Genomic DNA, 144,179 nt, shown 5'->3' on the forward strand with positions numbered 1-144,179 from the left:
AATTCTTCAGTTAAAATGTGATGTACCCTTTCAGATGACATCTGACAAGCGTGAGCAATTTCACGCACTTTCGATCAGGGATTATCCATGACCATTTTGCTCACTTTTGCAGTAATTTCCGGAGTAGTGGCACATCTTGGCCGACCACTGCGCGGATCATCATCTAAGCTCTCACGACCAAATTTAAATTCATTCGTCCACTTGGCAACAGTTGAATATGAAGGAGCAGAGTTCCCCAGTGTATTCTGGAAATCGGCATGAATGTCCTTTGCTTTCATACCTTTCTTTACTTTGTACTTCATCACTGCTCGAATCTCGATTTTTTCCATCTTCGCAAATTACTGAGCGGGAACAACAACAGACTCGTCTCCGCTGCAGCTGTCTTCCAAGAGTATTGACGTGGCACGTGTTTACAGGCGACAGTCCAATTAATATCAACGTGAACAACTCGTTGCGCTAGTGCTGACCTCTCGTGGTGATTCCGAGAACATTTCAAACCACCCTCGCACAAAAGGCCAATAAATAAATGAAAAAAGACCTGTGCTGTTCTTTTTCAAAATGATGCACTGGAAAATAAGAAACAAATATAAGAATAACAGACATGAAATTAAAAACCATTAAAATTGATAATACAGGTAACGAAAGTTCAGAACTGAAATTTACAAGATAGAGAACACTTATGACAAATAAGTGTTCACTAACGAGTTGCGACATAGTCATATTAAAAATCCACAGTGATCTAGAAAGACATTTACATATTTTTACTCCAGTTACAGATAGCAAAATTTTGTGATCCATAACTGAAATAAATATATGTGTATGTTTACTAAGTCTTCGTTAATTCACTCGAATGTAATTAATTAAATTCATAAACATAATGTATAAGATGTTTATGAACTGCTATAACACAACTGAAAAGAGTAGGTAATAGTTCTTTACGTTAATGACCAAACTGTCTAGGTGGTGTAGGCAGAATCTCTATCAATGCGCAACACTCACAGTGAAAGAAAGAAGAGTAAAATAGCTCCCGAGGTGTGAGGTAAAAAGAATTCAAACATTTTCCAGTGTTTTTTGTGGAAAAACATATCCAAACATTCCAAAGTAATTGATCTGTGATAATGGTAATGAATTTAGCGGCAGCGAGGGAAATTTTAATCAAAATTTTCAAGAATTTAAGGGAGGAGATATTAATGTCCGAGTGCTCTAAAGAATAGTTCAATAATGGATGACATAAAGTGGTATAAAATATTAAACCGCATGAAGTGACGCATTGAGTTTATCGGAACATCTGTAATATCTGTGAAGTGTTGCCTTTGATCTGTTGCGTCTCTGACGACGTGTGATGTCAAACGAGAGGTGTGGGAAAGTGATTGGATTGAAATGTGAGCGCCGAAAGCTTGCGTTCGGTTGCAGATTTTGTTGACAGTGACTTGGTTATAGGGGAGCCTTGTGCTGATGAAAATATGAGTTACACCAGTGATTTTTCTCAGTCACAGGAATATCTGAGCTTCAGGAGCAGTATACCATTGCGTAAAATTGTCGTTGACACGGACGCGTCTAAGGCAAGCACGCGAGTGAAATTGTGTGCTGGCTATAAAGACAGCAAAGTATGGAGAAATTTAAATACTCTATTTTTACAGGGCTGGAAAGTGTATGATTCTGGGCCGAAAGATGTAAAAACGCCATTAGTTTGCTTGCCACCTGTCAGTGGGACAGCTGATGTTTTCTTCAAACAAATACTTGCCTTAAATGCCAAGGGGTATAGGGTAATATCGGTGAGTCTTTTCATAATCTTGTTTTAATAAAATACGAACCATATCATTCTATTCATTTTTTTTTGCGTGTACTGCGCAGGTGAACAGTAAGGGCCTACCAGGCTGCTGCTCGTATTATTACCTAAGAAACTGTGTTCAGTGTCGCCATGGTGTGCCATTATACGTTAGTTCCCAGTGTATCGAAATATTGTGGTATATGCGTAATATTGAATAAAATGCACTGGTTTGTTTCCAACTTCTGTAAATGTAGCCATTAATACTGTCGACTTATTTAAATTTCAGCGTTGTAAAACATCAGTACCACTGTGTACTGTTTTTATGACATAGCCTGAGTATACAGTTAAACGTTACTTTTCCCACCGTCTGATTGTACAGACATATTTTGGTTTAATTCTGATGCTTTGACTCTTACATATAGTCCAGATATGACAGTCGTAATTCTAGTTACTTGTGTATTTATTGTATAATAATTTTGCAGTACACATTATCTGATAACTCTGCACCAAAATTACAAAAACTTTCGTAGTACAAAACTGTCATGACACTGCCCAAGAGCAGTTTTAAAATGATGAATGATCTGTTGGCTAAATGCAAAGAATACATAAGTGATACAGGCATATGAATACACACGTCTGAAGAGGATAGGACAATATAGGACAGTTGTGGCCTGAGTAAAGGAAGCATCGTTCCTAAAACCTAACTCGGGGTGACCAGATGCAGCTGAAGCCCCCCACCTTTTGAATCTGAGGCCAGCATTTACCAAATGCACCAACTCAGTCTATTATACCTAACTCTGTTATCTTATATTTGTTACACTTAACTTAATAACAATAATTAGTCTTGTAAAATGCTCCCATATTAAACTTTTAGTCTGTGGAAGTTTGTGCTAATAATTTAATATTCTTTAGAGGGCACAATTTTCAAAAGTAGTGCTTGGATCTTCGAAATTTGTGTTATTGGATTACACTGAACCTTGTGTTCTTCAGTACTTTGAACAGTACTTTGAATCATATTGTCTAACCTTGCAGCTACACTCCCAGTTGTGAATAAAAGTTTGAACTTGCACCTTATATGAATGTAATACAGAGAATGTTTGGTACACAGTTGCCACAGCATAATACTCCATGAGTATCATAAGGGCCACCCAATCTCAAACCAAACCTCTTCCCTATCCAACATGAAGAGAAAGCTTAGAAAATAACTGAATCTAATTGAAATCTGTTAAGGCACAGTCTGTTGTCTCAAAAGTAACTCTGTACTTAAATGTGATTTCTTTGAACATGCTTCCAGGCAATTTAATACCTCCCTCCCAGATCTCAACTGGATAAAGGAATCAACATAATTGATCAAGCTCTTGGCACACGGTTTCTGTAAATATCCTCTTGCAATGCTTGAGGTTCTCTTGTTGGCACTCTTGTCCATTAAGTTTGTCTACACTGAAACGATGGTGGTGGTGGAAATGAAGGTGGTAACAATGCTTGTGCTTCTGATAAATATCTACTCTCACTGTAATATTTGACCTATAAACCTTTGAATTAATAGTCGATACTCAGAGGAATGAATACCAGTGGTCTAATAGATTGCGATAAAATTTAGCGTTCTGAAATAGTTAATTCTGTTTGTTAGAATCACCCACTCACAGTGTACAGTGATCTCGCCTTCACCTTAGTCAGGCACTGAATTTTTGTTGTCGTGCATCTGTATTATGTCTTGTAGCGGATCAATGTATAGGGCACAGAAATGCATAATAGCAATCACACTAGCTTTTGAACACCAGCACTTCTTCCGGCAAAACACACACACACACACACACACACACACACACACACACCACACACACACACACACACACAGTTCAGGGAACCGCTTTCATTAACTATCAATAGTTAGTCTTGCCAAGGCCACAGGAGTGTGTGTGTGTGTGTGTGTGTGTGTGTGTGTGTGTGTGTGTGTGTGTGTGTGTGCGTGTGTGCGTGTGTGTGTGCGCGCTTTGTGCTGTGCTGTGCGCTGTGCTGTTGCTAGAAAAAGAGCTAGAACTCGAAAGCTGGTGTGAATGCTGTTTTCTTTTACGTGTTTCTGTGCTTTACACATTGATGTACTATAGATGAGTGGTTGCCATTCCCTTATTTTGTCTAGCTCCCTCGAGAAATTTCCAGTATTGAAAATGATTTCAACTTACTGTAGTTAACAGCTGGCAAAATATTGGTAAGTAGTTTATCATCTGAGGGATATAAATACTTAAAGTATATTCCCCTAGTACTGTAGTGAAATGATAGCTGAAGTGGTTTTAGTTGTGAGAGTGTGTTAATTAAATCCTGGTGAGGAAAAGACAAGATTTCAACCGACCTAACACAAGGAGTAGTAATTACAATGTTTAGTTCTTACATAATCAACAGAGTTCTAATGAGTGTTTTGAAACAGATTGGGACTAGTGTAGCAGGGGATACAACCCGTCGGCTTTGGACAATGACGCCTATCGAGAAGCGATTCTTCTTAGTGTTGTAGCTCCCTTCAGTGGCTGATAAGTGTTTTTTGGCTTTTTAAAAAAAATCTCACGAGATAGAATAAACAGATCCACTTTATTAAGCAATCAGTAAAAAAACGAAACTGAAACATAACAGCAAAAGCGAAAATGGTAAACTGCTCTCTGGCGACTTGTGACGTCATTGTCCAAAGCCGACGGGTTGTATCCCCTGCTACACTAGACCCAACAGATTTTATACATCATTCTCACATTGAATTGAGATACCAGATTTTTTCCTGGCGTATACAATTTTCAAACAACTTATGGGGATTCAGCCAGGTAATATTTACAGCAACCGCCAATATTTCTGTACCGAAATATCAGCGGTCACTGTAAATATTACCTGGCTGAATTCCCGTAAGTTGTTTGAAAACCTTGAAGTGAGTCTGTAATACCTCCAGATGTAGAGGAGTGTTAGATATGAGTGTAGACTTTGGCCAGTGACATAGGAAACATACGGCAAATGACGTAAACAGTGTGCAACTATAACTATATGTTGACAATGTTTCCAAATGAGCTAAGCTACAGATCGGTCTGTTACAACCATGTTTCTTTTATGTCACATTTGTTGGCTTCGCCAACCACATTCCAAAATAACAAGTTTTTTGTGGTTTCATATTCGTTGGCCTCACCAGCTAACAACAAAACTGTGAGTATATGCAGCAAAAGGTGATGTGACAGCAGCCATTAAGTCACTAGCCAAAGCCAACGACTTGTATAAAACATTCCTCCTGATGCATACTTTTTTTGGTAATGCATCTATTGGGAGGGGAATATTGAGGTCAGAAGATATTTGATGGTCTCTGAGAGATGGGAGCTGAGTTCTAGGATTATTTCATGTATATAATTCATAATTAGTGGTTTTCATTTAACCAAATCTCTCCATATTTGAAAAAGTGCTGTAATTAATAGAAGTTAGTTATTAATGAGGAGACTTCTATGGCTGAAGGCTTACTACTATTTCTCTGAACTGTGATGTGCCTGCCTGTGATGTTTCTGTAACTAATGCACTGTTTTTTATCTTCAGAATATGGGCTTAAATAAGAACTTAGTTTTGTGATAAAATTCTGTGTCGGGGTCCAGATCCTAAAATGTTCAGCATCTGTATCTTGTACAGAAGGTAGCCCATAAGGCCCAGCATTGTAAGAGGGGAGTTTAACTCTAAATACATGAAGAAGCATGCTCTGTCTATAAAAGTGAAATCTTGTAATGGTTGAATTCAGCGTTAGTAGTGTGTTGCTTGAGACAGTGAGAGTGGTTAAATATCTTGGCGTAAAATTGTGAAGTGATGTGGATGGGAATGAGCACATCAGGTTGTTAGTAGGAATGGTTTATTGGGAGAATTAGGAGAAAGTGTTTCTCATAGATAAGAGTGTGCTGAAAAGTAATGTGTCCGAATTGATGTGAAACCTTTTAAAGCATTATTAACATTCTGCGTCTTTATTCTTCATATCTACATACTTACTTTTCAACGTAGTCACTCTGGCGACAAGCATGTATCTCCTAACAAGAGACTAGTTTGTTACCACGGCTGTAGAATATTTGACTTCATTGCCGGCTGTCCTGTCACATCCCCTGGCCCAGACTGTATCCATTCCCAAATGATTAAGTATCTGTTAGATTACCAGCGCCACATCCATTCAGTCTTCAATCGCACCTAAAGTGACGACAAGTTCCTGTCGCAATGGTGGATCATTCCAGTGCTAAAGCCTGGTAAGAATCCACTAGATTTATATAGCTATCGTCCTGTCAGCCACACCAACGTTTTGTGCAAGCTGCCGAAACGTATGGTGAGCCGGCGTTTGTGTTGGCTTCTTGAGTCTCGGGGGCCTTCTGGCTCCGTCCTGGGATGGTGTACACCAAGGGCTCTCCACCCCACTGACAACTTGGTCCACCTGGAGTCTGCCATTTGATTGGCCTTTTCCTGGCAACATCTCCTTACACCTAATTGTTGTCCTTTTTGACCTGACAAAGGCCTACGATACAACTTAGCAACACCACATCTATGCTAATCTTCATGAGTGGGGTCTCCGGGACCCACTCCTGCTTTTTATACAGAACTTCTTGTCACCCCACACTTTCCAAGTTCACATCAGTGCTTCCCACAATTTACCCCGTATCCAAGAGAATGGGACCCTGCAGGGCTCTGAGTGTCACTCTCTTTTAATTGCTGTTAATGGTTTCGCACTAGCAGTAGGGTCCACAGTCACTCCCCTCCTATATGCTGACAATTTTTGTATTTCCATGTGCTCTTCTTCTATTGGTGTGGCTGAATGCTGGTTGCAGGGAGCCATACAAAATGTGCAGTTGTGGGCCCTCATCCATGACTTTTTTTTCAGCTGCCGGGACTTGGGTCATGCACTTCTGTCATCCTTGTACTGTCCACCCCCATCCAGAGCTTTACCTCACTGACCTTCTTGATATAGTAGAGACTTAGTGCTTTTTGAACTGGTCTTCGATGCCCACTCAACTTGGCTTCTCCATCTTTGTCAGCTTAAGGAAAAGTGCTGGTGGTATCTTAATTTCAATCTATGCCTGAGTCGCACCAAATGGGTTGCTGATCCCCTATGCTGCCGCAGCTGTACAAAGCCCTCATGCAGTCCTGTATTGACTATGGGAGCATGGTGTATGGTTCAGCATTACTGTCTGCATTGCAGCAGCTAGACCCTATTCACCACTGAGGAGTTCAGCTTGCAACGGGAGCTTTCCAGATGAGCCCAGTGAACAGCCGCCTCGTGGAATCTGACATCCGTCCATTGTGGCTTAGGCAGAAACTACTACTTGCACATTATACCACCCACATTCATAGTTTACCTCTCCATCTCAATTACCATTTCGTTTTTCCTAACACAGCAATCCATCTCCTGCAACATGGCCGAGAACAGGGCATTCCAGTCCATATCTGTTCACTTCTTACTGAACTTGACACATTCTCTCTACCAGTTTTTCTGTGGGTCCACTTGCATGCACCTTCAAGGTCCATGCCTCGTCCACAGCTTCGTGTGGACCTATCGCAAGACCCAAAAGCTCAGTTCCACCCGAGGTCCTCCGCTGTCAGTTTTTGTCTATTCTCATTATGTTTCAGGGCTCAGAAATAGTCTACACTGATGGATCAATGGTTGACGATCTTGTTGCTTTTGCTTATGCTCATGTTGGACATACGGAACAGCCCTCCTTGCTGGTTGGCTGCAATGTTTTCAATGCAGAGTTGGCCGCAATCCATCACACTTGTGAGCCTATCCTCACCTGCACTTGGGAGTCCTTTGTCATCTTTAGTGACTCCTTAAGAAGCCTACACGCTCTTGACCAGCACTTCCCTCACCATCCTTTGGTACTGACTATCCAGGAGTCTCTTTACGCCTTCGGCTACACTGGACATTCAGTGACCTTCATTTGGAGCCCAGGATGTGTCAGTATCCCAGGCAACGAACTCGCTGACCGCCTGGCCAAACAGGCTACTAGTAAACCAACTCTGGAGATTGGCCTGCTGGAGACTGGTTTTTGATCGGCCTTCCATCACAAAGTTTTCACAGTCTGGGATACTGAATGGCACACCATCAGTACACCAAATAAATACGTTTTACCAAGGAAACAATGAATGTATGGTGGTCATCCATGCGAGCCACTTGCAAGGGCTCCATTGTCCTTTACCAGCTCCACATCGGCGATACATGGCTAACACTATATAGGCCTGTATCGTTGACATCAATCTATTGCAGAATTATGGAACATATTTTATGCTCATTTGTTAGTATGTTTTTGGAGAAGGAAAGTCTCGTCTATGAAAATCATTGTGGATGAGCTTTCTTGCCTATGAACTTCAACATCCCACACTTCATGAAACAAAATTGACAGATGTTAAGGTAATGCCAGGATATCCCAAGCATGTGGGATAGGACTGTTATTTACAGTGTACACAAATCATCCAGCAGATAATGTTGGAAGCTGTGTAACACTGTTTACAGGTGCTACAGTTTTCTTTGAGAAGTTTGTAATGCTAGAAAGCTATAGTAGAAAGCAGAAAGACCTGCAGAGGATTGATAATTAGTGCATGGACTAGATATTGACTCTGAACGTAAACATGTGTAACAAATTGCAAATAAATAGCTGGAGAGACCCACCATAACAAGGTTACACTGTTGATAACAAATCGCTGGAAAATTTAACTACCATAAAATGCCGAAAAGTAATCGTATGGAGTGATCTAAAGTGGAATGACCACATAAAACAAATAATAGGAAAAGCAGATGCCAGGCTCAGGTTCTTTCAGAGAATCTTAAGGGAATTAATTCATCGAGGAAGAATTGGCTTAGGAAACACTTGTTTGACTGATTCTTGGGTATTTTGAAAGAAATAATCTGCACTGACTGCAGAATACTTTTATTAAAAAAAATCACAATCTGTTTCACGCCACTAGAAGACGCATCCTCAGGTGATTAAGACTCCTTTCAACTCGTTATCACCGAAGGGTAACTACCATAGAACCACTTGCCATAATTCACATCATATTGAAAACAATGCACTAAAAGTGGTAGTCCATTTTTAAAAGAAGGGGGCAGCAGATCTGCGCCATAAGCAAGAAGCACTACTGCCTTGCCTGCTGCCGCTCAAACACCTTCCTGCATATGGCACGGTTCTGCTATCTCTTTCATTTTAAATATTGACTAAGGCTTTTAGCATACTATTTGTTTACAACTTGATGAGAATTAGGGTGAGTTACTCTACGGTAGTTACCTTTCAGCAGTGACTAGTTAAAAAGAATCTTTATCACGCGAGTATGCGTGTTCTGGTGGCACTATAACAGTCGTGAGTTTTATTAAAAGTCTTCTACAGTCAGTGCAGATTATTTCTTTCAAAACATGGAAATTTGACTGTGGTTGCCAAAAATTTAAAGTAACTTTATCTTGAATATTGCTCATAATTGTAGTCAAATATCAAATAGTCATCAAGGAATGGCACCTTTCATCACTGGATCATTTAGTTGGCATGACAGCATTACAGAATGCCCAACAGATTCCAGTGCAGTCATTATAAGAGAGGCAATGTGCATCACACAGGGGTTTACTATTAAAATTCCAACAGATTATGTTCTGGTAAGAGTTGGGCAAAAATTACTTTCTCCCATCTTGCAAAGTGATGATGACAAGAAAATCCAAGAAATTAGAGCCAAAAAATAGATTTACAATCAATCATTCTTCCCATGCACCATTCGTGAATGGAACAAGGGAGAATTGATCGTGGTTCACATCATAAGGTGGATTTCAAAGTACACATGTGGAAATGAATATGATTATTATTGATTCTGTATTCTGAAAATTAGAAAGGTGGAATGGAACATGGGAGGAAAAAAGTAGTCAGGTTCTGAATCACATTTGGCATGAAGGGCTTTCAGCATACTTGTAAAGTTGTGCCATATTTTAACAGAATGTTTTATTTTTTAATGAGATACCAGCATTTGAATTATGTAATTATTCAGTTAAACATTGTTTGGTGGTCCTTGAATCAAATTGTTGAGTTAGCATGAATTTTTCATAGCCTATCAAGAATGCCATGGTGTGACCATTGCCGATAACACAGGAAGGATAGTCAGCCATCGTGTGACACATGTTGTTGTTGTTATTGTGGTCTTCAGTCCTGAAACTGGTTTGATGCAGCTCTCCATGCTACTCTATCCTGTGCAAGCCTCCCAGTACCTACTGCAATCTACATCCTTCTGAATCTGCTTAGTGTATTCATCTCTCGGTCTCCCTCTACGATTTTTACCCTCAACGCTGCCCTCCAATACTAAATTGGTTATCCCTTGATGCCTCAGAACATGTCCTACCAACCGATCCTGTCTTCTGGTCAAGTTGTGCCACAAACTTCTCTTCTCCCCAATCCTGTTCAGTACTTCCTCATTAGTTATGTGATCTACCCATCTAATCTTCAGCATTCTTCTGTAGCACCACATTTCAAAAGCTTCTATTCTCTTCTTGTCCAAACTATTTATTGTTCATGTTTCACTTCCATACATGGCTACACTCCATACAAATACTTTCAGAAATGACTTCCTGACACTTAAATCTATACTCGATGTTAACAAATTTCTCTTCTTCAGAAACACTTTCCTTGCCATTGCCAGTCTACATTTTATATCCTCTCTACTTCGACCATCATCAGTTATTTTGCTCCTCAAATAGCAAAACTCCTTTACTACTTTAAGTGTCTCATTTCCTAATCTAATTCCCTCAGCATCACCCAACTTAATTAGACTACATTCCATTATCCTCGTTTTGCTTTAGTTGATGTTCATCTTATATCCTCCTTTCAAGACACTGTCCATTCCATTCAACTGCTCTTCCAAGTCCTTTGCTGTCTCTGACAGAATTACAATGTCACCGGCGAACCTCAAAGTTTTTATTTCTTCTCCATGGATTTTAATACCTACTCCGAATTTTTCTTTCGTTTCCTTTACTGCTTGCTCAATATACAGATTGAACAACATCGGGGAGAGGCTACAGCCCTGTCTTACTCCCTTCCCAACCACTGCTTCCCTTTCATGTCCCTCGACTCTTACAACTGCCATCTGGTTTCTGTACAAATTGTAAATAGCCTTTCGCTCCCTGCCACCTGCAGAATTTGAAAGAGAGTATTCCAGTCAACATTGTCAAAAGCTTTCTCTAAGTCTACAAATGCTAGAAACGTAGGTTTGCCTTTCCTTAATCTTTCTTCTAAGATAAGTCGTAAGGTCAGTATTGCCTCACGTGTTCCAGTGTTTCTACGGAATCCAAACTGATCTTCCCCGAGGTTGGCTTCTACTCGTTTTTCCATTCGTCTGTAAAGAATTCGTGTTAGTATTTTGCAGCTGTGACTTATTAAACTGATAGTTCGGTAATTTTCACATCTGTCAACACCTGCTTTCTTTGGGATTGGAATTATTATATTCTTCTTGAAGTCTGAGGGTATTTCGCCTGTTTCATACATCTTGCTCACCAGATGGTAGAGTTTTGTCAGGACTGGCTCTCCCAAGGCTGTCAATAGTTCCAATGGAATGTTGTCTACTCCCGGGGCCTTGTTTCGACTCAGGTCTTTCAGTGCTCTGTGAAACTCTTCACGCAGTATCGTATCTCCCATTTCATCTTCATCTACATCCTCTTCTATTTCCATAATATTGTCCTCACGTACGTCACCCTTGTGTAGACCCTCTATATACTCCTTCCACCTTTCTGCTTTCCCTTCTTTGCTTAGAACTGGGTTTCCATCTGAGCTCTTGATATTCATACAAGTGGTTCTCTTATCTCCAAAGGTCTCTTTAATTTTCCTGTAGGCAGTATCTATCTTACCCCTAGTGAGATAAGCCTCTAAATCCTTACATTTGTCCTCTAGCCATGCCTGCTTAGCCATTTTGTACTTCCTGTTGATCTCATTTTTGAGACGTTTGTATTCCTTTTTGCCTACTTCATTTACTGCATTTTTATATTTTCTTCTTTCATCAATTAAATTCAATATTTCTTCTGTTACCCAAGGATTTCTACTAGCCCTTACTTTTTACCTACTTGATCCTCTGCTGCCTTCAGTACTTCATCTCTCAAAGCTACCCATTCTTCTTCTACTGTATTTCTTTCTCCCATTCCTGTCAATTGTTCCCTTATGCTCTCCCTGAAACTCTGTACAACCTCTGGTTTAGTCAGTTTATCCAGGTCCCATCTCCTTAAATTCCCACCTTTTTGCAGTTTCTTCAGCTTCAATCTGCAGTTCATAACCAATAGGTTGTGGTCAGAATCCACATCTGCCCCTGGAAATGTCTTACAGTTTAAAACCTGGTTCCTAAAGCTCTGTCTTACCATTATATAATCTATCTGATACCTTTTAGTATCTCCAGGGTTCTTCCATGTATACAACCTTCTTTCATGATTCTTAAACCAAGTGTTAGCTATGATTATGTTGTACCCTGTGCGAAATTCTACCAGGCAGCTTCCTCTTTCATTTTTTAGCCCCAATCCATATTCACCGACTGTTTCCTTCTCTCCCTTTTCCTACACTCGAATTCCAGTCACCCATGACTATTAAATTTTCGTCTCCCTTCACTTTCTGAATAATTTCTGTTATTTCTTTTGTGATGCATAATGTTTGATATAATGCAGTAATCATCAATATAGTGCATTCTTTAGGAAGTATTTTGTTGAGAGGGAATTATTTTGTAAATCATTCAGTGTGGCATTTGATAACGTTGGCATTGTGAATTAGACTTTTCTGTAGAATTGGCCCCAGACAAAAAAAGAGATTACAATAATTTTTGCTTTGGCTCTGATTCTTTTTTCAGGCAGAGAATCCTGTTTATTGGTCTGTTAAAGAATGGTGTGAAGGTTTCAGAAGATTGTTGGATTATCTGTGCATCAATAAGGTGCATTTATTTGGTGCATCACTAGGTAAGCTCTTTTGCCACTTCCATTATTGTCAAGTTCTCCAACACCTTCTCCATTTCTGAAACTCGTGTAGCAGTGTGTGTGTGTGTGTGTGTGTGTGTGTGTGTGTGTGTGTGTGTGTGTGTGTGTGAGAGTGTGAGAGTGTGTGAGTGTGTGAGTGTGTGAGAGACCGAAGGTAGAAATGTTGCCATACATATTACAAGACAGTGAAATTTCTTATAAATAATCACAGCAGTCAAGTATGATGCAAGATGTATTCTTAAGACAGTGGAGGTGTTCAAATGAACGTAGAGCAAAAGCTAACAATCAGTTTCTAGAAATGAGAATTAGGTGAGAACAACATGAGTGCCTTTAACAAATTCTTCCAGAAGAAAAAACAAACTGAAAAATAGACTTGCAAAATTGAAATGGAACTAAAAATGATGTACACTATATGATCCTGTGTATGGCAAAACGAATGTGCATTTTACTGCTTTTGGGATACAGGCAATTTAATGTTTCATAGAGCTGTAAATTTGCCTGAGCGGTTTTAAGAAAACTTTTTGTTCAGATTTATTGGCACTACACTTCAAAATGTTACGTTATGAGACTTACAGTTGTAACTCCATCTTTTCTGGCAGGGAAAGGGAGGAGAGCAGTGGTTGTATTGCACGTTTGTTGTTCTGGCATTAGGAAGGCAGACTAGGTTTTCACGTACATACAGCAAGTAAATTACGTATATTGAATCTAGTTCCAATTTTATTGCTTCAATATACCTTTCACAGAGTAAAGAATGAAGAGATACTACTGATAGAAGTCTCCTGCATATAACCCTTTTAATCTACATCAGAGTCTTCTTCAGTGTCTAGTTCAGACAGTGCCTCATGGGCAGTTACATCAGTCAACATATTTTGATAATGGTCTTTGGATTCCCCGTGTAATCATCTGTTCCTCACATAGTGTGTGCATGTCCTTTCTTCTGTAGCAATTGGAAGGTTTTTTTTCATGTATGCCATGGAATACACACATACGAAAAATTTCGCTCTTTTTTTTTTTTTTTTTTTTTCAACGCTGATACATCAGAATCACCATAAAATTATGAAAAACTGAAAGATGTTAAATTATTTCTAAAATTTTGAAATTTTAGATCTGTTGGTCACTTGTCAAGTTCCGAAAATACTGTCACAGTATGGTGTGGATGATGAAAGGATGAAGATCCCTTGTGCAACTTTTGGAGTGCCCGGTGGTGCATAACTGCTTTTGATCCCTGTTTGAGAAGGAATACAGTCGATTACCATGTAATCTACTTCAAGAATGCATGGTCAATAGATTACAAGTTGGGATAAATGTTACGCAGGACAGTGCGCATAGAAAGAAATGTAGGTGTCTGGTGACATTCGCATCCATCTGGCACCATTCTCACTGTATGATGTCTAGCATTTCATCCTATTTTATGATCTGCCTCATTCTTCAACTAACATGTATCTTCTACAATTCCCAGATTTTGTGTGCTCAAATTATACGCTGCCAGTTTTTCCCAGGTGGAATCATTAGCTGCAGGATTCTTACAGCGTGTTGAACACAGCTTTTAGATAGAAATTTACATCCAGAGCACCGAAACATTGTATATAGCATTTCTGTCTTCATTGTACTTCTTTTGATCCAGATTTATTCTCCATATAAATATTTTCCTCACTCATCTTGCTTCAACTTTTCGTACTGTCAGCTACTTACGTTGGCAACATTTACAACACTGAGCTTTCTTTGGTCTAAATTAAGTAATTGTGGAATATTTGCATGTATTTTGGAAGACATTAGTTTGCAGTTGTCCTTGCATTTGGCTTTATAGTCACTGTAAATTACTGTAAAATTTGGTTTTGAATCCAGAAACATTGTTGATGACTTTTGTCAGTATTAGAATAATCTGATGGAAGGATAACTCAAAATGTGCTGGCTTATGCAATCGTCGTCACTTGTGACAATGTGGTCAGTGTCCATTAAGCTTCAACTGCTGAACAGTATTATCACAGTATTAGTAAGGACTCTTCTCATCATAGCTACTATCAAATTTAAGGTAGATGAGAGAAAATCGCAGCAATCAGAACGAAGAGGAATAAAAATGAAATACCTCAACTATTTTGCATATTCCTTGTTGTTCAACCTTCAGTCCCTTTTACATATGTTTTGGTGATGAACTGACGTTGTTGGACTGAACTTCTTGCCTTTTTATATTCTGGTTTGGTGGTGCGCACCAGCTAAAATAAAATAATGATGCTATCTGTACTCTGAGATGAAAAAGGTAGCAAGAGTCACCCTGGTCACACTGTACATAGGATCCAGTTCTTTCAGCCTCCTGTTGTTCCCTAAAATATTTTGGCAGTTTATTTTCACCTTGTATGCTCAGTTTCATAACAACTGTAAAACAGAAAATGTTTACGATTTTATAATAAAAATCGTATTGATGCAACTTAGGCGAGTTCAGAAAGGTCGTTACTTTTTCTTCTAATACATTTTTATGTGGGTTTCTTTCGTATTGATTGAAAGTATCTGTAGTACTGATTTTACCACAAGCATTAACACTCATCAGTGCTGGTTGGCTCAGTATGTCTTGCAGGCCAAACTTTGTCACATGGATCCATAAGTTCTGGGACAAAGTGAGATGCTTTGATTGGTACACTCCAAAGAACAAACAATTTCTTATTTAAAACTGAGAACCAAAGACATGGTCATATTTCTGATGGCTGAATAATGAAATTGGTGTACTCTGTAACTAATGAAGCTCTCTTTTTATACAGGTCTATAATAAACTCGGTGCATAAATGATCAGCTGAAGTGTTTTCAGTCACACTGTTACATGTGCAATGATGTAAATAGTAATGAAACACATAACTGTCATAGCATATAAGATAATTTGTTGTATGTATGTATGTAGAACGTCCATATTTGCACAATGAACTGCAGGCATTCAGTAGTGTGCCAAAAGCACCAAAACATTCACAGTTCTGCCATTAAACAGTAAGTCATAAAAGTTCCAACAGTGGACCCGCATTTGGTTTGGGAGGGCGACAGTTCAAACCTGCGATGTTTCCTTTAAAAGGGCACAGCATACTTCTTCCCCAATCCTTCCCTAATCCAATGAGACTGATAACCTCACTGTTTGGGGGACCAAATTAACCAACCAACCGCAAAAGTTCCAAAATTATGAATGGTCCACATTCTTTGTGGCATTAGAAAGTGCACTTCTTCTTCTAATCTTTCATGAAGGTGGACCTTTCCTGCCCTGTCACAAAAACACATTTGAGGTTTTGCTATAACAAAGAACACAAATGCTGAAACTCTCAACGCACATCAGTCATAATTGCCATTTTTGCACATTTGTGGTTTTTGCATTAGAGGGATGGTATTGTGTCAAACATTAAAGAAATTGTGCAGGATTTGATAATTCTCAGTCACGAATTTCAAATGATCACCGACTGAAAAGGTGAGAGCAAAACTGATAAAAAGCTAGAAAGAAACTCATTTTATTTACTTATTGTTATCATTCAAATTTTAGTAGTAAGGTGAGTTAGCAGTGTGCATGTTGTCTACAGGTGCAGGATGACTTGGCCATAGTTGTTTGAACAGCTGAAGGTGGTGTTGGCTGTGGACACCCAGATGTAGGCTGCAGTCTCGGGGTTTAGCAGTGGCAAATAAATTGGCATTTCACGTGAGGATACAGCAGGTGTCGCTTGTTTCCCCCACAGTCTCTGCTGTTGAGGTACCTGACAGCGTGCCTGACATGGGGGCACCCACACTCGCCGCAGTGGGGTGCCTGGTTGTAAAGTGTTTGAATCCTTCATGGTAGTCTGTCAATGTGGGGACTAGCATTTTGATCTCCCCCACTGACACTGTGGCTGGACAAGTGGCTGCTCTTCAGCAGGGTCTGAGGAAGGAGTTTAGTAGACATTGAGAGCTTTGGTTTTAGGTGTGTTATGGAGCCTCTTGTTTGGACAAGAAGAGAATAGAACCTTTTGAAATGTGGTGCTACAGAAGAATGCTGAAGATTAGATGGGTAGATCACATAACTAATGAGGAAGTATTGAATAGGATTGGGTAGAAGAGAAGTTTGTGGCACAACTTGATTAGAAGAAGGGATCAGTTGGTAGGGCATGTTCTGAGGCATCAAGGGATCACCAGTTTAGTATTGGAAGGCAGTGTGGAGGGTATAAATCGTAGAGGGAGACCAAGAGATGAATACACTAAGCAGATTCAGAAGGATGTAGGCTGCAGTAAGTACTGTGAGATGAAGAAGCTTGCACAGGATATAGTAGCATGGAGAGCTGCATCAAACTAGTCTCAGGACTGAAGACAACGACGACAACAACAACAACAACAACAACAACAACAACATGGAGCCTCTTAGGGAAAGTGTCCAAGGTTGAAAAGAAGTCAATATAACTAAAGTTTTGGGGCATGTGTGCACCAGTGACCCCTGTCACTTGGATCCTGAGGCCATCCTCAGTTTGTATGGGTAACTGTTGGAAGTGGTAGTGACTGTGGTCCTCACTCATGGGGTGTAAGCAGAGGTTAACAATTTACGGTATCATACTTACAGACTTGATTCAACTGAGGTCTTTTAGTTTTAAGTGGAGTGTCTCAACCAAAGACTCTGTCAGTTCTTTGACAGTTTTTGGTATGGAATTTTGGACTTCCTGTACATAGTGGAGAATTCTAAGAATCACACGGATAGGTGAGAGGAAGCAGCTACATGGTTAGCAGAGTGCTTATGGAGTATACATAGATGTTTTTTAGGCTAAGTGATAGTGTGAGGTCCTCTGAACACCTGCTGGTCAATACACTTCAAATGACAAATTTTTAACAGTGAATTGCAAATTCATACATAACAAAGTTACTGACTTTACTATCCCCATCCTGCAGGAAAGGTATTGCACTTAAAGTATACTCTGAACCAACTACTGGATGAAGTAGGAAGCTCTGAAATATTTAACAAAGTGTGGAACCTATGTCAGAAAGATAGGTTAGGTGCCATAGGGATTTGGGGGGGGGGGGGGGGGTTCATTGTAGTCAACAAAAATATTGTCTGTAGAGGTGAAGTTTTAATTGGACTGGAATTTATTTGGATGTGAATAACTGGCCTTTGTGAACCCAAGTTAATCATTGTATATTTTTACTGGCTAATGGATTCAACCATAAAAGTTGTAGAATCATTCAAAGAAAGTCTGTGCTCATTTGTGCGGAAATGGCCCAATCATGCAATATTAGTTGGAGGCAACTTTAAACTACAAAGTATAGACCGGGGCATCAATGAACTCATTGCAGGTGAAATGGACAGTCAGTCTTGTGAATTAATTCTGATCACATTTTTGAAAAACTGTCTTGAGCAGCTAGTTTGACAACCCACACACTATGAAAATATTTTAGACCTTTTAGCTACAAACAGGTCTGATGTTATCAACTGTGTCGGACAGACAGGATTAGTGATCATGTCATAGTGATGGTGACTATAATGTTAATAAACTCATCAAAAAGGCTAGTAATTCTTATTCTGGAAAGAGCAGATAAACAGTTGCTAGCCCCTTACTTAGACAATAAATGGACACCATTTCATTTTGATGTGTTGGACATAGCGGAATTGAGACATTTAAACTGGTTTTAAATACACTCTACAGAAGTATGTAACGAGTGAGTGGATTAAGTGTGGAAAAGACCCACTGTGGTTTAAAAACAAAATTTGGAAAATGCGGAAGATGCAGAAATCAAAGCAGTTTCAGTTTACAAAAGAACATGGAAATGTTGAGAGGCGGAAGCCAGTAGACATTTGTGTGTCTTTGTAAAGATTGATGTGTGACGGGTCATACCTTAGCAAAAGATTTTTCCCAGAACCCAAGAAAATTCTGGTGTTGCAAAAATAACTAAGTGAGTCAAAGTCTTCTGTCCAGTCACTCATCGATCTGGTGGGGCACTAGAGGCTGTCAAAAGGGAAAGCCGAAGTTTCAGTGTTTGCATTTAAGAAATCATTCACACAGGTGGGTTGTACAGACATATCCTCATTTGAATGCCATTCAGTCTCCCCTGTGGAGGACATTGATATTGGCATTAAGAAGCTACTGAAAGAGTTAATAATAAATCTCTAGGACTGGAAGGAATTTTGGTGTTACAGAGAGTATTCTACAGCACTGGCTCCTAACATTGCTTGTATTTATTGTGAACCACTCACCAAGTGTTAAGTCCCAAGCAACTAAAACAAAGCACAGGCAATGCCTGTATATAAGAGGGATAAAAGAATGGACCTACAAAATTAACATTGATTTGCTGTAGAATTTGTGACCATATTCTAAGTCTGAATATAATAAATTTCCTTGAGACAGAATCCACATATCAGGATGGGTTTTTGAATATCACTCAAGTGAAACTCGACTTGCCCTTTCCGTGCACAGTCATCTGTGATTGATTGCTGATGATGCTGTAGTGTATGGAAAAGTGTCATTTTGTGACTGTAGGAAGATGCAAGATGAATTGCCCAAATATCTAGTGATGAATGACAACTTGCTCTAAAACTAGAAAAAAATAAGTTGATGTGGATGAGTAGGACAAATAATTCTCCAATGTTCAATTAGAATATTAATGGTGTGCTGCTTGATACAGCCACATCAGTTAAATATCCAGGCATAAAGCTGAAAAGCAGTTAAAAATGGAACAAACAGTTTATATTGGTAGCAGGGAAAGCAAATGGTCAAATTTAGTTTGTCTGGAGAGTTCTAGGAAAGTGTAATTCATTTGTAAAGAAGATTGAATGCAGAACACTAGAGCAGCCCATTTTTGAGTACTACTCATTTTCTTGGGAGATCCCCGTGAGGTTCGACTAAAGGAAGACAATTAAGAGGCATGCTTCTAGACTTGTTAATCAAGATTTGATTTACATGCAAGTATTGCGGAGTTGCTTCATGAACTCAAATGAAATGCTGTTGACAAAATTTAGAGCGCCAGCATTTTTGGGTGACTGCAAAATGATTCTACTGACATCAATGTACATTTTGTATATGGACTACAAAGACATGAAAGAGAAGTTAGAGCTGAATGTGTGTAGACAGTGGATTTTTCCTTGCTCCATTTATGTGTGGAACAGGAAAGAAAATTACTAACAGTGGTACAATTTATGCTCTGCCACACACTGCATGGTGGCTTGCGAAATATGTATGTTGATGTAGATGTAAAAGTTAGAAAGTATCAGAATTTATTGAAGAATAAAGAAGTATACCATATTAATTTACCTAACTCGTGCACTGTCTGAAAAAATGAAGGTTACACAGACATAACATCTTCACAAGTATCACACACTGAACTGCTCTTAGCGCTTTGCTTCAGTAATAGAATTGAAGACATAAAATATGGTAATTATTGCACTGTATAATTCCCCAGTAGGATGTGTTGTAAACCTGTTCATCCCTTTAATGAGATTACAAATTCAAGTTAGTAGAAATAATTGAGAAGTCATTGCATATGTGATTAATTAAATAGTGAATTAACCATAAATAGTAGTTATGAAGGGCACTGATTCCCAGCTTTTGTTTGTTGCACAGACTAACATTCCCAAGGGTAGCAGAAAGACTGTCTTCTTTAAATAGATTTGCGTCTCATCATAAAATGTTTTATCTGACCAGTAGGATTAATCTAGGATCAAAGTATCCTGTGTCAGGAGGACAAGGCTGTATTTAGTGCAGAGGACTAGATCTAATCATCACGGAAATATGCACTACAAGCAGTTCTGCAAAAATTCATTATGTCATCAATAAAGCAAAAACTGTGCAGAAACAAATATAGAACTCAAAGGACAGAAGCAGAGGCAACTTGAAGCATTATTAGGCATGTAATGAATAAATGCAACAATGAAATTTAATTCAACTCTTTGAAAACAATGTGCAAGACAGAGGATGATAAATTCAAATCTTTGGCCACGATTACAATGGATTATTCTTCATGGTACAGAAAAAAGTCCCCTTAAAGTTACTGAGGCAAGCTTTGTATGCTCTACCAGCACACACCAGTTTCCCCAAATCAACAATTAGAGATGAAATAATTATTAGGCCACTGAAAAGTAGTTACCTGTGGTATCATTTCAGAGAAATTGTTGCAATCTTGTACTTAATAGTGTTCACCTTGAGGTACCTTTGCAATCAGTTAGTGAAAGTGACCTCTAATTATAGACCCATTTCCCTCCTCCCTCAGAAGGTAGCTTATAACATAAAACTCAACCACCTTTCTGAGAGGGTCCTTTTAACAATAACTCAGTTTTCTATCCTATTCAGTGTAGGTAGAAAGTAGTTAATGATCAGTCACGCAGGCCATGGCACAGAGACTGGTGGAACGAACAGGTGGTTCCTGTGGTCAGTGACAGAGTTCGAGCTAGCCAGAATAAAAGTTCATAGTGTAAAGAAAGTCGTTGTAAGCATACACAGGGCCCAGGGTGCAATCTGAATTGGAAACTACAAACCCAGGCAAGATCAGTCACTCTATCAGTTGTGTGTATGGAAGGCTTTAGAGAACAGTGAGAACTGTCAGAAAAGTGTGGGGGCCACCATATTTATAGACACTGTCGCATAACTGGAGGCGTTCATGTCACATGCTTGCAAGCAGCAGCGCACTCTGCAGGAGCAAGCTGTGACTGATATGAAGCCAGAACACCTTTGACCTATTTTCCATATCAGTACTTGGATTCAGTGAGAATCCAAGTCAATTTTGGACACTTAATTCCCATCTGCATTTAACCAGCAAGTGGGACCAGAAGTGCCCCAGCTTGTGACTACTGTGTTCAGGGAAAGGGGGGGGGGGGAGGCGTGGGAGATGCTTAAATCACCACCGAAGCTCATTTGCTATTTCCTCATCACGATTGGACGGGTCAGATGTCTGCCCTGTTGGTGACCTTGCCAGCCGATCAATAGTTTCTGGGGTGCCACTGCATCCTGCCTGCTGACAAGTTGGTGCAAGCCGTGGTTTAGATGGGGAGAACAGTTTGGCCTCCATGGCTACCTCAGCCCGAGAATGCTCAACCTCTGCCGATTGCTCGGTGTGGGAGGGGGGAGGGTTGGTGTTGGTGTTAGGCAGAAGTGGCGTAGGTAGAGAGAGTGGTTCCATCTCCATCAGTTCCCATTGCTGGTCATTACTGACTCCTTGTTGGCACATAAAACTAGGGCAGAGATTGTAGCAGGGGCAGGTTTGTCCTGGGCATGGTTGCAAGAGGTGCCCATTCGGCTGCTGGCGGGTAGAGGGTGCTATGTCTCATTGAGTCCAGAGCTGATTGCGGTGCGTAATTATGTGCTCCTGGCAGGCTACAACCTCAAACATCTGTTGCTCCCTATTGTTAAACCTAGAGTTTTGGCCAAAAGTGTAAGCCAATACATGGGAGTTCATGCAGTAATAAGGCTGTGTGCATGGATGTTTGATCCACTGAGTTGGGTGTGCATTTGTGCTTGTGTAAAATTTCAGCTGGATTACACCCAATTTTGGGGATGGACTGGTAAGTCGCAAGATATCTGGTGAGAGCTTTTCTAGAGTTGGCTCTAGTCACTATGTCAAATCTGTGTTTTGAAGGTCCTCACCATTTGCTTGGCTTCCGAATTGGATGGAAAGGGACAGTGATCAGGTGTTAAATAGCATAGCATTTTCAAAAATTCTGAAATGAAGATTACTTGAATTGAGGGCCGGTGTTGGAAACCAGGGTGGAAAATGCCCCCTCTACTTGAAGTACAATGGATAGAGTACATGTGGTAGCTGCTGTAGTGGTGGTAGCTGTCTGTGCCACATACGGGACGTTGGAGGTCCTCAACAACAGCTAGCAACCACATTGTTCCCCAGAATGGTCTCTCGAAATCAGTGTGTATGATTTGCTGGGGGGAGGTGGTGGAGGGAGGTTGTGGCACATCCAAGAGTTGAAATGCTGCACCAGTCTTGCTGTTCAAATTTCCACTTTTCAGACTATAATTGGGAATTTTTAAAGGGTATGTCACTGATTAGTGTCTAAGTTGAATCACAGAGCTTTTTACCTGTTAACCATTTCATCTGCACTACACAGTAAACAGGAAATGCATTCACATTTGAGTGCTGCATGGTGGGCTGATAATGGATTTCGTAGTTACAGTTACTAAGGAACAACACCCATGGTTGCAGTCATATGAAACTTATCATTAGTCATAGAGAGATACCTGAAACTTCTTGACACTGTATATGATAGCGAATATCTCTTTCTCTGTAATTTTGCTATGCCATAGGTAACATTTTAAGATTGAAATTCAGTGAGCTGAGCTGTCCTGTTCCGTTCTGTGGTGTGGCTGTGGGACAGAATTGTACCTATGCCACAATCTGACGCATTGGTGGCAAGCATTGCAAAATGTTTGCCTGGATTGGAAATTGCTAAACAAGATGCCAAGTTGTAAGAACACTTTCTGGCACACCCTTGACTGCACAAAAGTAACTCCTATCCTAAGTGTATAGGAATTTTGAGCCTCTTTGGGAACGAATTTTGCATAATTATTAACTTTTCCAAGGAACAACTGTAGTTCTTTCAGGTTCTTAGGGCTTGGTGTTTATTGATTGTGTCCACTTGATCCCATCTTTACTTAATGTGTTCTATGTACTTTAGATTTGGCTCAAAGAACTACATGTGTTGAGCAGACAATGCCCTGCTTGAAGCCGCTCAAACATCAGCTGTAGATTTTGAAGGCACTGCATGAAATGTAAACATTGCCACATTTACTTAACTTCCAGGGTGCAGTTGCTATAAAGTGGCAGGCATACATCAGTTATTCTGAAATCAGTTAGTCATTCAATAAAATTGGTGCCTTTGATTCTTTATCTCTGCCTTTTCTTGTGTGCAGACTGTGTAACAAAAAACTACACACATTTGATTTAAATTATGAAATATATTCCTGAATGAAATAGGTACACTGTGTGCCTTATAGAAACTGGGACAAGAATGACGTAAAGTGGTTTCTGCTTATGTAAGATTTCAGTAATCACATTCATAATTTAATAATGTTACAAAAATTTTTTTTATAAAAATACAGAAAAAAATTTATGAATTTATACATGTTGTGCGTGCTGAAAATTGTTGAAGGAGATAAACAGTATCTAGTTGGTTATCATCTTCATTATGCAAAGAAACACACAAAATTACAAAAGTTAGAACCTCTCGCAGTGCATTTTAGATTACTACACAAATTACTATGAAATTACAGGGAACTGAAGGTTACTAACATGTATTCGATAGTGACTTATGAAATGCTATTTATAGAACCAATAACTTTTCTCTGCAGATTAACGATGCGTAAATACTGAGTTACTTATGTATGGATAGTGACAAAATGTTTTCCAGTCAGAGAAATTCATTAATGTATAAATCAATTTGCAATTACATAAATATCAATTAACGGGAGTATTAACATTAATGCTGAAACAAATGCATAGGCAAATAAATGTGGAAGTCGTGTACTCTGAATAAATTCAGTATGCAATATAGGTACCATAAACTTCTGTTGACCTAAAATGATCATGATATTGATAGATTAAGAATGTGTGGTCAGATGTTGCCATATTACATAGTGTTATTTTGGATGAGTTGCTCCAGTTATCTCTGAAATATTGTGGGAGTCCTTTTGACCCCAAATAGCGACAGCTTGTAGTGATACTAACCTAATGGTGGAAGCCGACCTCAGGGAAGATGAATTTGGATTCCGGAGAAATATAAGAACCCAGGAGACAATACTGACCCTATGACTTCTCTTAGAAGAGATGTTAAGGAAAGGCAAACTTATGTTTAGAGGTAGACTTAGAGAAAGGTTTTGAAAGTGTTGCTTGGAATACTCTTTGAAATTCTGAAGGTAGCAAGGGTAAAATACAGGGAGTGAAAGACTATTTACACTTGTTCATAAACAAGATGGTAGTTTTGGATCTAGGGGGATGAAAGGAAAGCAGTGGTTGAGAAGGGAGTGAGACAGAGTTGTAGCCTGTTAATGATGTTATTCAGCATGTACATTGAGCAAGTGGTAAAGCAAACCAAATAAAAATTTTGAGTAGGAATTAAAGTCCTGGTCAAGAAATAAAAAATTTGAGGTTTGTTGATGACGTAATTCTGTCAGAGATGGCAGATGGCTTGGAATGAGCAGGTGAATGGAATGTAAAGTGTCTTGAAAGGAGGCTATAGAACATCAAGAAAAGTAAAACAAGGATAATGGAATGTAGTCGAATTAAATCGGGTGTTGCTGAGGTAATTACATTCTGAAATGTGACACTAAAAATTGTATGTGAGGTTTCCTATTTGGACTGATGGGCAAAATTGAGAAGGTATAATATGTAGACTGTCAATGGCAAGAAAAGTGTTACTGGAAAAGAGAAATTTAGTGTTGAATATAGATTTAAGTGCTAGGAAGTCTTTTCCGATGGTATTTGGTTGGAGTATAGCTATGTATGGAAGTGAAACATAGACAAGAAGAGAATAGAGGCTTTTGAAATGTGGATGGGTAGAACACACATGTAATAAGGAGGCACTGAATAGAATTCAGGAGACAAGAAATTTGTGGCACAACATGACTAAAGGAAGGGATTGGTTGATAGGACACATTCTGAGACACATCAAGGGATGATGAATTTAATATTGGAGGAAAATGTTTACGTAGAGGTGAAGAGACTAGCACAGGATAGAGTATTGCAGAAAGTGGCATCAAACCAGTCTTTGGACTGAAGACTGTGACGACAGCATCTGTCTTTCAGAGAAAATGCACCTGCCTCCCTCACCTCCCCCCACCTCCCACCAGTTTTACCAACAATTCTTCTGGCCTAGTAATGGGCTACAGATCTACTTTAGCCTTGGCATTGATGTTAAACTTAAAATCACTACAAATTCTAAGTGATCCATTTCACTTGTAAACTACTACCAGGAGTGTTGCACTCTCTTTAGACCAAACTGTGGATATTACTTCCATACTTCACAAGTTTCACTTGGACTTCATCATGAAGGATGAAAGGCGCTGGATGTGCGCTCTACAAAAACTCTCACAAAACTTAAACATTGCTGATTACTTTAAGGATACATGGGATTGTTGCATAACCTGTTGTTGGTTATATTATATGTATTGCACATGTAACATATCAAATTCTCTGAATGGAATTGCTGTCAAACCTAGAATCACTTGTCCTGAATTTGAAAACTAAAAAGTGCAAAAGTATCTGAGCGAAATATTTTAGTTGCTGCCGAAGAGTTTAATACCAGCGGGTTAGTTGCTGAGCTACATTTTTGTAATTAGCTTGGACTATAATCTGATCCCACAGTAGTTTCAAACCATTCTGTGCTGAGGGTACCACAGCTGTGGAGAGCCAATGTGTTATGTTTCCACATAAATTGGAGACAGTTACACCTGTATCCAACTGGAATTTTACCATGTCTCTATTAATTTCTAGCTGCACACAATCTTGCTTGCACTGGCAAGACAGCATGTAGCACACTAGCGCCTTTTGTTATCACTTGCTGATCGAGGCATACATGTGCAAGATGATCCAGTTAGTGGCATGTGAAACAAGTGACATCTTCAATAAAGCAGTTAAGCTGTTGATGATGCCTTGGCCTGCAGTTTGGATTTGATTGCACTAACTTTTCTGGGACTCTGACAACAACATGGAAGAAACTTTTGTTTGTGCTCCATTCACCTTAGGACATTCCAGTGGTGAACAGAGTGCTTCTGTTTGGGGTGTCTAACAGTGATGAGGATGCTGGACCTCTAACTGCTTGTACTGTTATAACTACTGAGTCCCACTTCGCCGGATGTTAGAGTACTCGATAAACTGGGTGACAACTGGTTGTCATCAGTTCTTACATCTACATCTATGTCTATATTCAGCAAACCACCATGAAGTGTGTGACAGGTGGTATCTCCCATTTTATCAGTTATTACGGTTTCTTCTCATTCCATTCACATATGTAGTGTGGGAAGAATGTTTGTTTGAATGCCTCTGTGTGTGCTGTAATTATTCTAATCTTATCCTCATGATCCCTATGTGAGTGATATGTAGGGGGTTGCTGTGTATTCCTAGTCACTATTTAAAGCCATGTCTTGAAACATTGTTAGTTGAATTTCAAGGGTAGTTAGTCTATCTTCAAGAGTCTGCCAGTTTGTTCTCTGATGGATAAAATCAACCTGTGACCATTCTTGCTGTCCTTCTCTGTATACATTCAGTAATAGCCCTTTCTGGCTTGGGTCCCACACACTTAAGCTATATTCTAGAACTGGTCACACCAGTGATTTGTAAGCAGTCTCCTTTGTAAATTGATTGCAATTCCCCAGTACTCTAACAATCCACCACTTGCTTTACCCATGACTGAGCATATGTAGGCATTCCATTTCATATCCCTACAGTGCATTACACCCAGGTAATTGGAGGAGCTGGGTGATTCAAAGAGTGATTCATTGAAATTATAGTCATAGGACACAATGTTTTCTTGATTTTTTTTTAAGTGCACGATTTTACATTTCTGAACATTTAAAGTAAGTTACCAATCTTTTCACCACTTTGAAATGGTATCAAGATCTGACTGAATATTTGTGCATCTTCTTTCAGATAGTACTTCATTACAGATAACTGCATCACCTGCAAAAAGTCTGAGGTTGTTATTAATATTGCCGCAAGCTCATTAATATACAACATGAACAGCAAGGGTCCCAGCACACTTCCCTGAGGCACATTTGAAGTTACTTCTACATCTGATGGTGACTCTCCATCTAAGATAACATGCTGTGTCCTCCCCGCCAAAAAGTCCTCATTCCATTTATGAATTTCACTTGATAACCCATATAATCATACTTCTGGCAATAGGTGTAAGTGTGGTACTGAGTCAAAGCTTTTCAGAAATCAGGAAATACAATTTCAGTAATAAACACCTCTGTGATGCACAACGCCTCTCTTGTAATGTTTGCCACTGGAGTTTGTTGAGCATCTCTGTAATGCTCCCACACTGACTATATTATATGTTGATAATACACGCTGCTGTTTGTCAGATCTTCTCTCTTTCTTACATCAGTAATCCGTGGTAAGGATCCCAGAGTGATGAACAGTATTTCAGAATCGGTCAGACAAGTACCTTGTAAGCCACTGTCTTCGTGTATGAGTTAAACTTCATTAAGATTCTTCCTATGAATCTGTGTGGAATCTTCTGCTTTTCCTACTATTTGTTTTATGTGGTCATTCCACTTGTCACTCTGGATTATTACTTGTAGGTATTTTACAATTCACTGTTTCCAGCAATTTGTCTTCAGTAGTGTAGCTGTACAGTAGTGTGTTTCTTTTTATATACATGCATAATGTTACATTTATTTACACTCGGTGTCAATTGCCAGAACCTGCATCGTTCATCAATCGTCTGTAGGTCATTCTGCAAATCAGTACTCTCTTCTGGCATCAGTAGTTTCTTATAGACAGTCGCATCAGTGAACAGTCTTAAAGAGCTTCCCATGATTTTTACTAAATCATTTATATACTTTGTGATCAGTAATGATTGCATCATACTTCCTTGGCAAACTTTGGAAATTACCTTTACAGCTGTTCATTTTGTTCTGTTAAGAGCAAGGTGTTTCATTTTGTTCTGTTAAGAGCAAGGTGTTGAACAGCATCTTCTAGGAAGGCTTGAATACAGTCACAAATCTGGTCGGATACTTGGTAAGCCTGTAATTTTTTCATCAAACGGCCGTATGGGGCAGTGTCAAATGTCTTCCTGAAGTCATGGAACACATTTTCAACCTGAGCACCATTGTGTACAGTGCTGTGGATCTCATGGAGGAATAGGTTGAGCTGAGTTTTTCAGGATCTCTGTTTGCAGAATCCATGCTGATTTTTATAGATTAGATTTTCATTCTCCAAAAAGTCATAATTATTGAACATAAAATATGTTCCACAATTCTACAAGAGAATGGCATCAGTCATACATGCATACAATTGTATCTGCCTGTCCTATGTCCCTTTTCGAAATGGGAATGACCTGTGCTTTTTTTCCAGTTGCTAAGTACCTTTCATTGCTCCAACAATCTACAATAAACTGCTCTTAGAAAGGGAGCAAGTTCATTTGCATAAGGTGTGTGTAACCTTACAGGTATCTCATCTGGTCCTGCTGCCTTTCCATAGCAGAGCAGATGTAATTGCTTGTCTGTTCCCCAATCAGTTAGCTCAGTATCTGCCATTTCGACATTCATACGATAATTGAAAGGGGGGACTGTGTTAAGATACTTTATCGCAGTGAAAATATTTTGAAAGACTGAATTCAGAAATTCGGCCTTCTTTCTGTTACCTTCAATTTCATTGCCAGAAAGGTCCCTATGTGAATGAATAGAAGACTTCAGACCACTTAGGCCAATATTGTACAAAGATCTTTAAGATGATGCTAGAAAGTGGTATTACATTGTCATCATATTTTTCGTCAAATTTCAAGATGACGGACAACAGCTTGTTATTATGTGCTCCAGTTGCTAATACCACAATTGCATAGTGAGTGTATTTGGAAGAAAAGTGGTGGAAAAGTACCCAGACACCTGGCTGAAAATGACTTAAAGTTCGTGTCACACTCCATCTGTAATATTGGAGTTCAATATGGTGTTGGCCCATTCTTAGCCTTGATGACAGCTTCCACTCTCGCAGACATATGTTCAGTCAGGTGCTAGCCAGTTTCTTGGGGAATGGCAGCCCATTCTTCACAGAGTGCTGCACTGAGGAGACGTATCGATGTCGTTTGGTGAGACGTGGCACAAAGTCGGTGTCCCAAAACATCCCAAAGGTGTATTATAGGATTCAGGTCAGGGCTGTGTGCAGGCCAGTCCATTAAAGGTATGTTATTGTCGTGAAATCACTCCGCCACAGGCTGGGCATTATGAACAGGTGCTCGATCGTGTTGAAAGATGCAGTCGCCATCCCCAAATTGCTCTTCAGCAGTGGGAAGCAAGAAGGTGCTTAAAACATTCAATATAGGCCTGTGCTGTGATAGTACCACACAAAACAACAAGGGGGTGCAAGCCCCCTCCATGAAAAACACGACCACACCATAACACCACTGCCTCCAAATTTTACTGTTGGCACCACACATGCTGGCAGATAATGTTCACGTGACATTCACCATACCCACACCTTGCCAACAGATTGCCACATTGTGTACTGTGATTCATCACCCCACACAATGTTTTTCCGCTGCTCAGTCATGCAGTATTTATGCCCCTTATACCAAGTGAGGCATCGTTTAGCTTTTACTGGTGTGATGTCTGGCTTATGAGCAGCCGCTCGACCATGAAAACCAAGTTTTCTCACCTCTCGCCTAACTGTCATAGTAGTTGCAGTGGATCCTGATGCAGTTCGGAATTCCTGTGTGATGTTCTGGATAGATGTCTGCCTATTAGCCCTTTTCAATTGTCGTCGGGCTCTGTCACTCAACAGACAAGGTCGGCTTGTACACTTTTTTGCTGTAAATGTCCTTTAACATTTCCACCTCACTATCACATTGGAAACAGTGGACCTAGGGATGTTTAGAAGTGTGGAAATCTTGCATACAGACTTACGAAACGAGTGACCCTCACTCACCTGACCACATTCGAAGTCCGTGAGTTCCACAGAGCACCCCATTCTGCTGTCTCACGATGTCTAATGACTACTGACATTGCGGATATGGAATACCTGGAAGTAGGTGGCAGTACAATGCACCTAATGTAAAAAGCATATGTTTTTGGGGGTGTCCAGATACTTTTGATCTCATAGTGTACTTGGATGAAGCCATGGGTGTTATGTCAAGATAATATCTGTTAAGAGAGCTGCAACTCCTAATACATAAATTACTTACAAATGGATGAGTGTATTTCAGTACTTGCTCAGTAAAGTGACTTCTCATATTACAAAAAAGAATACTCTCTTGAGAAATTGTGTTTGTGTAGAAGGCAGATAAACTGTGACACTGTGATTTCTTGATACAGGAGAGAGCTACTCTAGTTTACAGCACAGCACTCAAATATCACATTGTATATTAACCAAAATAATTCCTGAAACATGTTAAGTTATTTATAAAGCACTAAAGGGGGTATGTGAAGGTAAATAAATGTTTAGTACACTATACAGGCAATAAGCACTATTTTTATTTTTGAATAATTTAATTAATGGGATTAGTATTCCAACAACTACAAAATTAAAGTAAAAAACAGATGAAACACTTTTTAACTTGTGTCATCCAGAGTTCAAAAACAGACAAAGTAGATTGGAAAGCTAAGAAAGAGTTTTTATTTTATTGTGACCACATCCTCTCTTCTGGCTTGCTGAAACACTGCCTGGATGTTTCCAGATGTAGAGGTGGATGGCTGTAGCTGTGATTGTGGACATGAAGTTGCCTACAGCATATTCCACCTGCCCATCAACGTACAATTAATAGCATGCACTTTACCCTTGCTCACCCCCTCCCTAGTCGAAGCAGATTAATCACAAAAAAGTTGAAGGAACACAACTCAGAAGGCATGTTTACACACACACTACAGAGGTGTCAAATAGATGTAGTGATCCCAGCACTCCAAGTGGTTACATTTCACATTGCAGTGAACAGAAGATGAATGACTGTTGTGATCAAATCTGTGGCGAGGCCCTAGATTTGATTACATTTATTTGACAACAGGCGAGATTTGATACAGTTCCCTATTACACCATCAAATTTCTTTGATATAAATATTTGAATATCAACTTTGACAAAGAAATACGATAGTGTAATACTGGCCTTACTGGTTCTGCATAAGACAAAAACCTCTTAGGGTTTTTCTCATATTGGTTGACAAATATTTTATTTAACCATGGTGTTGTTGATAGTTCTAATTGCTTTCTTTTGTTCCCTTTCACGTCTGATTAGATTTGAATTATTCATCCAGGGATCATCTCATGCTAGCACAGGATTTGCCATAATATAGTGAACATAAATAGCTGAAAATACACATAGACGTAGAAAATATAAGTGTGTTTTATGACAATAAGACAGGAAAGAGCCATATCCTTGCTGAAGGAACAGTCCTGGAATTTACCTGAAATGATTGAGACCCCTAAATCAGGATGGCCAAACAGAAAAAACTCCATCCTCCCAATTAAGAAGTCAGTGCCTGAACTACTACACTGTTTGTATGATGTTGTATGATGATCTTTTATTTGCACATAAATTCCTGTATTTATTGCATTGCCAGTAGGATGTTGAATACCTCTCAACAACAAAACATAACTCAAAAATGGCCATACTACTGAGTAAAGTGAAAATTGTGGTTTGGTTGATACACATAGTCAGCATTAGCATTTTGTCTATCTGGCTGTTGTACAAAGCAAAACAGGCTTTGCAGGTTGCATGCTCATACTTCTTTTTCACATTATTTCACCCTCATGGTATGTCTTTTACAGAAATTTATTAATCACAAAGTGAATAACTTGCAGTATTTATTTACAAATGTATAAGCTGTTGCTTTTGTTTTTGAATGGATTCTGGTGTGATTTTCTTCCTTTGCTTTATTTAGCAACAAGCATGGTGTAGAGGCCTTCTAAATGTAAGACTTTTCTTGTAGTATTCGTTTTCACTTATATTCAATTGTTCTTAATTTCTGTTTTCTCTCTCCCCCCTTCCTTTTCATCCTTAAGAGCAGATATTAATATATCACCATTAAAAACACTTTTTTCCTTGCAAATTCACCATGTTGGCATTTGACATGTTGTTCTCACTTTTCCATTCAATAATGTTTCCATAATTCTGTGTGTTTGTTCTTACATTCTTCGTTGTGATTGGCATGATCCCATATGTTGATGTATTCTCTTTGAAAAGGCTTACACTGTAAGGCAAGACTGACAAGTTAATGACTTTCATTTTAAAAAATGTAATTGATTTATTCATTTGCAGGTGGATTTCTTGCCCAGAAATTTGCAGAATTCACAGTGCAGTGCCCACGTGTTGCTTCTCTCATACTTTGCAACACATTTACAGATACATCAGTCTTTAGCTATAGTGATTCTGCAACAATGTAAGTTAACAAATGGGTATTGCTGATTTATCTGTATTTTAAAGAAAGCTGTACAAGAGCTAAATAATATTGTGCAATATTTAGGCATAACATTGCTTTAGATATTTGAGAGTATATGTTGTTCAAAATTGTCAGGCATCTTGAGGAGGAGTAGGGGGGGGGGGGGGGGTGATTTAGGGGAGTGGTTGCAATTTACACTCTGATCCAATGCTTTACAGTTACAAATACTATTGTGGAAATAGAGACTTACTTTTCATTATTTAAAGGGACAATAAAGAGCCCTGATTTTTATTTTGTGGAAAATCTCTTTGATCAACCTGATTTGGGTATAACACTTCAGTAAAGTTGTAAGTTTTGGAAGGTATATAATAGTAAAAATTTATTGCAGTCATGTATGTAGTTTTTAATGTCTGACTGGACTGCACATCAATTTTCATCAAAATTATAACCACATGTTCCTTTTTCAAATCAAATTCTTATTTGCTTTTCCAGTTTCTGGATGCTTCCTTCTCTTGTACTTAAGAAAATGGTGATGGGCAACTTTTCAACAAATAAAGTGGATTCCAGAATAGCTGACGCTATAGATTTCATGGTGGAAAGAGTAAGTATAGTTCCATCCATCAATCTATCTCAAAGTATTACAGTGGTAAGATTTTTGTATACTTGTTCATACTCTAAAAGTTGGTATGAAACATTTGTGTGATTCGTGGCAATGAATGTTTGATATAGATATCTATAGAGCTATGAACATGAATGAAATTTCCACTGTGCAGCGGAGTGTGCGCTGATATGAAACTTCCTGGCAGATTAAAACTGTGTGCCAGACCGAGACTCACTCGGGACCTTTACCTTTCGCGGGCAAGTGCTCTACCAACTGAGCTACCCAAGCACGACTCACACCCCGTCCTCACAGCTTTAATTCCGCCAGTACCTCATCTCCTACCTTCCAAACTTCGCAGAAGCTCTCCTGCATATCTTGTATCATTCTGGAAACATCCCCTAGGCCGTGACTAAGCCATGTCTCCACAATATCCTTTCTTCCAGGAGTGCTAGTTCTGCTAGATATGCAGGAGAGCTTCTGCGAAGTTTGGAAGGTAGGAGACGAGGTACTGGTGGAATTAAAGCTGTGAGGACGGGGTGTGAATCGTGCTTGGGTAGCTCAGTTGGTAGAGCACTTGCCCGCAAAAGGCAAAGTCCCGAGTTTGAGTCTTGGTCCAGCACACAGTTTTAATCTGCCAGGAAGTTTCAGCTGTGAACATGTTTAAATAGCTCTTGAGATTTCTATTACTTCTTACAAATAAAAATATCACTAATTGAATGGACACCAGTAAACAATTCATAGAATTAGTGATAAACTTAAAAGCACTTATAAGATGCTCAGTAATGTCAAATTAATAGATGTCAGCTCACTTGATAGAACATGTTTCACCAGGCATGGACTTTACATGGATTGTAAAGGAATGTGCATGGTAGGAAAGTTAAGTGAAGCAATTTGAAGTCAGTCCCAAAAGATAGATAGAGAACTGGAGTGATACAGATCATATGTAAAACCCACTACTGAATCAACAGCGGCAGTCACTTCAACATACTGTGCCAGCTGTGTACCGGCCGAAACTGCAGATACAGCTACATCCGCAGCCAAGAGGGAGGATAATCCTGCCACTTCTTCATCTACCCGAAGCAGTGAAGATTTTTTTATAGACTATTATGCCTCAGCCTGTGCCACCAAAATTGGAAATACAGAAAAATTCTTAACCTGTCCTTGCTGGCAGTAGAATACTAATTACACATCTAAATGTGCAGTCCATCAGGAACAAAATACGTGAAATAGATGTTGTTGTTGTTGTTGTTGTTGTTGTGGTCTTCAGTCCTCAGACTGGTTTGATGCAGCTCTCCGTGCTACTTTATCCTGTGCAAGCTTCTTCATCTCCCAGTACCTACTGCAATCTACATCCTTCTGAATCTGTTTAGTGTATTCATCTCTTGGTCTCCCTCTACGATTTTTACCCTCCACGCTGCCCTCCAATAGTAAATTGGTGATCCTTTGATGCCTCAGAATATGTCCTACCAACCGATCCCTTCTTCTAGTCAAGTTGTGCCACAAACTTCTCTTCTCCCCAATCCTATTCAATACCTCCTCATTAATTATGTGATCTACCCATCTAATCTTCAGCATTCTTCTGTAGCACCACATTTCGAAAGCTTCTATTCTCTTCTTGTCTAAACTATTTATCGTCCATGTTTCACTTCCATACATGGCTACACTCCATACAAATACTTTCAGAAACGACTTCCAGACACTTAAATCTATACTGGATGTTAACAAATTTCTCTTCTTCAGAAACGCTTTTCTTGCCATTGCCAGTCTACATTTTATATCCTCTCTACTTCAGACCATCATCAGTTATTTTGCTCCCCAAATAGCAAAACTCCTTTACTACATCAAGTGTCTCATTTCCTAATCTAATTCCCTCAGCATCACCCAACTTAATTTGACTGCATTCCATTATCCTCGTTTTGCTTTTGTTGATGTTCATCTTATACCCTCCTTTCAGGACACTGTCCATTCCGTTCAACTGCTCTTCCAAGTCTTTTGCTGTCTCTGACAGAATTACAATGTCATCGGCGAACCTCAAAGTTATTATTTCTTCTCCATGGATTTTAATACCTGGCTACAACCCTGTCTCACTCCCTTCCCAACCGCTGCTTCCCTTTCATGCCCCTTGACTCTTATAACTGCCATCTGGTTTCTGTACAAATTGTAAATAGCCTTTCACTCCCTGTATTTTACCCCTGCCCCCTTTAGAATTTGACAGAGTATTCCAGTCAACATTGTCAAAAGCTTTCTCTAAGTCTACAAATGCTAGAAATGTAGGTTTGCCTTTCCTTAATCTATTTTCTAAGATAATTCGTAGGGTCAGTATTGCCTCGTGTGTTCCAATATTTCTACGGAATCCGAACTGGTGTTCCCCGAGGTCAGCTTCTACCAGTTTTTCCATTCGTCTGTAAAGAATTTGCGTTAGTATTTTGCAGCCGTGTCTTATTAAACTGATAGTTCAGTAATTTTCGCATCTGTCAACACCTGCTTTCTTTGGGATTGGAATTATTATATTCTTCTTGAAGTCTGAGGGTATTTCGCCTGTCTCATACATCTTGCTCACCAGATGGTAGAGTTTTGTCAGGACTGGCTCTCCCAAGGCCGTCAGTAGTTCTAATGGAATGTTGTCTACTCCCAGGGCCTTGTTTCGACTCAGGTCTTTCAGTGCTCTGTGAAACTCTTCACGCAGTATCGTGTCTCCCATTTAATCTTCATCTACATCCTCTTCCATTTCCATAATATTGTCCACAAGTACATCGCCCTTGTATAGACCCTCTATATACTGCTTCCACCTTTCTGCTTTCCCTTCTTTGCTTAGAACGGGGTTTCCATCTGAGCTCTTGATATTCATACAAGTGGTTCTCTTTTCTCCAAAGGTCTCTTTAATTTTCCTGTAGGCAGTGTCTATCTTACCCCTAGTGAGATAAGCCTGAAATAGATGTATTTTCTAAACTCAAAACCATGCCATGTTTTTTTGTGTCAATGAATGCTGGCTCACACCTGCTGAGACTGCCCTATATATCCCAGAAGGATTTCAATTAGCAATTTCATACTGTAGGAGCAAAAGTGGAGATGGAGTAGCAGCTATTTCTTGTAAACAAAAGCTGTAACACTGAATATGTAAAACAAAAAGTTGGTAAGTTTTGCAAGGAACAAATTTCTGACATTGTTGCAGTGCTATTCCCTAAACCAACATTTGTACATTCTCTGTTTAATGCCCCCGCCGCTGATGTTAATCAGTTCATATGTCAAACGGATACTAAATAAGTACTTGCTGGCAAAATAAAGGCACCACAAGATAACATACATTGGTGATATTAATACATTGGAACCAAATGGGTCGGCAATCCAGTTTATACCCATATCCTAAGTAAAATTTGCTACAATTTACAATTTTTTAATAAATTTACTAATCCACATACTTATACTTCTTTAGGCAGTATACCAGCTTAACCTTCCATCCTTCTTCTTTATGGATAGTACACATTTTGCACAAATAAATTATACAGGGATTTGTAGATATTACTCTAAAGATATGATTTTTCATTATTTTTATTTTTCGCCAAAGTGGACTAAATTTTCATAAGTCGTTCAGAATGGTAGGCAATTGATTTAAAATCACTTGTCAGCAGGAAATACTAAATGCTTCATTTATAGGTAAAGTGTTTCATTGTGAAATTCTTTTTCTCATTTTTACAAACTTCACTCAGGTATTAAATCTTTAAAACACTTGGGAACACAGAGCCCTGTGTCACGTGTCCTACAGTAGTATCTGGTCTCTTTCCTCAATACCTTTCCTGCAGCTTTCCCTTGTTCCCAAGACACCTTGCATCTTCTAGCTGGGTTTGTTTTCTTTTCTGTTGGTTGCAATTTCTCTGGAAAATGACATGCTGTGAGTCTGTCTGCACTTGCAACTCCAGGTACTGAATGTGTATCTTTATTTTGTTCCACTCCTCCCTTTTGAACTAACTGCTTTGCTAATTTACACATAAAATCTGCTGATGCACGCTTTTTTGACATTTCAATATTGTGAATAAAGTTGGCTTTCACAAATGCCCTCATAAAATGTGGAAGAAAATGTTTTTCCACCATTTTACAATCTTTTGCTGGAAGGAATGGTAACTCATCAGTTGGTCTCCTCAGTCAACACCTGTTTTTGACAAGCTGTAGACAAGTACAATTTTGGCTCTACTACCTGAACTTATAAACTCCCGGATTTAACACTGACACACGAAGCAGTCATCTTATGCTGTGTTCACAACTTGTGTACATCATGTCTGTGTTTTCATTTCAAGCGGAAAAGGTGTTCTTTGTGATAAAATGTCATTTCTCCTTTCTTTAGTTTTTGTTTTATTAGGTCTCTAGGCAAACCTATCCTGTTCATTGCAGTTCAAATTCCCAATGTATTTCTTTCCCAGGACTTGTATAAAATCTGTCCATGTATACCACATGTCGTTTTCCTAAGTAAGGGGAACATAGTCTCAGCAGCAGGGATTTGACAGAAATGTCAACATTTCGTTTTCCTCCAGTATAAGCATCAGCATTGCACATGTAACTTGTTTGAGCATCAACAGTTTTATCCCATATGTCTCTGGTTTGTCTTTCATGTAGACATGGAATCCAGTTCTTCCTCAAAAAGGACATATTGCTTCATCCACAGTCAGATTTTGTGATGGATAAATGACTTTTCAGCATCTTTCTGTGAAAAAGTCCCAAACAGGTCTTACTTTACGCAGAGGGTCACGACCTGGTTCTTGTTGCGATATCTATAGCACATTACTGTTCACATGCAGCATCCCTCCCCCTCCCCTCCCCCCAACCCTTCCCCCCTGTCTCGCTGGTGCGCACCACCAAGCGTTTTTCAGCGTTGGATTCCACAGAGTGACCGCACAAGCAAGCTGATGCTTCTTTGGACCCCATGGAGCAGGATCCTCCTGCTCTTGGGCCCTGTAGTAGCGACTCTACGCCGGCTGTCACTTGGCAGCCACACATCTCCATTTCTTCTTCGTCATGACTGTCCTCCAATGGAACTTTCACTGCTTTCGGTCCCACAAAGAGGATTTATGGCTTCTTTTAGCATTGCAGCATTCCCTTGTAATCCACCTTCAGGAAATGAATTTGTGTCCTCATGACCAATTTGAGCTTTCACATTCCTTACTGATTTGTTCTGACCTCCGTCCTGAGGTCAGCATTCTGTCTCATGGGGGCATCATGCTGCTCATATGGATGACCTTCATAGTCAACCATTCTCCCTGACTACCTGTCTTCAAGCTGTTGCAGTTCGCCTTTTCCTTCCCCGCCTGACTTTCTCCCTCTGTACCATTTATGTACCTCTGTCCTTCGATGTCACCAGGGGAGACTTCCTTCAGCTTATTGGGCAGCTACCTCCTCCGTTTTTGCTACTTGGCGACTTTAATGCCCATCATCCCCTTCAGGGTTCTCCCAGGCCCTCTTGGCTAACCTTCTTAGCCAACTTAACCTCTTCTGCCTTAACACTGTAGCACCCACTTTCCTTTCCGACTCCTTGCACACCTATTCCCATTTGGACCGCCCCTTTTGCAATGCCCAGCTTGCCCAATCGTCTTTAGTGGTCCATTCTTTCTGACACCTACTCGAGTGACTATTCCCCATGTGCTCTCCTTTTCCTGACTCCTACCCCATCTGCATGCACACCCAAATGACAGCTTACTAAGGCTGACTGGCAGCTTTGCTCCTGTCTGGCAACCTTCGAAGAACAAGGCTTTATAATTTTTGCTCATTCGTCGCACTGTTCAGTGCAAAAGTTCCACCTACTTCAGTATGTCGTCAGTTCATATTCCCTTTCTCTGCAAATGTATGTACTATTAGTACGTCGAAAAAGCAGCATTGATAAATTGACACCTATACTTAAGTTGCAAAGTTCGCGTAACTCTAGTTGCCAACTAACCTGTAAATATCTTACAATAATTTTCAGGCGGAAGGTGGTTGCTTCATTCCTTTAGCAAAATGTCAAAATTCTAATACAAACCTTTTTATTTCCTTTAGCTCAAATGGAAAAAAAAAATCTGCCATCAAGCCTGCATGTAATTAACTAATGAAACTACTGCTCTCAGTTCACAGTTCATGCAATCCAGATCACACGTAAAGCTGCCAGAATTTTACCCAAGTCAGTCCCAGAATGATTACACGATCTTACAGTCAAAGTTCCGCTACTAATAGTGAGTTTCACATTCGGTCCTTTTCAGTGAATTTCTTTAACAAAATCTGTTTGCCAAATATTCCCTATATGAAAACAGAACATGCCATGCGGAATTTACACACAGACCGAAAGTTCACACATGGTTATCTTTCCAACAAAACAATTCCAAAATTTCCCACTTTCACCAAACTGTTCGTAAATGCAACTGATTTCGTGGCAACACAATCTAGACACGAGAAACTAATTACGTCTTCATTTTACACATAATGAAGACTGAAACGTTCAACATGACCTGCACGTCCAATAGCTGACTAGCGACTCCGCCACTGCCGTTCCTTCCCGGGCCTGTAACTACTTGCAATGCGCGGGAAATGCTTAACTCTGACTGGTTGTTCAAAATGACCAGCCAGTCAAAACAGTCCTTAGAGTTCTTTTTTGTGCTAAAACTATCTTACACCAATCAACATTCACAAATGCATTTATGTCATTTCAATATACAAATATTAATATAATGTTTAACAAAACCAAACAAATAGAAAAGTGATCTTGAAATAACTTTAGAAAACTATTCTGGCTGCCTTCTTACAAAATCAAGTACTCTTGGACATACGTCATCAGCAATTTGGGTAAAACAACTTTCCCACCACACACGTACACACTCTCTCACTCTCATTCATTTCACAACAACAACAAAACAAATAGTTATTAATGTGTTCTTGAATTTTTCTGTTACAAAAATGAAAAGTAGTTAAAGTTTTTAAATGTGAAAATCCTGATTAAATGGTGCTGTCCATTGAGAGTCCTGAAAATGTTTTCTAATGATAACAAAAGATAAACTATTATATATCCTAACTGGATTTAATCTTATAAGTGTCGGTATTTGATTTTTTAAGTAAATTTCTCTAACTTCGAAAGTATGCCAGCTAGAAAGCTGAGATTGTGTAAAAATCTTCTTTTTAATAACAAAGAGCAGTATTTTGACTTATAACTAAATTAAATAATATTTAATACAGTTTATTTAGATTCTTAGGGGCTTGAATATTCTGTCACTTGAATATTCTGTCACTTGAATTGACACAGGTACCTCTTCCCACAGCTTGGGTAGTGACAGGTGCGAATGAGTCATACTAAGATACGAGCAGCTGTTTCTACCACCAACAGCTCCAAAGCTAAGTCATAGTGCAATAAATGCTATTGCATATTGACTCGCGACCTTACAGTGGTGTTCTGCAGTTCCCCATCTCGTTACTTTGTCCACCCATGTCATGAATGGTTTTCTGCAGAAAATCCAGACTGTGGCCGTGTTTCTCGATTTGGAGAAGGCCTACGACACCTGCTGGAGAACTGGTACCCTCTTTACTCTTTACACGTGGGGCTTCCTTGGGTGCTTGCCCTGTTTCCTTCAGGCATTTTCACAAGACCGAGTTTTCAGGGTGCATGTGGGTTCTGCCTTGTCAGACACCTTTATCCGGGAAAACTGGGTGCTTCATGGTTCCATCCTGAGCATCGTCGTCTTTGCTATTGCCATTAATCCTACAATGGCCTGTTTCCCGCCAGGCATCTCCAGCTCTCTTTGTGTATATGATTTTGCCATCTATTGCAGTTCTCCACAGACCTGTCTCACTGAGCGGCATCTTCAGAGCTGTCTTGATCATCTTTACTCCTGGAATATTGACAATGGCTTTCGCTTTTCCCCCGACAAAACCATCTGTATGAATTTCTGGCGGCGCAAATGTTTTTTCCCACAATCTCTGCAAATTGAGCCTGTTGCCCTTCTGGTCATTGAAACTACAAAATTTCTGGGGCTCATGCTCAATAGGAAACTCTCTTGGTCCTCCCATGCCTCTTATGTGGCAGCCTGCTGTACGCAGTCCCTCAATCTCCTATGTGTCCTCAATGGTACTTCCTGGGGTGCTGAATGAACCAGTCTCCTGTTTGTACTAGTCCTTTGTCCGTTTGAAACTAGACTATGGGTGCTTTCTTTATGTGTCTGCACGTCCATCCCTCTTACGCTGTCTTAACACTATCCACCATCATGGCATCCGTTTGGGCACGGGCGCCTTTTACACCAGCCCGGTTAAGAGTCTGTATGTTGAAGCTGCTGAACTACCACTGCCCTACCATCGTAACTTTCTCCTCAGCAGGTATGCGTGCCGTTTGTCTGCCATGCGTGGCCACTCCTCCTATGCCTCCTCCTTTGATGATTCCTTTGACCATCAGTATGGGGCCCCTCCCTCTTCTCTGTTATCTCCTGGACTCGGCTTTCGCCACTTTCTCTGGCAGCTTAACTTCACACTATGTGCAGTTTACCCAGTGGGTGTGACCCCTTCACCACCTTGGCATTGTGAAGCGGCCAATGTTAACCTTGGACTTCATTCTCTTCCTAAGGACACTACTCCAGCCTCAGTCTATCTCCTCCAGTTTCACAGTCTACATATGGAACTTCGAAAGAGTACCTTTTTCTACACTGTTGGCTCTCGAACTGACCATGGAGTCGGGTGTGCCTTCGTCATTGGCACACGTGTCTTTCGATATCGGCTTCCGGCACACTCTTCAGTATTTACAGCCGAGCTCTTCACTTTGTATCAGGCCACAGAGTACATCCGGCAACACAGCCTTTCCACTTGTGTTCTCTGCTCACTCACTCAGAGCTCTCCAAAGTCTATGTGCACTGTACACTGCTCAGCCCTTAGTGCAGCGGATTCAGGAAAACTGTCACTTGCTCATTCTTCGTGGAGCCAATGTCATGTTGCTGTGGGTCCCTGGTCATGTGGGTCTGCCAGGAAATGAGGCTGCTGACGCAGCTGCCAAGACTGCAGTCCTTGTACCTCAGCCCACAAGTACCTATATTCCATCCAACGATCTCTGCGTTGCCGTCTGTTGGGCAGAGATTATTTTAACTCAGTTGCGTACTGGGCACTGCCTTTTTAGCCATTGTCATTTGCTAAGTGGCGCTAACGCATCATTTTGTCCACATTGCACCTAAATTTTAACTGTCCGCCACTTCCTCTGGAATTCTCTCTCTCTCTCTCTCTCTCTCTCTCTCTCTCTCTCTCTCTCTCTCTCTCTCTCTCTCTCTCTCTCTCTTTTAACAATTTACCTTCCAGCTTGGGTTTGCCATCTGATATATAAGCCATATTAGCGAATGACACATGGGCTGTCAACCGTGTTTTACTTTTTATCCATCGAAGCCATATGGTGAAGGCCATCTAATTTTTGGTTTTGGACCTCCATTTCTGTTTTTTTAGCCCTTTTTCCACACACGTGTTTTTATCTGTCTCCTATTCTGTCCGTTGGGACTGATGTATAGTAGTTTAGCTCCTTTCTGTGGTAGTGTTCTATAGTTTCAACTTGGGTGCATATGACCCCAGTTGTTTTTTGAGGCCTAAAGCAAAACAAAACAAACATTCAGCATCCTGAATTTGGCAAAAAAAGTCTTGTAACATAAGCTGAGAAGCAAATGGTGAAGCAAACACAGGGTCTTCAGACCAATAATCCCGAATATTAGCTTTCTTTACAACACACATTTGCAGAAAGATTGCAAAAAATTGATACACTTCATGCAAACTCACTGCCCTCCATTTCTTCCATGAAGATTTTGGTTTGATTCTGTTCTGACAGCAATGTCCAGAAATAGTATCAGTAGCATGTATAATTGTCTCTGACATTACTTTTAGAAACATGCTGTGATCAAAAAATAGCAACAAGCAGTCTAGTTCTTTTGATAACGTATTGACAGGAACCTGAACTCCATTCATTCAAACAGAGGTAATTCAGGGAGTGCATCAAAACAATACTATTCATTGTGAAGGGTAGGCTGTTGAGCTGAATGACAAACCTGACTAATAAAAACTTGTGCATTAGCTTCTTCATAATCACTACCATATTTTCTATCAGCAGCACAGGTTTTGCTCTCCAGCTCACGTGAGTCATTGTCATCTTCTGAAAAATCGCCGATGTCGTCTGAAAGTTTGTCAAGTTCTGAGCCATAGTTAGAGTTCTTCAGTCTCTAAGTTTGACAAGCAATGTCTGTTTAGCCATATTCACTGTTCCTATGTTTTTACACAAGGGAAGGATGTACACAAATAGCACAACACGGCAGCCGACATAAAACAAAACAGCCCTCAACAATATTTGAAGTGCACACGCAATTCATGTAACACTGGTACCATTCACGAGAGACTGGCACACTAGCCATCAACAATGCACTTACGATAAGCCAAACAATTAGTCTCACCACTTACAAATGCAAGATATTCATCTTTGCTTAGAACTGGTTTTCCATCTGAGCACTTGATCCTCACACAAGTGTTTCTCTTTTCTCCAAATTTAATTGGGAAAATTAGTTTTGTTGGTGGAAGGCGTCATAAAACATCCTGTGAAACTTTAGGAAATACCTTCAGGCCTCAAGAAGAATATAATAATTCAAGTCCAAATGAAAGCAGGTATTGGCAGGTGTTGAAATTAGTGAACTATCAGTTTAGTAAGTCATGGTTGCAAAATAGTAACACAAATTCTTTACAAACTAATGGAAAAACTAGTAGAAGCCAACCTCGAGGAACATCAGTTTTGATTCCCTAGAAATGTTGGAACATGTGAGGCAATACTGACCCTACAACTTACCTTAGAAGATATGTTAAGGAAAGGCAAACCTACATTTCTAGCATTTCTAGACTCAAAAAAAAGAAGCTGTGACAATGTTGACAGGAATACTCTTTCAAATTCTGAAGGTGGCAGGTACAAAATACAGGGAGCAAAAGGCTATTTACGATTTGTACAGAAACCAGATGGCAATTACGAGAGTCGAGGGGGCACAAAAGGGAAACAGTGATTGAGAAGGGAGTGACACAGGGCTGTAGCCTATTCCCAATTTTATTCAATTTGTATTTAGAGCAAACAGTAGAGGAAATGAAAGAAAAATTTGGAGTAAGAATTAAAATCCACGGTGAAGAAATAAAAACTTTGAGGTTTGCCAACGACATTGTAATTCTCTGAGACATTAAAGGACCTGGAAGAGCAGCTGAACAGAATGAACAGTGTCTTGAAAGGAGGATATAAGATGAACATCAACTAAAGCAAAACGAGGATAATGGAATGTGGTCAAATTAAATCAGTTGATGCTGAGTAATTAGATTAGGAAATGAGACACTTAAAGTAGTAAAGGAGTTTTGCTATTTGGGGAGCAAAATAACTGATGATGGTCAAAGTAGAGAGGATATAAAATGTAGACTGGCACTGTGCAAGGAAAGCGTTTCTGAAGAAGATAGATTTGTTAACTTTGAGTATATATTTAAGTGTCAGTCTTTTCTGAAAGCATTTGTATGTAGTGTAGTCATATATGGTAGTGAAACATGGAGGTTAAACAGTCTAGACAAGAAGAGAATAGAAGCTTTCAGAATGTGGTGCTACAGAAGAATGCTGACGTTTAGATGGGTAGATAATGTAACTAATGAGGAGGTACTGAATAGAATTGGGGAGAAGAGAAATTTGTGGCACAACTTGACTAGAAAAAGGGATCGGTTGATAAGACATGTTTTGAGGCATCAAAGGATCACCAATTTAGTATCAGAGAGCAGCGTGGAGGGTAAAACTCGTAGAGGGAGACAGAGATGAATACACCAAACAGATTCAGAAGGATGTAGCTTACAGTAATTATTCAGTGATGAAGAGGCTTGCACAGGATAGAGTAGCATGGAGAGCTGCATCAAACCAGTCTCTGGAATGAAGACGACGACGACAACGAAAACAACATCCTTAACATACTAACAAGCTTAGTTCAAGACTATTTCCCACAAATAAACAAAAAAGTGAAAATAAAAGGTGCACCAAACAAAAGCAGAATTACTGGTTCACACCTGAATTGCATAACCTGAGGAACACTGTTGTTGCCCCATATAAAATGATTAAAACTGGTGACCTAGAACTGAAGCTAAGACACACAAAAGTTGGGAAGGAGTACAGGACTAAGTTACATAGAGCAAACCAGCGAGGCAATGATGCTTTCATTAAAAATTCCAGCAACAAATTCAAAACTGCATGGAAGGTAATAAATACAATAACAAGAGAACATAAAAACAGACAAACTCCAAAATGGTCAGAAATATTAAACGATTATAAACACCAGGTGTGAAGCTCCAACTATCTCCACAATGACAGATGCATCTTGTGGAAGTACTTTCCACAACATATCTGACTTAAATAGCCAGTTCTTCATCTTGGGAAACAAGTGGAAGTCGCTTGATGCAAGACTGGGGCTGTAGGGTGGATGAGGGGAAAATTTCCCATTTGAATGAATTAAGGAGTTCTTTAGTGCGGTTTGCTCTATGAGGTCGGGCATTGTCATGCAAAAAGAAAATTTTGGACATCAGCTTTCCTCGGTGTTTGTTTTAAACTGTTGTTCTAAGGCTGTGCAAAGTTTGACAGTACTGGGCAGAATTCATGGTTGCTCCACATTCGAGAAATCAATAAGAAACACACCTTGCCTATCCCAAAACACTGTGCCAACAACTTCCTTGCTGACAAGGTTTGCAAACAATTTTTTTTTTTTTTTTTTTTTTTTTTTTTTTTTTTTTTTTTTTTTTTTTTTTTTGGGGGGGGGGGGGAATTTGTTTGCCCCCCCCCAATCCATGAACTGTAATTTTCTCTCTAAATTGACGTGTTTAACCAAAGTCTTGTCACAGATTACAGTTCGATTCAGTAATGAATCACCATGTTTGTGATAGGCCTCCAGAAATGTCAACATTGCCCCCATTCGCTGTTCTTTATGGTGCTTTGTGAGCATTTTTGGCACCCACTGTGCACAAAATTTGGTGGTAGCCTAGCTTTTGAGTGATAGTTTCAAACAACAAAGTCCGTGAAGCTTGTGGGAAAAAAAAGTGAAAGCTCGGTTATTGTGAAGCGACGATTTTCACGAATCATTTCATCAACTTAGCGACAAGATTCTGTCACAGTGCTCAGGCGTCCACTCTTCTCTTCATCACAAATGTTAGTTCAGCCATTTTTAAACTGAATGTACCATTTATGAATGGAACATTCACTCATTACGTTATTTCCATACACTTTGCACAGTTCACGATAAACGTCTATTGGTTTCAGGTTTTTTGCCAACAAAAACTGTATCACAGACCGCACCTCACAACTGGCAGGATTTTCGATTGCAGCATACATTTCAAATTCGAATATTGAAAACACCAAACGTGCAGAGACGTTCCCGCTGTCACGGATGGATGACGACTGAGCTGCCGAGCTCGCACATACCAAAATAAACACTGTCAGTGCACACCAAGCAATGTCAGATGGAAACGTTCCCTACTTTCTAAATAGCCGTCGTAGCTCAAAAAGTGAAGGTCTCTGTGACAACTCAAATACCATTCTGGAACAAATAATTCACATTATTGATGGCCTTCTTATCTTACTGATCAATAATAAGTTTAAGACAGGAAGAGCTCGTGAGGTTCTGAAGGCTATTATTGTTAACCCAATTCATAAGAAAGGGGATAAAAACAGACCAGAAAGTTACTGTCCAGTATCCTGCATATCTATAATACCCAAGGTAATAGAATATTGTATTAAATTAAAACTTTTTAGCTATATTGAAGATCACAGTCTGATTTCCTCTTCACTCAAACAATGGAAAATCTGGGATGGAATGTAACAGTATTGTGAAAAGGGTAGTTGCTACTCATCATACAGCGGAGGTGCTTAGAAAACCTCTCACACATGACTGCACTCTCGGGCACCACACTCTCTGGCAGTTGAAGCCAGACTGCGAGAAGCGGTGAATGGCGGGAGAGGCAGCCTGGTGGTCAGAGTAGGGAGGAAACTGGGCTAGAGAGGGGGAGGGATAACGGGGTAGGGGTAGGGGTAGGGGACAGATACTGCTGCTTGGGGGAGAGTACGGGGACAAGATGGAGAGAGGATAGGGCAGCTAGGTACAGTTGGGAGGCTAGACAGAAGGTGGGTGGGAGGAGTGGCAGCGGAAAAGGAGAGAAGTGAAGAGACTGAGGAAGCATTGGTGGAATGGAGGACTGTGTAGTAAGAGGCGACTGAAAGGAGTCTCACACATTTCGGCCTTTGTGATGGTCTCATGTCAGGTTTGACATCAATCTTTCTAAATTTTCCCGATGAGTGAGCCAATTGGGGAAGGGCACCTTACATGGTGCATCATGTCCATTGTGCATCGAGATCTTTAGCCCACTTTTTTGTCATCACATTGCAGTCCTGTTATTTCTCCATCTCCTGGGCAAGGACACCTTCCGGAGTGTGTTTTCCACCATGCAATATGCAGTGCCACTTTGTGCTGACGATGGCCATGGACTTCTTAGCACCTCATATCCTGCACAGTAGCCAGTCCGTTGTGGTGGGGCCGCCATATACCCTGTCAGTTGTAGCCCCCTGACAACACAGGGATCACTCCGCTGATGCTTGCACCGTTAACTCCTGACGTATGCCATCGAATAGATGCCCATCTCCCTGGGGCATCGGGACTACCAGCAATGACCATCCTGCCAAGTGGCCCTTGCTGAGGCTGGGTGGCACCCGTGGGGACGGCCCCTGGTGACAGTGGGCGGCATCAGGGCGGATGACATGCCATGAAGCGTAGTACACCATCTCTTGCTGGTGGTCTGCCACCAGCAGTTTCTCAGCGGGCAAAGTCTAACTTCAGCGCTAAGAAATATGACCTAAACTCATTACCCTCCATGGCCACACCATGGTAGCAACACCAGGCTAAGAATGGCAGTGAAGTTTATTTGCCCCAGTACCTCGTATGTACGAGAGTTGATGGGGAATCTTTCATGTCCGTGAAGCCTCAATTTTTTGTGGAGCATTTGGAGGACAAGTTTGTGGAGGTGGAGGGCTTGTCCAAAGTGTGCTCTGTGTCAATTCTGATAAAAAACATCCTCCGCTCAGTCACGGGCATTACTCACTTGTGACAAGTTGGGGGATGTTCCTGTTACTATCACACCGCATAAGAGCTAAAATATTGTCCAGGGTATTATATTCCTCAGCGACCTTCTTTCGCAGTCTGACGACGAGCTGCATGCCAATTTAGAGGGGGCAAGGTGTTCATTTCATCTGGCGTGTCCATCGGGGTCCGAGGGATAATCAGGTTGCAACCAGTGCCTTCATCTTGGCCTTCGGGGATGACACCTTACCCAAGAAGGTCAAGGTGATGGTCTACCGCTGCGACATCAAGCCATATATCCCTCCCCTGATGCGGTGCTTTAAGTGCTGGAAGTTTGGCCATATGTCTTCCTGCTGTACTTCCAACGTCATATGTAGAGACTGTGGACGTCCATCACATCCCAATGTGCCATGTACCCCGCCTCCCATTTGTGTCAGCTGTGGAGAGCATAATTCACCGAGCTTTCCAGACTACAGTATTTTACAGAAATAAAGATTTGAGGAAAGACTGGAGATCGTGGTGGATTTCTGGCACCCACACCACTGCTACCTACAAGCTCTGCGTCTGTGGATGAAGTGGAGATTCAGACGTCCGCTAAGGACCTAGATCTCGCCAGACCCTCAGACACAATGAATATAGAATGCTCAGGCAAAAAGTCGGTGGCAGCAGGTGACCCTGAGGTGTAACCTGCCTCCTTGCTTGCTTCATGCCTTCCCAGCCTCACGATAATGTCATCCTCCAGTGGAATTGCTGTGGTTTTTTTTTCCATCACCTGGCTGAAGTACGGCAACTCAAGCTTTACACCTGCTTTCTGCATTGCCCTCCAGGAAACTTGGTTCCCAGCAATGCAGACCCCTGCCCTCCACGGCTATAAGGGATACTACAGGAACCGTAGCGACTATAATCGAGTGTCAGGTGGAGTTTGTGTTTATGTCCTAAACTCAGTCTGCAGTGAACCTGAAGCTGTGGCTGTCAGAATAGGGACGACGCAGGAAAAACTGTCTGCAATGTATTTCTTCCTCCAGATGCTGCAGTATCCCTGAATGTATTAACGGTACTGATTGATCAACTCCCTAAACCTTTCCCACTTTTGGAAGATTTTAATGCCCATAAACCCTTGTGGGGTGGCAACGTGCTTACTGGCCAAGGCAGAGATGCCGAAAATTTACTATCACAACTCGACCTCTGCCTCTTAAATACTGGGGCCATCACACATTTCAGTGAGGCTCATGGTTGTTACTCGTCCATTGATTTATCAATTTGCAGCCCAGGACTTCTCCTATCTATCCACTGGAGAGCACATGACTACCTATGTGGTAGCGACTACTTCCCCATCTTCCTGTCACTGCCCTGGTGTCAGGCCCAAGGACACCTGCCCAGATGGGCTTTAAACAAGTCGGACTGGGAAACTTTCACCTCTGCTTTCACTGTTGAATCTCCCCCACACGGTAACATCAATGTGATGGTTGAGCAGGTGACTACAACAATTGTTTCTGTGGCAGAAAATACAATACCTCACTCTTTAGGGCGTCCCCAGCGAAAAGCAGTCCCTTGGTGGTCGTCAAGTCGCTGAAGCAATTAAGGAGCATCGGCGAGCTCTACATCGGCATAAATGGCACCCTTCCCTGGAGCACCTCATAGCCTTTAAACGGCTCCATGCCCGTGTTCACCAACTTACCAAATGACGGAAGCAGGAGTATTTGGTAAGATATCTCAACCATTGGGTGCCATATATCCCTGGTGTTAACATAAATGGCGATGCAAATGCAATTGTTGAGCACTTTGCTGAGCACCATGCTCGAGCCTCTGCGTCAGAGAAATACCCCCTGCCTTTCGCACTCCCAAACGGCGGCTGGAAGGGGAAGTCCTCTCGTTCACTACAGGCCACAGTGAATCCTATAACACCCCATTTACAGAGTGGGAGCTCCTTGATGCCCTTGCACATTGCCCTGACACAGCTCTTTGGCCAGATCGGATCCAGATGATTAAACATCTCTCATCTGACTACAAGCAACACCACCTTATCATCTTCAACTGGATCTGGTGTGATGGCATCTTTCCATCGAAGTGGCGGGAGAGCACCATCATTCCAGTGCTAAAACCCGGTAAAAACCTGCTTGATGTGGAAAGCTGTTGGCCCATCAGCCTCACCAACATTCTTTGTAAGCTGCTGGAATGTATGGTGTGTCGGCAGTTGGGTTGGGTCCTGGAGTCACGTGTCCTACTGGCTCCATGTCAGGGCAGCATCCGCGAGGATTGCTCTACCACTGATAATCTTGTGTCCCTCGAGTCTGCCATCTGAACAGCCTTTGCCAGACACCAACACCTGGTTGCCGTCTTTTGATTTACAAAAAGTGTATGACATGACCTGGCGACATCATATCCTTGCCACATTATACGAGTGGGGTCTCAGAGGCCCGCTCCTGATTTTTATCCAAAATTTCATGTCTCTTTGCACTATCCATGTCCAAGTTGGTGTCTCCCATAGTCCCCCCCCCCCCCATATCCAGGAGAATGGGGTCCTGCAGGGCTCTGTATTGAGTGGCTCTCAATTTTTTAGTGCCCATTAATGGTCTAGCAGCAGCTGTAGGGTCGTTCGTCCCACCTTCTCTGTATGCAGACGACTTCTACATTTCATACTGCTCCACCAGTACTGGTGTTGCTGAGTAGTGCCTACAGGGAACCATCCACAAGGTGCAGTTATGGGCTCCAGTTTTCAGCTGCAAATTCGTGTGTTATGCACTTCTGTTGGCATCGTACCGTTCATCGAGAACAAGAACTTTACCTTAATGATGATCCACTCACTATAGTGGAGACATATCGATCCTTAGGACTGGTTTTCGAAGCCCAATTGAGTTGGCTTTCTCACCTTCGTCAGCTTAAGCAGAAGTGCTGGCAGCAACTCAATGCCCCTCGTTGCCTGAGCAACACCAACTGGGGTACAGATCGCTCTACGCTGCTGCAGCTCTACAGAGCCCTTGTTCAATCCCACCTTGACTGTGGGAGTCTTGTTTATGGTTCAGTGGTGCCCTCAGCATCGCGTTTACTCGACCCAGTGCACCAATGTGGCATTCACCTAGCAACAGGAGCTTTTAGGATGAGTCTGGTGACCAGCATCCTTGTGGAGGCCGGAGTCCCTCCATTGCAGGTTAGGCGTGCACAACTGCTGGTCAGTCATGTTGCACACATTCGTAGTTTTCCTGCACATCTGAATCCCCGTCCCCTTTACCCACCCACAGCGGTTCACCTCCCACATCGGCGGCCCAGTTCAGGGCTTCTAATTGTAGTTCGTGTCCGATCCCGTCTTTCCGAACTGGAGTCCTTGCCTTTACCACCTATACTTGAGGTCTATTCACGTACACATCCATGGTGTACACCTAGGCTGTGGCTTCACCTGGAGCTTTCACAGGGCCCTAAGGACTCAGTTAACCCCGCGGTTCTCCGCTGCCAATTCCTCTTGTTTCTTGACATGTACCGAGACCACGAAGTGGTTTACACTGACGGCCTGATGGCTGATGGTCATGATGGCTTTGTGTTTGTCTATAGAGGACATAGTGAACAGCACTCCTTACCAGATGGCTGCAGTCTTTTCACTGCAGAGCTGGTGGCCATATCTCGTGCTCTTGAGCACATCCACTCATGCCCAGGTGAGACATTTCTGATGTGTACGGACTTCTTAAACAGCCTACAAGCTATCAACCAGTGCTACCCTCGTCATCCATTGGTAGTGACCATCCAGGAGTCCGTCTATGCCCTGGAATCATCCAGTTGTTCAGTGGTGTTTGTCTGGGCCCCAGGTCATGTCAGAAGCCCAGGCAACGAACTTGCAGACAAGCTGGCCAAACAGGCTACATGGAAACCACTTACGCAGATCGGATTCTCTGCAGCTGACCTGCGTTCAATACTACACTGCAAGGTTTTTGGCTTTGGGAGATGAAATGGCATAACCTCAGAATGCACAACAAACTGCATGTCATTAAGGAGGCTATGAATGTGTGGCAGTCCTCCACGTGGGCCCCTCACAGGGACTCTGCGGTTCTGTCGGCTCTACATTGGCCACACTTGGGTGACACACGGCTACCTCCTGCACCATGATGACCCACCTCAGTGTCTGTGCGGCATCTGGCTGACATTGGCCCATATCTTGGTGAGCTTTTCTTCGTTGGCTGCCCTGTGATGGACTCTTCAGTTACTGGACTCGTTGCCATTAATTTCAGCCGACAGCACCTCATCGGCTAATTTAGTTTTACGTTTTTACGTGATGGTGGGTTTTATCTTTCTATATAAGTTGTAGCGCATTTCCTTTGTCCCTTTATGTTCTCCACTCTAATGCTTTTAGAGTGAATGTTTTAATGTGTCAGAGTGGCTGGCTTTTCCTTTTTATTCTTGTGGTTGGCCAGCCCCGGTCATCAGCTGTCTTGTTTTTACCCCTTATAACTGTTTCTTGCTTCTCTCTGTGCTTTTCTTTTCCTGTTTTGTCCATTGTAGTTTTGGTTGTCCTTCTGTCATTCTTCTGGTTCTTCCTCTCTCCTGTTATTGTGCTGTACGTCTCCTTTCTTTTCTTCTTCCCCTTGTGTAATTATTTTGCCTGGAACAAGAGACTGATGACCTCACAGTTTGGTCCCTTCCTCCCCTCTTTTAAACAAACAAACCAACCAACCAACCAACCATGGTCAGCAACAGGGTGGTGCAGCTTGTTTCTTGGCCACACTTCGTCAGTGGCCATTCATGCGGACAGACAGCTTGTTGGTTGTCACGCCCATGTAGAATGCACCACAGTGGTTGCAGCTTAGCTTGTAGATCACATGACTGGTTTCGCAGCTAGCCCTGCCTTTGATGGGATAGACGATGTTTGTAACCAGACTGGAGTAGGTGGTCGTGGTTGTGGTGGTGGGAGGATATATGGGACAGGTCTTTCATCTAGGTCTACTACAGAGATATGAACCATGAGACAAGGGATTGGAGCAGGGGTTGTGTAGGGTTGGACAAGGATATTGTATAAATTCAGTGGGCAGCGGAACACGACTGTGGGAGGAATAGGAAGAATAGTGAGGAGGACATTTCTCATTTCAGGACATGATGAGAGATAGTTGAAACCCTGGCAGAAAATGTAATTAAGTTGCTCCAATCCTGCGTGGTCCTGAGTCACGAGGGAAATGCTCCTCTGTGGCCTCATGGCTGTGGTCTTTGGGAGGTGGTGGGTGACTGGAAAGATCAGCACAGATTTGTTTTTGCCCAAGGCTAGGAGGGTAATTATGGTTTGTGAGGGTCTCAGTGAGACCCTCAGTATATTTCAAGAAGGGCTGCTTGTCACTATAGGTGCAATGGCCATGGGTGACTAGGCTGTATGGAAGAGACTTCTTGGTGTGGAACGGGTGGCAGTTGTCGAATCGGAGGTGCTGTCGGTGGTTGGTAGGACGATGTGTACAGAGGTACTGATGTAGCCATCTTAAGGTGAAGGTCAACATCAAGAAAGGTAACTTGTTGAGTTACCAGGTGAAGTGAATGGGGAGAAGATGCTGAGGTTCTGGGGGAATATGGAAAGGGTGTCCTCACCCTCAATCCAGATCACAAAGATGCCATCAGTGAATCTAAACCAGGTGAGGGGTTTGGGTTTCTAGGTATTTAGGAAGAATTCCTCTAAATGGCCCAGGAATAGGTTGGCTTAGAATGGTGCCATGTGGGTGCCAATAGCTGCACCCAGGATTTGTTTGTAGGTGATCCCTTCACAGGAGAAGTAATTGTGAATGAGGATATAGTGGCAACTAGGAAGGAGTATGTTGGTTTTGAACCCATCAGGCATTGGGAAAGGTAGTGTTAAATAGTCGGAAGGCCATGGGCATTGGGGATGTTAGTGTAAAGAGAATTGGCATCAATAGTGAGGAGCAGGGCACCACATAGTAAAGGAACAGGAACTGTAGAGAGTTGGTGGAGAAATTTGTTGGTATCTGTTATACAGGAGGGCAGGTTGCGTGAAGGTGTTGGTCTATGAGAACAGAGATTCTCTCAATAGGGGCACAATAACCACCCACAATTGGACATCTTGGGTGGTAGACTATGGGGAGAGGTTCTGGGATGAGCCTAAGCATTTGAGGAAAGACTGGAGATTGTGGTGGATTTCTGGAGTGGGGTCACCGTGGCGGAGTTTGTTGGTAGGTGAATCTGACGGCAGGTGGAGTCCTTCTATCAGGTATTCCTTGCAGTTCAAAGTGACGTGACAGAGCATTTGTCAGTAGGTAGGATTATATAGTCACGGCCAGTTTTTAGGTGGTGGAGTGCAGTTCTTTCTGCAGATTTAAGGTTAGTTTGCATGTTGAGTGATCTGGGGAACGATAGTGCTTCGGTTGAGTCTGATTGGTAGTGTTGGTGGTGAAAAACTCTCCCTGCAATATCCTAAGTTCCCATAATCCTCCTGACCTCAACCTTCATTAGTCATCGTCCTTACCCGTCTAGCCCCTCCCTGTTTCCATTCCAGCACTACAAAGACCTCTCTTCCACCATTGCACCCTCAGTCTTTTTATTTCTCTCGTTTTCCTCAACACTTGCACCCCCCATCCCCGTCCATATGATCTCCAGACTCCAATTAGCTGCCCTACCCTCTCTCCGCCTCATCATTGTATGCTCCCACAATCAGCACCTTCCGTCCGCTAACCTTACCCTGCTATCTCTCCCCGTCCTCAGCCCAGTCTCCTCCTTACACCCACCACCCAGTTGCCTCTTCCATCATGTGCTGCTGCTCACAGTCTGGCTTCAGCTGCCAGAGACTTCCTCTTCACTCACTGATTTTAGGCCTGGTTTATCTGCTGTAAATGCAGTAGAAATTCTTGTTACACATATTCTTGATGGTTTTGAGAAAAGTTCATTCACTTGTGCCTTATTAGATCTGAGCACAGTATTTGACACTGATTCACACAAAATACTTATAAATAAGCTAGAGTACTATGGCATCAAGAATAATGAGCTGGCACTTACTAGATCACTCCTGACTAAGAGAACTCAGGAGGTTATGGTAAATGTCAGTGAAATGCCCTACCAGTTGTTAGAGGTGTGTCAAAGGCTAGGTGCTTGGACTCTTTCTTTTCCTGGTGTACATGAATGGTTTGCCTACTTCCTTGCCTCCCAAGTCCATAATATGTAAGCTGATGACACTACCTTGATCACTGTGGATAACAGCTTGGAAGATGTGAGAAAAAGAAAACAAAAGCAGTGCTTGAAAAGTCTGTCATGTGGTTCTACAATGACAAGCTTATCTCCCACAATAGCAAGACTGAAACTATGTACTTCTTCCTGCACAAGCTAAATGAAAAAGTAAATGATTTTGACTCTGTTAGGCATCTCGGAATGCACCTGGATCCCAGACTGACTTGAAACAGCCACACCAAACAATTATGTACCCTGCTCTCTAGAGTAGTCTTTCTATTAAGTAAATTTAAAATGTTAGTCTGGAAACTACTACTACTGCCTTCTTACTACGTCGTCTTTCTGTTTCACCTGCAATATGCAATAAAACTATGGCGCAATTCTCCTGGTGCTCATACAATGTTCATGGGGCAGAAGAAAGCTACAAGAGCAGTTGCAGGAATTAAGAGTCAAGAATCATATACAAAGCACTTTAAAGATCTAAACATCTTGACTGTATCTTCCCTTTATATTAAAATATGACTTCTCTCTGCCAAAATATATTACATTGTAGAATAGCTGTCCATTCCCATGAAACTAGAAACAGAATTTACAAGACAGTGCAAGATCCAAAATTGTTTCATACATTTACAAGACAGTACAAGATTCAAAGTTTTTTCAAACATACAGGAATAAAGCTATATAACAAGCTACTATCATCAGTGAGACACTTACCTAATGTTGTCAAGGAGCACCTTCTTAAATGGTTGGTTGATAAATGTGTTCATTGTATTAAGGAATTTGAATATACTTGGTATATCTCCTTATTGCCATGTATTGTTCAAACCCATCATGTATCATAAAAATTAAGCTAAGAAGAAAATAAAAATACACTAATGTGTATTCCTCAAACTTAAAGTGTGTGTAGCATAGTATTTATAGTCTTACTTACCAGCTCCACAACAATTTGACAGTTTCAACGCTAAGTTCTAGCAGTAGGATGGTAAATCATTTAATGTGGTGTAGAACTTCAGTTGTAAAATAGTCTATTTTAACACATTAGCTTACGAAGAATAAGTAAGTAAATAAATAAATCTTCCAAGTAATGATGGCTACTTGGCAACAAAGTATTACCTGATAAGAGAAATGTAAATGAATGGGAGCTGGGAGGATCAGTGCTGCATTGATACCCACTTACACACATTATTGCAGGACTGTACAAATACATTGTTCCTACTTGTGTACATTCTCAGTTCTGTGGGCTATTATAAGCTCCAGCACTTTCCTTGGCCAGGGGCTCCAATTCTACCTCTTTTCAAAGTGCATCTTTCTGTGTAGGAAACAGTATTAGACTTTATCAAAATTGTAGCAAATTATGAAAAAATCTGCTATGCCTTATATTCTTTCTTCCATTCCAAATATTGTACGCATTTAGGAGCTTTAAATTCTTGAATTATTCTTTCAGTTGAAAACCCATTTCTCATGCAGCACAGGATGGCTCAGTGTAGGTGCAATATTGTGAAAAAGGATAGATTGCTGCTCACCACATGCAGAAGGCACTGAGTTGCAGACAGGAACCAGACTGTGGCTCTATATAGATGCAATATTATGAAAGGACAGATTGTGGTGAGTGGCAATCTGTCATTTCCGTTGAATTTTTCTTCCCTCACTTTAAAAAGAAAAATCCATATTCCAGAGCAGAGCAGCTAATACAAACAATAGGCTGTATACACTCGCTCTTATTACGAGTGTCAAATTGCCACATATCAGTAGTGTAGTCTAACACTGCACATATTTTGCCTGTTAATTTTATTAGTTGCAGTTAGATGACTAGAAGCTATGACTGTGTGACTGCTACAGAGGGAATCTGAAAATAGTGTCTGGAGAGAAAAAAAAAAACTTCCTCCAAAATAGTTTAGAAACCCTTATAAAACACTTTAAAAGCACCATAGCACAAAGGTACATAATAACAAAAGCATGTAATTCTTAACATTTGTTATTATGACTCTTTATAGATGCACTCGATCAAAATGCTAGTGTGGAAGAAAGATATGCATTCACTTGTACAATTGTCAGTGTAATGACACAGAATTCATATTATGTAAACATACAAATTGCACAACATTGTAATAGTATTGCTATCAAACAATTGTAGATTAGCTAAAATTGTGAGGTGTAACTGTTTTCACCTCTTTTTAATATGTTATTTAGTGCAATGAAGCTGAAAGTTTTTTCTTTGTGTTGCAGCATGGAAAAAAATTAAATAATTGGAGAGTTTTAAAGCAAAGCAGATAAATATTCTGCTATTGAAAAATTAACAGCTGTATAACTTCAGTTATTACTATTGCTAATGTTCAATAAGAGGAACTGCTATTATAGATTGGAACAAAATTTTGTGCTTGTATACAATAATTGAGTTTTTATTTAAACTTCAAATATACTATCAAGTAAGCATATGACTTTAATGATTGGCTAAGTTCACAAACTAACTAGATCCTGGTTAAATCATCAGAATACTGTTACATGTAATCCTGTGCAGATGGGGTTTTGTAGAGCTACTATCACACCCCCAAACCTGTAAATGATCCTGCTTATGACCATTTAAATTTTATAGCCATGGTTTTGTACTGTTCAGATGTCCTTCATACTTCAAGCCTCTTTTGTATGATCACTACACATCACACACCACCCCACTGCACACATCCATGTCAATAAAAAGCTAATCTGGACCTACCTTTGTAGCTGTCATAGCACCATGCTCTGCAGCAGGTGTAAATTTCAAATGACTTCAGTCCCAACTTCATCACACAAACAAGTAATTGTATGTTGCATACAAATAGTATATGTGCAAAGTTGTTGAGGCTTTTGTCGTCACTTGTTGACATACTGCATGTTACCTTTCGTCTCAGGAGATTCTTCTGATATTTTGCCACCCTGAGTGGGTCACATTCTTCTTAAAAAAAAAAAAAAAAAAAAAAAAAATCACCCTCCATTTGCTGGTGGCAGACTGGAGTCCACCCTATGGTCGGAGATTATATGTACATGTCTTTCCAACATCTGAGAGCATTTCCCCACAGTTGTTACGACCAGGAAAAAGCCTTCAGATATTGGCGGCAGCTTGTGCTTTCGACTTTTGTGACTGTATTTAGTACCTGTATTACTGAACAGCTAAACCAATTCATGACACACGGTCCCAGTTGTAGATATTTCATATAATTGTTGATCAGATTTAAAAATTTACAGTGCTATCATAATCTACTCCTGAAATGTATTATGTTAAACCTTTAACACAATAAGACAAGTATTATAGTTAGTAACTGTGTATGTGTCTTCAGGCAGAATTACTCACCCACACAAAGACCCAGACTGTATTCGTCTGGTGTTTGAGAATGAGAGCATTTAGTAACTTGCAACAAACTTTGCACGTAATTTCTAACATTTAAGAAACTTTCTGTCTTTAAGCTTCCTATCCCCACCCCCACCCCCCAGCCCCCAAATGGTGAAAGGAGTACACTTTATGTAACTAATTTCTATTTGGAATTCTTGTAAAAACAAGGCCCAACACATTAGACGGCTGAGTAATAAATTACGCTCCGTCAAGAATGCTAACTGGTGGTAAACGTAAATAGTTATTTTTGATCCCCAAATCAATGTTTCAAATTTTCTAATACTCCAAGTAATAGCTAGTAACTCCTTTATCATAGCTGTGATTTAACTTGTTAAGGCTTCTACTTCTGAAAGCGATAGTTTTATGATCTCCAACTGCAGGTTTCCAACCACCTTAAAACAGTTATGAAGTGATGCTGTATTCTGAAGCATCCATTGCTAACGTGACTCGTGCACCACAGGATAGCTCAGTATAGGTGCATTTACTAATTCTTGCTTAATATTCTTCAAAACTTGTGATGCCCCTTCACCCCATATGTCTTGACCTTTGTTTTAGTAATGTTACAGGCTAGAACCATTCATTACTTAGCCCTGCATGTAGTGACAATAGAATCCTGCTAGTCCCAGGAAAGAGTGTAATTGTGTCATATTCTGGGCTTCCGGACAATCTTTTATAGCTGTTATCCTTGCAGGAACAGGTTTAGTCCATGTAGCCTTAAGAGAAGTCCTAAGAATTACAGTTTGGCCCTGCCAAAATGAAGTGTGTGTAGTGTAATGGTAATATTTTTCTCAGAAAACTCTTGCAGAGTTTTTGGGAATAAAGTGCAATGCTCCTTCCCATCACATGGAGACTATTAAAACATCTTCTGTGTAGGTAATCAGTTCTTGTAATAATTCTTTCCCCCAAGCTTTTTCCAAATCATGAATAAATACTGAAAATGAAATATTAAGCCAAAAGGCAGTATTTCGAATTGATATTACTTTCCAGCAACATGAACACTCTATAGTGTTTCGAATGTTTATGTAACATCACTTGCCAATATCTGTCTGTGAATTCCATTGAACTGAAATATCTGGGCTGTTCAAATCTAGCTAGCAATTTATCATTACACGTTGGTCTATACGCTATGTGATCAAAAGTATCCTGACACCCCTAAAAACATAAGTTTTTCATATTAGGTTCATTGCTGCCACCTACTGCCAGGTACTCCACATCAGCAACCTCAGTAGACATTAGACATCGTGAGAGCAGAATGGGGCACTCCGCGGAACTCACGGACTTCGACCACAGTCAGGTGTTTGGGTGTCCCTACTGTCATATGTCTGTACAAGAGATTTCACACTCCTAAACATCCCTAGATCCACTGTTTCTAATACAATAGAGAAGTGGAAACGTGAAGGGAAACATACAGCACAAAAGTGTACAGGCTGACCTCGTCTGATAACTGACAGACCGACAGTGGAAGAGGGTCGAATGTGTAATAGACAGACATCTAACCAGACCATCATGCAGGAATTTCAAATTGTATCAGGATCCACTGCAAGTACTATGACAGTTAGGCGGGAGGTGAGAAATAGTGGATTTGATGATAGTGCCTGCTCATAAGCCACACATCATGCCAGTAAATCCCATCAATGCCTTGCTTGGTGTAAGGAGCATAAACATTGGATGATTGAACAGTGTAAAACTGTTGTGTGGAGTGACGAATCACGGTACACAGTGTGGTGATCCGATGGTAGGGTGTGGGTATGGCGAATGCTTGGTGAATGCCATCTGCAAACATGTGTAGTGTCAACGGTAAAATTCGGAGGTAGTGGTGTTATGGTGTGCATTTGCATGGCATTATCGCAGCACAGGTCTACATTGATGTTTGAAGCACCTTCTTGCTTCCCACTGTTGAAGAGCAATTCGTGGATGGCAATTGCATCTTTAAAACACGATCGAGCACGTGTTCATAATGCAAGGCCTGTGGCAGAGTGGTTACATACACGACAATAACATCCCTGTAATGGACTGGCCTGCACAGAATCCTGACCTGAATCCTATAGAACACCTTTCGGGATGTTTTGGAATGCCGACTTCGTGCCAAGCCTCACCAGCCGACATCGATACCTCTCCGCTGTGCGGCACTCTGTGAAGAATGGGCTGCCATTTCCCAAGAAACCTATCAGCACCTGATTGAACATATGCCCGTGACAGCGGAAGCTCTCATCAAGGCTAAGAATGGGCCAACACCATATTGAATTCCAGCATTACGGATGGAAGGTGCCACGAACTTGTAAGTAATTTTCAGCCAGGTGTCTGGATACTTTTGGTCACATAGTGTATCTTCCATTTTAGGTACGTTTGTTGAGGGTAAGCACGTCTAAGACAAGGTATACTCCGCCAGTAGCTTTCTTAACAACCAATTACAGATCGTTGTAAACATCTGTACTGCATTCAATGGTTTGATTTTCTGTCATCTTATTTATTTCCCTTTGTACCACAAATCTTAAAGATAAAGGATAGGGTTTATGGAAGAATGGATTTTCATTATTTATTTTAAATAGGAAAGTGTAACCTTCTATTACTCTTGGTTTATCTGAGAATACTGATTTATATTTCCATAAATATTATATAATTCCTTCTTCTGATTTTCCCCCAAGAGAATAGATTCATAGGCTTTACTATATATTTTATCGTCACAGTTCTGTATGTAAGTTACAGATTCTGCATGGCTTGGCAGTCATGTATTAGCAGCTGAGAATATACTGTTTACCAATACACTTCATTTGTCCATTGCCACTCATTTTAAAAGGAACTACTACTCGATAATTGTCAATTTTCCAAGGCAATAATTCTGTATCAAAATCTAAAGTCGCTTTACATTTCAGTAACAGTCTATGTCAAATAATACTTGTAAGTTAACATTATGTGCTAATAGTAAAGTTTGCAGAAAATTTCCCATTCTTATAGGTACATGGGTTGCGTGTTTAACTTATCTTAGCTTCCCATAATACCTATGATATATACACCAGTAACAGGTAGTATGTGCCACAGGTCTTTATTTCTAATTGTTTGTAATAAATCTTGTGAGATCAGTGAAATCTCAATACCAGAGCCTGTTTATTCCCTTTATTTTGCCAACTATTAAGAGTTTTGGCTGATTTTCTTCTGTATCCTCTTCCTCCTCCTCCTCATTTTATTGTCACGTCCTGGATCCTGGCCCTTGTCCTAGGATGTTCGATATTTTCCTTTGTAGTTAGAGGATAATTCCCCTTCTGCCATATTGACACAGATCCATTTACTGGTATTGTATTATCCATGAGATTGTTGACTGTGTTTGGTACAACACATGACTGTATATTTTTTTCTTATGTCTTTTGAATTACTTTCATTGTTGTTTTGGTTATGAACATGACATAAGTTAACATTTCTTAGTAAACTGGTTTTGAAAAGCTTACCCTCCATGTTGTCATTTCCCCTGTTTTCTCACGGGATATTATCACTGTGTTACTTATTTAAGTATCTTGCCTTTCAACAAAGGTCAGCAAATCTCTTGCAGCTGTTCACCAAATTTCCTTCCTTACATTGTGTGGCAATCTGTGTACCAATACTTTAACAAGGTGTGATTTCTCTAATGGTTTATCTAAATACTTAAGTGCCACTCACAGTATGTCTTGTAACTTTCCCAAGAACTATTGCAATATTTTAGGTCTAGTAATTCTAAGTGACCAAGAAAATATTAAAATAAGTTGGGTGTACTTCCCATCAGATTTGAACTTCGAAAATTGTTTTGACAGGTTCATGCTATTTTCTAGCTGAAGTTCTGCCATTAAAACACAGATAACTGAAGCTGTGTGTTGTCGTGCTTGGCTAGCGCTTGGATGGGTGACCATCCAGTCTGCCGAGTGCATTGGCAAGCAAGGTGCACAAAGCCCTTGTGAGGCAAACTGAGAAACTACACGATTGAGAAGTAGCAGCTCCCATCTCGTAGACTGACATACAGCCAGGAGAGTGGTGTCCTGACCATATTCAACTCCAGTGACGCCTGTTGGCTGAGGATGACACTGCGGCTTGTCGGTACCATTGGGCCTTCATGGCCTGTTCAGGCAGAGTTTAGTTTTTAGCTATATACTGTTGCCCAAAGATTGGTGGTAGTGTTAATAGACTCAGCCTTTTCTTGTATTTGTTGTGCAAATAGTTCCTGTAGACATTCCTTCAAACTAATCCAAGCATTCAAGTTATTAATTACTTCACCAAATTCTCTCATTGTTTAAAGACCTCTGCTTTGCCTTGTGCTTCTGACATTTGAGTATATATATTTTCTGATTCATGGGGTGAAATTCCTCTATTTGTTTGTCTTATGTGCACCTCTTTAAACTGTTCTTTAACCACCTCCCGTACTCCCCCCTGGAGGCTCACCACTCCTTGGTGAGTACATGCTACGCTACCACACGGCCTCAGACTGAACTGCATGTCTACCCTCCTCCTATTCTTTTCCCCTCCCTTGGGGACCAAGTCATATGTCTTCTTCAGGAAACTGATGTTCTTGGTAAAATTATGTACAGATCTGTCCTGTCCACCCATCTTCCTTTCGCCGCCTGTCCTTTTGCCGCCTTGTGTCAACAAGTAGGGCTAGTACGTACCCTCTGTTAAAGGACAGGTGTGATTGTCTGATCTGGTACCTTCCTCTATGCCAATTGGGCCCTCTGTCTGGAGGCCGAGGTGTAACCTGAGGTGTGGACCATCACATAAGGTGGGTCAGCCCACTGTGGGGAAAGGGGGGGCAGCAGCGCACCATCGGAGACACTGACAACCATGGGGATTTCTCTGAGATGAAAGAATAGATGCCTCTACCACCTGCTCCCCAGTCCTTGTGGTGTCATACATGGAAAATGGTCACAATTTCATGACAGTCCTTTTTTTTCAGAAGGGTGTGGATGCCACTGCTGGTGATGTGAAGGCCTACTCTCTATTGTGCAATGGGATGTTGCTTTCGGAGACTGATAGTGCTTTTCAAGCACAGAAACTGCTCAATGCAACACTACTCCATAGCTGTCTTGTTAATGTAGGGCTCTCTGCACTATGAATTCATCTCATGGTGTCGTCTACACACGGCTGCTAGATGGCCTGACTGATGCTGAAATAACAGCCTATCCCGCTGACCAGAGTGTGACTGCAGTTCACTACATGATGAAAAGGACTGATAAAGAATTAAGTTATAATGAAATCTAGACCTTTTGCTGCTTACAGGCATTGATAAATATCAACGGGGACAGTTGAAAAATATGTACCCCAACTGGGACTCGAATCTGGGACCTCCTGCTTACATGGCAGACACTCTATCCGACTGAGCCACTGAGGTCATAGACGATAGTGCGACTGTAGGGACTTATCTCTGGCATGCTGTCCGTGAGACCCACACTTTCCAACTTTCGTCCACACACTACATTTGTAGTGCCCCGGTCCTGGGCTCAAGTCCCAGTCATGGCACAAATTTTTAACTGTCCCCGTTGATATCAACGTCTGTAAACAGCGAAAGGTCTAGATTTCATTATGACTTCATTCTTAGAGAGCTGCAAGATCACCAATGATAGCTGTACAGATACCAGCTTCATATGATAAAGAATTGGTGCCAGCTCACACACTCTTCCTCACATTTGACCATGTAGTATGTCCGTCAAAAATTAAGGCTGCTTACAAAGCTATTACTGTCAGTCCATGTATTCTGAATCCCACACCTTGCTATAAATGCCAGTGTCACAACCACACCTGTGAATCTTGTGAAAATGATGCCAAATGCGGAACCTGTTGCAGAGACGCTCATGAGGGTGAGTGTCCACCTCCTTCCCCTCACTGTATCAACTGCAAGGGTGATCATGCTGCTTCCTCCCATTACTGTCCATTCTACCTCAGGGGCGACAGCCTTTAAGGGTACCTTGGTGAAGGAAAAGGTCCCTACTCATGTTGCTCGGAAAATGTTGGTTAGCCGCAAACCTTGTACACCACCTTCTGGCAATTATAGTACAGTTCTCACTACACCCCGACCTTTGAAGAACATGGCTACACAGACTTGGAACTTCCAGTTTAGTGACACCATTGGAAAATAGTCCAGTTCCAAGGTCACACCCTCATCTTCACCTGCTACAGGTGCACAATACACCACACCAACCAGCCTTCATCTGTGCCAGCAAAATCGCATGCCTTGCAAACAGAAGCACGGAAATCCAAAATAAGAATGCTCCCGTGATGACTTTCTGTGCACATCTAGCCAGCTGATGTCCAGGTCTGCATCTTAAAAATGCCAAGGTTCTAAGCAGTCAATCTCCACTCCTGCATCCTTTTTAAACTGCATCACCGTGCGAGGCTCTCAACCTCCAACCTCCATTTCACGGGAATGCACCACCAACAACCAGTCTGCTGGCCAACCGAAGATCAATACCAACACCTCTTTTGAACTAATGGGCCCGGATCCTACAGCCTCTGAACCTTGTCGTTGAGCATGTTCAAATTCTGCCACTCAGCAGCCACGGAAGTTCCCCCTCATCCTCTCTATCATTGGATGTGGTTCATGGAATCAGATCTAATAGGGTTAAATTACAGCTCCTCTTGCATTCATACTGGCCAGTTATTTTCTGCCTCCAGGAAACAAAATTTTGGCCTCATTATTGCTTTCATTTCACTACAGTCTCTTTCAACCTTCTCTCTGAGGCAGGGACTCTGGCATGTGCAGGAGTCACACTGCTCATCCGAGACAACGTCTATAGTCACACCATTTCCTCACACACCCAGCTTCACGCTGTTGCTGTCCATCTTTCCCTTCCCATTTTCACCTTCTCTCTTTGCAACGTCTACTCACTGTCATCTTCTGCTGTCACCAAGGCAGACATTTTGCAACTTACTGCTCAACTTCCTCGTCCCTTTTTGCAGCTCGGTGACTTCCGTGCCCTTCATCCCCTTTGGGACTCTCCATGCCCCTGTCAGAGAGGCTCTCTCCTAGTCGATATCTTCAACCAGATCAGTCTAATCTGTTTGAGCACGGGTACATCCGCATATCTTTCCAATTCCATGCACTCCTTTTCCCACTTGGGCCTTTCGATCTGTACTGCCCAGCTTGCTCGTCATCTCAAGTGGTCAGTTCTAGTGACTATTTCCCCTGTGTCATTCGTTCGCTAACACCTATCCCTTCTGTGCACCCAGCCAACTGGCAGCTTTCCAAAGCTGGGTATCAGCTGTACTCCTCACTGGCCACTTTTGATAAGCACCGTTTCCCCTGCATTAATGATCAGGTAGAATTCCTTACGAACACTATCCTTACTGGCACAGAATGCTCCATACCTCGCTGTGACATGCCCCTGTCCCATGGTTGAATGAGGCATGCTGCAACACAATCCACACATGGAGACAAGCTCCCTGCATTTTTAAATGTCATCCCATGATGGTGAACTGTATCCGTTATAAACAGCTATGAGTGCAGTGTCACTGTATTTTCAGAGATAGCAAAACAGCTATTGGCTTTCTCTTCAAAGCTGATTCACCAGTTTTACTCCCTCTTCTGTTATTTAGGGTAATCTCCATTGGCTTTCAGGAACTGCGGTTCATTCCCCAATTCTGGGTCTGACCATAGCAAACAGTGTCATTGTAGATTGGCTTGATATCTCCAATAATGTGGGCTGATATTTTGCAGAAATTTAGTTACACCTGCTACCATCCTGCCTTCGTCCCTCTGAAACGGACAGTGAAGGCAAGGACAGTGTTTCTCCTCCCAGAATCGTGAATGTTACAGTACTGCTCTTGCTAGGAGGGAGCTTAAACATGCACTGCCTTAGTCCCGATCATCTGCTCCAGGACTGGATGGTGTCCATATTCTAATATTGCAACACCTATCCCCTGAGGGCCTATGCTTTTTCCTCCATACATATAACTGCATTCACACAGGTGGCATATTTGCCTATCGCTGGCAAGAGGCCATTGTCATTTCCGTACTGTACCTAACTTGGTAGGCACGAACCCTTTCCTTCCAGTTACCGCCCAATTTCCCTCACCAGTAGTGTCTACAAGGTGGTGAAAAGAATGATTATTGGTCAGTTGGGTGGTGGCTTGAGTCTCCAGATCTCCTCACTAATGCCCAATGTGGATCCCGTAGGCCCCGCTCTGCAGTTGATAATCTCATTACCTTGTCAACTCGTATTACGAAAATTTTTTGTGGAAGTGTCAAATTTTGGCTGTGTTTCTTGATTTGGTGAAGGCATATGACACCTGCTGGAGGACAGGTATCCTCCATCTTATATACGAGTGGGTCTCTCTAACAAAGGAACCACTTCTGACAAAGCTTAGGTATCCGAGTAATGAGGGAATTAGTATATTTCATCAAAATATACAAGGTATTAGAGATAAAGTTAGTGAATTGCTTATAGATATTGACTCTGAAATTATTGGTATATCTGAACACTTCTTAAATAAGGAGATAATTCAGAGGCTTCCTTTACCAGGATACAGGTTGGCTGGCAGCTTTTCGAGGAGCTCTTTGCGCTGTGGGGGAGTAGCCATGTATGTGAAAAACGGCATCCCATTTGAGTCAATCGATGTTTCAAAGTACTGCACTGAAAAGATGTTTGAATGTTGTGCAGGTGTGGTTAAATTTAATGGAGCTAAACTTCTAACTGTTGTTATTTATGGATCCCCAGACTCCGATTTCACAACATTTTTGCTAAAACTAGAGGAGGTTCTTGGTTCACTTTATAGGAAATACAAAAAGTTAGTTATATGTGGTGGCTTCAATATTAATTGTACAAGTGATTGTGCAAGGAAGAGGATGCTGGTAGACCTCCTTAATTCATATAATCTTATGCAAACCGTATTCTTTCCAACGAGAGTGCAAGGGAACAGTAGAACAACCATAGACAACATTTTTGTTCATTCCTCATTACTAGAAGGGCATTCTGTTAGCAAAAAGGTGAATGGCCTTTCAGATCATGATGCACAAATTTTAACTTTAAAAGATTTTTGTGCTGCAACACGTGTTAAATATAGTCATCAGCTGTTTAGGAAAGCTGATACAGTTGCTGTAGAGACCTTTGTAAACCTTATCAAGGAACAAGAGTGGCAAGATGTTTATAGCGCTGATACAGTAGACGATAAATATAATGCTTTCCTCAAGACTTTTCTCGTGCTCTTTGAAAGTTGCTTTCCGTTAGAACGTTCAAAACAGGGTACTAGCCCAAACAGGCAGCCTGGGCGGCTGACTAGAGGGATAAGAATATCTTGTAGAACAAAGTGGCAATTATATCAAAACGTTAGAAACAGTCAGAATCTAAATGCATCAGCCCATTACAAACAGTATTGTAAGGTGCTTAAAAATGTTATTAGGAAGGCAAAAAGTAAGTGGTATGCAGATAGAATAGCTAAGTCTCAGGATAAAATTAAAACCATATGGTCAGTCGTAAAGGAAGTGGCTGGTCTGCAGAGACAGGTCGAGGATATAGAATCAGTGCGTAGTAGGAATGTCTGTGCTACTGATAAGTCGCATATATGTACAGTATTTAATAATCACTTTCTGAATATAGCAGGTGAACTAAATAGAAACCTAGTCCCAACAGGGAATCATACAGCGCTCTTAGAAAAAAGTGTTCAGAGACTGTTACCTGAAATGCTCCTCCATGATACTGACAAGAGGGAGATTGAGTTAATAATTAAATCACTAAAGACCAAGAACTCTCATGGATATGACGGGGTATCTAGCAGAATACTGAAGTATTGTTCTATGTATGTTATCCCAGTACTTAGCCATATCTGTAACTTTTCCTTTAGGAGTGGTCGGTTTCCTGACCGATTAAAGTACTCGGTAGTGAAGCCACTTTATAAAAAGGGAGACATGGATAATATTGACAATTATAGACCTATTTCTATGCCATCGGTGTTTGCTAAAGTTATCGAGAAGGTTGTAAATACGAGGTTACTGGAGCATTTAAATTCACATAATTTGCTGTCAAATGTTCAGTTTGGTTTTAGAAATGGTTTAATAACTGAAAATGCTATATTCTCTTTTCTCTGGGAGGTTTTGGACGGATTAAATAAAAGGTTGCGGACGCTAGGTGTTTTCTTTGATTTAACGAAGGCTTTTGACTGCGTTGACCACAAAATATTACTGCAGAAGTTTGACCATTATGGAGTAAGGGGAGTAGCATACAATTGGTTCGCCTCTTACTTTAAGAACAGAAAGCAGAAGGTAATTCTCCGCAATATTGAGTGTGGTAGTGATGTTCAGTCCCAATGGGGCACTGTTAAGTGGGGCGTTCCCCAAGGGTCGGTGCTGGGGCCACTGCTGTTTCTTATTTATATAAATGATATGCCTTCTAGTATTACAGGTGATTCAAAAATATTTCTGTTTGCTGATGACACCAGCTTGATAGTGAAGGCTCTTGTGTGTAATATTGAAACAGTAACAAATAATGTAGTTCATGAAATAAGTTCGTGGCTTGTGGAAAATAATTTGATGCTAAATCACAGTAAGACTCAGTTTTTACAGTTTCTAACTCACAGTTCAACAAGAACTGATATTTTGATCAGACAGAATGGGCATATTATAAGCGAGACGGAACAGTTCAAGTTCCTAGGCGTTCGGATAGATAGTAAGCTGTTGTGGAAAGCCCATGTCCAGGATCTTGTTCAGAAGCTAAATGCTGCTTTATTTACCATTAGAACAGTATCTGAAATAAGTGACACTTCAACACGAAAAGTAGTCTACTTCGCATATTTTCATATGCTTATGTCGTATGGTATTATTTTTTGGGGTAATTCTTCTGTTTCAAAAGGGGTATTTTTGGCTCAAAAACGGGCTGTTCGAGCTATATGTGGTGTAAGTTCGAGAACCTCTTGTCGACCCCTATTCAATAGTCTGGGAATTCTGACATTGCCCTCACAGTATATATTTTCTTTAATGTCGTTTGTTGTTAGCAATATTAGCCTATTCCCAAGAGTTAGCAGCTTTCACTCAATTAATACTAGGCAGAAATCCAATCTGCATGTGGAATGCACTTCCTTGACTCTTGTGCAGAAAGGAGTGCAGTATTCTGCTGCATCCATTTTCAATAAGCTACGACAAGAACTCAAAAATCTTAGCAGTAGCCCAAACTCTTTAAAGTCTAAACTGAAGAGTTTCCTCATGGCTCACTCCTTCTATTCTGTCGAGGAGCTCCTGGAAGAGCTAAAAAATTAAGCAAATTCCAGTGTTACATTGTTGATTTTCTTTATTTAAACTTACGACTTGTCACCTGAATGTTTTTTTTATATTTCATTTTATCTGTTTCTAATATCGTATTATAATTTCACATATTGACTCGTTCCATGACCATGGAGACTTCTCCTTAATTTGGTCCCACAGAACAATAAATAAATAAAAAAAAGTGGGGCTTCTGGGGTCGCATGTCCCTTCTTATACGGGAATTTTAAAAGACCATCTTTTTAAGGTACATATGGGCTCAGCTCTGTTGGACACTTTTATTCGTGAGAATGGAGTGCCTCACAGTTATGTGCTCAGCATTGTCTTGTTTGCCATAGCAATTAACTCTATTATGGATTGTCTCCCACCAGGTATCTCAGGCTCTTTTCATAGATTACTTCACGATCTTTTGCAGCTCTCAATGAACCTCTCTGCTTGAACAATGACACTAGGTTTTGAACCTGACAACCCAAAGCAAGTAAAATGTCCCTGTACAACTGTTCCCAGTGCATTACTGATAAAAAAACAGTTAGATTGGTACTGTTTATGGCTCACCTAATCAGGCGCACAGCTAGCTGCACTGCACTGCTAATGCATTGTGCATACGCAAAGAAACAGAACAATGAGCTGCTGTGCAGTCATTGCATAGCCAACTCATCGACTATTGCAATGCAAAGTGGAGCTGCACTGTTGTTGTGCTGGTCAGCTGCTGCTGGGAAGTTCTTAGAGATCGCTGCTGCCATTTTCGTCTAAAAGCGCAGCACAGGATTTTCCATTTCACTGATGAAATTCTTCTCTACTCGCATACCAAATGTTTCTTAAGCACACAAATATCTTTCACTGTTGAGCTTGTTGCTATGGTCAACATCTGTTGCCCAGTTCTTTATAATAATTAACTCTTCTTCGGTCTTAACCAGATTAAAATTAATTCTTCTCAAGTATTCCAGTTGATTCGGGCAACACCACTGAATGCGCCCCCTCATTTTTTCAGTTGCCAACTTGGTTTGCTCTGTGCAATATCTTATCTTCATCCATTATTTATGCCAGAATTCTTTTTATTGTTATTATTATTGAAGCTCATCTTTTAGCACCCTATTTTCCTGTTTTTGCTCTTTGGACTCCAAAATGGAGTGAAACTAATGGGGTTTTGGTAGGATGTGTTAAGCTCCCCTACAGCCTGATGATGTGTGTGCCAGCTTTTACCATATAAATATATTGGGGTCGCCATTCTTTGTTATTCACTGTACTGGACATGCCCACTTGACAGAGGACTACTTCACCTTTCACAGGGGCAGATCCTGAAAGAGGTCCATCCTACTCAAGCTACTAAAATGGCGTGGTCACTTTTGCAATAACTCTTCTGTATTGCAAATCTGATCTTCCCACTGTATAACTTTATTTAAAATTCTGGGTGAACATGTCTCCCTTTACTTGTAGCTCAAAATAGATGACAACATGTATTCAAGTACTGACATGACGTAACATTGACAGTTCTCATATATAACCTCCAATTGTTCTGGCATTGATGTTATCATCCACATCCTCTGCTCTGTGACTTAAATCTCTACAAATTTGGGATACCAAAGAATAAGCAGCGCTCCACAACAGGTGGACACACACTTGTCGTCATCCTTGTTGATGTTCTGCGCTTACGCTTTTCACACCCATCAGCACAAATGCAAACCAGAGCGTGCACATTGGGATGTCCTACATTTAACTACAATCTAAATATTTCTGGTTTCCACAAATATCTTTTGTGAGACTGAGTGATTAGAAGTGGAGCATGTTATTCTGTAAAATCGACATGTTACACCACAATGCAAGCGGTCAGTGTTCTCGCTCCAGCCACCAGAAGTGCTGGGTTTTGGTTTGTTCTCGTTGTGCAGTCTGACATTCCACTAGAATGATAATTTCATGGCAATTATTGACAGTTTAGTCTAATTCTTCTGTAGTGCAAACTTGTCTCAAGGATTGAGTACATTCTACTGTGTTTGTAAGTGAATAAAAATTATTTGTTCCTGTTGCACTCTAGTTCATATTTCATATGATTGGCTGAGTATCTTGAACACACAGTTATAGTAATTTGGATGGCTAACACCAAGTTACACTGACACTGCTGACCCAACATGATCTCAGCCTGTATGTTTAGTCTGTGTAACCAGAAGAAGCAGCACTAACTTTAAAGAGTGATTAAAGACTTTCCACAAAACATAAGACAAATTGGTCACTGAATTACTCTCAGTATCATGACTTGCTGTGAGATTTTCTCCATTCTGGCCTCATAATAATGTATTACAGTTTGCATAGGTAGAAACTAGATTTCATTACAATGGAATAACTGCAGATTCAACAATATTTGCCTTAGAGGTCAACCAGTTCGATTATTATTACACAGCTAAAGTCAAAGATGTAACAACTGAACCTCCTGTGTGAGATTATAACAAACTCAAGGCTGAATTAATTTGTAGGGTTTCCGCATCACAGGAAGAGTACATGTGACAAGTCCTAACACAAGAAAATACAGGTGACAGAAAATTGTCACAATATTTCAGGCACTTATGCAGTCAAGTTCACACAGGCACTGTACCTGGTAGTTCACTACGTACATTGAGTAGCCATCTTCCAGCCCCGTGAAAGCTGTAGTAGTGTCAGACCGAAATGCCATTAGACTCCTTGATGTATCTGGGCAGTAGAATACAAGAGGCACTATTGCCAACCTCAATCATTGCAGTGGCAGCACCATGCAGCAGAGCTTTGTCATCAGTGGTGACTTGTGCAAATTAAGATTGCATTGCAGATAAGGTCAGTGCTCTGAAAAACCAGCGAACTGCTGTCTCAAGCCAAGTGCAGAACACAGAACAGGGTATCAAAAGAGAATGCAGAGTTGTTCCGGTATGAACTTGTTATTTGTCCCGGTATGAACTGGTTAGTTGTCCGATGTAGCACAGAGCAGCCACATTGTTTGCTGGTATTGCAGGAAGTTTGGAGATCAGTGGCACAAGTGCACCTCACCTTGTGCTTAGCCAAATGCCTGCAGCAGTCAGACATAGGTGCACCCAATTGCTAATAACAATCTCAGTGTGTGTTTATCAGTGATCGGTAGATGAGACAAAAATTTCTTGTGGATACTGGTTCAGTCTTGTGTATTTATCCATGTACCTTGCTGTGAAATTGCTGGCCAGAGTTCATTCTGTCTCTCCACAGCAAAAAATTCATTCATTGTGACTTACGACACTCAACACATTGAATTTGATGTGGGACTGTGTCATCCATGGTTTCCCCTGGAATTTCACTGTAACTGATGGCATGGAACCCAAAATTGGAGCAGTTTCTAGCACACTGTCATCTGCTACCAGACTAGATGAGAGCATCACAGGCGGTGTAACTGCTAGATTCAGATACAGAGTACTGATACATAGCATCCAGATCATCCAGGTGGCAGGTTGTAAATACAACAAGCTACTTGAACAGTTTCCAGCCATTATGCAACACTATAGTGCCCCGTGAGAGATACAGCACAATACCGTGCATTACATTAAAACAAGCATTGGCCCACATGTTTCGTGCAGACCTATTCAATTATCTCCTGACCGTTCAGCTGTAGCAAAGACAGAATTCGACTCTGTGCTCAAAGAAGGCGGTATTCATCCTTTAATCAGTCCGTGGTCATCACCTCTCCATCTAGTACCCAAGAAATGTGGCATGTGGCATCTGTATGGTGAGTACCCCTGTTAAGAGCTTGTAACTATGCTCTGCGTAGTGTGACCTTGTTTAGTGTGCTAGACTGTGCAAAGACCTTCACACAAATTCTGGGACAGATGACATGCTGAAAACAGCCATAATCATGCCATTCAGCTTGTTAGTGTCTTTGACATTTGGTCTACACAATGCAGCAGTCATGGCAAAAGTTCATTGACTCCATGCTGCAAGGTTTGTCATTCTGTTTTGTCTACCGAGGTGACAGCGTTGTCTTTTTATCCAGTGTGGATCAGCACTAGCAACATTTGGTGGAAGTCTTTAAACACCAACAGCAACACAATGTGGTATTGAATACTATCAAGTTTGTATTTGGCCAACCGCTCTTAACTTCTTGGACCATCATATTTCATCAGTGGAGTCACTACTACTTCCTGAGAAAGTAAAAGCTATAATGAAGATGCCATGGCTTGAAACAATCAGGGGAACTATTATTTCTGAGTAATGCTAAATTTTTACCAGCATCCTCTGTCCCGCTTGGCCAAGTTGCAAGAGCCATTGACTGCAGCACTTCCTGTACCTAAATTTAAGGAAAATTATCCAATCCAGTGGACAAATGTGATGAATTGCCTTAGAAGAAGCAAAGCTAAGCATAGCTTGGCCAATAGCACACTCCCAACACACCTTGCATTTGATGCACCTATTGCTTTAGTGGTAGATACTAGCCAGACTGCTATCGGTGCGCATTACAACAGCTAGTCTATGGTGCTTGACAACCACTTACCCCCTCCTTCACACAAGCTCTCACTTTTGCATCAAAACTGGGCACTTATGGTTGTGATCTTATTACTGTTTATGAATCAATCAAATACTTTCACCACCAGTTGCAAGCCAGAGGAGTTGTAATTTTTACCATTCACAAGCCTCTTCTCTACACTTTCAGGTAGAACAACAAATCATGCTAATAGTGTCAGATACAGTCATTTAGTATTCATTGCCAAATACAACACTGACATCTGTAATATTTCAGGCATTGACAACATAGTAGCCAACTGTCTTGCATTAGCAGCATAATAAATGCTGTTGATTTTGCAGTACCTGGAAAGACACAGAAATCTCACCAGGAACTCCAGAATCTACCGAAAGATTCATAGTCCACCCACAGTTACAACTGGTAGACATTTCAGACACAGGCATGAAGCTATACTGTGGTATTTCTAGTGGAAGGCTTCATCCTTTTCAGCCACTCACATTTCACAGTTGTACTTTTGACAGACTGCACAACTTGTGCCACATTGGTGTCAGATCATAAACTCAGCAGGTTTAAAAACATTTCATATGGCCTGGCACACACAACAATTGTCAAGAGTAGATTCACAGGTACATTCAGTGTCAGCAGCCCCAGTAGGAGATTTTGCAGCTGAGATTATAAAATTTCTGCATGTGCACATTGGCATAGTAAGTCCAGTACCTCCATGGTAACGTCAGTGCTGTTTAACTACAGTTGGTCATTTCACTCGTTGTTGGCCAGAAGCAGTACCAGTCAACATCATTTCAGCAGAAATTCTTTGTGTTGAATTGAACTTCGCACTTCAGTTGTCTGCTGCTCATCACCACAAATAATGGCTGACAATTTGAATCAGAGCTATTTATTCAACTTAGCAAATTCTGCAGTGTTGTTCATCAAAGGACAAGAAGCTAGCCCCAGCAAGCAATGGCATGATTGAACATTGGCACCATCCTTTGCAAGCTGCAGTGATGTGTCACAACATTAGTTGGACACACAGCCTTACCTATGGCTCTGTGTGATCTTCGCAGCACACACAAACTGGACTTGTGGTCTTTATCAGGGAGCTCATGTTTGGTGAACCACTAAGACTCCATGGTGAATTCATCAACCCAAGTTAAAGGCAGCTGCCTGACCATGACTAGACTTGTTTTGTTTGTTGCCTCAAGGGACATGTTGGTCACATCCAAGCTCATCAAGCATCCAGAAACGGGGAAGGACCAACCTGTGTGTGTGTGTCATGATTTACAAACAAGCACACATCATATTATGCATAGGCACTGTCCAACCAGCACTAGAACCACCTTACACGGGACTGCATCGTGTATCAGAACAGGAGCACCAACTCTGGACATTCTAGTGTATTGCGAAATTACTACATTCTTGATTCAGTTACCTGAATGTAGAACACACTCTGGACACTGAGTGCACTACCAAGCAAGATTTTTAGACAGTGCTCTGTTTATCATGAGAGGATTGATATAGTAACAAAGATTTTCAATTACTGTCAGCTGCTGTGTTTATGTGAGCTGTCAGTTTGCACTCCAGCCACCAGAAGCCCTGACTTTTGGTTTGTTCTCTGTATGCGGTGAGACATTCCATAAATGTTACTTAGGACAATTTCTTGGCCATTATGGACAGTCTTGTCAAACTCTCCTCTAGTGCTAACTAGTCTCAAGTATTGTGAAGTACATTTTCAAATAAATGTAGTTTGTCCCTGGTACACTCTAGTTCATATTCTGTACAACTGGCTGAATATCTTGAATACACAATTATAGTTTAAATATTTTCAGTTGGTATAACCCAACCTTCTTCAGAATAAAAGTAACTACCATTTGTCCATGGTGGACATTGTCAAGCTAAAACTACGAATCCATAAATTATCGTCAGACTGTAAAAACTTTTCTGAAACTGCCTTGGCCCCTCTTCGTGACCACAATGCAGCAGCCACGAGTGATGTACTGGAACTGACCATAGCATCATGAGACCTGCCTAGGCAGACGCAATACCTTTTGCCTGCACATAAACTGTGTGATGGGTACTTGTTGGGACAAGACGTGAACCTGACTCCTGACCTTGAATTTACTAGTAAAGCGAAATAAAAGAAAGGTACAGCTGAGGAAAAGGGCGTATATGTTATCCTGTGCAGAACATACTTAGACTGTCTTAGCATTTACGAAGTATTCGTTGGTCATGATATGAGGAAGACATCATGTGCTTACAACGTATGGCCTGTCTAGGAATTATGATGGCAGTGTTCCACACACACAGTTCTTACAGTATGTGTGTGGATCACCTCAATGAAGACAAATTGAGTACCCTGTTGCCGCCACATTATCCCCAATGCTAAATTTGTGATCCGTTGATGCCTCAGGACATGTCCTACCAACCGATCCCTTCTTCTAGTCAAGTCGTGCCACAAACTCCTCTTCTCCCCAATCCTATTCAATACCTCCTCATTAGTTACGTGATCTACCCACCTAATCTTCGACATTCTTCTGTAGCACCACATTTCGAAAGCTTCTATTCTCTTCTTGTCTAAACTATTTATCGTCCATGTTTCACTTCCATACATGGCTACACTCCGTACAAATACTTTCAGAAACGACTACCTGACACTTAAATCTTTACTCAATGTCAACAAATTTCTCTTCTTGAGAAACGCTTTCCTTGCCATTGCCAGTCTACATTTTATATCCTCTCTACTTCGACCATCATCGCTTATTTTGCTCCCTAAATAGCAAAACTCCTTTACTACTTTAAGTGTCTCATTTCCTAATCTAATTCCCTCAGCATCACCCGACTTAATTCGACTACATTCCATTATCCTCATTTTCCTTTTGTTGATGTTCATCTTATATCCTCCTTTCAAGACACAGTCCATTCCGTTCAACTGCTCTTCCAAGTCCTTTGCTGTCTCTGACAGAATTACAATGTCATCGACGAACCTCAGTTTTTATTTCTTCTCCCTGTATTTTAATACCTACTCCGAATTTTTCTTTTGTTTCCTTTACTGCTTGCTCAATATACAGATTGAATAACATCGGTGAGAGGCTACAACCCTGTCTCACTCCCTTCCCAACCACAGCTTCCCTTTCATGTCCCTCGACTCTTACAGCTGCCATCTGGTTTCTGTACAAATTGTAAATAGCCTTTCGCTCCCTGCCACCTGCAGAATTTGAAAGAGAGTATTCCAGTCAACATTGTCAAAAGCTTTCTCTAAGTCTACAAATGCTAGAAATGTAGGTTTGCCTTTCCTTAATCTTTCTTCCAAGATAAGTCGTAAGGTCAGTATTGCCTCACGTGTTCCAACATTTATACGGAATCCAAACTGATCTTCCCCGAGGTTGGCTTCTACTAGTTTTTCCATTCGTCTGTAAAGAATTCGTGTTAGTATTTTGCAGCTGTGACTTATTAAGCTGATAGTTCGGTAATTTTCACATCTGTCAACACCTGCTTTCTTTGGGATTGGAATTATTATATTCTTCTTGAAGTCTGAGGGTATTTCGCCTGTCTCGTACATCTTACTCACCAGATGGTAGAGTTTTGTCAGGACTGGCTCTCCCAAGGCCGCCAGTAGTTATAATGGAATGTTGTCTACTCCCGGGGCCTTGTTTCGACTCAGGTCTTTCAGTGCTCTGTCAAACTCTTCACGCAGTATCGTATCTCCCATTTCATCTTCATCTACATCTTCTTCCATTTCCATAATATTGTCCTCAAGTACATCGCCCTTGTATAGACCCTCTATATACTCCTTCCACCTTTCTGCTTTCCCCTCTTTGCTTAGAACTGGGTTTCCATCTGAGCTCTTGATATTCATACAAGTCGTTCTCTTTTCTCCAAAGGTCTCTTTAATTTTCCTGTAGGCAGTATCTATCTTACCCTAGTGAGATTAGCCTCTACATCCTTACATTTGTCATCTAGCCATGCCTGCTTAGCCATTTTGTACTTCCTGTCGATCTCATTTTTGAGACGTTTGTATTCCTTTTTGCCTGCTTTATTTACTGCATTTTTATATTTTCCCCTTTCATCAATTAAATTCAGTATTTCTTCTGTTATCCAAGGATTTCTACTAGCCCTCGTCTTTTTACCTACTTGATCCTCTACTGCCTTCACTACTTCATCCCTCAGAGCTGCCCATTCGTCTTCTACTGTATTTCTTTCCCCCATTCCTGTCAATTGTTCCATTATGCTGTCCCTGAAACTCTGTACAACCTCTGGTTTAGTCAGTTTATCCAGGTCCCATCTCCTTAAATTCCCACCTTTTTGCAGTTTCTTCAGTTTTAATCTACAGGTCATAACCAATAGATTGTGGTCAGTCCACATCTGCCCCTGGAAATGTCTTACAATTTAAAACCTGGTTCCTAAATCTCTGTCTTACCATTATATAATCTATCTGATACCTTTTAGTATCTCCAGGCTTCTTCCATATATACAACCTTCTTTTATGATTCTTAAACCAAGTGTTAGCTGTGATTAAGCTATGCTCTGTGCAAAATTCTACCAGACAGCTTCCTCTTTCATTTCTTAGCCCCAATCCATATTCACCGACTGTGTTTCCTTCTCTCCCTTTTCCTATTGTTGAATTTCAGTCACCCATGACTATTGAATTTTCGTCTCCCTTCACTACCTGAATAATTTCTTTTATCTCATCATACATTTCTTCAATTTCTTCGTCATCTGCAGAGCTAGTTGGCATATAAACTTGTACTACTGTAGTAGGCATGGGCTTTGTGTCTATCTTGGCCACTGTAATACGTTCACTGTGCTGTTTGTAGTAGCTTACCCGCACTCCTATTTTTTTATTCATTATTAAACCAATTCCTGCATTACCCCTATTTGATTTTGTATTTATAATCCTGTATTCACCTGACCAGAAGTCTTGTTCCTCCTGCCACTGATCTTCACTAATTCCCACTATATCTAACTTTAACCTATCCATTTCCCTTTTTAAATTTTCTAACCTACCTGCCCGATTAAGGAATCTGACATTCCATGCTCCGATCCGTAGAATGCCAGTTTTCTTTCTCCTGATAATGACGTCCCCTTGAGTAGTCCCTGCCCGGAGATCTGAATGGGGGGCTATTTTACCTCCGGAATATTTTACCCATGAGGACGCCATCATCATTTAACCATACAGTAAAGCTGCATCCCCTTGGGAAAAATTACAGCTGTAGTTTCGCCTTGCTTTCAGCCGTTCGTAGTACCAGCACAGCAAGGCTGTTTTGGTTAGTGTTACAAGGCCAGATCAGTCCCCACCAACGGCAAGGTCCATGGTTCATGGGGGGAGGAAGGTAAAAATGTCATTGTGTAAAATGTTTTCTTTATATCTGAGTGTGTTTGCCATGACCCAATTGAAAGTGGATAGTGAAGTAACTATGGATTGTAAAATGCAAGTAATCCAAACTTCCGGATTGGCAGATAATTGATGAGCCAGTAGTGCTTAACGTTTGAGAAATATTGAACAGTGACTGAGACTGAATGAATCTAACCTTTAATTTATTATAAGAAAATGTTAGCTAAGCTTTGGATTATAGAGCAAATACTAAAAGTATTAAAATTGCTGGCTTTTGGAGCCATTGACCCCTCCTCCTAGCAGACGGGTTGAAGGGGAAGGAAGAGGGGTGAAAGTTAAAGGACTGGTGAGGTTTAGGAAAAGGGGTTGAGGTCAGAAAAGTCACCCAGAATTCTACATCAAGTGAGAGTTACCAGATGGAATGAGAAGGAAAGACTGATTGTTGGGAATTGCACTGCATGAGATTTGAAAAGCTGAGAGCTTAAAGGTGGAAGATAGGATACATACAAGACAGAGGTAACTGCTGAGCAAGGAGGGTGGGAAAGAAAATAGCTATCAAATGTCGAAACAAACCGGTAAAAGACATTGCAAAGTTCACAGCCATTTTCTTTCCCACCCTGCACTTACCTCACTTAGAAGTGGACTCTGTCTTGCATACACCCTATCTTCCACTTTTAAGCTCCCATCTTTTAAATCTCATCCAGTGCAGTTCCCAACAATCAGTCTTTTCTTCACAGCCTGTGTGGTAAACCACCTCTGATCGGGAGTTTTGGCCTTTCCCTTTACGCCTCTTCCTTCCCCATCAACCCTTGTGCCAGAAGAAAGAGGCACTTGCTCCAAAAGCTAGGGAAGTGCAACTTTTATGTGTGTGTTCTCCTGTCTCTGCTTGGTTAGTAGATTGTTTATCTATCCATTTACTTATATTTTCAGAAACTGATAATATCCATGGACATAAACAGCAAATATTAAGTTGTTTCAGTTCAAAATCAATAAAATATACCTTTTATATTTTTTGACCTGAACCACAGATGTAATTAGCTGAATGACTGAAATCTTGTGTTTCTTATTACAGTTGGAAAGCTTGTCACAGCCAGATCTTGCTTCAAGACTGACAATGAATTGCATACACTCTTACGTCGAACCACAGAAACTGTCAGGTATTCCAATAACGATAATTGATGTTTTTGATGATTATGCTCTTTCTAATCCTGTAAGAGAAGAAATGTACAAATGCTATCCAACTGCCAAATTAGCACATCTAAAGTCAGGTGGAAATTTTCCTTACTTGAGTCGAAGTGAGGAAGTCAACCTCCATCTTCAGGTACTGAAGACTATTAACTGCTTGTTGTAGTGTGTAGAAATATTGAAATAAATAGTTTAATTTTTATATATACCTTGTTACAGATACATTTACGGAGTTTTGATGGGACCAATCTCAGTGCATCAGAGCCTGTACCATCACAAAAAACTTCAAAAGAGGGGGAATAAAAATTTATCAGTGTACTCTTTCTCTCTCTAACTTAGAGAAATTGTAATTTCTCTAAATTGAATGGTATGGATTTGATCACACTAGTACTGCTGCATATTGCAGTACATACCAGCATTTATGGCCTAAAAGACTCTGATGCAATTTCAATTACAGTCAAGTCTAGTCGTGTACTGTGCAAGCGTTAAAGATAGGTGTTTAGGCAGTTAATGTTGCTGATCTCTGCCTTTTGTATTTATATTCTTTGTACATAAGACACTACTGATATATACACATACACATTATATATTTTTGTAAACATATCCTGTTAAGTATCCATATTTTAAAAATAAAGTTTTGTTGCTTTTGTGATAATTATTTTTACTCCTTACGGCATGAAATTACTTCACTTACTCAATCAATCAGTTTTCCAAAATCTAGTGAAGCATGCTGTGGTTAAGACTCTGGACACACTTTCATGTGAAGGAAGGTCAAAACTCTAACTGACCAGCCACATTTAGTTTTTTCATGACTACCTAAAATGGAATAACAACATAAAACAAACTGTAGGTGAAGCTGATTCTGACTGAGATTCAGAGGAAGAATCTTGAGAAAATGTAATTCAGCCACAGAAGAAGTGGCTTACACAACAATCATACAACTTACTTTTGAGTATTGCTCATGTGTCTGGGACCCTTACCAGTTGGGTTTGTAGAAGAGAGTGATTAAATCCAAGACTGAAGTGGGCAAACACATTTTACTCTTGGTGTATATGAAGACAGAGTAAGAAAGGAAGTGATTGGTTTTGTTTTGGCTCATTAGTTGTCTGAATGGTTTGATGCAGCCTACCAATATGACTTGTCACTTTATTTTCAGTGAAATCTGTGAAGTAATTTGAGGCCAATGGTTTCTTTTGTGTGGCCATAAAGATTCACTATCTATTGTTTTGCACAGATCTTCCCTACATCCACCAAAAAGCTTAATGAAATGACAATTTTCTTTGTGTCCTGTTTCATGTTGCAAGTCAACAATATTTCATATATACTATCTGAATAGAAGGCTACACCTCAATTTATAGCTCTGTGTACTGACCTATTCTGCAAGAGTTTGTGCCCATCGTCCTCACACCATAGATGTTGTACAAGAAATGCATCAAGAAGTTCGCGCGTGTCCCAAGACAAGGGCTCTCATTTCCAGTCCGTAGTATTGACTACATGTGGATATTGTCTTCTCAAATACAGTTGTTAAGAGAGCAAAAATAAATGGTTATAGGCAGAGGTTGTGCCTAGGGATAGGAAGTGAGAGTGCATATGTCAAGAATATCTCAGTGCATTACTTGTAAAGCATGCCTCAAGAGACTCTCAAGGATGTAAGCTCACTTCTTACATCACAATTCATCAGCACTCAAAGGACAATAGGCTCAGACTCTTGTGGAATAAGCTAGTAGTCAGAGTCGTAGCAAATAACATAATTGCAGTCTGGTAGGCCTGCAACACCGAACACTAAATAAGGAAAATAAGGTCATTTCATAAGAACTGCATCAATTGAGACATTTCAATATGGATATATGATTCGATAGTTGAATAATCGTAAAATATTTCAAGGTATTCAAGCAACTAGTAGCTTTTCTTTGTAGGTTGCAAGTGTGGCATGACAATGATGGTACTTCAGTCAATTTCTGAGGGTGGCTGTTTTTACGTTCATTGATGTAAAACCTGTGGATTGTCACATGCCTCATTAATCGCTCCAGCAATGAATTATGCAATTCATTGATTGTAAAATTCTTAATATCTACATAGCAAGTGCCAGTGTAAATTTAAAAAAAAAAATGTAAAACTTGAAAACAATTAGTAGTGTATTTCAAGAGGGCATTTGAGACAAATATAGATGGCTTTCTTTAAAAATACTAATGTAAACTAATGTAATCAAGTAAATATTAATTTAAGAATGCAGAGTCTTGCAGTGGTAACATTGAATAAAATGTTCTTGGGTTTCCAACCAAATGGTTAATACCACAAGCTTTTGACCAATCACTCTCTGGCCATTGACAAGTGGTATGACTGCAGATTGGCTGCTGGTACGCCCTTGCAGACTGTAGTTGTCAGCATAATGTCACTGGTGCTCACGGCATTGTCTTATATGGGCATGTGTTGACTTCACATTTGTTACACCTGCTTGGACCTCATGATCCAGCGGGGTCAGGGATTTTCTCTGCCTCCTGATGACTGGGTGTTGTGTGCTGTCCTTAGGTTAGTTAGGTTTAAGTAGTTCTAAGTTCTAGGGGACTGATGACCATAGATTTTAAGTTCCATAGTGCTCAGAGCCATTTGAACCTCATGATCACTGGAGCCCACGTCGCACTGAGCTGCAAGCCTCTGTCTCTTTCAAGGATGTTACCAGTGATTTTATTTTGAAGACTTCTTTAATTATGCAGTGTGAGTGATGATGGGAGGTTTCATAAAATTTGAATTGATGACAGTTTTCCAAAACATGCTCCACTAAAGCGAATTTTTCAGGGAGCATAGGCGATAAAATTTCTCATGCTGCTTCCTTTATTGCTCTATAGTGCTCACTGTTTTTCCAGTGTAAGATTGGAAACACTTGCAAGGTATCTTTTAGACAACAGATGTTCTGAGATGTGCTGAATCTTTAACTGTTTCCAGTAACTGTCAAAAGCCTGAAGGCCAATTTGACTTTGTATCTTTTCAGCAGGCAGCTTACCTTGGGTGATGTGGAGCCACAAAACACCGAAACAGCAAGTTGTGGTGCAGCAGGTTTGTGGGGAATGGGAATACTGATAACTCTATATGCAACAAACTGTTCCCATAAATGTTTATAAATACTTATATTTCAACACAAAGAAAGATACACATTTACACTGTAAGAGTTACAAAGGCTGACTGGAACATTAACATGGCGGCTCGTCAGAGCAGCTGGAGTTCAAAGATCATGCGTTATGTGGTTGATGTGACCTATTGATGCCACAAAGATGCAGCCCCTCCCCCGCAGTATGGAGGCCTGAGGGGAGGTTGTGTGGGCGTCGACGCTGGAGTGAGTAGTGTGAGGCAGCAGGTGCATGACTGGAAGCTCCATGTCAGTCAGGGCAGCGTGCAAAGGCGTGGTGATGGGCTGCAGGTCCACATCGTAATCAGACAGCCAGCGGGAACGGATGATGCGTCGGCCAGCCCGGGAGTAGAGGTGTGCGGTGTGTGAGCGTGCCTGCCCCTAATGCAGATAAAGTCGTTCGAGGAGATGAACGTACAAACTCTAGATGGATCTCACTCTCGGAGGAGGGACAGGCTATGCACTATCTCGACATCTAGTTCCTTGTTGAGTGTCGGCTCTGCACTGTCTGTAAGGAGCACGAGTACACAGTCGTTGAAAGTGACAATCGACACATCATTGACGCGGTTAGGTGGCACATTGCAGCGCAAGTCTCTCCAGTAGATGAAAAGTCATCAAAACCTTGCACATGGGGTTGACGACTACATGCTTGGGAAACCCGCGAACTGCAATGACGAATCATCAGAAGGAGAAGACCTTACCATGGGATGTGCTAACCCATTATCGTGCTCAGCAGTGGAAAATTCATCCAGATGGTCGGACTGGGACCGGCAGAGGGGCGTCAGAGTACACGAAAGCAGGCTTGAGCCTGTGTAGCGAAACGGTCTGCGGACGATCTTTAACCATAATGTTGAACGTTGTCTGCCCCTCCAGAGTACTTCAAAGGGGCCAAGGTATGGGGGTTGTCTAACGGAATCACCCCTGAGCATAACATGGGAGCATGTGTTGAGTGCGGCTGGCACGTAATTGTCCAGCGGGGAATGACTGACAGGCGTGTGTAGCCTTGTGTGTCTAAAGTGGGTGTGCATTCTACTCATAAAGTCTGGGGAGGTGGGGAAATCCTCAGGTGCTTGAGGCAGGATAAGTTCCCCAGGTAGAACCAGGTTCTCTCCGAAAACGAATTCGAGATGGCTCCCTGTAAGTCAGGTTTAAAGGGTGAACGGAGACCAAGTAACAACCAAGGAAGTGCCTCAGACCAGAGGCAGTCATGGCACCTGAGTGCTGTTTTAAGGGTGCGGTGCCATCGTTCCACTAAACCGTTGCTTTGCGGGTGGTAGGCTGTTGTTTGAGTTTTTTGAATACCGCTAAGGTTACATAGAATCATGAAAAGTGCAGACTCGAACTGTCGTCCCTGGTCGGTGGTGATTGTGGACGGGCAACTGAACCTAGCGATCCATGATGAGACGAATACCTTGGCCTTCCTTCTGTGATGTTGGGTAAAGGAACAGCTTGCACCCGAAGAGACATGCAGTCAATTGTGGAGAGGATATATCTGTGGCCCCCTGATTGTGGCAGGAAATGCAGCTGTGTTCCCAGGTTTAACAGTCCTGCCTAACATTTTCCCAAAAAAAAAAATGCTCGTTGCCGAGGGTGGGCGAGGTTATGCAAAGCGTTGAAGGCTTGTCGGCGCAACGTGGGAGGGAAGAACGGTTGCAGAGTGCCGGTAGAAGAGTCGCACCACACTTTGTCCGAAACGCCGGGGAACCTGGCTTTGGTAAACACAAGCAATGTCTGAGGATCCTAGAGAAGAGCTTGAGATTCCTTGTCAGAAGCCTGGAGAGTGGTGAGGTTGGATAAATCGACAATGTGTGAGACATTATTGATCCACAAAAAGAAATCAGCAGGGATGTTTCCTGTGCCTTTGATGTAGCGTACGTCCGTAGTAAATTGAGAGACCAGGTCGAAGTGGCGGAAACACCGAGGGGGTGGATCCTCAGGAGGGTTGCAGAAGGTGTCCGCCAGTGGTTTGTGGTCAGTAAGGATGAAGAAAGAACAGCCCTCAATGTCAGGGCGAAAGTGTTTGACAGCATCATAGACCACCAGAAGTTCTCTATTTCTGTGCTGTAGACAGTTTTTTAGAGAGGAAATGAAGGGGTGAAACCATGTCGCCTTTGCATTGCTGTAATACTGCCCCGACCGTGATGTCGTTGACATCCGTAGTGATGAACAACTCGGCAGACGGGCCAGGGTGGGCGAGTATGACAGTGTGAGCTAATGCTGTCTTTAGAGCCCTGAAGGCCTCTAGCATAGGTTCAGTCCAATGGACTGGCTTAAGGCCCGTAGTCTCTTTGCCGGACAGAGAGTCAGTCAGTGGGGCGTGCACGACGACGGCAGAAGGTAGATGTCTGCGGTAGTAATTTACAGTACCCAGGAAAAGTCAGTCCTTTGTACGTAGCCAGGGGTGGCAATGACGTGATAGCCTTCACACGGGATTTGGGAGGCCGTATTCCATCTGCAGAGACGGTGTGACACAGATTGGTGCAATTGGAATTTATCTTTGTTGACCTCGACACCATTGGAGTTCAAGGTCTGGAGGACCTGGGATAAATGATCTTTGTGGTCCTCAGTAGACTTGCTGAAAATGAGGATGTCACCCAGATATGCAAAGCAGAACTCGAACTGTCTTAAGATTTAGTCAATGAAATGTTGCCTCGTTTGTGCCGCATTCTTTAAGCCGAATGGCATGAAGTTGTATTGAAACAAACAGAGTGGCATGATAATCGCAGTCTTTGGAATGTCTTCCAACGCTACAGGAATCTGGTTATAGGCACGTTTACAGTCAATCACACTGAAGATTGTGGTGCCTGATAACATATGAGTGAAATCGTTTATGTTCGGCACTGGGTAATTGTCCATGACACCATGACACCATTCGAAAAGAACAGTCCTGCTTGGTGATGAGGTGAATTGGTAAAGACCAATTGCTGTCCGAAGGCTGTAGAATGCCTGCCTCCAGAAGTTCGATAATTTGCTGCCGGGCCGTGCGAAACTTAATGGGGTTGAGGCGTCTAACCTTGTGTCTAATAGGAGGGCTGGCAGTGGTAATTATCTTGTGTGTTGTTACGTCAGTGACGGAAGAGACTGAGAACTGCACACTAGGCTGAGTAACGTCCTGAAGTGAAGTTTTGGGATGAGTGGGGCACAATGAGGCGTAGACACTAGTGTGAGTGGGAAAAGGCAGCACAAAAGTCACATGCCTATTACACGAGCGCAGCGTGCACTTCTTTGGACAGGTCGGCTGCGCACGCAGCACAGAGTGGATCGGAACACACAGCAACTGTCAGTTGTTAGCTATGCCTTGAGTAACCGGCACGAGTGAGAGAGGCATTGGTGTCATGTGGGGAATGGCGATGGCTGCCGAATCACGTGGTTGGCAGGCGAGAGAGGGAGAATGTTTACCAACATGCAGGGCGGCTGCCTGCGCGGTCGGCATGTTCGCATCACGCACACGACTGTCATTAGAAGCACTGTTTGAAACACATTGCACTGCACATGCAGAGATCACGGAACGCGAATCGTCACACGCAATGAATGTTTTTTAACTAACCTGATGAGTGTCCATGCTGGTGTCTGCTGATGAAGGTCAATCAGGTGAAGGAACTGTGGATTGCTGTTGCAGCAGCAAGGTACAAGCTTTGGTGAGCTCGTTGAAAGTGTGAGCAATACGTTGTTTCAACTCGTCATTTTGCCGACAGGTGGACACGTCAGTGCCCATGTCGACTATAAAAACAAGCCACGACGAAATGTCGGTCACGTATAAATGACCACTTGGCCAAGAGGACGAGTGGACAGAGTGCAATGTTTGAGGACACCTGTGAAGTTTCCCGCAGGACTCGGTGTCTTTTAGATCCTGCGGTTGGTGTTTGGGTGCTGGCAAGGTAATCTGCACTTGTTGTACCATCAGTACGGATGAGCCGGATGTGGCGGTGGTGGTGATAGTGACAGTGGATGTGGTTTGTCCTCGTATATCTGGTCCAGAATGTAAACTGGGACGTATGGTACATGTGCGGTTCTTTAGTGTTTGGAAAGAGGAGAGAGCGAACGAGTACTGCTTGGTGGTGTAAATGGCGTGGAGGCGGAATGAGCACTGCCTCTGCTCGCAGACCCTGGTAAACAAGCGGCGTAGTGCCAACTAGTGGTGAGAGGTGTGCTAGTTGTTTTTGTCGCAGTAGTGCATACAGCTGATCTGTGATGCGAAGGCGAGAGCCGATAAACTTAAAGGAGTGTGGTAGCAGGTGTATCTGCAGGTCGGTAGGTAACTTGGCAGACTACACTGCCCACAGGATAACATCCGGTATCGTGTGTTCACTCACAAGTAGCCGAAGTTGGTGCTAGAGTTGAGACAGAGTGCTGTCCCCCAGGTGTTCCTCGTACGGGATCTTGATTATTAATTCTTGTGGTGAGCAGGCGAGTCGGTCCAGTATTGTCTTCTTGGTGAACTCATATTTTGGCCGCGGTGGTGGTGAGAGGAGGAGGTCACAAATTAAATCTGAGTGGTCATGGAGGTGCGTGACAAGACATAGAAATTTAGAGTTGTCGTCAGTCACCTGATGTAACTTGAAAAGCACGAACCATGAAACGGGGTTGTCGTCGTATAGAGGAGGTAGCTTTGGCAGATGACCTGGGGGAGGGGGATGATGGTGGCTTTTGTGTATCTTGGAAGGCATGCTGTCCCGTGGTAGGATAGGCTGTCCTGTAACCCAGCACTACTGGCGTGGCCGTGTTACTAGCCAACACATCCCGAACAATGGCCGGTTGCAACGTCCCTGATGAGTCTCATAAGCACAATGTGGCAGGTACGGTTGGTACTGTGGGAACAAAAGGATGAGCGGCACGTAAGGTAGGCTGGTAAACTGGACCAAAGGTTAAATTGTCCACCTGAGTAATGACGCGGAAGGCCAGTGCGGCAGGCGCAGATGGTAATGCGGAAGGAGCGAACGGCTGTATGGTCATAATCTGGGCCCCCAGTGAGTGAGGGGTGTGGGGGTTGGGGGGGGGGGGAGGTTGGTTTGGTACTTGGTGTGGCAATAGCGAGAGTTTTCGGTGCACATCGGAAATGCACCCCATGTGGTAGGACCATAAATCACTGGTTAAACCTGCTGGCAGTCACATTGTCGTGGTACAACATTCCTGGATGGCAAAGTGCCGTCGGGTGCGCTCGAACCCACATGGTCAAGAAACTGGGCGACAGATCTGGTGGTTAAGCCTGGCGACCTTGATGTATAAAAATATCCGTTATTAAATTGTGAGGAAGTCAAAACTTGCATAGCTTGATAGCAGTTGACCATGTGTGTGTTTTGCGCGAATGGCGGCGTTGCACACAGCACTACTATATCCGACATTGCAGCATGTAGAGGATCAAAGCATGTGCGTGAATTTGGGTCCCTTTGAACACTACACAAGCGATCAATCGCTACACGATTCAGGAAATTGTCCACTTCACCTCTCACATGCTGGCGTGCACAGTCCGGTGACACGAAACCTGATCCCATTGTTTGAGATAACGGCGTAACTCTCGGCCGTTGTAGAGCTGTAAAGTTTAAGGTTAACTTCGCTGGAGATGGCGAATCACTGTTCGTTAGTGGCAAAACAACTGTTGGCAGGGGATTGGAGTGGCCTGGTAGTAGTAGTAGCAGCAGCTGAGCCTCCAAATCCTTGCATAAAACGTTGGGTGAGGCAGCCATGGTGTTGAACATAAAACCTGGTGATTCCACACAGCCGATGCGGAAGTCGCGGAAGACATAGAAACTTCTGGGTCACCAATATGGGGAACAGGAATACGGATAATTGTATACGCAACAAACTGTTCCCATAAATGTTTATTCATACATATATTTCAGCACAGAGAAAGATACATGTGTACACTGTACAAAGGCTGAGTGGAACATTAACATGGCGGTTCGTCAGAGCAGTTAGAGTTCAAAGATCATGCTTTACGTGGTCAATGTGACGTATCAACACCACAATTTCATTGCAACTACGCCACTAGTGCTGATAGATTACTCCAGTGAATATCCAGGAAGCAGCCTGAAACCTGTTACTTGTATCTTACATTACACTTGTCGACTTTTTAGCTTTTCTGGACTGGGGAGTCATACTCACTGCTTTCAAAGGAGCAAGGAAAGCATAACAAAAAATTTAAAGTTCCCTGTTTTAAATAATCAATTTTTTTTTTTTAAAGAAGCTATTTTTTACAAATACAGTACCTTCTATAAAGCATATTATTTTGTACTATTGTACCCATCATTTGTCACAGCTGAGAGTCTAAATCTCCTCAAAATTCCATTTCTGTTAATTCTAATTTCGAAACCAATATTTCAAGGCACTCTCCTAAAAATGGTAAATCTTTACTCTTGCGTGCCACGTGTAGTGATAATACAACAGGCGGCATACAAATGATGTTAGACCAAAATGGAAAAGGCTTTTCAAAAATTGAAGTTCACACAAAAGTTCGCTTTTACAATTTCTGTAAATGTGTGATCATAGTATCTCGGTATAACTCAGAGGTGCCTTTACACAACCATCTGACAGCTTGCATTACCGATTTGCGTATTATTTTGCAGTCAGTTTCATTACATAGAGCTAGCCGTTTGAGGTGACACACATTACTGGCGAAAGATTTAAAGTGAAAGACGTAAAAGGCAGCTTTGGGCTTCTTTATACGGGATGGTCAGAAACTGTCTTAAAAGCTCATTAGGGCTTGTCAAGAAAAAAATGGAATGTTGCACCATTTCCAAGATAATTACTATGGAAGTTAACCAATCATTGGGTGCGCAAATTAAAGTGGACTGCCAGAAACAAGTAGTGCCAGTTCTCACAGCATAGATGATAGCGCACGAGACTGCACTGCCTTTGGCTCGTGTTGAATTCTTACTACTGTCCAATGTCTAATTTTTGTATCACACTCTTAATCTGGGTTTAGAAAATCAAATGAACACATTTGGTGACACTGTCTCCTGTCTCTGGCAGGCCACTTGAATTTGCGTGCACAATGGCCGGATTCGCTACCTTCAACACGAATTGAGTCTGAAACAGTGCAACATACAGAACTTTTTTTTCTTAAAAATTATTTCTCAGCATGACCTACATTGCAACATCCTTGCTTTTCAGACTGTTTCTGACCACCCTGCATAAACCTGGGTGTCATCCAAACCAGACCAAAAAATGGAATACTTGCCTCTAAAATGCTCATGTTCCTGCCTCAGTGATCAAAAAGTATCTTCTCTGCATATTAAATTATTAATAATTTCTTCTTTTGTGATCATATCGCCTCTGTAATTTTTCTTTCAGTAAATCTATATTTACAGATGATTTCCCTTTAATTTTACTTTCATATCTATTTAATATGGCTGTTAGAATTTTTCAGTGGAATCTTGAGTGGGCTCTACACTCTGAGCGGTCTCTTTTTGTTAGTTCTGTACTAGTGTGAAATTCAGTACTTGCTCCGTTATTTGGAACATCCTTTTATTCATGCTGCCTATAACAATTATGAAAAATCGCAATTTGTGCGGAAAGCACCGATTGGATTTAGTATTTCTTACATGAACCAGTCCACACTATTCTATAAACAAATTATGAAATTTTAACAGTATTTAATTTCTGTGTTGTAGAGATGTAGAATGCTTTGTCTGCTATGAGTATACACTTTAAGGCGTGCTCCATTTGTCCTTGAGGCTGGGTAGGCAGAGCAGGGGAAGGTCTCTCTCTCTCTCTCTCTCTCTCTCTCTCTCTCTCTCTCTCTCTCTCTCTCTCTACCTAGATCATCTTATTGTGATACGTGCTTGAGACCACTTCATTTATTTGCATAATGTTGTAACTGCTGTTCTTAAAACCCTTGCGTAGGTAGCTCATCTCATGGGTCATGTTGTCTGCATCAGGTATCACTCATGTATGATGTACCAATGTTTGTAACACAGTGCGCTTCTGTGCCACCAGCATGAACGTACGGCAGGGGCTTAGGAAACCAAATACTATGCAAAATTTTAAAATGTAAACAAATACTATTTTCCACACAAACTTGTGTATTTTTAAATGTACACCCCCTATTATTTCATATCTACATCTACATCCATACTCCGCAAGCCACCTGACGGTGTGTGACGGAAGGTACCTCAAGTACCTCTATCGGTTCTCCCTTCTATTCTAGTCTCGTATTGTTCGTGGAAAGAAGGTTGTCGGTATGCCTCTGTGTGGGCTCTAATCTCTCTGATTTTATCCTCATGGTCTCTTCGCGAGATATACGTAGGAGGGAGCAATATACTGCTTGGATCCTCGGTGAAGGTATGTTCTCGAAACTTCACCAAAAGCCCGTACCGAGCTACTGAGCGTCTCTCCTGCAGAGTCTTCCCCTGGAGTTTATCTACAATCTCCGTAACGCTTTCGCAATTACTAAATGATCCTGTAACGAAGCGCGCTGCTCTCCGTTGGATCTTCTCTCTCTCTTCTATCAACCCTATCTGGTACGGATCCCACACTGCTGAACAGTATTCAAGCAGTGGGCGAACAAGCGTACTGTAACCTGCTTCCTTTGTTTTCGGATTGCATTTCCTTAGGATTCTTCCAATGAATCTGTCTGGCATCTGCTTTACTGATGATCAACTTTATATGATCATTCCATTTTAAATCACTCCTAATGCGTACTCCCAGATAATTTATGGAATTAACTGCTTCCAGTTGCTGATCTGCTATATTGTAGCTAAATGATAAGGAATCTTTCTTTCTATGTATTTGCAGCACATTACACTTGTCTAAATTGATTCAATTGCCATTCCCTGCACCATGCGTCAATTCGCTGCAGATCCTCCTGCATTTCAGTACAATTTTCCATTGCTACAACCTCTCGATATACCACAGCATCATCCGCAAAAAGCCTCAGTGAACTTCCGATGTCATCCACAAGGTCATTTACGTATATTGTGAATAGCAATGTTCCTACAACACTCCCTTGTGGCACACCTGGAATCACTCTTACTTTGGAAGACTTCTCTCCATTGAGAATGACATGCTGCATTCTGTTATCTAGGAACTCTTCAATCCAATCACACAATTGGTCTGATAGTCCATATGCTCTTACTTTGTTCACTAAATGACTGTGGGGAACTGTATCGAATGCCTTGCGGAAGTCAAGAAACACGGCATCTACCTGGGAACCCGTGTCTATGGCCCTCTGAGTCTCGTGGACAAATAACGCGAGCTGGGTTTCACACGATCGTCTTTTTCGGAACCCATGCTGATTCCTACAGAGTAGATTTCTAGTCTCCAGAAAAGTCATTACACTCGAACAGTTAATTGACATCCAATAAATTGTGAAGTGAAGTAGACGCTTGAAATAAATGAAGCACATGTCCTGAGACTCAAGCATGCACTTCATACTACCGGTAATCATGATGTGATTGACATTTGTGTCAGTGGAGTGTTAACGTATGGTGTGGTATTGTATGATAACACATATTTGGTCCATATTTCATTGATAGCACTCCTAAAGGGGGGATAGTTTAACCCCTTCTTGAGCTGTCCGTACCTTACTTTAACCGTTCCACCTCTTATAATGTGTCAAATAATGCGGTATCAGAGTGACAGATGTCCTGTGCTTAATGTTTATTGTTGTGAAGTCACAACTAGAGGTACAATTAGTGGTAACATGGTTTCACGTTTCTAAACCTCATGTTGTTGTTGTTGTTGTTGTTGTTGTTGTTGTGGTCTTCAGTCCTGAGACTGGTTTGATGCAGCTCTCCATGCTACTCTATCCTGTGCAAGCTTCATCATCTCCCAGTACCTACTGCAACCTACATCCTTCTGAATCTGCTTAGTGTATTCATCTCTTGGTCTCCCTCTACGATTTTGTACCCTCCACGCTGCCCTCCAATGCTAAATTTGTGATCCCTTGGTGCCTCAAAACATGTCCTACCAACCGATCCCGTCTTCTAGTCAAGTTGTGCCACAAACTCCTCTTCTCCCCAATCCTATTCAATACCTCCTCATTAGTTACGTGATCTACCCACCTAATCTTCAACATTCTTCTGTAGCACCACATTTCAAAAGCTTCTATTCTCTTCTTGTCTAAACTATTTATCGTCCATGTTTCACTTCCATACATGGCTACACTCCGTACAAATACTTTCAGAAACGACTTCCTGACACTTAAATCTTTACTCAATGTTAACAAATTTCTCTTCTTGAGAAACGCTTTCCTTGCCATTGCCAGTCTACATTTTATATCCCCTCTACTTCGACCATCATCGCTTATTTTACTCCCTAAATAGCAAAACTCCTTTACTACTTTAAGTGTCTCATTTCCTAATCTAATTCCCTCAGCATCACCCGATTTAATTTCACTACATTCCATTATCCTCGTTTTGCTTTTGTTGATGTTCATCTTATATCCTCCTTTCAAGACACTGTCCATTCCATTCAACTGCTCTTCCAAGTCCCTTGCTGTCTCTGACAGAATTACAATGTCATCGGCGAACCTCAAAGTTTTTACTTCTTCCCCATGGATTTTAATACCTACTCCGAATTTTTCTTTTGTTTCCTTTACTGCTTGCTCAATATACAGATTGAACAACATCGGGGAGAGGCTACAACCCTGTCTTACTCCCTTCCCAACCACTGCTTCCCTTTCATGTCCCTCGATTCTTATAACTGCCATCTGGTTTCTGTACAAATTGTAAATAGCCTTTCGCTCCCTGTATTTTACCCCTGCCACCTTTAGAATGTGAAAGAGAGTATTCCAGTCAACATTGTCAAAAGCTTTCTCTAAGTCTACAAATGCTAGAAACGTAGGTTTGCCTTTTCTTAATCTTTCTTCTAAGATAAGTCGTAAGGTTAGTATTGCCTCACGTGTTCCAACTTTTCTACGGAATCCAAACTGATCTTCCCCGAGGTCCGCTTCTACCAGTTTTTCCATTCGTCTGTAAAGAATTCGCATTAGTATTTTGCAGCTGTGACTTATTAAACTGATAGTTCGGTAATTTTCACATGTGTCAACACCTGCTTTCTTTGGGATTGGAATTATTATATTCTTCTTGAAGTCTTAGGGTATTTCACCTGTCTCATACATCTTGCTCACCAGATGGTAGAGTTTTTTCAGGACTGGCTCTCCCAAGGCCGTCAGTAGTTCTAATGGAATGTTGTCTACTCCCGGGGCCTTGTTTCGACTCAGGTCTAAACCTCATAAGTTCTTAAATATGTGGCTTGTAAAGGATAGGGATGGCATCACAGTTTCTGACGTAATGCATCGCATGTAGTACTGTACTCAGAGCAAGGTTGTTTGCACTGGCACCTGTATCCTGCTGTAAACATAACAATACCTCCATGGCACGCTCTGCCTTCAGTGTACAAGTGTCTCCTTATCTGGTCTGCTGAACTGCTCTCATATTGTAATGTAATTCACATATGTTGCCACATTAAAACCTGTTTACTTTTGGCTTGTTACATTTGCCGTCATCCAGTCGATATGCCGGCCTTCAGTAATAAAGAAAAACTAGATATTATTTTAATTTGTGGTGAATGTCACAGAGGTGCAACCGCAGCTGTGACACTGTATGCTGAATGCTACCCAGATCGGTGCTGTCTGTCACGTCGAACCATTGGCAACACCTGCAACACACTCGTGGAAACAGGAAACTGCGTTCCCACAAAACATCAATGTACAACGCCAGTGAGTGGCAGTGGAAATGAAATTACTATAGCACACAATCCTCAGGTGGGTGTACGAGAAATTGCATGAGGTGTAGGAATAAGCCACAGAATCTTGCATCAGCATTGGTTTCATCCATTCCATATCTCGCTGCACCAAGAACTGTACAGAAATGACTTTGAATCCCGCATTGCATTCTGTCGTTTTGCACTTCAGCAGTTTCAAGATATTACAGTTTTCCTAAGCAATACGTTGTTTACGGACGAGGCTTCATTTACAAACCATGGTAATGTGAATCTGCAGAACATGCACTACTGGTCCATGCAAAATCCCCACTTGATTCACCAAGCTGCGCACCGACGACAATGGAGTGTCAATTTTTGGTGCAGTATCATTGCTAACTATATTGTAGGTCCCAATTTTTACTGTGGAACTTTGAATGGACAGTGATACGCATCATTTCTTCAACACACACTAGCACTCCTCATGGAGGATCTAGTATTGAAAACTAGTCTATCAATGTGGTTCTAACATGATGGATGTCCCGCACACAATGCAAAAGTTGCCAAAGACGTTCTAGATGCAACATTTTCAAATAGGTAGATGGGGCAGGGATGTACTGTGCAGTGGCCAGCAAAGTCCCCTGACTTGACGCCATTAGACTTAGTTCTACGGGGCACAGTGAGAGACAGTGTATCAAGAACCCCCACAACAGTAGAAGATGTGCAACATCGTATTACTGTGGCGTATTGGGCAATATCTGTAGAAACTCTACAATATGTGCAACACTCTCTCGTTACCCATCTGCAAATGTTGTATTGATGCAGATGGAGGGCACTTCGAACATATGTTGACGTGAAGCTGTTTCATTGGTCAAGATGTGGGTGTATTTTCTGTGCTGGATGTAGCACAACACAGTTTCTGCAGGTGACAGGGCACTAGTAAATGTGTTTAGCAAAGTGAATTCAAGTGTGTTATCTCCAATTGTAGCTCTAGTTGTCATTCCACTAGAATAAACATACATTTACAGTTGGAAAAGCGTAACTTTGCATTGGACGTGTTACTTGTTTATTTTTGTGGGTTGTGCATACCTTCCCATTGTGTGAGCCCCTGACACAGGCAGGACATGTGCTTCATTGATTTCAGGTGTCAACTTCGCTTCGCAATTTCTTAGGATGTAATTGACATATTGCAATGCAACCAACACCATTATTTTTGTGATGTTCCATGCTATTGATTGCGTATGAAATAATAGGGTATGTCCATTTAAAAATACACAAGTTTGTGTTGAAAATAGTATTTGTTTACATTTTAAAATTTTGCATAGTATTTGGTTTCCTAAGCCCCTGTCATATGTTCATGCAGGTGAAAACTGTTTCTGAATATCTATTGCTGTTCCAGAGATATTTGAGGTGGCAGAGTTAGGTGAGACACCCTGTATATATAGTCTCTCTCTTTCTCCCCCTCTCCCCCCTCTTTGTCCTACCTGGATGCAGTTACAATGTAACTTACGTGTTGTATGTACATAAATATTTCAAAATGTTATCTAGGCTTAATTGTTTGGGTTATTACACACTTACTACGTGGGTGGAAGATGTTGGATAAACAAGAAGTTTCCGTCCGTCGCAGCTGAATGTATAGAGATGCAAGCATTATAGCATCAGATGTGGAAAAGTTCTCTATTATCACGCTTCGATGGACTGTTTGAAACATCAGTTCTGCAGATTTATGCCAGGACCAGTTCAACATTTCAAAACCAGGACCCAACTGATACAACAGCAGTGGGGTTTCTGTCTTACTGTCATGCGTGTGTGGTGTTTACAGATGAGTCCAAGTCTAGGGAAGGCTCGGGTAGTGCATATTGGGTACAATGAAGCTAACAGTAACACCTATAATGTTGTCCTGCGTGAGCAATCTGATGCGAACGCAGTACGGTGCAGGACTGTGTGAGTAGGCAAGAAATCCAGTGCAGAGTGATGCGATGCGGCTACTATATCCAACATGTACAGCCCGGATGAAAGATGGCCGATATCAATACTTAAGAAAAATGGCTTTTCCTATTTTCATCCTGTAAAAAATACTGTCTGTTAATGAGAGAAAGCGACACGAACTGCTGGAGTCAGTTTTTCAGTAGAGATGCTTCTTTTCCCTTAAAAAATTGAAAACCATTTGCAAGTTTTCTTCAATAAAGAATACTTCCAATTCAATTCTAAGGAAGCTAACTGGCACACAAAATTGTTTTATTTCCTACCTTATCATTTGGTATCACATCCTGATTATGAAGTGTCTGCTTTTTTGATAGTACTCAGAGTTAGTGTGATACTTAAATTCTAAGTACGCTATTGCAAAAATTTGCAGGATTTACAGTGAACAAACATTTGGTTCAGTTTAGGTGATAATTGTTGCATATTAAATGCAGCTAACATATTAAAATTGTTTTAAAAATTGAAACAGAAGACATATCTCACTGCAGTATGTAAGAAACAGAAGATTAAGTATTTTATTTGAGAGCATTGGTGCTGAACATGCTAACTGAGGAGCTCGGTTTTGAACAGTTAGTGGTAGTAGATGCCTTATTTCATGGTAAGCACACCCGGCCACCCACCCACCCACCCACCCACCCACTCAGTCAGCACAGTACATTCATTATGGACAGATGAGTCTTTTTTTTTTTTTTTTTTTTTTTTTTTTTTTTTTTTTTTTTTTTTTTTTTTTTTTTTTTTTAAAAAATGGGGAGCTTGTATTTTAAATTTCAGATACTGAAAAAAACATTGTCAACTACAAAGCTGTGAAATTAATATTGTATATTTCAAAAGGCATAGTCATAGAGAATTTTATCATTTGTATGAAGAACTGAAATAACGACCTTTGCTATTCAAGAAGTAGCTAATTCCTAAATTTTTTCACAAGGGGCTCATATTTGTGTGGAGATATATAGTGGTTCATTGTGTGATAACTTGATTCCAGTCATACCAGTGATTGTAGCTGGAAGAAAAACTGTCTCTGCTATATTAGAAGTTGTATCATCTATCAATGAGTCATTGTTTCGTAATTCTACTTTTGTTGTACTGTTGGGTTTTGCAACAGTTCTTGATCACGACTTCTGGCAAGAAAACTGAATAAATCCAGTGAGCCTCTCGGGTTCTCTGATGCACTCTTGTCACTTCTGTTTCCCTAAAATCTGTACTTAAGATGCCTGTGCATTAGTCTGTATCACTCTGTCTGGACAAATTGTAATGCTCTGTACCAAACATTCTCCCAAGTCTTCCAGTGACATGAGAACGTAAGCCCTCTGTTCAGAGTTTATTAACAGTTCCTGAGTTTGTACTTGTATAAAATTCAGAAAAAGGAACCTTTATCAATTGCCTCCCTCCAAAAATGCATATACGCACAAAAAAGTAACCTTCACCCTACTTATTAAAAAACAAAGGACACAACAAACTTCCAGACCCCCATGATACATAACATACTAGTAAATTCATAAAAACACTTAACAAGATGAAGACAACAAATGCACATAATGTCTAGAAACAACACCTGATCACTAACTACCTACCCTGTGAGCTGAGTGCATAAAGTACACCTGATCATCATTAGGTAACTGTTTCCTAACTTTCTTAGACACTTTCTTTGTTACTGGCACAGCTGATGGGATTTGCAGCAGTGCATCTGTAGCTCCTTTGAATGGCTTGGCCATATTCACAAGAACACTTGATGGTTTTGCCAGAAATTCATACAGTCATTTTTGAACGGACTTTTCTCCAAAATCCTAAGTTTTTAGGAAGTAAAGAAAACATTCTGTGAGTGATCCCATTACTGCAGTTGCTAAGTTTTGCAATCTCATTCAAAAATGTAAGTAAGAATCATGGAATCAGATCCTTTTTTTCTTTTTGATGAAGTAATTCATTCAGATGGTCAGGTTACGTTTTTAGTAGTTTCTTTCTTTCTTTCATTTTTTTCTCATACATTTTCACAGTATTGCAACTCTAATCAAAGTACATATGAAACAGTTTCACTGAGCAGCAGCAGCAGCAGCACTACTGTTATGCACAGGCCACCATTTCATCATACCTTAATAGAAATACCTATATTTGTGCAGAAAATAATCAAATAAACATTGTATGTCTAGAATTTTGTTCCTGTTAGTTGCTGTTAGTCGGTGTAAGCCTTTTCAAAGTTAAAAACAGAGACTTTCAGAAGTAAGATTCCAGCTCAGTAGTTGGCACCATTTTACATCTCTCAAGAATGTTCAAAAATAACAACTGAACTGCAAAAAGCGAAATTTGACTCATAGTGAATGAGGTATTTGATACGTGGTGATCACCATTGAAAGGGCATTATTCCAGGAGTAAAGCCCTTTCAAAAATGTCAGTGATGTTGCTGTAACAAAGTTGCAAAACCACATGTGCAATGTCTAGAATACTGCCTTTTCAAGCAGAAAGTTCCATCTGTGTAGACACAACCTGGTACTGTTCTTGACTCATTTTATCAAAATTTGGAATGAGGCCCTTTCGAAAATGACTGTATCAATTGTGACTTACCATCTATTGGTCGTGTGACTAGGGCTTCCCGTCTCGTAGGTATGGTATGTATTTGGTTAAAAACTAGGAGTATATGGTTTTGCTAAAAGTATCTGTTGACCAACTCTGCACTATGGTAGCTTCTCTACACGATGCCCTATCTGTTTCTGACATTCTAAGGCTTTTATGTTGTCTCACTTCACTCTTTGCCAAGATTTCACATAAATGTGTTTAAGCTTTCTTTACTGACTCACCATTAGCTCCAGGTCTAGGATTTATCATGCCAAAGGGAAACAGCATCCTTAAGACATAAAATACCTCATATGGTGGAAGACTGGTACTTGTCTGGACTTCAGAGTTGTATGCCGAGACTGTGAATTCAAGGTACATATCTCAATCGTTGCATTGACTGTTAATGTAGTGGCATAACTTTTTAGGAATGGTTTTAGGCGCCATCTGTATTCATCCATTTGCTTGTGGATGAAAATGACTTGTTCAGAGTTTTTGAATGCAAAGCAAATCAAACAATTATTTCGTTAAATCTCATATGAAATTTGTACCCTGATTAGTAATTGTGGTATCTTGCACACCAAACTTAAGGATCCAGCTATTTACCATTGCTTGTGCTACTGTGTTGTTGGTCTGAAATTGCGATCATTGCTATGTATCACAGAAAATGATCCGTTATTGTCAGAATATACCTACTCTGTACTGGTGGTATTTTAAATGGTACTAAAATATCTAGTCCAACCATTTGGAAAGGTTTAAATGCCTCTGATAATCTTTGTAACTGAATTTTCTGATAACTATGTTTAGCTCTCTGCACAAATGGTACACAATCTTTCACATATTATTCCACATCAAGTCTCCTAGTTTTCCACCAGTATTTCTCTGCAACTCGTCTATACATTGTTCTGTGACTGACATGATTTGTTAACATGTTCTTGATGCAAAACAATGTGCCTGAATGGTGCTGGAACCAGTGCATGTGGTCCACACTTAGTCAATCTGCAAAGTAAGCCATCATGTGTCACAATCTGTGGCTGTGACCTGAAGCTGGACGGTCTACACCAAATGCTGCAAAACAGATAAGGCACAGAGACAAGTGATACTAAAAAGAGGAAAGTCACGAGTATTAAATGTTTTCAGACAAAATACAGAAAAAAATTACAGAGGCTTTGTCATCTTAATGTCCATAGTATTGATGCTTCGGGACACTGTGGATTTATTTTTTCAATCTTTACTATCCTATTATATAGCCCCCTTTCATGGCATCGGCAGAGTTTGCTGTAGTTGACTTGACGACACCATTCAACTAATTACCACTCAGTACACGCACTTACATAGAGTTATTCATTACTTTACATGTCCTATTAACATCATATTTTATTTACAGCCATAAATAGTGTCATTAAGTATATATTACATGTTATATGTATACTGACATAGTTAAAACATTTTTTTCTTTTCACTGTTCATAAATTTCATTTTTTTTTTTTTTTTTTTTTTTTTTTTTTTTTTTTTTTTTTTTTTTTTTTTTTTTTTTTTTTTTTTTTTTTTTCTTCAAGTGTTGTGTTATGTAGCAGATACACATAAGCAGCTGTTTAATTTTCATTTGAAGAAGGCTGAGAATTACTGTCGCTAATCTGTTACAAAGGATCTGAAACATTTTAGTAGATACATTTCATTTGAAGAAGGCTGAGAATTATTGTCGCTAATCTGTTACAAAGGATCTGAAACATTTTAGTAGATACATTTCATTTGAAGAAGGCTGAGAATTATTGTCGCTAATCTGTTACAAAGGATCTGAAACATTTTAGTAGATACATTTTCAACACACATCGAAATGAACACAGGGACAGATGACAGATGTCAGTAGCTGTCATATGTCACCAGGACATGTTGTATGGACCCAAGCAATGAGTTGCGAGGTTGAATTGGAGTGTGGCATCACGAACCAACCAGGTTGTCACTTGCAAAAGCATTGGTTGTCCAGCATGGGCCAGGTTCCATGTTACAGTAATACAGTGGAATCAGAAAAGTCTTTGCACAACTCATAATGGTTGTGCAGAAATAAAAGATATAATTAAACCACACAAGTTTGGGAATGAGACCCGCATGATTTTTATTGCTGTTATGGAGGCACCAATTTAAAGTTTATTTTCTATAGCAATCTATTCATTTTATCTTGTTGCGGGATTCATCGATTCTTTATTTATTATGGACCACAACGTGCGTTCAGTTTCACATTGCACTAAGGTTCATAATAGGCACAATATGTGTCCTCATTAGACCTATTTTCATATTAACTGTGATTGTATCATTTGAACATGTTCTAATAATGCCTATGGGACACAGCACTAACAATCAAATTCCTTATGCGAGACTGAGATTGTCACTGGTCATGTCGCAACTGAGGCTCCCAGTCTGTTGGCAATACAGTGTGTGCATTCTTATGTAGGTTTCTTGTCAAACAAAGCAAAGGGATTTTTCTTCTGAACACCAAACCAAGGCAATGAGCAAATCATATGTTCATCTTTGACTAGCAGCTAAAAAGTCCTCACTCCCCGGTTCGAACCCCACCACTGCTTAAATTTTGAATAAGCAAATTACCAGCAATGGTGGTTAAAGACTTCAGCATAAGAAGTCACCTTTTTTGTGCCAAAGGCTTCATCTGGAGGAGCAGGCAGGTGTTCAGTACACTCTCGGGGCAACAGCAGAAGCGTCCACGTCGTGGCCCTGGGAGGACTACTTGTAGTCCTGCTGATTCTGCTACCACCAAGCCATTACAAGAAAGAACAAAATGCATGACGACTCTCATAATCGGTCCTTCTTAAGACCATGTTTGACTATCATCTCCATAAATGTGGAGGGATTATCACCTGCCAAACAGGATATACTGGCTGATTTGTGCAGATCAATCGAATGTCACGTCCTATGCCTATAGGAAACGCACCGAGGCCCAAACAGCAATAGATCTAAAATTGCGGGCATGAAACTGGCAATCGAACGGCCTACGATCAATACGGAAGTGCAATTTTCATACGAGAGGGAGTAGCCTACGACGGGTTTCAACTTTCAGACAAAAACAACATTGAACTTCTCAGAGTTGAGACTAATCATATGACAATAACATCAATATATAAGCCTCCAAATACGCCATTCGAATATGACCTGCCGCACAATAATCCCCTTCCCACGGGCAGTATTGTAATGGGTGACTTCAATAGTCACCATACACGCTGGGGATACAATGAATCTAATGAAGACTGACTCAAGGTGGAGACATGGGCAGATGCTGAATCACTCTGTCTCATACACGACGCCAAACTCCCCCCATCTTTTAACAGCGGCAGGTGGCAAAGGGGATACAACCCTGACCTCGTCTTCGCCAGCCAGAACTTGGTAACTGAGTGTGTGAAAGATGTCCTGGGTCCTATTCCACACTCCCAACATAGACCCATCAAACTCAGTTACTTCAGCAGTGGTGCCAGTGCGGATTCCATTTCGACGAAGATTTAATTTCAAGAGGGCAAACTGGGAAGGTTTCGCAATTGGAATCGATGAAAAGCTGCAAACTCTAGAACCAACACCCAGCAACTACGATAAGTTCATAGAAATCGTCCAGAATGTATCAAGAAAGTCTATCCCTAGGGGCTGCAGAACGGAGTTTGTACCGGGCCCAACGAAAGAAAGCCGGCAACTATACGATGCATATAAGGAAAAGTATGAGGAGAACCCATTCTCTGAAGAAACTCTTGAACTTGCAAATGCACTTACCGACCAGCTAATCGAGAAGCGCCGAGAAGAATGGCAACATCTAATTGAAAGTGTACACATGAAACATTCTAGCCGGATTGTCTGGAAGACAATTAAGAAGCTAAATAATGACCCTAAGCAGCAAACGGAAACACCAAGAGTAACAGCCAACCAAATAGCGCACCAACTCGTTCGTAACGGGAGAACAAAGACTCCAGCAAAAACCATCCCAATAAGAAGTGGCGAAAGTGACACGAACTACTACAGCCGTCCATTTACCATCAAAGAGCTAGAGTCCACACTTAAATCTCTGGAACCTGGCAAAGCAGCAGGGCTAGATGACCTTAGGAATGAACAGATCCTTAAATTTGGTGAGTACACGAAAAACTGGCTGCTCCTACTTTTCAATACCTGTATCCGGCTAAACAACATCCCAAAAATCTGGAGAAAGGGCAAGGTCATAGCCATTCCAAAACCCGGCAAACCATTGGACAAGGCAAAAAATTTCAGGCCGGTAACATTACTTTGCTGCTTGTACAAGGTGTTCGAGTGCATGCTGCTGAATCAACTTGTGCCTAATATTGATCATCAGATAATTCCGGAACAGGCGGGGTTTCGCCCTGGGCAAACTTGCACTGGACAGGTCTTGAATCTTACCCAGTTCATAGAGCATGGGTACGAGAACCGTCTAATTACTGGAGCCGTATTTATCGACCTCTCATCCGCATTCGACACTGTAAATCACAAACTGCTGCTCACTAAAATATACGCTATGACTAATGATTTCGGGCTGATACAAATTACATCAACTCTTCTCAGCAACAGATGGTTCATCGTAAACCTAGGAGGGAAGAGAAGCCGATGGCGTATCCAGAAAAATGGACTACCCCAAGGCAGTGTCCTCGCACCCACTCTTTTCAACATACATGTGAATGATCAACCAGTTGCACCAGGGACTAGGAGCTTTGCTTACACGGACAATTTTGCAATAGCCGTGCAGGGTCGGAACTTTAACGACATAGAAATTAGCCTTACGAATGCCCTCAACGGTCTAACGCCATACTATGAAGCCAACTGCCTACGCTTGAACGCAGCAAAAACATTATCCTGCCTATTTCATCTTCGAAACCGAGACGCCAAACATACCCTAAACATCACGTGGAACACCCAGCGGATCGCGTTCAGCAGCACTCCTTGTTACTTAGGTGTCACCCTTGATCGCAAACTTACTTACAGACATCATGTAGACAAGGTCAGGGGCAAACTATCAACAAGAAACAACCTCCTGAGTTAGCTCACCTCCACAAAATGGGGTGCCGATCCACATACTTTACGTACGTTGGCACTTGCACTCTGCTACTCGGTTGCTGAATATGCTGCCCCAGTTTGGGAAAGATCAGCGGATGTGAAATGAGTGGATCCTCTGCTGAACGATGCCTGTCGCGTAATCACGGGATGCCTAAGGCCCACCCTGGTTAGCCAACTTTATTTGCTTAGTGGCATAGCTCCACCCAACATCAGACGAGCAATAGCAAGCAAAGCAGAGTGCCTCAAGCAGCTGCGCGACCAGCGCCATCCTCTCTTCGGACAAAACCCTCCACACGCACGTCTAAAATCAAGACTGAGTTTCCTCACCTCAGTTCAACCACTTGAAACCTCAAACCAAAAGGCCAGATTGGCAAAATGGCAAGCAAAACTGCCTATGGGAGACCAGGCACCTCTAATCTCACCCAATGAACAATTGGCCTCTGGAAATGAACTAAAATGGCCATTACTGAGAACCCTCAACCGCCTACGAACTGGGGTGGGCAGATGCAACGTAAACATGTGTAAATGGGGGTACTGAGACAGGACGGACACGTGCCAGTGCGGACAGACCCAAACAATGGACCACCACCTGGAATGCAGCAACATGGGGGAAGTGTGCAGGAAAGAAGATCTGGCAAACGCTACGGCAGTGGCAGTTAAATGCGCTGAATTTTAGTGGGACGTGATATGGTATATATACTATGTTTGTCTTTATATTGTAATGTGACTCCCCATTTTGGTTTTGTTTTATTTATACATATGTGTATTGTTTTTGTGTGTATATGTAATGTGTGGGTTGTCTATGGCTTGGACACGATTAAATAAATAATAAGTACACTCTCTTGCCCTTGGTGTGGGAAACTGCCCAAAGAGGTGGAAGAATCAGCAACAATCAGCAGCATGAGGATGCAGAAGGTAATAGAAAACAGTGCATTAATGTATATTTGCATGGTGTGCAGCCTGTAACTGAAAAAGGTCATGATGATGTCACCATTGGCAAAAGATCCCAGACCTATCTCCCATTCAGTTTGTCAGAAGGGGACTGCCGAGGGGGAGGTCACCAAGAGAAAACATTGAACAACCAGTGAGAGAATAACATTGTACATACAAGTTGGGGCTTTGTATGTGGTAGGGAGTATCGAAAATCTGAAAATAGAAATTAGGCTCAATCTAGATTTGGGGGGGAGGGGGGGGGTGTCAGTGAACTAATGTGAAATGAAATATTGCAAGGATTTCTCGTCAGATGAGTATAGGGTAATATCAACAGCAGCAGAAAATGGCATACCGAGTAGCATTCATTGTGAGGTGCTATGAAAAGTTCAGTGATAAGGTTTTTCTCATCAGAATCGACAGCAAACAAACACCAGAAACAATAGTTCAGGTATACATTTCAGGTCGCAAACAGAAGATAAAGAGAGAGAGAAAGGATATGAGGATATTGAACAGGTAATTCAGTGTAGAATGGGAGAATCATGGGGAACTGCAATGCAGTTGTAGTAGAAATAGAAGACAGTTGTGAGAGAAAATGAGGTTGTTAGTATGAATGACAGAAGAGAATGGCTAATCGAGCTCTGCAGTAAATTTCAGCTAGTAACAGCAAATACTCTGTTCAAAGATGACAAGAGGAGGAGGTATGCTTGGAAAAGACCAGGGGATACAGGAAGATTTCAGTTAGAGTACTTGATCGACAGAAGAAGGAAGTACAAAAGTTTTCAGGGAGCTTAAGGAATGGAAGACCTCAAGAACTGACATGTGTGAGAATTATCCCACAATCAGCTTAACAGCTCATGCACACAAATTGCTGGCAAGAATAAGCCCCAGAAAAATGGAAAAGATAATTAAGGTTACATTAGATGACGACCAGTTTGGCTTCAAGAAAGGTAAAGGGACTAGAGTGGAAGTTCTGATGTTGCGTTGATAATGGAATAAAGACTAAAGAAAATCAAGATAAGGATTCGACAATGTCAAATGCAAGATTTTCGAAATTCTGAGAAAAATAGGTGTGTGTTATAGGGAAAGACAGGTAATACACAATGTGTACAAAACAAGAGGGAACAATAAGGCTGAAAGACCAAGGACCAAGTGCTAAAATTAAAAATGGTGTCAGACAGGAACCTAATCTTGCACACCTACTCTCCAATTAATACATTAAAGAAGCAATAACAAAAATTCCCTTTCGGGTCAAGAATGGGATTAAAATTCAAGGTGAAAGGACATCAATGATAAAATTCACTGATAACACTGTTGCTCAGTGTAAATGTAGAATAATTGCAAGATCTGTTGAACAGAGTGAACAGTCTAATCAGTGTAGAATATGTTTAGAGAATAAACCGAAGAAAGACGAAACTGATGAGAAGTAGCAGATATGGGGACAGTGAGAAACTTAACATCAGGATTGGTGATGACGAAGGAGATGAAGCTAAGGAATTCTGCTACTTAGGCAGTAAAATAACCCATTACGGATGGAGCGGGGAGGTCATAAAAAAGGAGACTATCATTGGCAAAATGGGCATTCCTGCCCAACAAAAGTCTACTAGTATCAAACACAGGCCTTAATTTCAGGGGGAAATTTCTGAGAATATATTTTTGGAGCACAGCATTATACGATAGTGAAACATGGACTGTGGAAAAACTGAAGCAGAAGAGAAAAGCAGCACAGAACCAACAAGGAATGGAATATATGGAAAACACTGGCAATGAGTAGCAACAGGATGACAGAATGTCTCAGAAAATAACTTCCACGGTACTAGATGGAGCTGTAGAGCTAAAAACCATATATGGAGACAGAGATTGGAATACATTGAGCAAATAATTGAGAACATAGGTTGCAAATGTTACTCCAAGATAAAAATATTGTCACAGAAGAGGAATTTGTGGTGGACCACATAAAATGAGCCAGAAGACGACTTAAGGAAAAAAGTGAAGTTTTCACCTCTTTACTGCATCGACAGTAAAGCTGTCCGGTTGCAATATGCAACACATAACACATGCCTCACCTCACGGTTGTTTGCAGAGTATATATGTAGATCGAGATGCCAGACACTGGATTTCAATCGTACATTACCCAGTACATTAACATTTAGTTTTCTAACAAGCGTTTAATCGTTTTTTTAAGTATATGAATGGATTTCACAACAGTTTTGACACAGATTTTCCACTTAAGCATTTTATCACTTACATTCCACAAATGTACTTCCAATGACTCCCTGCAGATTGCGTTAGTCTTATTGTAGAGGAATACCTGTTCACAATACTTATACGAAGGATCATTACATTTACCTGACCTTATTTACAAAAGTATTTACATTGTATATTAAACGCGCAAACAAAATTGACACTCGGCGCACTGGCTGATGGGAGTGGCTGTAAATAGCAAATGCCTTTGCAGTCGCTCCCATCAGCTACTGCGCCAAGTGCAAACCATGAAAGCTATATGGGAGAAAAGGCAACAAGCAATGTAATTCCTTCCAGGCCACTAGAGGTGCTAGGGATCAAACAAAGCTGGAATTGACCAATGAGAGCTGTCCAATGGTGGTTGTATTGATATTCTAGCATCTTGCTCTGTACCGAAGTACACGGTTACAGTCATCTTGGTATTTATTTCATATTTACAGACTACTGGTCTTCATTACAAACAGGTTTTTTACTTTAAATTTCATGAAGTTCACCATGGAATTGAAGAGATTTCCTGCTGAAAAAATGTCCGCAATTAATCCTAATTTAATTTTTAGTAGACAATCTCGTAGCCTATAAATGAAATGTATTCTCTTCTATCGTTAATTAAGCTGTGTGGTTTCCATTTGTTTATTTAAATAACTTTGATCTTTCAGTAGTAGTTTTATTAAATGAAGAATATTAGGCTATGTTTTTTTCTGAATGTTCAACACAACAAACTGAGAATGAGATTTTCACTCTGCAGCAGAGTGTGCGCTGATATGAAACTTCCTGGCAGATTAAAACTGTGTGCCCGACCGAGACTCGAACTCGGGACCTTTGCCTTTCAGTTTTAATCTGCCAGGAAGTTTCATATCAGTGCACACTCCGCTGCAGAGTGAAAATCTCATTCTGGAAACATCCCCCAGGCTATGGCTAAGCCATGTCTCCGCTATATCCTTTTTTTCAGGAGTACTAGTTCTGCAAGGTTCGCAGGAGAGTTTCTGTAAAGTTTGGAAGGTAGGAGACGAGATACTGGCAGAAGTAAAGCTGTGAGTACTGGGCGTGAGTCGTGCTTCGGTAGCTCAGATGGTAGAGCACTTGCCCGCGAAAGGCAAAGGTCCCGAGATCGAGTCTCGGTTGGGCACACAGTTTTAATCTGCCAGGAAGTTTCACAACAAATTGACATTGAAATACTCCTGTAAATTGCCTGGCTGTTCATCTGGATATTACATGGGTTCAACAGAGGAAGTTAGCAACAAGCATTTCTACAGGTTTACAAAACAACCTCAAGTATTGCTTCTGAAGTGGAAAAGTGTTTGCAAACTGTCACCTGATGTGAACTGTGCTACTTATTTTGTTTGTGAAGATCATTCTTTCAAAGAAGATTTTGTGAATAAAACTAGGCGTAGGCTAAACAGGGGTGTGTTTCCAAAACATGTGGCAGGTGTTCCTTGTGAAATTGCTAATGTCATCAGTGAATCAGGTGAAACTGTTGTTAATGGTGAAATTTTTATTGTGTTCTTAGGTAAGTTTTGTTTTCATTTCAGTGTTTTTATCCATCTTTCCTATTTTTGGCTCTTAATATTGAGGTCTTCTTTTTTGTGTTGAAGCATTTTCAGTCGTAAGATGTAGGTACATTTTTCAAGAAATTAATGATCAGTAGTGCAAGTTTATTGGGCAATTACTCAGAAATTACAGTCCTGACACATAGTTGCAACAAATTTTAGAATTCTACATTAATTAATACTCTAGTAAAGATTTAACTGCCAATTATTCTCTTAATAATAGGTCTTTTTTTTCTACATTGACCCTGCAGCTTGTAAGACGTCAAAGTATGGTATTATTCAGAAATATTTGTAGTCGCTACAATTTTTATATAGCCTGTGATAGTTATATAGATTACAAGATTGTTTTGACTTGCTGTCAATTTCAAGTGTTACGTCTAGTTATTATAATGCACAAAATGTCCCGGAGCTTTTATATGTTGACAGAAATCAATATAAGTGTGTCAGTTTGCAAGTCTATTCTTGACGTTTGCATCTGACAGTTGCTTCTCAAGAAAACATCACAGCAGCAGTGACTGTCAGACACAAACATCAAAAATAGACTTTAAGCTGACACTCTTATACTGATTTCTGTCAACATATAAAAGTTCCAGGATGTTTTGTGCACCATAAGAACTATACGCAACATTTGAAACTGACAGCAAGTCAAAACAAGCCTGTAGTTTAAATAAGTGAAGCTAAATAAAATTGTTGCAGCTAAATTGGACTGTAAATATTATTGAATAATGGGTACTGTATGTCACTGCTGTATTGCAATGTGCTGTAGCTGTGTTTAAATTATTTTACTATGATGCTAGCCAAAATAATTACACAGCACACCAGAAATCTGAGATAAGAAAATTAAAAGAAAAAGAAAAAAACACCTGCAACATGCATAAGCTAGGAGGAATGCAACCTGCAATGTTTATTCTGTTTCAGTTCATCTCCATACCACTAGAGGCGCTGCTATTGGTCTGTGTTTCCCTCTTGGGAACATGGGAGTTGCACTTCTCTTTTCTTGTTGTTCTGTGGTGTCAAATTTGCTTGCACATACCATAATATAGCCTCCTTTTTCAGTGAGCTACTGATTAGACGGAGCTGATTACTTTTTAAGGGTTTACCATTATATGGACTCGTGTGTATGACCCTAGTTGGTTTTTGTGCCCTAAAACAGAACAAAAAATATCTGGACTCATTGCAAATTCAAATTTAGACAACAGATATTTACTTATTCTCGAATGTGGCTCATCTGCTCAAAGCAGAAAATTAATGCGTGTGAACAGAAACACAAGCAAATCCAGTCAAAATTCCAAGGATATGTTCATCAGAGGAGCATCATACCTCATTGCACATAAAAGTACCACACTAAAACATTTACCCATCATTTTATTATGTCTACCTATCTATTTACAGTTAATCAATTAGAATTGGCCTCATTCTGGCCCATGGGTTTTCATTTTACGAATACAATACAATAGTACTGCTATATCAAACCACATCATTAACATTTAGGGCAGGCGCATACAGAAGACTTAGGCCCTATCAAATAGAGCCTGTCTACATGCGGATACTTAGTCTCCGAGCGACAGAGATACTCCGCAACCAAGAGACCCAGCATGTGTAATTAGGTAGGGTCATTTAGACAGGGATATTTCAGTAGCCGCGTCCCTGAGTGGCCGCAACTTGGATACTATGCAACTCAATGTGCTATTCATCAAGTACCTCAGTTGCATTCGTACTGCTGGGTTGCACAATGTGCGAACAAATGTTTGATTTGAAATTCGGGGTAGAAGTGGAGAAATATCCAGAACTATTCAGTTACAGACTGAAGGAAGGAGATGACAGAAAGAGCATGGCACGAAGTAGCCAAGGAGAGTAATCTATCAGGGAATTTCATTGTCAGTAATTAAAATTTTAACATAAAATAAATACACCCTACTCACAATATTTTAAGATCTATTTTATTGAAAAACTAATGAAAGAAACTTTTTATTGTGCCTATCGTGACTCAGCATCTCCACTAATGATGAGTAGCAACTTTCCTTCTCTAGTATTGTTACATTCCATCCTGGATTTTCCATTGTTTGATTTAATGAAAGATTTGTAAGCATCCACTCTACGATACAGGTAATAAATATGTAACTAAAATGGTTTTAATTACTTACTAATATAATGAAATAATAAGCAGCCAGTTGCATAAAAAGAAATTTAATATCTTGTATGCAGCTGGTTACTTATTATTTTGTTATATACAACTTCAGTTGCTGAAGCTGCACAAAATACTATACATATTAATATGTGAATGAAAAAACCTACAGAAATTTAATTATAAGTTTTACAGAAATACACATTACAAATAAAATATTTTGTAAAGAAAGACAATTATAGTAGATGCTAATTACTGTTGATCCAGTACTTCCAATGCCAGGGGAGAGAGGCAAGAGGTGTCAGGAAGTAGTTGGCTAAATAATTCCTTACTTCACATGCAGCAGAATAAGGATGCATTGCAATGTCTCTCCTTGGCTGTATTCTGATTGTCGGCATTTCAGAGTTGTTCACCACAACTGTATTGGATGCCTTCATGTTTTCAAATGAAATGATGACGAATGCACACAGATTTTATTATGTCACCACTCTTTCTGTAGTTTGAGAATGAATAGGACTGCTCAGGGCTTGTAACTTGTGTGTCATCATTCCAAATGCACATTCCACAGATTTTCTCCCTTTGCTTAATCTGTAATTAATAATTCTCTTCACATTATCGAGTGTTCATTGTGAGTACAGTCACATCAAATAGCGTGATAATGGATACGCTTCATCTCCTACAGAGTAATAAGGGAAATCATTTTCATTTTCGTCATCTGGTAATCTAGAAGGCAATGGCAAGTTCAATCATTCATTCATAACCCAATGTTTCGTTGCGGAAGCATGAAATATCCCTCCATCAACATTTCTACCAGCATAACCAGTTTCAATGATAATGAACAAACCATCAGCATCATTGCATGCCAACAATACTAAGGAGTGGTACTGTTTGTAACTGAAATTAGTTGAACCCGTTCTGGATAATTTTTCAATGCAGATATGCTTCCCGTCCAATGCACCCAAGCAATTGGGTAAATTTGGTTAGCGAATAGTAACATGGAGCTATCATTTTCCACTGCCCTTCGTTTGGAATAGGCATGTAGGTCTGATTCATCGCTATCCAAATGATTCTGGTAGTTTCACGAATGATGTATGTAATTGTCCTGTGCCCTCTTACCTATGTATGTACTACCACATTTTAAACTGTTTATTTATTATTTTATTTATGTATAATTCCTCCTCTCTCTCTCTCTTCCCCCCCCCCTTCCCCTCCCCCTGCCCAGCGAATGAGTGCAAGGAGAAGTGGCAAAATTTATGATCCGTATTTATACACCATCGGAAGCCCCTGCCCAGTGGTTACCATAGAAGTACGAAACCATATTATTTGTCAGAGGTGATGAAGTACGCGCTTTCGTTTATCAAAATGACGATCAAACCTGACGGATTATTTTTTTTTTTTGGGGGGGGGGGGGGGGGGGGGGAGGGAGCAGAAATTACGCCTGCAGTGTCACAGCAGATGCGTGAATGGTCTCACAACGAATATCTTACAGAGGAGGAAGAAAATATATCTATGCTCATATCATCGCCGCCACCACCACTTTGCTGTCACAGCAAGAAGTGCTCCAGCCCCATGAATCAGACAGCCCACGATACCTTGAACGAAAACAAGTCTCTCACAGATGTGAATAAATCTTTCAAGGTATATCTTGATGCCAAAAAAAGGTAACTTGCTCTGACAGCCAGCGGCTCACTAGGCAAAAGAACATTTCTCCTCAGTTTGCTGCCAAAAATCGAATCAATGACGGACGCGCAGGTGAGGTCGTTCAGGTGTTGAGTTCTGCAACTAATTGACGTCATAATGGTTTGTGACCAATGTGCTGTGTCAAAAGCACGGATTTCGTTCGCCATTACAACTGCTGAGCATGCGATCCGGAAAAAGGCCAATAACACCTAGTGAATACAATAATCATGTGTGTTTAATGTATTAAAAGGCGATAAAACATATTGTAGATGACCCGAGCGCGCCACAGAGAAAACAAGTGGTAAACGCACGCGGCTTCAGCAACGTGCGTCTCGCGGGCCCCGAGGAATCACGTCATGTCTCATGATATGACGTCATGATTCCTCGGGGCCCGGGAGACGCTTATTAAGGGATACAGACTGGAATTATACTGTTACTGGAAACCTTGTTACTTGCTTTCGGAAAACCACTTGGCAAGTGTTTTGTTTAAGATCACTGAAGGTGCCAGTACGAGAATATGAATCTAACGCCAGCACTGCATTAATTTAACCATTTGTAGAATGTGCAACTACAATTTATCTGCAGTAATCACTCAATAATACAAATGAAAGACCGAATTAAAAATGGCACTGTTTGGAGAGATCTTTAATTCGGTGGATCATTACTTTCGTAATACGCAAAATCGCAGGCTCCAATACGAGAAACACCGAATACGTCAACAACTACGGAAACCTTGAAATTAAGATGGCGGCTGTTATTTACTTGCGTCTCGACTAGAGTCTTGCGACCCGCTGGTCGCAATGCTGCGCTTCTGATTCGCTACTGTATATGACGTCATGAATTTAACTGTCAGCCAATTAGCATCGCGACCAGCGGGTCGCGAGACGCAGGTCTTCTGCTTCAGCAATGTAACAACTTGCCATCGCTGATTCCAGAGATGCTGCGACGCGACGCAGCGAGCAACTATCGACGTTACCCGACAGCCAAAGGGAATAATAATTTAATTGCCTAAGTTGGCGTGGCGTAGAGTTTTTGTTCATGTAAATGATTCCAGTTGTATGATAGTGACTGGTGTGTATCGAGGAGGGAAAGCCTTTTGGTTGCTGTTTGGATGCCACGATCATACAGCGGATCTAGAATTGAATTGGCTCTTGTACATTCGAACTATTTTACCTTAATATCAGAGATCGCACCAGTAGGTTGAGTTGGTAAGCAACGGTTTTTTGTTTATTCTTGAATTTCCCTATCGGGCGGGGGGGGGGGGGGGGTAGCCAGCCTTTGCTGGCACTCGATCACTTACGAGATCTGAACTTGTATCGAGATACCTGCCCCAAATAAAGACAAATTTCCTTGTTTCAAAAGAAATGTTTACGTGTGGATACTTAGTAGCTGTTGCATGTAATTCATTGTTTTGTGGTTGCAAGTTTAAGTGTCACCCTAAAAGTGACACATTCGAAGGCTATTTGATTTCAAACTGGAAGGGAAACTTATTTTTGTTGAAATTGAGTGATGAATAACACTGTTCGACAAGTGTTCTATTTCTGATATTAAAGTGTGTGCTTCTAAATCGGTTTACCATGGGAAATTCGAATATGTAAACAAAATATCGTTGTCAGGGATACTTTTATGTAATATGTATATATACATATTTGTATATCTGCAATGCATGGCAAACAGAGGGACGTTATAGAGAAATACGGGTATAGTGACGCATCCAGTAGTGACAGAACGTGACACTTTCTTGTTCAACAGCAGGTGGGAAGAATCAGATGTCATTGGGTTATCCCCCGCCACACCTAAGTCATTAAGACCACTTGCAATAGCTCATTAACTCGAACGCCGACAGACGGTCGCTGCCTCGGCAGTAAACCTTCACGCTTCCCAGAGGCAGGTGCATCGAGTTTACAACAGTGGTGTTAGCTGTAATTTTTGTCAATCTTAACTAGTGGGTGTTTTGCCTGACGAGTAACCGTCTCTGTCATATTCCAGAGCACCGTTTGTGACAAAGAAAGCTGGGATTATTTTAATTCCCCACTTGTTTTGCCGTCTGCCTCCTTAAATTAGTTTTTTTCACTTTTGACTAAGTACCATTAACGTGCGTGAATATAATCTGCATTTTCATAAAAGAGAAAGGTTGGTCCTCGGTTTTAAAGAATATAACACCAGATCTAATTTTGTGCTTAGTTTTAAATACCACATGTAATTGATTTTCTAATTTATTTAGACTATTCCTAGTTAATACTTTTGTTGTAGGATGAAATCAGTGATTGTTTCATAACTTAAATTCTATTGTTCACATACAAACAAATATAAATTCTGTAATAATTGTATACATTTGGAAGACGAAATACTAGTAATCTTAAAGGATCTGTTTAGCTCTGTTCAAAAACCTATTAGCAAAGTCGCTGTTCATTAATTCCAAAGTAATTAACAGTTTTGTCAAAAGTATTGTTTGTGTACTTACATTTGTTAAATTCATGACCTAAACAAATAACTCGGCTTAACTCTCGTAGTGGAGGAAACTATTAAAAAGAACCATTCTTTCTATGTATTCAGTTAATTTAATGAGTTAAGTTTTAATTGTAATTTCTGTAGATTTAACTTTAAACAATATGTAGTTTCAGTACCTATTGTTGTGATGATATGTAAAGGCCTGATTTTTTGTCATAAGACAGTCAGCCCACGGCCGAGTTTCAGACGAGAAACCAGTGTTGGTTAGAACAACAACAATGCTTCAAATTAACTGTGGAATAAATGCTAAACATTTAGGCCGTGTGTAAAAACAATGACAGTGTCTACTCCATATGTACCTTACTATTCTTCAAGCACTGTGAATTTTGTGGTTAGGTTTTACTGCTCGTATATGCTCAGTAGTAAACTATTGTAGCAGTATGTGGACGTTCGCCTGCCTATTAATGAGGTTTATCGAAAGTTAAACAATATTGCACTGGCCATATAACTGCATATTATTGGGGGGTTGTGAAAAGTGAAAATTAAAGTATTGTGAAACGCAACTGCGCAGCTGTCGGCTACCTCATTTTACAGTAGTCAGTGTAGGAATTACAAACCCCATTTTTCAGCCAGTGTGGCAATGCAGTAAGTGGACACGAAGGACAACAAACGAAGAAAGAAAGTACCGGTAGGCAAATGGCTACATGTGGTGCCCCGACATGAGGATTATTGTATGTGGGCACAATAAACTAGAACTCACAAACGTTGACTATGAAAAGTGAAATCAACAGCAGTTTACAGTGAAGAGGTGATACAGCCAATCAGCGAGCCGGTTCTATGGAAGCAGCCATTGAGTACATGAGCAACCAAACAGCACGCAGGTGGACACAGATGGTCGAAATAAACAAGACGCTTCGTCGAGAGAATTACAACGTTCAGCAGACGGAAAATCGAGATGACAACTGCAACAACAGCGGCAGTGGAGCAGCAGAAGACGAGTAATTAAAAACTAGGTAATTCATTGCAAAAGCTGTTTTGTATTAATTAATACATAATGAGTGTCCTTAATGAACAAGACAGTTTGTCTGAGGACAAAACTGTAGAGGTTGTGTTGTTAAATGAACAGAAAGACGTAAGTGTGACTGGTCGTTAGACAATGATGGTTATAAATCAAACATGAATGTAACTTTGAATGCTGGGGACTAAAGTCCTACTGTAAAGAGCGAAATGGAAGAAAACAGTACTGAAGTGGTCTGTAAAGGTTAAGGAGGAGGAATCTAGCAGCGAAAGTCAGCAAGGGAAGAAGTTTATGACATACAGAGAAGTGAAAGCTATGCTAAGGCAAATTATGAGTATTATGAATAACATAGCGACGAAAGAAGACATTAGGAGGGTGGAAAATAGTATAAAGAAAGTAGTACTTAATACTGATGAAAAATTAAATTCGAGAAGTAAATGGGTATAAGAGAGAGAGAAACTTTGTGATGACAATAGTAGGAAAGTGGAGGTTTTTCAAGAAACAATGTGCTGAAAATAGAGTTAAACTTGAGAACTAAATCAATCACATTAGAAACGATTCAGAAACGGAGGTAGAAACCAAGTGTGCAGTAGTGGTAGAGGAAAAACCGGTAAAAGTAAATGAAAATATAGATTCAAAATTGACTAAAATAGAGAAAAAAGTTCATAAATGATAGAGTTAAGCAATCAGTCGTCCTTCTTTTTTGCAGGTTTATTACGCAAATCCAGATTTTGGCTAGTGCCTAGCCATTATCAATGCATTATTTTTTAATCTCAATGCATGTTAGTGCCCTGTTGTTCCGGCGTCAGTCACAGTTCTTAGAATACTACTGATTTGCGTAAATAAAACCTGCAAAGGAAAAGGATGACTGATTGCTGTGCTCGATCATTTATAAATTACATAGCAGTCGCTGAGTGCACCCACCTTCCTAATGGAAGGTAACCTGATGAAGAGAAAAAAGTGGAAGACGTACCAAATCTAAAGCATAGTGTGACATTGTGTCTAATTCTGACTGTAAGTGTAATGATGATACCAATGACGAATCCAATAATGATGAAAATGGGGTATTTGAATCTATAATTAATAATGAGGACAATATGTTGAGTAAAGAAAGGATTAATGAGGATTTGCTGCATGAAGAGGATCACATGGTATGTAAAAAGGAAGTCTGTCAGCCTGTGATAACAGCAAGTGTACAATATATACATGTTAAGTGTTTACTGAACAGTGGTAGTGACTTGAATGGCACTTCACAGGCAATTTTTGAATCTATTAAAAACACAGAGGGTATAGTAGTGATGCATGTTGCTGGAATAGAAATTATTGATGCTACTGGTAAGCTATTAAAGAGTGTGAAATAAGAGGTACTATTAACTGTGGAATTGGTAGGAGAGTTGTTGGAGTGCAATTTGTTGGTGATTCAAAATCTCAGCATTGATATAATATTTGGGACTAATATATTGTGTAATTAGGAAGGTCGGGGTTCAGCATCTTGTATTGGATTCATTATGTGGCGATAATGCTTACCCTAGTTGTCTGTCTCATTTTTCATGGTTCCTGAGGCAGTCAAACTCTTCTCCTATCTCATCTGTAGTTTGTAAGTCAATCAGAGCCATTCTATCTTCGACTGTCATGTAATTTTGTGCAGTAGGATGCTTTAGTATACAAATATGTTAGAAAAAGTTTCTCCAGTGTATATATATGTACCCTGGTCAAATAAAGAGGAAAGTTAAACTGAAAATGATAGATGTCAACATGTGTGGAGGATAATTAACATCTGAAGCAATCATCTTATTGGTGCAGCAGCAGAGACAGTGTGCAGTATAAACCGTCTTAAATACTAGATCTTAATATTAAATGTGGTATAATAGAAGTGATTGTGTTCAGTGCAATCAGTATATGGAAATAACTATCTACCCATAGAATTGTCATGGCACAGCCTTGTTTAACATTAGGGAATGCCAACTTTAGACATAGTTGCCTGGAGTAATGTGTGTGGAAAGAGTAAGATTTGTATGTACATCGCCCTTCACGCTACACTATCAAGCAATTTGATGGGATACAGTGAAATAATAGTTTTTCTGAGTGATAATTTTGTCTGATCAGTAATGAGAGTTACATTTGCCTTAGGATAAGAATCTGTTACCATGGAGTGTTTTTCAGTAGAGTCAATTTTGCATTAGATAAGCAGAGCAGATGTTTATTTATTAGATATTGAATCAATAAGTAAATAATAAAATAATGAATAATGTTAGGGTATTAATGGCTGGGCAGCCTGTCTCTGTAGTAGGGATATTTTTTGAGAATGCACTCCACAACCTAATGAGGTAAGTAAAAGAATGTAGTTGACAGACATGATTGAGGATTGAGTAATGGAAAAGATAACTATATACAAACAAATGTTGTGTAACTATATTGATGATCTAATTGTGAACTAGGCAACCTTGGGTACTGAGTATATTGTGCAATTCATGACACTAGATGGGAATGAGAGCTTGATAGAAAGAGCAAATTTCTTTACGGTAGATGTCATATAATACTGCATCATCAGATTTATAGGTTATCTGAAAACTTCTATTTGTGTTCTGAGGAATTATGAAATTAAAATGGTAATACTGGGATGAAGAAAAGTAAGTTTGCTGATTAACTGATAACTGTGGTGCAGGAGTGATGTGAATATTGAAAGGTGGCCACACTGAGTCACAGCGGCAGAAATTGCGCCAAACATTATTATTACACCGCCTCCACTGGTGCAGTAGTATTTCAGAGGATGTCGAGGGCAGTTGTTGTTCTGTTGGGCGAGAGAGTAGATGCTGTTCGGTTGGTGTAATGTATAGATGGAAGAAGTTGCAATTGTCAGAATGTATTTGAGGAGACGGGCTTTCGATTCATGATGCTGGTGTAATGGATAATTTTCGTCAATATATAATGAGGTAAAAAGGTATTACAGTTTTCTTTAATGACAATGCCTCTTGCTCACAGGTACAGTCAACAAGGCATCTGGCTCGTGTTCATTTAACTCTGGTTTCTATGTGCAATTATAGTACTTCTGGTTTTCAATTAGTTCATTGCAAGTGGTGTTTAGAATATTTTGTTCTATTGAGAAAGAACCAAGCCAGATACATGTACATTGAGTCACACTACCACACACAGAACAGTTACACTTGTGCTTGTTGTTTCATGGCTTTTATAGTTGCAGGGGATTTAATTAATCAATTGTGTTAATGGAAATTCCTTGTCATTCTTTATTTTTATTTTATGCTGTCAGATTGCGTGCTAATACTAGTCTGGGCCAACCAGTTACGAGACTTCGTAACCAGTCACCCAGCTACTAAAATTATTGCATTTATTCATTAATTTTTTTAAAATTAAGCCCCCATCCAATATTCTGACAGGTCAACCATTTGGTAACATTTAGTTATTTTGTGAGGATTTAATTTTCCATTTGAATAAGAGCAGTGCTCAGAGTTGAGTAGAGAAGTGGGGCGGTGATTTGATACAACTTCCATCCCATTAATTTTCATTTGAGTAGTAATTAAGTTTTTTTGATGACTCTATTCTTTATTCATAACGTAGTGATTTGTAAATATATGCTAAGCATACCTTGAGTTTTTACTAAAGGTAATGTACATATTTTAGACACTAAGGTGCTGTTTTGTTAATGGGAAAGAAACCCAAATCTTTCACGTTTAACCAGTTTCAGACAGTTATGACTAAGAGTAATGTTTTGCAATGTAATTTGCACTTGATTTTAAAATTTTACTAGTCCACACATTTCATGCTATAGTCAAATTTAGTGCTGATTGTGGTAATGTTATGACAGCTATGTAGTGTATTTATTTATGAAGTAATGAAAATCATTCTTAGTTTGAAACATTTTTTTCATAGACTTAGGTTAGAGGTAAAAGTAATTGTACTAAAATAAGGTATTTTGTCTAATTTTTTCATGTACTGTGATAGAGGAGAACCACCTCCAAGGGAACTGATCACACTGTGTTTCCTAACTAACTGCCACTTGGGCCTGTTGAAGTCATGGACAGCTTGGTGAGAGAGTGAGTTAAAGATCATTAAGTGTGAAAGTGCTTGTGAAACTTTTTACAACCCATGAGGATTTATTATTTGAAGCAAGACAGGACTTGTATAACATGATACGTATACTTAAATGTAGTCTTTGCTTACCCAAAAAGTACATCACTTGTGATGAAGTTGTCTAATCCTTATTAAAAGTATAACTTGCGTGTATTTTGTGTGTGTACAATACTCAGTATGTAAATATTTTGTATGGGGATCTTCGTATGGCCAGTCCACATAAATATAAATTTGAAAAGACATATGTACTGTAGTTTTGATAAGATTTCTTATGTAATATTTTTTTGTGTAGATTTTAAACCCAATTTGTGGCATCACTTGTGGTCATTGAATTGCCCATTTAGCTACTAGCAATATCTGTCTGGTCAATCCAGTGATTGGGTGTTGTGATGAAGCAAGTTAGGATAATTTTAATTCCCCACTTGTTTTACCATCTGCCTCCTCAAATTCGTTTTTCACATTTTTACTAAGTACCATTAACGTATGTGAATACAATCTGCATTTTCATAAAAGAGAAAGATTGGCCCTCGGTTTTAAAGAATATAACAACAGATCTAATTTTGTGCTTAGTTTTATATACCATATGTAATTGATTTTCTAATTTATTTAGACTATTCCTAGTTAATACTATTGTTATAGGGTGAAATCAGTGACTGTTTCGTAACTTAAATTCTATTGTTGACATACAAACAAATATAAATTCTGTAATAATTGTATGCATTTGGAAGACGAAATACTAGTAATCTTAAAGGATCTGTTTAGCTCTGTTCGAAAACATATTAGCAAAGCCAGCTCCTAATTGATTACAAAGTAATTAACAGTTATGTCAAAAGTATTGTTTGAGTACTTACATTTGTTAAATTCATGATTTAAACAAATAATTCGGATTAACTCTTGTAGTGGAGGAAACTGTTAAAAAGAACCATTCTTTTGGTGTATTCAGTTAATTTAATGAATTAAGTTTTAATTGTAATTTCTGTAGATTTAACTTTAAACACTGTGTAGTTTCAGTACCTATTATTGTGATGACATATAAAGGTTTGATTTTTGGTCACAAGACAGTCAGCCCATGGCTGAGTTTCAGATGAGAAACCAGTGTTGGTTAGAACAACAACAATGCTTCAAATTATCTATGGAATAAGTGTTACACAATTAGGCTGCGTGTAAAAACAATGGCAGTGTCTGTTCCATTTGTACCTTACCATTCTTCAAGAACTGTGAATTTTGTGGTTAGGTTTTACTGCTCATAGATGTTCAATAGTAACCTATTGTAGCAGTATGCGGACGTTCACCTGCAATCTATTAATGAGGTTTATCGAAAGTTAAACAATAGTGCAATGGCCGTATAACTGTGTATTATTGGGAGGTTGAGAAAAGTGAAAATTAAAGTACTGTGAAACGCAACTGTGCAACTGTCGGCTATATCATTTTACAGCAGTCAGTGTCAGAATAACAAATCCCACTTTTCAGCCAGTGTAGCAATGCAGTATGTCGGCACTGAGGACAACAAACGAAGAAACAAAATAGGCGAACCTCTACATGTTGAACTTACGAGTTCCTGCACTTAAACTGATGTAGCCTGATGCTGAAGATAAATTGACTGCTTGTTTTTACATATCAGCGTTTCTCTAGTTCTCTAATATTAATGTAGTACAGATGTATTACTGAAGAGGTATTTATAAATTTTCAGAAATGCCATATTGTCATGGATGTCGATGTAAGTCTGACAACTTCTGCTATATTTGTGGGAAGTTTTCCTTTGTCAGAAATAGGAAGAAAATTTCAACAGTGATAAAGAAAGCATGTAAACATTACTTTGGAGTAAAGGTAGGAATGAAGTGCAAAATCAGAGTCAGAACCTTAAACATTGGGACATTGAAGGAAAAGAGGCGAGAGTTGTAGACATGTGACAGGGCGACAAAGCGTAACTATTGTCAGAAGAATACAATAAAGAACAGCAGTGCAGACAAAGAGTCCAGAAATGAAGTAGGAATTATTGTGGATAAAGGTCTAAAAGAGGAAGTCTGTGGAGTGGACAGGATCAATGACAGAATCATAAGAATTAAATTTACTATTGGAGGAGGCGTCATCACAGTTCTATGTGCGTATGCACACAAGACTGTTTGGAGGAAGAGAAGGACGAATTTTGGAAAATCCTAGGTGGAGTAACAATGGAAGTACCAGACAATGAAAGTGTGATAAGTGGGGGAGATTTAAATGGACATGTTGGTGAGAGGAGGAGTGGGGAAGATAGAATTCATGGTGAATGGAGTTGTGGAGAAAGAAATGCAGCAGGGCACAAGATTGCAGAATGTACTGTATCTTTTGACCTACGATCGCCAATACCTCCTTCAATCATAGAAGAAAACAACTCATAACGTACAGGAGCAGAGACCATAAAAATCAGATGGACTTCTTGTTGTCCAAAAGGAAATAAAGAATACTAAGGTTATATACAATGAAAGTGTGGCTGTGCGTCACAAAACTCGTAGTGATCGATTATGAAATTGTAGTGGGGAAAAGTCGTAAATGTATCAAGCGAGGAGAACAAAGAATAAAGTGGCAGAAACTGTAAGAAGAGGTGTTGCGAGAAAAATTCAAGGAAACAGTATTAAGAGAAGTGAAATTACTAGAGGATGTAAACGATTGTGTAATTATGATAGCAATGTAATTACAAAAGCTGGAAACGATGTGGTGGATGTAACAATAGGAAAGGGTCCACCGGAAGATTAGGCATGGTGGTGGAATGAGGAGGTTCAGAAAGCGATAAAAGTGAAGAAAGTTGCAAAAAGCAATGGGACTTAGCAGGAAGAAAGGAGGATAGGAAAGCCTACAAGACTGAAAAAAGATGGCAAAAAGAGCAGTGGCAAAAGCAAAGGCTGAGACAATGGAAGAGGCATATAAAGAGCTAGAAAGAGGACAGGACAGCAGGCAACTCCTACAGATTGCTAATGCAAGCGATAAGGCGACCATGGACATAACACCAATGAGGCAGATAAGAGATGAATCAGGTGTAGTATTACACGAGCTTGAGAAAATCCTGAATAGGCGATGGGAGTACTTTGAAAAGCTATTGGATGAGGAAAATGAACGAGAAAAGTATGAGTATGGTGATGTAAATGAAGGAATAACCCAAAGAATAAGTAGGGAAGAGGTCGAACATGCAATGTAGAAAATGAAAAATGGGAAGGCCCTAGGGGCACATGAAATCTCAATAGAAGCACGGAAAAGTCTGGGAGAACAGGGAACTGATATTCTCTGGGATCTAATGCAGAAAATCTGGAAAGGAGAAAGAATGCTGCATGTGTGAAGAAGCAGTATACTGGTTCCCATATATAAGAGGAAAGGGGATATCCAAAACTGTGGCAATTATAGAGGGATAAAACTGATGTCCGACACAATGAAGGTCTGGGAAAGGATAATTGAGAAGAAGTTGCATATACAAACAGAAGTATGTGAAGAACAGCTTGGATTTACGCCAGGAAGAGGAACAACCAACACAATATTTGCACTAAGACAATTGATGGAGAGGCACAGAGAAGTACAAGCCGAAATGCATATGGCTTTTATCGATCTTGATAAGGTATATAACAGAGTGCCGAGGCAAGAGATATAGAGATGTCAGAGGAGTAAATGCCTGCCACAAAAATATATCAGGGTGGTGGAAGACATGTATGAAGGTGCAATGACACAAGTCGGGAGCAGTGCAGGTACAACAAAGGCATGTCCAGTGAGTGTAGGACTACATCAGGGATCTGCTCTCAGACCATATGTACTTTTCAAAGATGTAAAAAAAGAGGCACCTTGAAGCATTATGTTTGCCGACGACGTTGTAATCTGTGAACCCACCCAGGAGGCACTTGAAGACAAGCTTAAACAGTGGAGGAAAAAAGCTCTAGAGGATAGGGGAATGAGAATTATCAGGGTGAAACAGAGTATATGTGTACAAAGAATGCAAAAGATCTATATAGTAACTGGGTGAGGCCTGCGATGCTGTATAGCGCAGAAACTGGGCCAATTACAAAAGCCCAAGAGAAAAAGATGGAAGTGGCAGGAATGAGGATATTAAGGTGGATGAGTGGGATGACACGAAAGTGTAGATTAAGGAATGAGTACATCAGGGAAACAGTGGAACAGTGGAAGTGGGACCCATAGGGAAGAAGATCCAAGAAACTAGGCTAAGATTGTATGGGCATGTGCAGTGAAGAAGGAGTCCTATGTGGGGAGAGGAGTTGAAGACCTAGATATTGGAGGATTAAGGTGAAGAGGAAGACCGAAACTGGGATGGAAATACAAGGTAGCAGGGGACCTATGGGAGAAAGGATGGCTCAGAGAAGGAGCACTGGATAAGCACTAATGGAAGAGAAGGATCTAGCAAAGTAATGCCAACCCCCCTTGACGTAGGAAAAGGCTGAGATGATGATGATGAGAGGTAGAAGACCAAGATAATGAATGGACACCACATTTCGGTTGTGCTACATGTTACTGCAAACTAATTTAGTGATGGAAAGGCAAAGAGAATGTGGCATTGTTCGCTGTTCCAGTGGTGTGGAGAGAGCCCAAGGACCACATTACTGATTGCTATTTCTGTCTAGGAAAAATTCAGGGTTTTACAAACAAACAATCGAAGAGGCACATTGTTTACCCAGATCTGCCTTCAGCGAGAATGCCAGTGCAGCATTCCGACAGCCTTTCAGTACGTTCAAGAGCTCCAGGTCAAATTTGGAGTGACACTGAAGTAAGTAGTCCTGAAGAAATCATAGATGATGATCCTTCATATCACTGCACAAGTGAGTCATCGACACGTTTGTTAACACAAGCAGATTTAAATGATTTAGTACATGATCTAGGAACGTTGTTGTTGTTGTTACTGTGGTCTTCAGTCCAGATACTAGTTTGATGCAGCAGTCCATGCTACTCTATCCTGTGCAAGCTGCTTCATCTCCCAGTACCTACTATCTAGGACTAAGTAAACAAAAGGCGCAGTTCTTAGTTCAAGATTACAAGAGCATAATCTGCTCCACCAAAGTAATAAAATCGGCGTGTTCAGGCACAGAGAACATGCCTTTACTTCCTATTTTGCAACTGATGGAGGACTGACATTTTGCAATGACATTGGTGCCCTAATGGAAGGGCTGAACTTCACCTATAAGTCACAGGAGTGGAGACTTTTCACAGATGCATTGAAAACAAGTCTCAAGGGTGTTCAGCTCCACAACGGAAATAAAATACCTTCTGTTCCAGTAGCTTACGCCAGCTTGAACAAAGAGACTTATGAATTCGTACAATACAATACAATGAAATGGAAAACATGAGCAGATTTCAATGTAATTTCTATGGTACTGGGAATACAACACAAAGTGTGCCCTGTTTTCTTCCGTGGGATAGTCGAGACAGAAATTCTCACTATGTGAAAAAGAAATGGCCTAGGCGGAGATGGAAAGTGGGCAAAAAGAATGTACAATGTGAAAGTCTGGTAGCTCCTGAAGATTTACTACTTCCGCTGCTTGACATTAAGCTTGGCCTAATGAAACAATTCGTAAACGCCATGGATCCAACAGGTAGCGGGTTTGCATATCTAGCTACCAGATTCCCCCATTTTTCAGCTGCAAAAATAAAGGAAGGTGTTTTTGTGAGCCCACAAATCAGGGGGCTGCAGAATGCTGCAAATTTTGAAGCACATTTAACTGACAAAGAAAAGACAGCATGGGACTGTTTCAAGATGGTGTCAGAAAAGTTCATTGGAAGAAGAAGAAGAGCTATTAACTACAAAGCAATGGTGAGTGACATGATCAAAGCATAGCAAGATCTAGGGTGCAATATGTCTTTGAAGGTACATATGACAGATTCTCAACTGGACTACTTCACAGAGTTGTAGTGACATATCGGTTGACATGGCGAAAGATTCCATAAAGATATTCCTACCACAGAAAGGCGTATTAAGCGAAGTGAGTACCTTCCATGTTAGCAGACTACTGCTGGAATATCATTCGAGAGAAGAAAGATTCGGAATACAAGAGGAATAAGCCATGTACATTACAATACAGTGGCTCATTTTTTGTCAATTTTCTGTAATTTCTCATGTCAAATGCCACAAAGCATATACACAAAGATTACTGTGTTATACTCTATGCGATCAAACGTTTCTGCTCACCCCCAAAAACATACGTTTTTCATATTAGGTGCATTGTGCTGCCATGTACTGCCAGGTACTCCATATCAGCGACCTGAGAACCCATTAGAGAGTGCAGGATGGGGCGTTCCACAGAACTCACGGACTTTGAATGTGCTCAGGTGTCCTGTCACTTGTGTCAAACGTCTGTATGCGAGATTTCAGCACTCCTAAACGGCCGGCCGCGGTGGTCTAGCGGTTCTAGGCGCTCAGTCCGGAATTGCGCGACTGCTACGGTCGCAGGTTCGAATCCTGCCTCGGGCATGGATGTGTGTGATGTCCTTAGGTTAGTTAGGTTTAAGTAGTTCTAAGTTCTAGGGGACTGATGACCACAGATGTTAAGTCCCATAGTGCTCAGAGCCTTTTGAACCATTTGAACCATTCCTAAACAACCCTAGGTCCACTGTTTCCGATGTGATAGTGAAGTGGAAACGTGAAGGGACACATACAGCATAAAAGCGTACGGGCCGACCTCATTTGTTGACTGACAGAGCCCGCTCACAGTTGAAGAGTGCTAATAGGCAGACATCTATCCAGACCATCACACATGAATTCCAAACTGCATCAGGACCCACTACAAGTACTATGGCAGTTAGGCGGGAGGTGAGAAAACTTGGATCTCATGGTGGAGCGGCTGCTCAAAGGCCACACAACACGCTGGTAAATGCCAAACGACGCCTTACTTGGTGTAAGGAGCGTATACATTGGGCGATTGAATAGTGGAAACACGTTGTGTGTAGTGATGAATAACGGTACACAATGTGGCGATCCAATGGAAGGGTGTGGGTATGGCTAATGCTCGGTGAACGTCATCTGCACGTGTGTATAGTGCCAACAGTAGAATTCGGAGATGGTGGTGTTATGGTGTGGTCTTGTTTTTCGTGGAGGGATCTTGCACCCCTTGTTCTTGTGCATGGCCCTATCACAGTACATGCCTACAGTGATGTTTTAAGCACCTTCTCGCTTCCCATTGTTGAAGAGCAATTCCGGGATAGCGCTTGCATCTTTCAACACGATCGAGCCCCTGTTCATAATGCACGGCATGTGGCGGAGTGGTTACACGACAATAACATCCCTGTAATGATCTGGCCTGTACAGAGTCCCATAGAACACCTTTGGGATGTTTTGGAACGCCGACTTTGTACCAGGCCTCACCAACCGACAGCAGTACCTCTCCTTAGTGCAGCACTCCGTGAAGAATGGACTTTCATTTCCCAAGAAACCTTCTAACACCTGACTCAACGTGTGTCTGAAAGAGTGGAAGCTATCATCAAGGCTAAGGGTGGGCCAACACCACACTGAATTCAAGCATTATCGATGGAGGGCGCCACGAACTTATGAGTCATTTTCAGTCAGGTGTCAGGATACTTCTGATCACATACTGCATGTTACATCTCATCCTCAATTAATGTGATGAACTTATAACATCATAAAAACGTGAATTTGTTTATCGAATTTCAGCTCATGTTTGCTGCACTATATCAGAAACATAAAGAGATACAAAATTGCGATTACTCATACACTATCTCTGACAGAAAAAATCTAAAAACAGTTTTGAATTCACCACTCGAAGTACAATTAGGATCACAATATATTTTTTCACAAACACAAAAAAGTTTTTTTGTAAATCAGTGTAATCTCTGAAACAGTATTATTACTTCAAGGTGACTCAGTAGAAACTCTTACAAAACGACGAAAACAAAGATTTAATTTCAGAGATATTACTAGCTTTTTTCGAAACATGATCTCGAGTTGGTATTAGGAAGTTTTGGTTTCAGTGAAAATCACTTAATTATGTTGGTACAGGCCATCTACACAAGAGTCCGATAGTAATAAAATCTAACAAGACTACATTTACATAAGGAAAGTTCTAAGTGATTGAAAATCAGAACTGAAGTTATTTGAAGTTGTTACGAAAATTCAGCGGTCATTCTCACAAAGGTGTCGTGGTTAATCTGTGGAATACATTACGTATCATTATTTATGTAGCAATGTTAGACCACACAGAAAGAAATAGAATTATCGCTACAGTTATCTTTATCCCGGTATAAACGTTGACTAAATACAATTTTCAATACGTATCGGTCTTTGGGAAATACAGAAGCGTCCGATCTTACCCGTCGGCTTTGACCCATGACGTCACAAATACCGCGGAAACGACTATAAACAATTCCAATATGGCGGATATAAAAACATCGCATACGTATTGTAAACACTGAAATACACAAGTTTCACAAAAAGCCTAATGACTGTAACGGGACAAGCGTGGGAAATTAGGGGTTTTTGGGTGCGGAGAAACTAAATATACAGAAATGTAGCCACCGACCGCCATTCAAAACCACGCAAAACAACGAAATAAATCAACATCACAAAACTGACCAAATACCAAAAAACACATTCCTATCCATAATCGGACACTTCCCTTAACCTATATAGCTCAACAGAACCTACCGATCACATCCCCCAATAGAAAACTAAGAAACGAAAGCTTCCCTTACACCTACATACATCGGCACTTATGCAGTTTAGCAGGTACGGAAAAAATTTTTCATTTTTTTTCAAAATTTGATCATCATGTGTCGTTATGCGGTGGGGGGAGTCTGCAGTGCCCCCCCATCCCCCCACAGGCTTCATTAGTGTCAAATCAATATTTTCGAATCATAGGCGGCCGCTGCCGCGGCCGCATTCCAAAAAAAAACTCCCAACCTAACCTCAAGTGGGCTACGCTACAGATCAATATGTTCATCAAATTGCTTCATATTACGTATACATGTTCATTAGTGTCAAATCAATATTTTCGAATCATAGGCGGCCGCTGCCGCGGCCGCATTCCAAAAAAAAAACTCCCAACCTAACCTCAAGTGGGCTACGCTACAGATCAATATGTTCATCAAATTGCTTCATATTACGTATACATGTTCATTAGTGTCAAATCAATATTTTCGAATCATAGGCGGCCGCTGCCGCGGCCGCATTCCAAAAAAAAACTCCCAACCTAACCTCGTATTCAGGGCTACGCTACAGATCAATGTGTAGGTCCCTTACGTCACGGGTCAAAGCCGACGCGTGAGATCGGATGTTTCCAACCTATACCCAATACACAAAACATACACAAATAACCAAAAAAAAAAAACGGAACTTACCTCAAAAAAGTTCCAGCTCCACAAACTAGATTGGCCACCACAATCACACACAAATGCACACACGCACGCACGCACACACACACACACACACACACACACACACATACAAAAACACACACACACACACCAACGAAAAAATACTGAACTAAAATAAAAACCCAACCCACCCAAACGTCAACCCCCTCCCCCACAACTCCAAAATACAACACACAAACACTATACAACAAAATAAACCACCCACCCACCTACCCAGCCCACCCTAACTAACCACTTTCGGTCTATACATTTTACCCACAGCCCTTAAAAAAACCCGAAGAATGCAATAGCCCTCTGGGACACTCTTCCGCCAACAGTACTCATCTAAATGAGACTGAAGGTTGGAAGAGCGCCTCTTCCCCCTCCCAAGAACTGACTTAACCGCTCCCCACATCCCCTCAATTGTGTTAGTGCAAGCCCCAGTATCATAATTCTTAAACTCTAGACTGTGGTTCACTACTAAATGATTAAATCCCCTCTCACCCAACCCCCTATATGAAGAAAACGCATCTGAAACTACTGTGGACCCCGGCTCTACATACTCCTCAATTAACCCCACTAATTCAGGCTTCGACCTCCCCTCCACAACCCTAAAAACACATTCAGTACCCCCACCCCCCTGAACAACAGCCCCCCACACCCAAAGACCAGCCACAGACTTCCCCCTCCCATACTTCCTTTTACCAAACTGCGACTCATCCACCTCCACAAGCACCCCATGCCCACCCAACTTACCCCTGTACTTAATAAATTCGGAACACACCTCACGACAAAAGGAATACCAGTCTAAAACAGTCCTCTCACTCACACCAGTCTCAAACGCGCAAAAACTCTGCCCGCAACTATAACAAAAATAATACGTAATAAGCACAATCTCACGCATGGCCAATCTAGACTTCTCGAACCAGGTACCACGCCTTACAGAACGCCATACGCCATCTTTCCGGCAACACCACATGTATCCGTCCCTGGTCCGAGAGTCCGGAACTTTAACCAATTTCATAGGTTCACGGCACACACCGCACTTCACGACCTTGGCAATTAAGCCAAATAGCTGAAGAAATTTAATCAGCTCTAAAGCTGTCTCCCCCATCATCGCCCTCAACCGAACACTGTTAAGGCGGTCTTTCATATCCATTCCTGAACAAAAAACCACAACCAAATACACTCAATAACAAACTCACCCGACGTACAGCAATGAGCATTAAATTAACCATTAACTCACTAATAGAAATTCCGCTTCAAATCCAACACCTAAGCAACAGAAAACTGACCCCACCACACGAAACAAACGAAACAAACGAAAACCATGAACACACCACCAGAGAGCACGACAAACAAAAACAAGACATCTACAAACACGCCACAATCGCAAATCAAACTCCGCGCTGTAATGACGTCACACACCACAACACGCTTACGTCACGGGTCAAAGCCGACGGGTAAAATCGGACGCTTCTGTTGACCCGGTCTTTGCATTCACTTCATATTTGAGATATATGTTAAAAGGTTTTAAAAGATTACGAGTCGGTTCCAGAGATATTGTTCTGCGATGGAAGGATGTAGTTGCTTGTGAGGTCAATTGCAAGTGGATTTTCGATTTAGCTTGACATAATTTAAACAGATATCGTATTGAAATAATTTTGGTGTCTTTGTTTTTGACGATAGGGAGATAACGTGTGTTGTCACTGTATTCTTCTAGTCTCATCATTGCTGTTAGATAGCGATTGTCAGTGTCATTTGGATGTTTCGGTGTATCTATTTTGGGCTGTACGACGTCGAATTTTGCGTATAGTGAAAATTCTGTTTGTAATCATGTAGTATTTGACTCTGCTGTCTCGTCAGTTGCTGATCGCCAAAGGGTTCATCTGTCCTCAATTTGTTGTCTAAGAGTGCCACTAATGTACAAGCTAGGCTTCAAGTGTTTGCCAGGGGCCTGGCTACTACTGGAATCTTCTGTGATCGAGTAGCGATCCACAGTCATAACATCGACTGTCAATACAAACACTATACCTAATTCTTGCTGTAGTGGTCGAGTGGTTCGCTCAAGCAATTTCGCGCGGCAGGAAGCCATACATCAGCGGCATTGCGAAGTTGGTACAGTACGATCCCTTGTTGTTTTAAGTTAGATCTTGAGTCTCACCAGTCGGTGCGTTACACCAACACAAAGTATACACCCTACAGACCCCTGCGGAGGCACCCACGTATTTTACTCACAATCAGAGATATGGAAGCCACATGTCATTAAAGGAAGAGCAGCGACAGGACTCCTCAGCACATTACAAAGTCGTGTGCGACGCTTTCGATCCCAATGGGGATACCACCATGAATTTGTTTTTACACAACCACCACCTAATTATTTTTGTGTATCGTTCTATTGTACAATGTTCAAATGTGTGTGAAATCTTATGGGACTTAACTGCTAAGGTCATCAGTTCCTAAGCTTACACACTACTTAACCTAAATTGTCCTAAGGACAAACACACACACACACACACCCATGACGAGGGAGGACTTGAACCTCCACCGGGACCAGCCGCACAGTCCATGACTGCAGCGCCTCAGACCGCTCAGCTAATCCCGTGCAGCTATTGTACATAATCTTTATAGTGATCTTTGTATTAACGTTTTGTTTTCTTTAATATGAATATACACCTACACTACTCCTTTTTGTATAAATACATGTGGAAAAAATGAAATTCTAAATATTGTTACAATGTGATTTGATTCTTACTCAGTGTTATTAGAAATCGCTCATCAGGGCTTATACAATCCCTCATGTTTGTGTCAGTACAATGAATGTAAGGAGTAATCGTCCATGTTAGCTCTAGATAAGCCTCTTTCCTCATCCTGTAGAACATGAGGAATTTCGAATCTGATTCCTGCAGTTCTTTTGCAGCAACTTGTAACCTACAATTTATATTATTCTCAATGTAAGGATGAACCCACAACTTTCTCACTTTTCTCCTTCTGTAATGGCCATAACAGTAACACTATATTATAGTATCATCACTACTAGTGTTGCTAGACATTATATTACTGTGGCTATGGTACACAAAAAGTGTTACACCCGTCCTATGCTCACAGCCAATGAAACTGATTTAATTTTCTGTTCACACCACAAGTGACAGGCAGTATGGGAGACTCGTGTTGTGGCTGTGTGAATGTGCTTGGCTACTCGAGTCGTCCAGTCTTCCAGTCTCTTGGTTGTCAGGTTGCTAGATACCTGTTTTGAGTATCCCCATGTGAATAGGGCCTTATTGTCGCACAACTGTTTCGCCTTTTTCCACAATGTCCACACAACCATACACAGGTACACACATGGAGCTATGCAACAGCGACTCAACTTTTCTGTTGCTCTGGTGGACAACAGGAATGCAGCAAAACTATCTTCGTATGGTCTCCACTCCCATAGTCTGTATTAATAGTAGCAGCAGCAGTAGCAGCAGCACATGCTCACACAGACGACATTTGAGTTGCTGTCTCTCTGTTCTCTGCTGATGGAAATTTTGAAGTTTGAAAAAAAATCCTGTTGGGAGAGATGAAGACATCGATAATTAATTGGTCATAAGTGAAGTAGAAAAGAGACTAGCATTGTTCAGTAAAGCTCGAAATGATTATTCTGACGCTAATTTGAAAAGCAGAGATGTTTTTATTGACATATTTTTAACGTTCCTAATTTATTGCACTTCTTAATGCGTAATGTGGATAGAATAAGTTAGTGTTATAACGTTGTTGGGTCATAGTGAAATCAGATCCATCATATTGCAGTGGAACAGATTCTACAGGGGACGTAAACAGGTTGCAAAAGAGTTGCGAATAATGACAGCAGATATTTCTAGCTTGGGGTTCAATGTCTACTCTCTACGAGGGGTGTTTGAAAAGTCTGCATAAAAATAAAAATAACTTACGAGTTTGGGGCAAACCTTTTTTATTTTTCGACATACTCTCCTTTTAGACTTATCCACTTCGCCCAACTCTCTTCTAATTCGTTGATCCCTTCCAAATAATAGGAATTGTCCAAGTCTGCAAAATAGTTATTAGTTGCTGCAATCACCTCCTCATTTGAATAAAATCTTCGTCCCGCCAGCCATTTCTTCAAATTGGGGAACAAATAGTAGTCCAAGGGAGCCAAGTCTGGAGAATAGTGGAGATGTGAAACGGGTGGAAATCTTATTTCCATCAATTTTGCGACCACAACTGCTGAGGTGTGTGCTGGTGCATTGTTGTGATGGAAAAGCACTTTTTTCCGATCCAACTGCCGGCCTTTGTCTTGCAACTCAGTTTTCAAATGGTCCAATAACGATGAATAATATGTACCTGTAATAGTTTTACTCTTTTCCAGATAGTCGATGAGGAATATCCCTTGCAAATCCCAAAAGACAGTCGCCATAACTTTTCCGCTCGAAGGAATGGTCTTCGCCTTTTTTGGTACAGATTCTCCTTTTGTAACCCATTGTTTAGATTGTTGTTTGGCCTCAGGAGTATAGTAATGTATCAATGTTTCATCCACAGTGACGAAACTACGCTTAAAGTCCTGCAGATTCTTCCTGAACAGCTGCAAACCGTCCTTTCAACACTTCACACGATTCCCTTTTTTCAAGAGTGAGCAATCGCAGAACACATCTTGCAGACACCTTTCTCATGTCCAAGTGTTTATGCGAAATATTATGTACTCGGTCATTCGAGATGCTCTCAGCACTAGAAATCTCACGCACCTTAACTCTTATGTCATCCAACACCACATCATGGATTTTATCAATGATTTCTGGAGTCGTAGCCTCCACAGAGCGTCCAGAACGTTCAGCATCACTTGTGCCCATATGGCCACTCCAAAAATTTTGAAACCACTTATAAACTGTTCTAATCGAAGGTGCAGAGTCACCGTGATGTTTATCAAGCTTCTCTGTAGTCTCCTGAGGTGTTTTTCCTTTCATAAAGTAATGTTTAATCACCACACGAAATTCTTTTTCGTCCATTTTTTGACAATGACTCGACTTCCTTGATTCACACGAATTCCAAACACAAATAAATCGACCAATATGGCTTAAACTTGGTGTGCGTTCTTTCCAAAGATGCTACTAACTAAACTTGACTTCAATATGCCCCAGTGATGCCAGCTCTCAGACTTTCCACAGAATTTTCAAATGCCCCTCGTACAGTGGGCATTCATAAGCTATATCACCGAAGTTGATTCCCTCTCTTCTGCGAACGATATTTTGGAGCACACAACATCTAAAAAGCCATGGCTTACTAAAGGGACAAAAATATGTTGTAAACAGAAAAGGGCAATGTATCTTATAGCTAGGAGGAGTAATGATCCAGAAAAGTGAAACATTATAAAAACTTCTGCACTGTATTAAGAAAAGTTATTAAAAAGTCCAAAAGTATGTGCATTATGCCTAAGATTAGGATATCTGATAATAAAATTAGAACAATTTGGAATATTGTTAAAAGGGAAACAGGGCACCTGAGAGCACAGGGAGACTGTATTTCTTTCAAACTCAACGAAAAATTTGTTAAAAAGAAATTATAAGTAGAAAACATTTTTAATAATCATTTTTAAGTGTTGTAGAGAAAATAGGATACAGCTATTCATTAGAAAATGTAAGGCAGTGTATGGAAGAGGTAATCCTACGCAATTTGATAAAATTGAAATTCAACCCATCTCTCACACAGAAATTAGCAAAATAATAAATTTATTCAAAAGTGAAAGCTCACGTGGAATTGATGTCATTTTCACCAGAGTATTAAAAGCTTGTTCCTAACACATAAGTAGGATTCTCAGCCACAGATGTAGTAGCTCAGAGAAACAGGGAATTTTTCCAGATAGATTGAAATACACTATTGTTAATCCATTGAATAAAAAAAAGGGTACAGGTCTGATGCTAACAACTACTGCCCAATCTCACTTCTGACAGCTTTATCCAAAATTCTTGAAAAAGTAATGTATTCAATAATAGCATCACACGTTTGTAAATGTGAAGTACCAACAAAATGTCCGTTTGGTTTTCAGAAAGCCTTTTCAACTGAAAATACTATATATGTTTTCACTGATCAAATATTAAATGCTTTGAATAACTGAACATAACCCACTGGATTATTTTGTGGTCTCCCAAAGGCTTTTCATTGTGTGAATCATGAAATTCTTCTAGATAAGTTGAAGTATTATGGTATGAGTGGGACAGTGAACAAATGGTTTAATTATTATTTAATCAGAGCAGTGCAGAAGGTTGAAATTAACAGCACAGGTAATCTGCAAAAATAGCAGAGTCCTCTAGCTGAGGAGGTATAAAATGGTGTCCCACAGTCTTGGGTCCCTTATCGTTCTTGCCCCTCTATATTCATGAAGATGCAAAGCTAGTTAAAAAAAAGGCTCTGAGCACTATGGGACTTAACTTCTGTGGTCATTGGTCCCCTAGAACTTAGAACTACTGAAACCTAACTAACCTAAGGACATCACACACATCCATGCCCGAGGCAGGATTCGAACCTGCGACCGTAGCAGTCCCTGCAAAGCTAGTTCTTTTTGCTGATGATACAAGAGTAAAAATCCCACCCAAAAAACATGAATGAGCTGAAGAAATTGTAAATAATGTCTTTCAGAAAACTGTTAAGTTGTTCTCTGCAAATGGACTCTCACTAAATTTGGAGAAAACGAAGTATATACAATTCTGTACCATAAATGATGTAACACAATTGATAAATATAGACAATGAACAGAAGTCTGTTGCTAAGGCAGAATATTCAAAATTTCTGAGTATGTGTATTGATGAGAAATTGAACTGGAAGAAACAAACAATGATCTGCTGAAACAGTTAGGTTCAGCTACTTATGCTGTTAGGTTTATTGCAAATTTTGCAGATAAACATATCAGTAAATTAGCCTACTATGCCCATTTTCATCGCTGCTTTCATATGGCGTCATATTTTGGGATAATTCATCGTTAAGAGAAAAAGTCTTCATTGCACAGAAGTGTGTAATCAGGATAATAGCTGGAGTCCACCAAAGATCACCTTGCAGACATTAATTTAAGGAACTGGGGATATTCACAGTACCTTCACAATACATATGTTCACTTATGAAATTTGTTATTAATCCCAATTCAAAGATAAGAACTAAGTGCTTAGCTACATTAGAAGAAAGAATGATCTTCACTATTCTGTGTTAAATCTGACTTTCGCACAGAAAAGGGCGAATTATACTGCCACAAAAACCTTTGATCATTTGCCAAATAGCACCAAAAATCTGACAGATAATCAACCACCATTTAAAAACAATGAAAACAACTTCTGAATGACAGCTCCTCTCACTCAATGCATGTATTTTTAGACATGAAGTAGTATCTATAAAAGTTAATTATTATGTGTAAATAAAACTTATGTTACAGTGACATGTTCCACATCATTACAAAACGTTGTATTCATGATCTATGGAACAAGTATTAATGGCAGAAGTAAAGCTGTGAGTGCCGGGCGTGAGTCGTGCTTCGGTAGTTCAGATGGTAGAGCACTTGCCCGCGAAAGGCAAAGGTCCTGAGTTCGAGTCTCGGTCGGGCACACAGTTTTAATCTGCCAGGAAGTTTAAAGTATTAATGTAGTTATGTATATTGATTATCATGCCACAGAAATCGGTGCTAACATCAAGAGACCTATGGAAGTACAACCTTTGTTCGCCAGAATGCCAAATGTACATTCAACGATACGAGGATCTGTTGCGTGCCTGCTGTCGTAATTTTTTTTAATGGAGTACACGTTTTTTAGTAAACGTGCTAAAATGTGTCTCCACACAACAAAAGCTTCTTCAGGAACCAACCAAAAAAGCATTGGTTTGCCTTCTGCCTCTTTAGGCAATATTCGATCTTTCGATATGTTCAGAAGCTTATGTTGTAACTTTATGGCTGTATTAGGATTATTAACGACTGAGGAATCACTTGCTGCTCCATTCACACCAGCCTCTTTGAAGGCAAACTAATAGTCAGCATCGACCCATGCCATCAGCACCAAAGGACAGAATTATTTTCTAATTACAAAATTCCGAACCAGTACTTTGACGTTGGGTTATTTGAATATGTTTTCCATCTATAGCAGCAATAATGTTAGGAAGATGGATGTTTTATAGAATTCTTCAACTATATGCAACCACTCTTCTTCACATTTTCTGGCATTAACATAGGCTGCAAAATAGTCCATATTCCAGTGAATGCTACTTTCACTATTTTGCGGATTGTGCTAGCACCAATCAAGAATTTGTGTGAAAGGTCGCTGAAACTTTATCTGGTCGCTAGATACCTGAAAAAATATGAAATAATTTAAGAATTTACATAAATGACTCAAAACAACAGTATTTTAGATAGTTTTCATCTTTATTCCATGAAATCTGCAAAAAGTCAAGTGTTTCAATACATTGTTCGATTTTCTTTTTCTAGGAACGCCGGTAGCGTTGTGTCTTCAAAGCTTGTTTGGCGGTGTCTGTATTTGTTTGTAAGAACGCTGGTACAACGACGATGGAAAAAATCTAAGGACATGCTTTGCGAGAGAACTGTGTGAACAAAAATCGGTCAAGTCAGGACAACTAGCTGGAAAGCGTCGAAACTACAAATTTTACGATCAGCCTTTATTTATTCTACCAACCGTACAAGCACGTGAAACAAGTGGAAATGCTGAATCAGTTGTAAGCAATGAGAAGCACGAGGAAACAGAGAATGTTTAAAGGCCACCTCTTGTTCGTTCTTCACATACCTCCTCCCCTCCAAATAAGAATAACAAGAAGAAGAAGAGATCCAAAGAAAGTCTATTCGATCTACTTCGAGAGAAAAAGAACTGCATCACACGTGGATGATCCAAAAGCACATTTTATATTGTCTCTTGTACAAGTGATGAAAGCATTGCCCACACACCGAATTCACACAGGATAAGGTGGTCGACGCACAGTGACCAATTTTCGTCCAAAGCGGTGAGTGAGTTCATTCGTTTGTTCTAAAGTGGAGGCCCACAGTGCGCCACCTTTCGGCCAGTCGGTGATGACAGAATCGAGGAGCACATCCTGCAGCCTTCCTCAAACGATTTTACAGGAAGCGCTCGGTATAAAAAAAAATATTTTTGCATTGCTTGTAGCTTTTTATGTCAGGTTCATGATGATGTGCCCATCATTTCGTTAACGGTCATAAATATTGTGATATCTACATGGAAGTAACACACTGTGTGAAATTCTAAACAGTTTGCAAATGTGCAGGGAGGAGACCCCCAAGAGGGATCATTGCCGACAAAATTTTATTTAAATAAATTTTCAATGCATAATGTTCGGCCGTAGAAGGCGTGGGCATACTGTGGTGGAAGGTGCTGGCCGGAAGACCATGGTCGGCACATTCCTGCCACGTGCTCCTCGGTCAGACTCAAGTCCCACGGGTTGGTTGCGCTGACGGGGGCACGCTACTAGCAAGGCGCGTTGGCGGAATCAATCCTCCAATCAGAGACTAATCGTGTGATCACGTGGGGACGCGGTCGGGAGCGGCGAGGGCGGCTTGGAAACAGCTCCGCGCTCTCTTAGCTTCTGACCTCGGCCCCGAGTAGTCGCTCCTCTAGTCTCTGCCTCTCTGATGAGCAGACGGCAACCCCTCTTGGGGCTGCTCAGCCCTACGTAGGCACCACTGTACCATCATTACAAGAATAAACTGGGTCCATTCCACTCAATTAATTTTCATTTTACAACGCCCTCCGCTCCTGACTTCTATCCTGACGAACAAATGGTGTCAGAAGTGGGATGCGACCCACCTTACGGTTGTAAAATCAACTTATCAGTTGAGTATGAGTACTATGAAGGGGCCGAGTTTGAGCAATTAAGGGAAACTAGACCGAACGTGGCGAGGCTGCAGCGCGCCATGCGCGTGCCAGCCGGTCGCCTGCGTTGCAGAATGTGCGTGGCCGCGCACTAGCGCGCCACAAGCGTGACGCAGTTCGCCGCCGGACGCGAGCCGAGGAGGGTCCGCGATGCAGTCACGCTCGCCGCCGCCGCCGCCGCCGCCGCTGTCCGTAGCTGCCACGGGTCACCGCCTGCGCCAGGGTCCGGGGTGCGGCCCTCGCGCCGCCCCGCCGTCGCAGCTGTCCGTGCTGTCGCCCGCCGCCTGCTGCGCCCACGCGTGATCAACGCGCCTGCCGCCGCTCGTCGACACCGCCGCCGTCCGTCGTCTGCACGCCACCAAATAATGTAAGTCGCTAGCGACGCTACGGTGGTGTAGATGCCCATACTATTGTAACATGCCGATCACCAGGCAGCAATCGGAGGCAGGAGCAGCCGGAGCGGACGAAGATCCCCTCTTGGCGCTGCAGTCCCAGTTAAATCAATTAATTCTAACTAACGCGGAGCTTAAGCAGCAGATAGATGATCTTAAAATGGCTTCTCCGCAATCTAGTGTTGCTAAGCCAGTGCTAGTGGAAGAACAGCTGAAGCAGGTGATTCCACCACTCACTAGTGCAGAATCACCTGTGGCAGTAGCCACCTCTACTTTGGTGCAGAGCTTCCCAGCAGTAGCGTTTATTCCGGCGTTCGCTGGAAAGCCGCACGAGGATATTCAAACGTTTGTCCAGAATATCCAGGACATCGGAAACCTTTGCGGTTGGCCAGATGAATTTCTCTTAAACGTGATGAAAATGAAACTCACCGGCGAAGCGCGGAACTACGTGCAGTCGGTCGAGAGCTTGAAAAATGCCCCTACCTTCCAGTCCCTTGCAACAGGGTTGATTGAAAGGTATACAGACAAACGTGGTACTAGTTACTATCGCGACCTGCTTTCCACCCTCAAGCAAAAAGCGGGTGAAGATTTAGAAGCATTCGCGGACAGGATTCGAAGCGTTGCATGCCACACGTACGCACTAAGTGCCAGTTCTGCTCGTAACGAAGTTCTGTTGGAAGAATCAGAATGTCGTGCGATAGACGTGTTTATTCGTGGCATAAACCCTCAAATAGGGGGCGAAATCAAGGTAGCTTCCCCCCGCACCTTACATGAAGCCGTGCGATTAGCACTCTTGAGAGAGGAGGCGAGCCGATTTGTGGCCGTCTCCGCGCGGCAAAGTGAGCCCCGACGTGTCTTTTCGAACGATACTAAGTGTGGGCGCTGTAATAGACAAGGACATGTGGCAGAGCAATGTCGCGTGCCATATTGTCATCAGTGCAGGAACATGGGCCACCAAAGCGTGCATTGTCCAAATAGTAGGCCACAACCGCCTGCAAATTCCAGGCGAAATGCAAACCAACCACAGAATTCGGGAAACGGCCGCGGGGCAGGAAGTGCCACCCCTCCCGGTCCCCGTTAAAAATAGTGACCCCCTTAGTTGATAAGGGAATCACGCAGGTGGCAAGCGTGGTTGTCGATGGTGTTAGAGGCCGCAAACCAATACGCGTGCTAATTGACACAGGCGCACAGATCAGCTTGGCATTTTTATCGAAGAGAGATAAAAGAACATTGCAACCGCCGCGGTACCATATCAGTGGTATTGGTCCCGGCATAGTGAAACCTGATGGCAGCTGTTGCGTTGAGTTCACGTTGGACTCAACAGAATATGCTTTTACGATGGAGGTTGTACGAAACAGGCGCACGGATTACGACATCATCCTAGGAAGTGACTTTCTGCGTCATTTCCAGGGGGTTATTGACTATAGGTTAAATACCGTCCAATTCGGCGACAACGTGCACCGTTTTGGACGTGACTGCACGTTGCGGGCGAGCGGAGCTGGGAAAAAAGGATCCGTTTCCCAAGTTTCGGAGTCTCCCGTAACGATGCTAAAAGCCGATAATCCCGTGGAGATACCAGAAGGCACAGGAAAGATCCTTTGGGTGCCTGTCGGGATACGTGAATCCGAAGAGGTTCATTTCTTGGTAGATCCACTCTGCCAGAATGAAACTCTCGACCAGATGCAGGTCCACGTAAAACGTAGCCTGTGCAAAGCGCAGCAAGTACAGAAAGAAAATTGCGTACCCGTGTGTTTAGACAATTTTAGTCACAAGCAAGCTTTCATACCGCGTGGTACAGTATTAGCCAGCTTACAGGTTATCCCAGAAGATGAGTTGTCAAAGAGAACCCCTTCTCTGAAAAAGAAAAAGACTGCTGCCGCCTCTCAACACCTTTTGACAATCACGTCACATCTGACAGATAAGTTTAAAGCTAAGCTTAGTCACCTCCCATTGCATGAACAAAAGCTAATAAATGAAGTATTGAATGAGTATTCATGGTTGTTTGAAGACAGGAAATATTTACCAGCAACAGATTTAATCCAACATGAGATTCCAACCGGAAATGCTAGGCCAATAGCTCAAAAAGGGTACCGAATTCCCTACCATCTTCAGTCAGTGGTAGAGGAAACTATACAACAGCAACTAGAAGCAGGAATAATACAACCCTCTTCTAGTGCGTGGTCTAGCCCAATTGTAGTCGTTCCAAAGAAATCTATAGACGGAGAAAAATCCTATCGCCTCTGTGTAGACATGCGAGCAGTAAACAAAGTTACTACTCCAGATCATTATCCATTACCCCGGATCGATGAAACACTCGATCGTCTGGGCAATTGCCGGTACTTCACAACATTAGACATGCGCAGTGGGTATCATCAAATTCCAATTGCTCCTGAAGATCGAGCTAAGACAGCTTTTGTAGTTCCTGGCGGCTTATATGAATTCTTAAGGATGCCTTTCGGGCTTCGCAACGCACCAGCAACCTTTCAGCGATTTGCAGATCTGCTATTACGTGGGTTGAAACCTACTATGTGCCTTGTGTATCTTGATGATATAATTATATTTTCAAAATCCATTGCTGAACATGCTGAACATCTACGCAGTGTACTGTTGCGCTTGCAAAATGCTAATTTAAGCTTAAAATTAGAAAAATGTTCTTTTGCTCAATCACAAGTGCAGTATTTAGGTCATGTCATCAGTTCCAACGGAGTCAAACCAGATCCACGATTAACTGAAGCAGTAGACACTTTTTCTATTCCAACAAATTTAAAGGAATTACAATCCTTCCTTGGCCTTGCAAATTATTACCGCCGTTTTGTTAAAGATTATGCTACTATTACCAAACCACTTACTAAATTGTTGAAAAAGGATACTCCTTTTGTTTGGACGGATGAATGTTCGACCGCCTTTCAAACAGTGAAAACTATTTTAACTAGTTCACCTCTGCTTGTTTACCCAGACTTCGCTGAACCTTTTATTTTATCTTGTGACGCATCTGATTTTGCTGTAGGATGTGTCCTAAGCCAAGTGCAAGATGGTGAGGAAAAACCCGTTGGGTATGCCTCTCGTCAACTGAATAAAGCA

General features: G+C 40.9%; 1 protein-coding gene across 1 annotated transcript; it reads left to right on the forward strand.

The window, feature by feature from the left end:
• The first annotated feature begins 1,310 nt into the window (after positions 1-1,310).
• LOC124798232 (maspardin-like) lies at positions 1,311-81,738 on the forward strand. Its single transcript, XM_047261547.1, has 7 exons — positions 1,311-1,562; positions 1,641-1,775; positions 12,602-12,707; positions 32,608-32,728; positions 33,221-33,329; positions 80,971-81,219; positions 81,303-81,738. Exons 1-7 carry the CDS (start codon positions 1,464-1,466, stop codon positions 81,384-81,386), a joined length of 903 nt encoding a protein of 300 aa, XP_047117503.1. The 5' UTR covers positions 1,311-1,463; the 3' UTR covers positions 81,387-81,738.
• The last annotated feature ends 62,441 nt before the right edge of the window (positions 81,739-144,179 follow it).

This window comes from Schistocerca piceifrons, chromosome 5 (assembly GCF_021461385.2).
Source record: "Schistocerca piceifrons isolate TAMUIC-IGC-003096 chromosome 5, iqSchPice1.1, whole genome shotgun sequence".
Classification (NCBI taxonomy): Eukaryota; Metazoa; Arthropoda; class Insecta; order Orthoptera; family Acrididae; genus Schistocerca; species Schistocerca piceifrons.

Excerpts from the sequence above, each read along its gene's own strand:
- LOC124798232 (XM_047261547.1), top strand. The coding sequence starts at position 1,464 with ATGAGTTACACCAGTGATTTTTCTCAGTCACAGGAATATCTGAGCTTC. Across the intron at positions 1,776-12,601 it reads AGGGGTATAGGGTAATATCG|GCAGAGAATCCTGTTTATTG; the intron begins GTGAGTCTTTTC and ends TTCTTTTTTCAG. Across the intron at positions 12,708-32,607 it reads TTTATTTGGTGCATCACTAG|GTGGATTTCTTGCCCAGAAA; the intron begins GTAAGCTCTTTT and ends ATTCATTTGCAG.